Raw genomic sequence first — 144,179 nt, 5'->3', positions numbered from 1 at the left:
AATTATATCGACATTCTTATTTGTGTAATTTCAAAAAGCAGTTGTGGTTTAATTTTATTCTAGACGGAAAAGAGGGTTAGTGTTATTCTTTATTCAATGCTAGCTTTGTTTGCATTTTAAATTTTCGATTAAAAATATTTTCCTTTTAATTTTTTCTTTCTGTCCAGTCTATTTTGATTTACGGTTATTTGTTAATTTCGACGGTGTAAGGGAGGTAGTAGTTACAATCTTAACCCTTTTTCTATTTTCTATGTAAATCAATTCGTATTATGGTGTTATGATTTAGTTATTAGTTTATTACCCCCGTTTTATTTTAGGCTAACATGTTCAAATTTTAAGTTTATTATGGACATCTCTATTGGGATTTTTGATTTATTTCCAACGTTTTAATCTAAGTGTGCCATAAGGACTAATTTTCCGTGGTTGCTGTTGGCTCTAATTATTTTTCCTTATGTCATTAATTTCAATTCAGGATTTAAGTTCTTAAATTCTTTTATACTATAAACATCCTATTTATAGTATTCTATTTATAAATATTCTATTTAACTCCACTATGTGTTCCTCCGATGAAAGTGAACGTCACCTTGGCTTTTGAATTTAAAACAAAAATATTATTTACTAGGAGTTTTCAAGTTTTATTGATCTAAAACCTGTATTTATTAGTCCTTCGCATTTATTTCAAAGATTGTGTTTCTAGTGTTTAATTTATATTGCAAATCTCTTTCTAATCTGGATTAATTTATCACAGCTATTTTACTCCATTTTAACTCTATCTTTCACTCAAAACCCGTTTATATATATATATATATATATATATATATATATATATATATATATATAAGCGAGATAAGACACAGATTAAAATCCGATGAAAATCCTGATAGATATTACTAGAGGTAATACTTTCAAGGTGATCCTAGCCAAAAAGGAAAAGCTCAATATTTAAGAATAGTTCAATATATAAATTTAGTTGTTAAATTTAAGTTCTGAAATTATGAAATCAAAATATAGACACATATATTCGAGTTAAGGATTTATTGTTTGAAAAAGGAATATATAGAGGGAGTTATATTAATTTCCTTAATCCATGGATTTTCAATAATGGCTCATATCATCAGAGGAAATGAAATGCGGTTAGCAAAATGTTCAGCTGTGAAAAGGCACTTATTTTGCTTTTCAGCACAAATATTGAAAATAGTTTTTTGGTGGTGATATATATATATATATATATATATATATATATATATATATATATATATATATATATATATATATATATTGCTTATGTATCATGTTTACATTTTACCCTCAGTATATTTTGTTGATTTTATTGAAAAAAAATTATTTCAGCTTTGAAGATATCCTTTTATAGCATCCAGCTGTTTGTTTAATATTTTTTCTTTAGAATTCACTATATAGTGTGCTTCCAGTAAACACAGATTGAATCTTTTTGATTTACCGGGTTTATACTTTCTACCATTATCTATTATTGACCATTTTAATTCAAACTCTTTTTTTGTTTTTATGTAGTTTCAGTTTCCTAACCATATCACCTAATACAGTTGTGTTTATCTTTTTATTTCTAATATTAATTTTTGTTCCATCTACCGTTATATTATTACCCACTTCCCTATTAGTTGCATTCTCCGTTTTATTTTTTAAGGATACAACATGGTTTCTGAATCTTGCCTTAAAAAAGCAACCGTCGCTCCGAGATATACCTTCTTACAATTATCAGCTTTAATCTCACATTTGTACACGTTTTCTGAGGTTAAGCATTTACCCTCCAACGGACAATTGCAAGGTGTTCTACGATTACAATTTCTCTGCTAATTTCGTTCAACTTGTACGGACTTATTGTTATTCCTTATTTTGCTTATTTTTCTGTTATTAGAGCTTATTATAGTGTTGGCTAAGTTAACAGAGATGGAGAAAAAAAGTTCTTATTAATTATTTTTCTTAATCTATTCTCAGGTGGGAAATTCTTTTTCAATTATTCTGTAAAATCCCTCAGGGATGTTGCTTTGGATATGCTCACAAAACGGCGGATTAAACCAGACCTGTTTCTTGCATTTGTTTCTCTTGTTCCTAGTATCAATTTCATCATTACCTGTTTCCCTGCTATTTTTATTCTCCTTGTTTTCATCCTTTTTATTGCATCTATCTTTATTCTTCGGTTTATTTCTCGCTCTAATTGCCAAGTTGTACGACATCGTGCAGTTAGATTTGTTATTCTTACTGTTTGCCCCTTTCGTGTAATCTATTTTCCCACGGTATACCGATCTGTATAGAGCTTTATTGTAATAATCTTTATTTTTTGTCAAAAAGACTGTCGTTCTTCGATAGTTCAGATATGCTTTTAGAAATATGAGTGCATTCTCCATAAACTTGGGATGATTCGATTGATATAGTTTTTGCTTAGGTTTGTGAAACGGTTCATATGTGTTATCGTTAAGATTTAGAGTTATATCTAGAAAGTTCAATATTTTATAAAGGTTCTGATGGTTTTTCTATTTTTTTCAGTAATTCGATCGCTGAAATTGACTACAAATAACGCGTCATCCCTATGCAAACCCCCCTTGAAACCCAGTATTTTCCTCTTTATCTGTTATCGTTTAAATTAACTACAAATAATGCGTCATCCCTATGCAAACCCCCCTTGAAACCCAGTATTTTCCTCTTTATCTCCTTTAGTATGTATAAGCCTCCCAAGTCAATAACCTACGCAGAATCCGGGGAACACATTGTGATGTCAAAGTGGCCCTCTGAAATTTAAATTGAGACAAGAATAAACAAACATGTTCCAGCAAGCATCAGACTAAGTAAGCCTCGTCACCCCTCGTTCACCTTGTGTTACATGATAAGGGCTGTGCCCTTTTCATGTAAGTATAAAAATAGAGAGATTAGTTAAAATGAAAATGAAATAGCAATAGACGAAATTCGAACCTCGTAATTTAGTTTTAGAAATAGATTACGTGTGAGAATTAAAAAAAAAGGAATGTAAAAACAAACGCTTGTTCAGAATAGAGATAACATATTTCAAGAAAAGAATGTGCACTGTCAAGTTTGTTATGAAATTTTAAATTGAAAGAATGCAGCTATAAGATAATGTTTTTAACATATTGGAAAAATAGGTTACTGAGTATAGGTTAAAATTCCTTTTGTAGAAAAAGGAAAAGTTTTGGACACGCATGTCCAGAACACGTGAAATAAGGCACATGTTTTAACATGTGTATGACGTCACGGAAAATAGAAAGTTATAGTTATAGAGAAAAAACTTTAGAGTAAAAGAAGACAGTCAGTGAGAGCTAGTCAGTGAGAAACTCAGAGAGAGTCTGGAGTTTGGAATTCGAACGTCTAGGAAGCGAGACGTCGCTTTTAAACTTAGAATGTGAAGCTTTGAATTCTTGGTGAGAAAACAACGGCCGGTCGTGAAGAAATAAATTCATCATGTGTTTTGTGATAAAAAAAACAAAAAAAAACACAACGTTTACTAGACGATCACAGAATGCGAAAAAGAAAAAGAAACACAACGTTTTAAAAGGGTCCAAGATAATTAAAAAAATAAGTAAATAAATAATACCACGGAAAAAAATGACACGATCACAGAAATGCGAACAAAAAAAAGAACGAAAAAGAAATTGAACACACACGCACACAGAGAACAAAAGATACAAGAAATATTTAAAAAAAAGAAAAAAAAGAAAAGGCAGATATGCTGTAAAAGAAATCCGTAGTAATGAATGGAAATATAGTAAACACAAGTCACCGTGCATAATTCATTGAAATGAATTCTTTTGTTTATGTAGCACAGAAATATTAAAAAAAAAGAAAAGAAAAGGCCGATATACCGTAAAAGAAATCCGTAGTAATGAAAAAATAAATAAATAAACAGTTGTAAAAACAAGTCACCATGCGTAATTCATTGATAAATGAATTGGTTTGTTAAACACACACACACACACACATACACGCAAATGCAGAGATTGGTGTCCGACATTATTGTTTTGAAATTTTTATGGAGGTCAATTAGAAAATTTGTGTCAATATGAAATCGTTTGGACGAATTGTTGAATTAAATCTGTCAATCAAACAGGAATTTTTCAAAGGTCGCATGTAGTCTTTGAAACAGCGTGTACATTCTGTTTGGAAATGCATTTTTGTGTTCATAGTTTAACTTTTCGGCTTTTTGTGTGTTTCATTTGTTTTGTTTTTGAAAAAAAAGGGACAATTGTTTTGGACAGACTTTGTTGAATTGTTATTTGTTACAGATAATTTTTTTTTGTTGAAAAAAGTTATAACTGTTGATCATAGTTTTGTGTAAATCATAGTTAAATGTATTAAGGTATTTTTTCTTTTGAAAATTTTTATGATATTGAACAAATATTGTAAATTGTCTTAAATGTAATGCTTTTCACAGCAAGAATTCAAAGCTATTATTAGATATATACATTAGAATTAAAATGATCTAGTAGAAAATAAGATTAAGACGAATGGTTGGCTTAGAAATCAGTTAGACTTTTAAGAATGGGACAAAATAAATTACGTAAACGGGTATTTAGAGAGTTTTTAGATGTGATAAGCCGTAAGAAAGATGTTTTTTTTAGCATTTGGTTTTGTTGTTTTTTTTGTTTTTTTTTAGAGATCCTAAAAATTTTTCTCCAAGAAAAGTGACTTGGTAGGCATTGATAAGCACAAGATGTGCCCCTATACGAAAAATTTGGGAACCTGGTTAATTAAGTGCTTAAAATAAGCTGGTTGCACGTAACGACTCCAAGCAAGTGGTAAGACTTGGCTTAATTAATAAACAGGCGTTGGAAAGAATGCGAAAATTCTTAAGGGGACCAGTAAACCGATGATAGGTAGTCACGAGGCAATCACATATAGCTTAACGAAGTAAGAGGCAGGCAAAAATATGCCGTAGATTACGTAAGAAAGATATAACCTTGAATTTTTTTTTAGAGACGCATGAATGTGGGATATATCTGCTGGATCTTGGAGGCTCTGGTGAGAGCAAAGAAAAATCACAAAAAATTGCGCAATTAGATAGAATTTAGGCGCAATTAAGGTGTTGGGCGCGAAAGGTGTTAGTTAGTTAGGGGTGATATTTCTAAATCCTCGTCGAAGTTTCAGGAATCCAAGCAAGGAAATCCGAGTGAATCCGTATGAGAGAAAAAAAAGGTATATCTTAAACTTCTGAAGCCAACCACAAAGATTTAAGTATATGAGCTTTTGTATGTCCCGTATAAGATAGTTATAGAATAAAAAACAAAGCCATACTTGATAAGACTAACCATGCGGAAAGAGAGATCAGGACACTAGGGACGAAGGAAGTCGTCCATTTCGAGAAAGGTGAAAACCTCTAGTCTGCGGCATATGGGTGGCTGGAAAATAGCTGATGTGAATCATAGGTAAAGACCCTACACCCAACAAGTAAATGCCACGAAGATCAGAAAGGTTCTGATCTTATAAGAAAATAATTGTGAAGTCGGCCGTGGAGGGCTGACTGAAAGAGATTTTTTTTGTTTGTTTTTTAGCCTGATCTTTCTAGCCGTGTGGTTGTGTAGATGTAAAAATAAAAAATGTACTAAATTTAAAAATGCATACATTTTTTTGTGAAATATGGAATGTAGGGATGTTACATGATAAGGGCTGTCCCCTTTTCATGTAAGTATAAAAATAGAGAGATTAGTTAAAATGAAAATGAAATAGCAATAGACGAAATTCGAACATGGTAATTTAGGTTTAGAAATAGATTACGTGTGAGAATTAAAAAAAAGGAATGTAAAAACAAACGCTTGTTTAGAATAGAGATAAAATATTTCAAGAAAAGAATGTGCACTGCCAAGTTTGTTATGAAATTTTAAATTGAAAGAATGAAGCTATAAGATAATGTTTTTAACATATTGGAAAAATAGGTTACTGAGTATAGGTTAAAATTCCTTTTGTAGAAAAAGGAAAAGTTTTGGACACGTATGTCCACAACACGTGAAAGAAGGCACATGTTTTAACATGTGTATGACGTCACGGAAAATAGAAAGTTATAGTTATAGAGAAATAACTTTAGAGTAAAAGAAGACGGTCAGTGAGAGCTAGTCGGTGAGAAACTCAGAGAGAGTCTGGAGTTTGGAATTCGAACGTCTAGGAAGCGAGACGTCACTTTGAAACTAAAATGTGAAGTTTTGAATTCTTGGTGATGGAAACCACGGCCAGTCGTGTGAAGAATAAACTCATCTGTGTTTTTGTAAAACTTCGTCTTGTCTTATGATTCTTACAAAAAGGTAAAGTGAAAATTGTATTATATATCTGTGTTATAAAATGTCATTACATACACGTCTCGACATCTCATGTCTACACAATGTCTGAACAGTGAACACTATCTCATCATTCTAAGAGCTTTCTTCTTCTAATCGTCTAAGGACTGAACATTTAAAATATAGGAATCGTAATAACATGAACAATCTCTCATAACACGAACACGGAACGAACAATCTCTCTAAGTCTCTTACAACAACAATCTCTCTCTGAGTCTTTCAACATTCCTCTTAAACACTCTCACTAAGACGCTTACTCTTCTCTCTAAGATACAACAAGCCATATAATAAGACTCTCTCTCAAGACAAACACTCTAATAAGACTCTCTCTTTTAATGAAACCCCTATATGTAATACTTGGAATCTACTATTGGTCAGTACCTCGCTGAAAATCCAGCGTGTGCCAATGCATTTAAAATGGACTGGTTTAGGATTTTACACCGGGCTGACTCTTCGAATCACTTAAGGATTCTGGAGTCAGTCTCCTCTCACGCAGGCCCTCTCTCTGTCGACAGAAGGAATTCGTAAAATCTTTGGACTTATTTGGGGATATATTTTAAATTTTAACTTCCCCACATATCCCATTTTGTACATATATTTTATACAATTGTATATATTCTACAACGTGTAATTTACTCGTAATCTTTTTTTTACCCGTAATCCCATTCGCCCTTCATTTAATTATGTATATATATATATATATATAAATTTTTTTCATTTCATCCATTCGTTATAAGTTTATACGTAATCCTCACTTAAGTATTTGCTCTTGCGTGACGTTTGTTTTACATTTGATAGAAATTTAACGATTGACTCCTGATGAGTTTGTCGATGAAAGGGGCCCCTAGAGTCTTCCCGATCTTATTTAAAGCGCTTTATAAGTTTTGTACCGTAAAACACTTATATATATATATATATATATATATATATATATATATATATATATATAGTCTTTGAAGTTTTTAACCTTTAAAACTATACAAAAAACATTTTTTTATCATTCGTTAGAAAACCATCTAGTCAGTAAGTCATTTAATCACCTGCAATCACTGCATCAACTCGTTCTCGAATTTACTATAATACCAATAATTTATTTTTCAAGGGATAATCAGGTGTTTACCATGAAACACTGTGTCGGGGATTTATATATATATATATATATATATATATATATATATATATATATATATATATATATATATATATATATAACGTACGCGAGCTGTATGTCTTTTGTGTTGATACGGATTTTACACATTCATAAAAGCGTGCAGGCCTAAATCTATAAGCTTAGAATTCGTCAAGATGGATAGACCATACAGTAAGGCGTATTATAACACAGTTAACTCGTCATTGTAAACCTAATAATAAACATTTTTAACCTTTGCTACACGAAAGGGACATCCTTAACGCTTTGTATCATTAACTCTGGTCGTGGAAACATTATTGGCTAGTTCCAAAAGCTAGATTTATCATTATTTTATTATCTCAATAATCGAAATTTTCGTATGAAATTTTCGCTACGCCAGATTTCACGATTATCGATGCCCCCAATTACGGGCTTCCCCACGAGTAATAAATTAAACATGAGGTTGGTTATTAATGTGGAGAAAACCCAGCCGCTCAAAAGCTAGCATTTCAAGTTCACACATAAATAAAACGTTTCTAAGTCTAAGATTTCTTCTTCCCGCATGAGGTGTGAAATCAGCACGCATACCACACTTTATGCCCTTAACAAACGTGCAGTTTATACCACAACTTGGCAGCAGTTAATGTTGCTACTTACTAATCATTGTTGCAAATAAGTAACGCGACAGTTTCTTCTTTTTAATATAAGCCAGTGGAGACTAAATGTAGCTTTTTTTTTCTACATGTTTTTATGCAAATTGCTCCAGACAAAGTATGAAGCCATTGGCTATAATGAGCTAAACGAATGAGAAATAATTATCGCAAAAGCAGCTGATGCCTATTATCTTTTTAAAAAGACTAATATTGAAGATAAGAGGAAATAAGCAATCAGGAAGTGGAATAAATTCTGCAATAGACAATAGAAATCTGTTTTATAACGAGATGGTGAAACAGTGAATTGAAGAAACCCACTAAACTAACAAGTCAAAGAAAGAAAGAGAGAAAGGAAAAGCAGACAATTCTGAAGAACACTTGCCATGATAGGAATTAGAGAAGAGCTTGAGATTTAGAAATATCACGTCTGTTAATGAAAGGAATCAGTGAAAAAGAATGATGGGAGTCAACCATATTACAGATCCTTAACTTCACAGTCGCATGTATATTCCCATTAAAGAAAATGACGACGCAAATTTCACACGAAGTAATTTATATGTCTGGCAGTGTTTTACACAGAAATCCATCCGATAAGTATCGAAAATCGAAAAACATCCGACCCTAAAAATAGTCTTTCTTTAAAATGATAAAAAAGAAACATTTTTACAGGGGAATATTTTACGTTACACCGACAAATCTCAACAAATTATTTCTCCTTAAAAAAAAACAAACAAATTTATTTCCATCCGGATATATAGCTCAGTGGTAGAGCATTTGACTGCATATCGGATAATCTCATGTTTAAGTTTGAGTGTACCTCACCATTTTATTTTATTTTTTCTTATTAATGAGTTCAATTTACAATAAAAGAAAAGATACCATTTAAAATCGACACAGATCATTTCTTCGTTTAGATATTTTAAAACTAAACATTAATCAGATGTGGCCTTTCGAGAGAATTCATTGGTTAGCCCAAATATCGGCTGAGGTAATATTGTAAAGAAACACCAACGGAATTTGATGAACGACATTATCATTATTATTTTCTATTTATTTTTTCTTTTGCGAATTAGTATATCGGACAAATTATTCCTTTATAATAATCAATTAACGATTGACTCTATAATAATAAATCTGCAATCTGCGTCCAGCTAGTATATATATATATATATATATATATATATATATATATATATATATATATATTTGTGTGTGCATGTACTTTGACACCAAGAAACTATTTATGCATGTCTGATTAAAGACGAATGAGTTCGTCTTTTTTCCATTTTCATTTGATAATCTTTTCTATTCGCCGAGCGGTCTTTTTTGTTTCGACTGGTAGGGTATATGTTATCGCACCCAGTATATTATAACAATACCGACATCACTATACGAATGTCAAACAAATCCAACATCTACACAATCTATCTATCTATCTATATATCTATAAAAGTGAAATTGTCTGTCTGTATGTGTGTCTATGTGTGTCTGTGTGTGTATATTTCCCTACGAGATAAATCTGTCAATTTTCAGTCTACAGACTCGAGATTTGACATAAGGGGTACTGAGATTTGGGAAAATATTTTTGATCGGTTTTCGGCCAGAATTTTGGCTGCCAAGGGGTCAAAGTTCAACGATTTGACCATTGAAAACTCTACCAAACAATTCCGCCAATTTCGGGTCGAAGCACCTGACATTTTAAATGTTGGTTACTTGGACATGAATTTGACTTTTTAAGTTGATTCGAACCTGAAAAAATAAATGTTAAAGGAGCAAAATTGAGTTAGATTTTTTTTAAAATTGACCTTTGCGGTCTCTACGAAATTACTCATTTTCTGGTCTAAACATTTGAACTTTTACATAAAGGGTATGCAGAGATAGGGCAAGCTTTTTAATCGGGTTTGTTCGAAAATTTGAGCTGCCAAGGGGTCAAAATTAAAAAGATTGGACATATGCGATCTCTAGCAAACTACTTAGCCAATTTTTGGTTTAAACATTTCAAATGTATACATAACGAGTATTCAAACGTGCGGCAAGTATTTTAATTAGTTTTGGAGCGAAATATTTGGCTGCCAAAATGTCAAAGTTGAACGAGTTGACCTTTGCAGATTTTACCCAATTCATCCGCCAATTTTAGGTTTAAGGACTTAAAATTGTAGATGTAGGTAACTTGGACATGAGTCAAACTTTTTATTTTGATTTGAGACTAAAACCATAAATGTTAAGGGGTAAAAATGTGGGTCAACGTTAAAAAATTACCCCTACGGTCTTTACCAAATTAGTCAGACAATATTTTATCTAAACATTTGAAATTCTACAGAAAGGGTATTCACACATGGGGCAAGTTATGAATAGTACATTGGGCCTGAGCAAAGCCGGGCTGAACTGCTAGTATAACTATAATAGTGAAATTGTCTGTGTATGTATGTGTGTATTTGTGTGTGTACATTTTCCTACCAAACTACTCTGTCAATTTTCAGTAAAAATATTCGGGATTTGACATAAGGGGTATTACGATTTGGGAAAAAATATTTTTACTCGGTTTTTCGCCAGAAATTTATCTGTCCAGGAGTCAAAGTATACCCATTTGTCCTTTGAAATCTCTACCAAAATCCTCTGCCATTTTCTTTGTCTAAACACTTGAAATTTTAGATGTAGGTTACCAGGGCATGAGTCAAACTTTTTAATATATATATACTTATGCACATAAAGTTATAAACAATACATAGGACCCGAGCAAAGCCGGACTGAACTGCTAGCCGTAAATAAAACTGACTACCACATTAAAATAAACAACATTCTCTGCGAGAAAACAAACCATTCACAAAAAATCCTACAGAACAATTAAAAGAAAAAAATAATTAAATTATAACAGCCAAGAACGCCACAATCGGAACAATAAAACTTAGTAAAATAATAGGAGACGTTAACTCGATTACATATACGGGAAAATTAAAACTCACAAAACAGGATACCTTCAAAGACCCATAATCTCCCAAAGCCCCACTCCAGGATTCCATATCGCCAAAACAATCAGTAACATTATCCAACCTTACACACAGTGTAAATAGAGCATAAAATATACCATCAACTTCATAAACCTTCTAAAATTAAACTCTCCCCACAAATATATAACAGCCTCCATTGATGCCGAAAACCTCTTCACTAACGTCCCTATAAACGATACAGTAAAAATGACCTCTAATTAAGTATACAAACACAACACCATACACCCTCAAGCCATAAAACCTCAAATTCTAGAAAAATTACTACTAAAATGCACGACCCAAGTTCCTCTCACCGAATCTAATGGAAAAAAACCTATATCTAAATAGATGGCGTCTCAATGGTATCACCTCTAGAACCCACATTTGCAGAATTCTGCATGACAAACTTTGAAAACAAAATCCTCTTATACCCAAACAATAAATCCGCCATTTATACCCGATATGTAGACGACATATTCAGAACAATAAAATCTGTTCAAGACATTAAAAAACCCCAACTAAACCTTGAAATGCACTCCCTCCTCAAGTTTACACACGAATTAAACGTAAATAATAAAATCCCTTTTCTCGATGTATTAGTAGACGCTAGTAACCCTACTAAATACATAATCTCAACATACAAAGAAACTACTAATAACAATGCAATCCTCTTAAAATACAACAGCAAATGCCCACTAAAATACAAAACATATAGAAACATGCCATTTTAATGTAACATGCATTTAAGCAAACCTAACACACATCCATGCACACACCTTTTAACCAATGCATCAGTTGTCGCCCCATTTCTATGCTAATAAATATTCTTTGTACATGTAAATATATGATCCTGTTTCAGTGTGCTCCATTTCAATGTCTTAAATGTGCTCGTAACATGTGTCCTTTTTGTTGATTGTTTTCTTTATTACGCTGTCCTAGTAACGACGACCTCCAACTATTCAGCTTATCGAACACGAAGCCTATTCCCGTAACCGGTTGATAGACACAGCCTCCAAAGATGGGATCCAGCTATACAACCGGTATATAAACTGCACACCGGGCCCCTCACAAACTGTTCTTATAAAAAACCCCGATACACCAATTATATAATATAGCATCAACCAGACAAATACTCTACAAAGCACTAACAAGTATAACACTAACCCTAAGAATCAATAATTTTCCTAACAAACTCTATTTAAACTCTATCGACGATAAAAACATAAATCCTAACCCTAACAAAAACGACACTATCAAGGTATACTATAAAAATCAACTACAGATTAACTGCAAAATAGACGAAAAATAATTAAATTAATACCAAACCTATCGAACAGAACAAAAAGATTAAACTAATAATATATCATACTAAATTTAAAACACCCTATCTAATAATAAAAACAATAACAATGCTGCTAATACCACACTAAACGAAACTAATGTAGTATATGCATTTAAAAGTTCACATAATGCATACATCACGACTATTAACCTACTACTTAGCAGATAATACCGCCATTAAAAGACACCTGACTTCTCACAACAAAAAACCTACAATCATTCGAAATAAGAAATATTCTAACTAACAATACTAAAATTAGATATATTAGCAACTGCACAGGACGGCTTAAATTACTCGGAGCTATACCAATTTAAAGACTACAGTCCCTTATTAACCGAATCGCGTTTAATATTGAGCCAAATATACACCCCGTGCAAGAATTATATGCAAATCGATATTTTTGTTCTAACTCCGAGTGGTTTCAATGAAAATTTGTGAAACTTCGCACGTCATACGCCAACACGAACGCAAGCTGATCTGCGCAATAGCGAGCAAACAGCAGCCATTTTAATGAGTTGCATTTTTATTCAGCATGCAAACTTTATATTCAAGATGGGACGTAAAGGTGCTTTAAGTCAAGCTGAGAAGTCTAAAATTGTTTAACAGCTCCATAATAAGATTTCCACCCAAGAAATTGCCAAAGAATTGCATCATGATCATCGTACAATCAAAGAATATTGTACTAACACTCAACTTTGCAACGGACGTTCTGACAAAGGGAAAATTCGTAAGAAATCATATCTGTCACGTCGAAAAATGAGCAAGATCAAGAGAGAAGTTCGCCATAACCCACTTGAAACTAGCAAACACGTTTTTGAAAAAGCTGGCGTTCCTGATGTGCCCAAATCAACTCGTTGTCGTATTCTGAGGATGATTGTAAAATTTGGAAAGCTAGAGGTCCGCCCTCAATTGAAGGATATCCACAAGAAGAAGAGGATAGAGTCGGCAAGAGATCAAATGAAGGTGAATTTTCAAACTATTTTGTTTACCGATGAACGTCGAGCGACGCTTGATGGACCTGATGGATGGAGGGGAGGATGATACCATAATGAGGGTATACTTCCCCAAATGATCAGGCATCAATAAGAAGGTAGCGGTGTGATATTCTGAGCTGCAATCATTGGCAATGAGTTGGTAGAACTATTCAGAGTCGCAGACGGAGTGAAAATTACCGCCAAACTCTACATTGACTTCATTAAGTAACACTTGGCACCCTGACACAAGAAGAAGAATTTGGCATTCCGGAAAAGGATGGTATTCATGCATCGTCTCATTTTGCAAGGATAGTCTCTGAATATTTGGAGAGAGTTTTTGCCAGACATGGGAAAATAATGCGATGGCCAGCCTATTCTTCAGATTTAAATCCCATCGAAAATCTGTGGAGCATCTTGAAACAAAATATTTACTCCGGAGGAAGGCAGTACAACTCCAGGGATGACGCCTGGAATGCTATTCTGACTGTTGCCAAATACATTTCATCACATGAAATCGAAAGTTTGATATCTTCAACGGATCAAAGGCTTTTTGCTTTTGTCAATAAAATGGCAATTATATAAGATATTCATTGTATTATGAAACCATATTGAAGTTGTTTGTTCTTTATTATTGTTGTTCTCGATTTACACATTCTTAGAATAATCAATATTTCGATGATCTTTTAGCACTTGGTTTGCATATTAAGTTGGCACGCTGAAAAAAATGCAAATCACCAAAATGGCTGCCAATTGTTTATTACTGTGCAGATTAGCTTTAAATTTTACATCTGCGCTATCGGAGTTAGAACAAAAATATCGATTTACATATAATTCTGGCACGAGGTGTACTAACTGTATTCAACACTTAATAATAACTAGGGCTATGACAACAGCATATTCTTTTCAGTGTTTTGACTCTGGAGTGTATATATCTGGCACAGTTATATATAGTTAATCAATTGAAAACCACATCACTCTATCTAAAAACATATAAGATATTAATTGATATATTCTCGGGAGTCAAAATAATGAAAAGAACATTCTCTTGCCATAGCCCTAATAATGAATAATAAGAAACCGAAAATTAAAAATAATTCAGCCTACCCACCTTACACCTACCTATATAACCAATATAAAATAAAATACACCCCGGCCTTTATAAAGAACTCTAACAAACTCTAACAACAACACCACAACTAGCAACAACAACCACTCCTCCTGAGAATGATCGAATGTACCGATGGAAAGCGCTAGAGGATATGGCTGAACAACAACCACTTGGCGCGATACTATATAACATACCAGATGAAGCAAGAAAGACTGCTTAGCGAATAGAAAGGATTACCAACAAAATTGGAAAAAAAGACGAACTCTTTTGTGTTTAATCAGACATGCAATATATATATATATATATATATATATATATATATATATATATATATATATAAAGAGAGAGAGAGAAAGAAAGGGAGAGAGAGGGGGAGGGGTTAGAGAGTTTGAGTACGGAAAGCGCTACGGTCTATTAAGGAAAATGGGCTAAAATAAGATCGCATGTTCGTAGCCTCGTAGGAGATGTCCTTTTCTCTTCCCCGCAGAAGAGATGTTGCGAGTTTGTCTCTGATGTATCGTTATTTTCATGGAAAGTCTTCGATTGAGCTTCATTCTATGGTCCCCCCTCGCCTAACTTTCACAAGAAACACTCGTCTAGCTGAAAACACTATCAATAATTCCCCCCACTCTTTATCTGTGCCTAAACCTAAACGTAGATTCCATGAACAAAGCTTCTTTCTTAGAACTGCGCGCCTGTGGAATTGTCTTCCGTTTTCCTGCTTTCCGGCTGACTACAATATGGTTGCCTTCAAGTCTAACATAAATAAGTTCTTGATGAGCCGTTCCATATAAGTTATCAAATTTACCGAATTTTCATTTTTAATGACTACTATATTGTCCAATTTCTACTGTACACTCTTTAACCCTTATCCTTGAGTGGCCTCTTGGCCTTGATAATGTGGTGATGCCTTTGTAAACAAAAAGGCCTTTGTTCTTTTTTCCCCTTTAGAAACAATGCACGATTTGATCACAAAATTAATTTTCTCCAACATTCAACAAATCTATGATGTTTGTACTTAATTTGTAAAATTTTAAGTCGTCAAAGTCGAAGAGAGAATATTTAAGAACTGTTTCAGCTACAGAAGTAGCGGTACTAAAACATGATCAACGAAAACCACAACCATCAGAACAATCATCAGCATCATCAGCATCATCAACATCATTTTCGTCGTCATCGTCATCGTCGTCATCATCGTCATAATCGCCGCCGCCGTCGTCGTCGTCATCATCGCCGTCGTTATCGTCGTGATCATCGTCATCGTTGTTGTTGTTGTCACTATTAAAACAAGAGGAATCAAAGTATGAAATTAAGAAACCGATTAAAAACGCAAACGAAACTTAACAGTTCGGAATTACTGCTGTATTCGATCAGTGGAATTCCGCATGGATTCTAGGGAACCTAATTGCCCAGCAGAATCACTGACAATACGGAAATAACGGAGATTATCGAATAACTATAATTAAGATATAAAACATCAACAAGAAAGTCTGAAAGAAGTGTTAACGAGAAAAAGAGACAGAGAGTCAGAGAGACAGACAGAGACAAAGAGAGAATGCCAAATATAGCCAGATAAGATTATTGTAAAAACAGTCGCGTATAAATTGATTATATCAGGGTGATAGAAGGGAAGCAATCCAGCACAAAGTTGGACTTTGGAGATGAGCATATGTGTGTTTCATGACTGCATGTAGGAGGACGTCGACACCCCCCTTCAAGAGATGCAAAAACCTAACGTCGTCATCTCCCCTGACAGGGATATACATGCGACTGGGGACTGCTTGTGAATTTCATACTTCCATGAAACTTCCTCCTTCGGAGGAAGCCGGTTAATCCCGAATAGAGTTAGTGTTGACGCGCGCGCACACACATACGTACACGCACACTGTCTCTGCTTTATCGTTATGTTCATGACAAGTGCTCGTCTGAGCTCTAATCAATAGTCCCCATTGCCAACTTTCACAAAAAACACTCGTCTATTTGACACCATTATCAATAATTTCCTCTTATCTGTGCCTAAACCCAAAAGTAGATTCTATAAACAAAGCTTCTTTCTTAGAACTGTACGCATGTGGAATTTTCTTTCGTTTGCCTGTTTTCCAGCTGACTAAAAAAGATCGTCTTCAAGTTCAACGTAAACAAATTCTTGATGAATCCAATTCATCAAATTTCCACTACTAACGATTACTACGATACTTTCCCAATGACTACTGTACACTAATTAGCCCTTATCCTCGATTGGCCTGTGAGTCTTGATAAGAGATGATTCCTTTGCTAAAAAGTTATACCACAAATGCTTATGTTAAATTTATTGTATTTACCTGTTGAGCACATTTAATAACTCAATAAGGATGTTCAAGACATATTTCACACTTCTTGGAAATGAAAAAAAAATATATCCTACATAATACGTAACGTATTCTGAGAAGTCAAAATGCGCCACTTCGATGTCTTTTGCCGAATAAGGATAACTTAAAAGAGTATCGAGCTGAACCTGACCCCGGAGCAAGGGGCGTCTTTTGATATACGTCTCAATGCCAGTGTGAATGTGGAATCAGTCACCTCTTCGTATTCGGATTTTTTTAACTGCGCTTTACACATAATAGTCCATAAGATTGCAATCAGACGAGTTGGCGAGCCAAATTTTGTGACTGGTGAAGTGGAAATTCTCAAATGGTCACTTACAGGTTTTTGGAAGACATGTGACAATGAGCTAGGTCATGCTGTCACATTTATGGCATTTATGTAATCACCCTCTTAACACACAGCGTGAAAACTGTGAAGAGCGACATAATATAGCTATCTGAATCGAGTTTGTGTCTATCTTCAAAGATACGAGATCCTGAAGACCCAGAGCATCACCGGATCAACTGGGTGTTTGATCTTGATGAATAATTGTTTGGGGTTCTTAAGACGTTTCTCCCGGGCTTAGGAAATGAGTAGCGGATTTTCTTGTTAAGTGCGCACTTTATAGTTGCTACACCGACGATCATCTCGTTTGTCAAAGTTAAAATTCACATACTTTCAGTTGTCACACTTTTTGTTGTAAATTCTCGATCAAGTTTGTTGCTAATAGTTTTTTTTTTCACATTTTCAAATTATGCAGGAAACACGGAGCGGCAACTAAGATTTCCAATGAATCATCATTAAACGATTTTATTATTCATATACGAAAAAATAAGGCGCGACAAAGGCACAACAAAGGCACGACAAAGGCACGACAAATTACAGCAACTAGCTCCTGCTAATGAATTATTTGTGCAATTTAGGCACGTCATAGAAAATAGTAAAGCCATGTAGACCACTCTTTTAAAATATTTAGACACTTTCCGGTTCTAAATGTTCTACTTTTAAAACTAAATAGGACACAAACACAGTTATTTATTTCACTTCACTGTTATTAAATATTTCAAATTTTTCTTGAATAAAATAATATATTAAAACACTACATTTATCTCTAACATCCTGAAATATTCAGGAACCAACGAATTTTTGTTGGCATCGTTTATTCTTATAATTTGTTATCTAAGTTGGCGTGTTTCCGTTAATAGCTACGTAAAATATTGGCGTGTATTAAACATTTTTGTTTAGAGTTTAATATACTTCATTTCATGTCGACGAATATTTTCATATGAAACGGAATTGAAAACATTTCGTTCAACGAAATGTTTTCAATTTATTTATTTTTTGAATCAACGTTTAGTTCATTTTGAACTGCCCCGGGAGAAAACGCTGCAATATATTGGCTTCATTTAATCGCAAACAAACGCAAACTGAATGATAGCTTAAATAATATTCACGGGAGTTGATTAAAATTGTAGAACCTAAACGTCTAATAATATAGTAGAAGTGATATTACCCCTACTACTACTACTACTACTACTACTAACACTATCACTATAAGTAATACTACTATTATTGTATTATTTCGAATTTACGCTTCTGGCCTAATGAATAAGGCCTCTGATTGCGAGTTCGAGCCTCGTTGTGATAGTAAATATTTTTTAACCAACCTATTTGGCATAATGTTTACTAATAAGTCGGGCGATCGGGGTTCGATCTCCGGTCGAGTTATACCAGAAACATGAAAATGGTACTTGACGCTACCTTTGCTAGACTCAGTATTACAAAGAAAGGCTAAAGGGCAACTTGTCTAATTTTGCAAATTGTGTGGTGCTCTGACAGTGTAGCCACAAATAAAAAAGGACCCTTTGGGTCACCTTCAAATATGTTTTTTTATTATTATTATACGGACAATTATTTTCATTTTGGTTGTTATCTTTCAGAACTGGCGACTCTCCAGATTCTTTTAACACTTGATATCTATATGAAATAAATCACTATCTGAATATTACATTGGGGTTCTCTTTTATCTCTTACACGTTAAGTTACTAAAGAAGTTGGGAACATTGTTTTCCTTGTCCCAATTCACCAGTTACCTACGGTATAGTACATATGTCTTGGTTTTTATCGGATTATACAGGGTGGGCCAAAATAAGGGTCCTATTTTTAAAAATTCATAAATTCATGTAAGTTTTAAGAAGTGTTTTTCGGCCAAAATTTGTTTTGTTTATTTAAAAAAAAATCTCGGAAGGGTCAGTCTACACACACATAAAGTTTGGTGAGTTTAACTTTTATTTTGTGGAAGTTATTAAAATTTAAAGATAGGACCCTTATTTTGGCCCACCCTGTATAATTCAAAGAATTCATCTAGTTTGGTAGAATAATCAATTTAGTGGTGTTACTAAAGGAACTATCCCCCAGAGAAAATGCTCAATTTTCATTATAAGCCAGAAGGAAACTTATTTTGGGGTTATATGTTATGTTGTTTTAAATGTTTTTTTGAGGTTTACTTGTAATGAGAATATTCTCATACTAGGTTGTCATGAAAAAAAAACGTGTACTAAGAAACCGGTGACAATCGAGGCACTGCTTACTAGGCAATAGATTATTTCCGGTAGACATAAAAATTCTCCCAGAGTACAAAACTGACGACAAAATCTAATGGCGATGTCCACTTCTCCTGCCTACAGAAATTTTATGACATATATGTATATCTCCTATATAATAAAATGCCTGCAGAAATTCCCCTTTGAACCAAAATATCGTATGTTTGCAACAGTAGATTCCAAATACAAATTAAATGTATCTAAATTATCCACTATCTTATGCAACTTTAGACCACTATTACATACACATTCAGTCATACTAAAAATGCTATATTACATCACAATCGCAATATCTTTAGAGGAAGGAGTTCCAATTTTTCCCCTAAATATTTAGTCCTAACACCGCTATCAGTTGACACCGGGTGAAATTCTACATTTTCCAACTATACTGTGATTACACATACCGTAACTTGCTAATAGTCACATAGACATAAAAATCTTCCAATTTCAAATACCAAAATAATATATTCTTATTTGATAAAGGCCGCGCATTCTGATTGGCTTACACCTAACAATTTTATTCTTCCAGATAACAGTCATTCCGCACTTAAACGAACATTTACCCAACATTAAAATATGGCGTCGCGACAAAACATATTTTTTCGCCCGGCGATGCATCGGATTAACAGAACACTTTTGTTTATACATAAATTAGAAATACTAATTTATTCGATGTAAATATACATTACTAAAATGCCACTTCTCTGGATATATATATATATATATATATATATATTGAACTTTTTTTCATTTTCTATTACTTTTATTGCTATTTTTACACTTTCATACATATTTATTTTCTTTACAGTTAGTGAATGCGTGTATTCGGTCGAGCGCTTGTGTTTGCAGTTCACACACACACACACACACACACACACATATATATATATATGCATATTTTTAAATATAGTACTACTTATAAAACAATAATTAGTTTTAACACTTGTTGTGTTATTATAAAACAAAAATACACTTCCGGTACTATCAAATATTAAAGATTATATAAAATAATACATTAAATTATTATGTTATAGTTAAAACGTAATTAATTATTTTGAATAAATTATTTGTTTTATTATTGGATAATACAACAAGTGTTTTTTTTTGTTTAAAAGCCATATTTTAGTTTTGTTTTGTAATAACGCAACAAGTTTTTTTTAAATTATTTTTTGTTTCGTAACAACACAAAAACTCTTAAAACTAAAGCATTTCTTTTTATTCAATATATAGTTTCGTTTTGCGTATCTTGTATGACTCCGTTCCGTTCGGTTGCGTTACAGCATCGGTCTCCAACTTACTTTGTTGGTTTATTCTTTAAAAGGTCTCTTTTTCATTTTTTTCAAACGCAATATTATTGATAATACACAATACTTACATACACAAATTAAATCGACATACATTTTTATTATACGAGATTTCCCGAGAGTCCATACACAATTAAAACTGTTTCCACCTCTGGAACAAATTTTGAGAACATAACCATTAGAAACATACATTTTGCATTTCTTGCGTTTGTTTTTCATTTATACCAACTGAGACACGACAACGCGTGGCCGGGTACAGCTAGTATATAAATATAATGAGAAATTAGAAATCCTTATTACACGGAAATCTTTATTTAAATCAATTTTTTAAAATTAATGTACAAATCAAGCCACTTGTTTTGTTCGATATGCTACTTATCTGTTTCCAATCTGATTTTTATAGAGTTGATGTTGCATATACAGATTCTTAATATATAGATACTCCTATAAACTCATTTCTCTTTTGTGTGCATTGATATTCATATTAAAAATCCTCTTTTCTATTTATTTAAAAAGAAAATACAACTCTGTTATATATGGGTCGTGGAATAGCATTCATCTGCAAAATATCTAATTTGAATATTCTTTAATTTTAATTAATTCATTTTAGTTTTGTTTTGGTTTTTCTTATGGGCTGATCATCTTTAGTTAACTATTATGTGTAATTATATTCATGTAGAGATTCTACATGATTGATACTTGCGTAGTATTTGCGTAAAAAGGTTATAGTAAATGCAAACCTCTTTCGATATATATTTATTTATGTGTGTACATATATATGTGTGTGTGTGTGTGTGTATGTGTGTGTGTGCGTGTGTGTGTGTGTGTTTAAAACATTTTGCCTACCAAATTCCGCTGTCAGTGTTTAGTCTACAAAGATGAAACTTAATAAAAAGAGTATTCCAATCCATACGAAACTTTATATTTGGGTTTTAGCCTGGAAAATCGGTGCAAAAGTGTGACAATTTAAAAAAAATGGAATTTGCCAGGTGACGGTCGAACGACAGCATTACGAATATGAATGCCTAACGTAATAGGTATTGGTTCATGTTTTAAATTTTAGTATTACAGAAAACATGCCTTCATAGCTCAGGTATTAACGTCAAAAGAAAAAGTAAATCGTAAGCTAAACGTTTTGGTTTCGATTCTCGGTGGTTGCGCACGTGTAATTTTTTAAAAACTTTTTAAATATTGAATCTAATATAATATAATAAATACGAAATCTGCATTAATCAAAATATCATATTGAAGCGTATTTCACGACCGAGCCACGCCGGACGACCTGCTAGTATATATATATATGTATGTGGATGACTATAATGCTACCTATCTTGGGTTGAGCATATTGGGAAGTGATATACATTAGCTATTAGGCATTTGGATGATGTCAAAACATTGTTAATTCACTACTATCATAGCAGTAACCGAATAGTGTAATGTTGAGAAACGTTGATTGTCGTTCGGGCGATCGAGTTTCGATCCTGGCTTGTCTGATAAGCTTGATACAGCGTAGCAATACTGTGGGGATTAATATATAGATATACATATAGATATATATAAATCTTTTAGATGTCAATCAGTCGAATCTACTTTGTATATGTTTTGACAAGAATTCTCCCAAAGCAAATAAATTCATGCAAGCTAGAAAAGCATTTTATCCAAGGCATGAAAATTGTTAAATAAATGTTTAAAAATAAAGGTACTAGATTCTATTTGAAATTTATTTATCTTCCAAGTGCACTTTTATAAATTTTACAAAGTAAGGTATAAAGATTTAATTTAAATTGAATCAAAAAATTAGTTTGGATTTATTTTATGTAATGTACATTTTGTTGCACTTTTAAAAAAATCATTGAAAATTTTATATCTTCATCATTAATTGCTAGGTGAAAGATAATGTTTCTAAATTGCAACAAAATGTACATTACATAAAATAAATCCAAGGTAATTTTTTGATTCAATTTAAATTAAATTTTTATACCTTACTTTGTAAAATTTATAAAAGAGCACTTATACAGGTCTGAATAATGAGAAAAGTTGATTTTTTAAACAAAAACTTGAAAATAACTTTTTTAGATTAAATTTTTAAAAACTTTTTCAGAATAGAAAATCTTTAAAATTTAATAAGGAACATATTTTATATAGGTTTCATTAACAAATATCTAGTATATAACGAGAAAAATAGAGATGAAAATTTCAAAAGAACTGTATAACTGGTTACGGTCAATAGTAGTCCTCGTAGTCCTATTGTGTCCTGCTCTTTTGCCCGAGGTCTAATATCATTGTAAACCGGGCAAAAGCAGTTTATTTCATTATCTTTTTTTTATTTCTTATTATCTCCGAAAGATAAGTTGGTTTAGATTGTTTGCTTTATTTTCAATTCCTTTAACTTAACCTCTGATCTCCCTCAATATATGAACTTCGCGTTGTTTCTCGATTTCAACTCAACTGCGTCGCATCACTTGATAAATGATAGATCCATTGCAAAACTATTTTCTTTGAGTAAAAAAATATTTATCTGTATAGTTTTTAACCTCTTCCTCTACCCCTTCCCCAAGAAAATTAACGAAAGTCACCTCATACTTTCGTTTTTTTCTTCTGTTTCTTATTGATTTATTCATCGTCAATGATTTCCTTGTTTTAATATCGCCTATATTTTACTAATTATGTCTTATCTGCTCATTTTTATAATCTCTCACCGATCCACAATAAAATAAATTTCCGTTTATCATCACGTTTATCGAAAATAACCCTTCACATTTTAGTGCTCCCATACAAGTGGGCGTGACTCTCTCATAAAAAATATTGAGTTGTATTCAGCTAACGTACTTCCTTACTTCTGGCGTAGCTCTACCGGAAACGGTAATGAGGCAAATCAGTTCCTTCACTTTTATTGTTTTTCTATTGTGAAGCGATTTATTGAAATAAAATAGAAGATAAAGACATTATTGAAAAGTATACGATAAAAAATATTTTTTATTTGCACTCTTTATAACTAAATAAAAAAAAGTTTTTATTTTGAATTTTGCAAAAAATATATGTTTTGAATTTTAAAAATAATAAAAACGACTAAGTTATTTTTATCTGTATAATGTTGTTGATGTTTATTGTATACTTTTCTATAATGCTCCTTTCTTCTGTTTTATTTTAATAAACTGCTTCACAAGAGAAATGCTGAAGAACAATATATTAAGAAGTACGTTAGCTGACAATAAGCACATGTTGATAACAATTATTGACGTAATCCAGTAGTTTTAATCCTGATAATTGTACTTTAAACCGATAAAAATATACTTATGTATTCACTTTACAAGTCGCGATTGTCCCACTCGTTGTGCCAGTCCAAGATTGTTATCCAATCGTATCAATCCAGTTTATAATTACATAATACTCTTTATTTTATTGGGCATTAGCAGGCCGCCCTGTGTGTCCCAGCCGTTTCCTATCGTAAAATACGCTTAAATATATTTTGATTCATGCAGATTTCGTATTTATTATTATTATTATTATTATTATTATTATTATTATTATTATGAAGCCAATTGTCTATTAATTATTATAGTGTATCAAATATATAGTAGTTTTTTAAAAATTCAATTTTAACGTCAAACAAGGTAGAGTGACACTTTGGCTACTATTGGGGACATAAGTTGTGGGGGTATTATGAAGGGAGATGAGTTGCAAGATGTCTTTTCATATTACACTTGAACTTCTGCATGTCAGTACAGTTGGGAAAGCAGAATCCCGGAAGTGAGTTCAAGAGTCTAGCAGTTCTGGGGAAAAAACTATTGGAGTAGAAGGCTTCCTTACACCTAGGGATCTCTACTGTGTAGGGGTGGGATTTAGTTGCTTGTCGGGTTTGTCGAGGGTGTCCACGTCGAGGGGGTACAAGTTCGTCAGAGGATTCGCCACTAAAGTACTTGTAAAACAGGGAGAAGGATGCAACATTTCGTCGATGGGACAGAGGTTAAAGCTTACACCAGATCAGTTCAGGACCGATCAGGTTGGCGACTCTCCTTTAAACCCTGTCAAGAAATGAGAGACAAGTAGCAGATGCACTAGCCCAAATGTGACAATGTCCTTTTCTTCTATTTTATTTCAATAAATCGTTTCACAAAAGAAATGCTGAAGAAAAATAAAAGTGAAAGAAACTTATTTTGCCACCGCTGCGTCGGAATTAGGAAGTATGTTAGCACATATTGATAGCAATTAAGAAGTATGTAAAGCACATATTGATAGCAATTCTTATTGCAGTACTTTTTAATCCTGAAAATTATACTTTAAACCGATTAAAATACATGTATGTAAGACCACTATTCGCCCATGTATGGAGTACTCATACATGGGCAAATGGTGGCCTTATAGATGTACAGGATACTTTCAGGCGTAAGTAGTTTTCTAGCACGGTAGAGAGAGCCCACCTTCTTCGCAGCAGCCCTGGCAATGCTCTCAATGTATCTATTCCAGTTCATGTTCCCTGTAAATGTTAGGCTGAGGAGTTTAAAGAAGTAATTTTGGGTAATGTGTTCTTGGCCATTGCTATGGGTGATAGAGAAGGTTTCTTGTAATTATCGAAGGAAACAAGCTTAGTCTTGGCAGTATTGAAAGTGACCCTCCATTTTAGTCTCCATTCTACATTGGAGGTCATCCTTTACTGTTTCTGCCATTTCCTTAGATATGTGTTCATTTGTTTTTCCCTGCCTGCTATAGAGTTTGGTGTCATCGGCAAATATACCCATCTCAGAAACAATTTTATCAGGGAGGTCATTTCTTAATATCAAGAATAATAAAGGTCCAAGGATAGACCCCTGAGGTATTCACGCATTTATATCATATTGTTTAGATGTACGACCGTCGAGGACAACTTGGATTTTTTTCTTACTTGAGAAGGATTTAATTACATTAGGTATTCTTCCATTGTTACCATGTGATCTTATTTTATTTTCCTTAAAAGACCATCGTGCCATACCCTGTCAAAGGCCTTAGATATATCGAGAGCTATCGCTCTACCCTCCCCTGTTTTGTCCAGTGACCGGTATATACGTTCAGAGATTACAGTTATAATATCTACCCTGGAACGGGCTTGCCTAAATCCATATTGATTGTCGGTCAGCTGTAAGGTGATGGACTAAAGCTTGATTAATTAAAAACTCAAATATTTTGGCGAAAAGCGAGAGAAGGCCAAAGGGGCGATATGGATCACTTCTTTCGCCACAATTCTTGGAAACTGATACCACAGAAGCAGTTTTCCAGCAGTCAGGAAAGCAAGATTTTTTAAGGCATTTGTTATAAAGCTTAGAGAGAAATGGGGCAATCTTAGCAGAGCATTTTTTAAATAGCACAGTCGGGATGAGATCGGGTCCATATGCTTTTGAGGTGCCTTGGTTTTTTATGATACCATGTACCTGAGAAGGGGTGATTTTCAAATCATCTAGCATGATCAGCGTTCCCGAGTGGGCTGTGGAGATTCTTTGTACAATCATAGAGAACTGTGGTAATAAATAGATCTAGAAGTGAAGGATGTTGATCTTGCTGGTCTGGAAAACGTGTCGGAAATGTAACCGTCTGTAACCGTAGTAGTGATTTCGAAAGTAAAAAAAAAGGACTTGGGTTTCATCGGCTAGAATAATACGCAAACTTTTTAGTGATTCAGCTATATTTGTTGATGTCTAAGCTAACAACAGATGGATATCAGAACTTTAAAATATAACTGATTTTATCGTATAAAATGTATATTTGTGCTTGCGTTTCAATTTTCCAATGTTGACCACTTAGCAGATATTTATACTAACTAAAAGCAAAATAGAGTTTCTAGTGTGTCGACCAAAAATTTACAAAGTAGTTTGATAGCGACACTGGCGAAAGGAAATAAATAGTTTTGAAAGCCAATTTATCATAATTTTTGTAAGTTTCCGACTACTTTTTGATGGTGTTTGAAAGATTCAAGCCTAACGTAAATTTCCAAATAAAAAATTATTTGTACATGTGTGACATTTAAGTCACCCGCGTGTCGTCTAGTGGTGTATGTTCCCCGGTTGTTGGTCCTCGTGTCTTCTGATGAGAATATCAGCGGCCAGTACCTGAAGGAGACTCGTCGAGCGTTTCTGCAAGCATGCCAAGCAAATTAAAAAAAGACAAGTCGACACTTGTTTTTTTTTTGTGATTCAAAATTCCTTGTTATTCATAAAAGGTTACAATCGTCATTTCATACTTCGTTAATGTTAGGGACTGGCCGTTTGTTAACTGCAAAGTTATTTCGTTTTCGATAAAGACTAAATGACTACGTCGGCAGGGTCAATCGATGAAGTGGTCGGCTTTTTCGCTCGTTCGAGCTCAGGGGAGCAGATGTCTCTCGTGTCTGTCGGTCTCTGAGTCTGTCAGTCTCTCAAAACTCACTGCTTATATTGTGGGGGCGGGAGCTAAATCTTCTTCTTTATCTCTCACTCGGCCCTTTGGCCAATCAGAATGCCGGAACCGCTGTCACTCATCTTCACCAGGCGGTCTATGCCCCCCAAAAGGGGTTGTTCCTTCTTCTTCTGTTGGCAATCGAGTGGAATATCTCAGCCGGCGTGTGCCTAATAGAATTTGACGGGCCATTAAAACCAGAATTGTCTCGTTCAATTAACTTTGAGGGATCATAAAAATGAACCAAATCCAATTCCACAAAGGCCACGCGTCTTTTCAATAGAGGCCACCCACGCCCCAGGGGGAAGTCAACAATGGTCGCTTTGTAAATTGGAATTTCATTTCATTGGTATGCTTCCTTCCACTCACGTATGTTACTGACTGTCATGGTCAATTAGCGTTTACAGCTTTCTTGGCCAAAAGAAGTATCCCTCGCACATACCATTCTCCTTTTTATTTTTTTCTCTTTTTCACAACTGGTCTTTTTTCTATGCCTGTCGTTCGCCCCCCCCCCCTTTTCTCAGTCGTCTACAATTTCTCTTCTATTCACAACTGTTTTTTTTCTATGCCTGTCGTTCGCCCCCCTCTTTTCTCGGATCCCGTTGGGTGCATTCAACTTGCAGTTTACTGCACCTCGAGCCTGTCTCACATGTGAAATGTTTTTGACTCCTAATGGGAGTATGACACCAATGATTTCGACGATCGTTTTTATAACCACAGGCTGGGCTAACCAACAGATGAAAATCTTCCAAAGTTACTATAAAAATTGTCGAATTTTGGATTCAATCAGTTCGCCGTTAACTACGTCACGGACCGCATTTGATTCTTGGCCGTTATCTTTGTAACTGGCAATTTCTTTCCACTCAATATCGGGACTGCACTGATTCTTGGCTTCCATCTTTGTTACTGGAAATTACTTTACACTCAGGACCTGATCTGAACTAAACTGCTTCTACGCCGCCATCTTTGTTACTGGCAATTACACTTAGGATCGTACTACACTCTGTTCAACATAATGTCTCAACGCTTAACAGTACACGTGAAAAAAGTCATAATGAAAAATGCTTTTACAGAGACATTCGAGAGCTGACAAATTCAGATAAATTTTTGAGTTAAATAAATTCATTGTGAAAATCCTCTGAAAAATAAATATTAGTTTTCTGGGCCTATTTAAAAGATACTTAGTAAATTCCTAAGATATTGGATTCAATAATATAACACCTCGTTTGTACAAAAAATAGGTTATCCAAAAGCGAGAGATTCTGGCTTTGCTTAAGCAAATACAAACTAAGTTCTGTAGGTGTGGATTCTACGGAAGCCCAAAATGTCAGAAAGTCAAAAAGCTGTCTAAAAATTACATCAGCTTTAGGGAGGTAGGCAGTGCAGCTTTTCTTTTTTCCCAACTGTGCATCAGTACATTTCTATTGTGGACGTTTGTATAATTTTTATAATTTTTTAATTTAATTTTTTTCTGTGTTTCTGCTTTTAAAGTATTTTTTGTAAAGATTATATAAAAATGATGTTACGCCGAAAGTTTCATGTTCATTCAAGCAAGGAAAATATTAGAATCTTACATTTAAAAATTACGCGAAACATAATCCCAAAAAGTTTTATATGTATATCTAATTCATCAATACGGACTTTCAGGGTTTTTTTTTAATGTTCCTGTAAAAATTGTTTTTTCTTTTTTATTGTTACAATTTACGATGTTTTCTTTTTATAAAAAAAAGCAAAAATAATTTCATGCATTTTTTTTACTACTAAAAACCATAACTTTAGTAAAGGGGCTTTTTGTTTAAAGTTAATAATGCATTTCCCCTATGATTTAAAAAAAATAATGTATTAATTATATTCCGTGATCATTATCTGATAAATGCTGAAAATTTTATTACAATTGATTAATTTACTGGGGTTTAGTGAATGTTTAAATAAAGGGATGGATCAAAATGTATATACATTTTGAGCATCGGTTATTCATTAGACAGACAGACAGACAAAGCCACTTTTTTATATACACAGGTTATAAGTATTACTCGTTTTCCCAAGGTTTAATAGCAGATTGAAAAAATAAAGATTTTGCCTTACCAAATCGATACATAAGTTACATTAATCCAGTCTTTAAGCCTTTAACCTGCACATAAAACATCACCGATCCAATCACCCAGCAAATTTCAGAAAAAACACAACTGAATGACTCACACATCCAGCTCTGATTCTTCCTCTATGCTGCTATGACCACGTTTCTTATCCATCTTCTGGAAACTTTTCGCCTCTGACTTATACTGGACATTGGTTAGTGATCATAATTTGACACATTGACACCGTAAAGATCTGTCTCCAAAAAGAAATTGACAGAACCAGAAAGAAAATGTTGAGTTTTTATCAATTAAGTTAGTAACTACAAAGATTTGAGAGACAAAATCACTTTATAGATTATGTATTTATTCGATTGGACCTCTATTGAATTTGGCGGGAAAATATTTTTATTTTAAAAAAGGAAAGCAAAGTTATCACTTATCTTTGGCTCCCATGACTATTGTTCAGGTCATTATGGTTAATGTAGACCACGTGTAAATTTTTGTTATAACTGAAGTAGGTACGCATTATCAACGCATGTATTCAATCGTCTCTGAAGTGTAAGTCTCTCTTTTACTCTGTGTCCCCTTTACACACAATGCACTCTCTTTCTCCTTATTTATCTGTCTATCTCTCTCTATATATATGTGTATTATTATTATTATCATCATTATTATTATTATTATTATTATTATTATTATTATTATTATTATTATTACTTGTTAGGTAAGCTTGTCGTGATTGCATCCTTAGCGAGTATAAAATTCCTACTAGTGAGACATGAACTTGGGTTATAGCTGGTCGCGATGATGACATCCCTTGTGCGAGACGAAAGTAGGTTCATTCCACTGTTGGATTTCGTTGCGGCTTACTTGATGTGTGATAGTTAATAAGACTTTCTTGTGTGCGGCGTGTTTGCTCAGTTGATAGAGTGCTTTCCTCGCATGCAAGGGGCTCGGGTTTCGAATCCTGAGTTCGGATGTGTTTAACTGATGAACCCAAATGAGGGCAAAAGTCGAGTCTTGGACTTCCGATTTTTTGGCTTTTATGGTTCTTGTGAGCTGCAACGTTTTCTGGAAGTGGAAATAATTATATATTCTCTCACATTCTTAAATATGTATTTATGGCTAAATACAGACAAATTAACATGATGACTTAAAAAATGAAAAATGAGAATAAAGGCTAGCTAACCAGGTTTCCCTCCTCGCTCAACAGAGCTAAATCGGAGAAAATTACGATTAAAAAATTGTCATGAATATATATATATATATATATATATTTAGTAAGGTGGTTGATAATTTATAATTACAATTAAAAATCTGTTTCATAAGGAGGAACACAATAAATTGATAAATTCAATTTATTGACTTTGTTGCGTTCCACCTTATGAAACATATTTTTAATTTTTAATTTTAATTTTAATCATAAATTATCAATCACCTTACTAAATATTAAAGTAGCTCTAGGATATTTGCTATCGAGCTTATTATGTATCTGAATTATAACGCGCACTGTTCTTTTTTGTATTTTAATTAAATTAGTGATGTTACTATCACATTAAAATACACTCTGCTCTTTAGACTACTGTTCTAACCCCCTTTATATATATATATATATATATATATATATATATATATATATATAATTATCCACTGACAGGTTTCGTCGTCTACGACTCATCAGGGTGACTGAATCTATATATGGTTATTTATCATAATTTCGTCACTTAGAGGTTGCCCACCGAAGATTACATGAAGATAAGCAAAAGGCTTATCTTCATGTAATCTTTATACATTACATTTGCCGCAATTTAATGAGGTGATTATTTTCTCAAATAGAGACAATATCTCTGTGTGGTCGTGATCCGTTCAAAGATAGTTTCAGTGTTCTGTGCCCTCCTTTCTTCCTTTCACCAAGCAGCTATGACCGGCTCCCATCCGCATGCACCGCCCCAAAATGCGTATATGTTTATACACTTTCGCGACTTGAAACGCACATATGTATGGTTGTTTTTTCACCATTGAATCCACGGTTATCAATTGTTATTAAGAGAAATTGATTCTTTCTTTACTGGTTTCAATAAAATGTGTAATTATTTTGTTGTGTTCTTGCATTTCTAGTGTCTAGAATTAATTTTATTGTTATTTTCTAGAAACATATTTTGTCTCATTCATATTACAGATTATTAGATTATCTTATGCACTTATTCTGCAGAAGATTTTCTCAGTTTTAAAACAATAATTCCGATACATTTTTTTAAATTAGGATTCACTACTTATCCAAACCACTCGAGGATAAGGATTAATCAATGTAAGTTGTTAGTGTAGTAATCGTTAATGGTGTAAATTGGGTAAAATTTGTTTATTTTAGGGAACGGCTAAACAAGAACTTGTTTACATTGGACTTGAAAACTACCAGGTTGTATTCAACCAGAAAGCAGGCCATTAGAAGAGTGTTTCACATGCGGGCAGTACTGGGAAATAAACTTTGTCCATGGAGTCTGCGTTTAGATTTAGGCACAGTTAGTAAGTGGGGGGAAATCATATATAGTAGTTGTAGGTGTCTTGTGTGTGTTTTTTTTGTGAAAGTTTAGTCAGGAGGAAGCATAGATTGGAGTTCAGTTGGGCACTTGCATGAAAATAACGATAGAGCAGAGACAGGCTCTCAACGCCCCTTCTGTGGAAAAAAAAGGTTGCAGGGATAAGAAAAAAAGGCAGCACCAACTAGGTTTCGAAGCCGGTTTTGAACTATCAGGCCTTGACAAGGCGTGCGAGTAGCTCATACCCGGATGTGCCAACCGTACTTCATTTTAGTTCGTACTTAGCTTTTATACAGACAGAGGATTGAATTCGGAGTAAGATACCTACTAGAGCGTTAGAGTGATCCAACCATTTTTCCAGCGACCTTGGAAACAGATTTGATGTATGTATCCATTTCAGATCAGGAGTGGAGGTTAGTTTCAGAAGCTTGTCAAGACATGGAAGCTCCCCGAGACGAGAGCAATTCATTTCAATTGGGGCGTGATGGAGGTCAGAGCGATTATGATGGAAGGAGAGAAGCTAGGTTTCAAATGAATCAGCCGCCTTTTCCCTCACTGAACCGAGTTGTCAAGATCGAAAATCTTTGAAGTGTTGCCATAAATTGCGATGTTGTCTGCAAAAATACCTATGAATGACCTAAGAATGTAATTTCGGAGATCATTGTTGCACATCAGAAAGAGAGTTAGGGCCAGGAATTGGACCTTGACGAATGCCAGCGTTAATACTATGAGTTTCTGATTTCTGCGTATCAGGACATTTTCTGTTATTTTATAGCTGGCAATGTTGTGAAGTAGACCTTTATGCTATACTCTATCAAAAGTATTTGATCTCAAGAACTATTGCTTTAAAAACGAAGCCCCTGTCGAGAGATTTATAAATCCCATGTTATAAAACCATTAGTACATCACCTGCAGATTTCGCAGCAAGGGAATGATATTGTGTGTTACTGAGCAGGTTATTTTTGCTGAGGTGGTTGACCACTTCTCTGTTTATCAGAGAAGTGGTTAACTAGAGATATGAGACTGATTGATATGTACTGAGAGAGAGAAAGAGAGAGAGAGAGAGAGGGAGAGAGAACGAGAGAGAGAGAGAGAGAGAGAGAGAGAGAGAGAAAGGGAGAGAGAGATGACAGATCGCCGGAGTTTTTAAATACGAGGCTGACTGATGAAGTCTTTCCAGTGTTTCATTCGTTAAAAAAAAACACTCTGGGGAGTAAGTATTGTCCTTCTTCACAATATAGCATAAACAACATTAAAATATAGACTCATTTACAACATTCAGTCCTACCTCACACATGTATTGAAGCAACAGCATTCAATAGATGTTTAAAGCGGCAATTTTTAACTGTACTAAAAGTATCATTTCATCCAATCATAAACACAGAAACATACACCTTCGTAAATTTCAATTGCCTTTTGAACATTTTGCGCGTAATATAAAAATAAATATAAAACCCCGCTTTTTTTACTGTAGGGGAGAAGTTGGACAGAGAAGAATACATTTCCTGTTGGGTAGCGAATTAAATTTTTTCATTATGTTTAGGCAACCTTTATCCCCGAGTAGCTCCTGGGCCTTGATAAGTGGTGACCCCCATGTAAAAAATTTTTTTAAAAAAGGCAAAAATCGTATTCTGAACGGCACAACTCGACTCCTGAGAGCAGTACTCTACGAAGTTTATATCTGGCTCGTATAGGATTGTATCAGGAGTCGGGCTATTTGCAAAATGTGTTCTGATACTATACTGATATATAGGTAGCAAATTACAAGCAAATCTCTCCAATGAAAATCATGGCTGCCTGGCACATTTCCACGAGAACCTATTTGTGCTGATAGTTGAAGTATATTATACAGCATTTTACATATAACTGCAAGACGTCCTCTCACCTAACTGAAATATACACGCAACTGGAGATCGCTTATTATTTTAGTATTTCTTAGAAATCTCACCTTCAAGCAACACGAGGTCTCAAGTACAGGGTGGAACGATAAAATTATCGCCCTAGAAATTTCGACATGGTTCTATTTCCATTTGATCAGAACCCGTTTTCTTTTATTGTTTGTTTGTTACAAACTATTTACTAGTTGGCCAGTTTTGTACAAATGTCAAGAGCGATAGAAGCCTTCTATCATGTCTAAACGTGGCACAAGGTTCAACGATTGAGATCAGAGGTGCGCCGCTATACAATTCATGCTCTCTACCCACCCAACTTATGACAAGACACTCATAATGCAAATCCGGGCCGTTCAACGCTTGATGACACAGCTCAACGAAGTTACGGTCTTTGGCGTGGTTTCAAGTCAGGGCCATATCATGCTACCGCACATCTTCGAAGTCGGATTGAAAGTTATCACCAAGTGTACCTAGATATGCTGTAGAGTGTGGTGATCCCTTGGTGCAATTAACTGGCCGCTGGTAAACCCTGGGTGTGGCAGTAAGACTCGACGCCGGCCCACAAGTCCAAAATTACCCAGACTTGGCTTCAGAATGAGTGCTATGACTTTGTACCCTTCTCTCATTAGCCCCCCCCCTCCTCCCCGACTTGAACCCGCTACACTACTCCGTTTGGTCATACCTCAAGAACGTCACCAACATATCATTCCACAACACCAAAGCTAGCCTGATCGCCGCTATCCGCCGAGTACTCACAGAGCTCCCACTGGCGTTTGTGCAAAAAGCATGCTGTCAGTTCTGGACCTGTATTGAGACGGTGATTGAGGTTGAAGGCGGCTACATTTAATAGATGTCAGCTCTACTACATAATCAAGTTTTTTTTAATAAATATTTTTTATAAAAGTTTTAAAAAAAAGCTGTAATGTTGATTTTTAAGTGCGACAAATTTATCGTTCCTCCTTGGAATATAATTGGATTGCAAAAAGAATTATGATTTTTTAACGATTCCATCAGTGGCATATTTTTTCAGGATCACCTTGTATTAGAATTTAGGTTAACCTAATATATAAAAGGCTATATGTTTGTCTGCCTCCATATTTTCTAATTCTATCTCCCCCGAAACTAAAAGTCCAGAGCGGCGCTAGGCGCCTCAAATGATTAAGTTTTTATAGACCGTTCTTTTATGGATCTTTAACCGGTTAAAATAGTTTTTAAGAGGACAAAAATGGGTAAGAATTTAAAAATAATCGTTATATATTTTGTACATTCATCTTAGTTTATTTTTAATTTCTAATTTTTAATCAGTTTATATATATATATATATATATATAGGAGATGGTAATTAATAAAAACTGAAGAAAGTGCTCAATAATATGTTTGGAGGCGGGGGGGTTATATATATAGGGGGGTTATGTATATATACATATATATATGTATATATATATACATATATACATATATATATATATGTATATATACATATATATACATATATATATAGTAAGTTATAGAAATATATATGGCAATTAAGTTTAATTGCCATATATATTTTTATAACTTACTACCTAGCTCTACCTATGTATTGAGCACTGTTGAGTAAATACTTAAAGCTTACGCATAAAATTATACTTTCGTATATTAATTCATGTGATTAAATGAAGGAGTCATATATATATACATATATGTATATATATCCCTTTATGTAACCTTCTTGATATGGTTTTAATTGGACAAAATTGTAACATAGGTCACTACATGTGTAAACGTGTACTAACACGTTGTAGATTTCGTCGTAAGGGACACAACAAAGGAATAACTCGACTCACTTTTTTCCGTTGAAACAACGACATTTATTTCCGCATACTTTCCTGAATAAAACGTGATCGTTATCATCGTTGTGTGTACACGTTTTTACTTTTTATAATGTTTTTCTTTTTTCTTACCATGACGTTACTTCGCACACGGCTTGTTCATTTGCATACAGCTGCCATGCGTGCGTCCTCGCTCTTTTACAAAATGAGCTGCAAAGTAAAATTGATGAAAAATCATAAACCTTGAACGCGATCAACTTACCTTTATTGACTCTTATTCTTCTGATTTTCCTCTTTAGCGATGTTGTTTTGATGTTGGAAGAAAATAAACACGAATAATCGGTATATTTTGTGTTGAATAAAACTTTAAAATCTTCTCAGTCATTCAATAAGTATATATGGTATTCATTGAAAAAAATAATTGTAATTCTATCTGTATTGGGAAAATATTGAAATCGTCCTGTTACTAAAAATATATATATTATCACTCTCTACGACCTGACTCGCAAAGAATTATTGTTCCTTTCTAAATGAAATAGAGATTGGAGGGAATGTCGAAATCATTAAAATAGAATTGAAGTGAAACATTGTTTTGTTAAGAATATAATCTAAATGAAACCAGATCTTTTTTATCGAATTATATTTAATTATGTAATTATGAGAAATGAAGTTATCGATGACAAAATCTGACCCACGGGTTGACTTAACTTTATTATGTAGATTAGATTTTTATTTTCATCGATTTACATTAAATTTGAAATATGAATTTTATTTTTGTTATCCTCATATGAGTTATGATAATTTAATAATTCTTAATCATTTTTACATTTCAAAATGTGCATGAGAAATTATTTGAAATACATTCTTTTAGCCTTCTGTTCGTACTTTGCGATGCAATGGCTTGAAAATATCTTTTTATTTTTAAATTATTTTTGAAGAGGAAGATAATTTATTCCTTTTCTCTAACAATAGTTATTTTACAAGAGAGTCTCCACTTATCAAGGTTTGAAGGCCACTCGAGGATAAGGGTAAATGTAAGATAGTGAGACAATAGTGTTAGGATCGCTAGTGGTGGAAATTGTCTAGTATTTGATTATTTAAGGGGGCGACTCTACAAGAACTTTTTACGTTCGACTTGAAGGCGACTATTTTATAATTAGTTGAAAGCAATCCAGTGGTAAAGAGTCCTACATGCAAACAGTTCTAGAAAAAAAAAAGCTTTGTGCGTGGAATTTGCGTTCAGATTTAGGCGCAACTAGATAGTGGGGGAAATTGTTGATAATGATTGTAGCTAGTCGAGTGTTTTTTGTTTCCCTGTTCAGGAGGGAATAATTCGATATTATTAAGTGCTTCTAATTTATCACTGAGATATAAGTCTTACAGAAAATACAATAAACTAGTTTGGAGATATTATTTAGAATTCAATATTGGTGTCGTCATCCGGCACTAGCATTCGCCAACAGCATTTTAAACCAACGTCTTAACTCTCCTATAAGCTGTATCCAATGATTTCACGAGTAACTTTTTTACTAATAAGTAGGACTATGACAACAGCATATTCTTTTCCTTGTTTTGATTCTCAGGTATATATCCATTAATATCAAATGAAGATATGCATCGTGCTCTTTTCTCCCAGCATCTTATTGCTCCTTGGCTAATGCCCGGTACCTATGTGTGTTTTTTTTACTTTACATTGTTTTCAGAGAGATACGAAATTATTGAATTTATGACAGTTTCAGTTCGTATGATTTCCTTAATGTTATTATTATTTTTACTAGTATATATCCTGAACGAACCTGTATTACATTGCTTTCGAAAGGAAAAGGTAATGACTGGATGTATTACATCATGATGAACATACATTACGCTACCTTCCCTAAAACATAAATTAATGCCTGGAAAGATAGTATTATGACAACAGAACAGATACTATACTATTCCCCGTTCTTCAAAAGAAGGAGGGATTTTCTGGGAGGATGCATGGTGTCAAAAGACCTATTCTTCTCTGTAATTGAATTGAGCATTGAAAGATAATATATTAATCTGAAATAGTAGAGAAAAGTGAACTGGAAATTAAAAGATAGTAATATTATATGTTCGGCATCGGATATAAAAACAATAGTATGGTTTCAGTTTTATATCGACAGATACCAAATCTCAATTAGTAATTAATATTGTTGGGGTTTCACCGCCCTGAGAAACATTAATCAATTCATAAGAAAAATGGTACAAATGGTGTCTTCAAGAAGTAAATGTTTTATTATCAGAACGATCGTTGCTTGACTTTTAAGCGAATAAACTGAGCCTTTATTGTTGTTGTGTTAAAATACATGCAACACGAACGCATTTCAATGATCATTTGTGTTTAATGCAGCCATTAAGTCAGGAAATGGTAAATTTCTACGGAATACATAAAAGACATGAATAGGGTGTCAAATCAAGGGATTTATTACACTGAGGAATGGACAAAAATAGATTCTTATAAGTTAAAGATATGCAGTCTCTGTTTTGTTTTATCGACCGGAATATTTGCTGAAGAAAATGTGTCGCTGAAGATCCATGGCCATTTTGTTCTTGTCTTCCCTGGGGAAGTATTTCTGAATCGGTAGTAAATGTCGGCGGAACAGAACATGGAAAGGTCTCTTGGAATTTTCGCTTGTGGCGTCCATGGAGTCTGAGAAACCGCTGAGTCCTCCACCAGATGCAATACGGTCGAAACCGCGTCGCACCCGGCTCTTCGCAAAATCGATTGCGTTAGAAGCATGCCTTGCCATTCGACTAAGTCGATGATCAGAAACGGATTTCAAATTTCCACCAGTTTTGAAAGAGCTGATATCAATGGTACGTTTTCCCATACCACCAAAGGTACTATCAGAAATTGGATCAAATGTACGTTTACCCATACCACCGAATTCACCACTAGCAATGGAATCGAAAGACCTTTTACCCATACCACCGAACTCACCCCCAGCGATGGAATCGAACGATTTTTTACCCATACCACCGAATTCACCCCCGGCAATTGAATCGAATGACTTTTTACCCATACCACCGAATTCACCCCCAGCAATTGAATCAAATGACTTTTTACCCATACCACCGAATTCACCCCCAGCAATTGAATCGAATGACTTTTTACCCATACCACCGAATTCACCCCCGGCAATTGAATCGAATGACTTTTTACCCATACCACCGAATTCACCACCAGCGATGGAATCGAAAGATTTTTTACCCATACCACCGAATTCACCACCAGCAATTGAATCGAACGATTTTTTACCCATACCACCGAATTCTCCACCAGCGATGGAATCGAAAGATTTTTTACCCATACCACCGAATTCACCCCCAGCAATGGAATCAAATGACTTTTTACCCATACCACCGAATTCACCCCCGGCAATAGAATCGAACGATTTTTTACCCATACCACCGAATTCACCACCAGCGATGGAATCGAAAGATTTTTTACCCATACCACCGAACTCGCTCCCAGCAATAGAATCGAAAGACTTTTTACCCATACCACCAAAACTACTATCAGCGATGGAGTCGAATTGCCTTTTACCCATACCACCGAACTCGCTATTAGCAATCGAATCGAATTGTCTTTTTCCCATCCCCCCAAATGAGCTGCTATCAATTGAGTCAAAATGTCTTTTCCCCATTCCACCAAATCCGCTGCTATCAATTGAATCGAATGATTTTTTCCCCATTTCACCAAAAGCACTTCCACTAATCGAATCAAAGGACCGCCTGGCCAACTGGTTATAGGAACCGCGCATCGTAGGGTTCATATTGTGTCGCTTTCCCATTCCTCCAAACTCGCTGCTACTGATCGAGTCAAATTGCCGCTTATTCATCGGATGGAACACTCTGCCGTCCGATACTGAATTCTGCTGTCCACCATTGCCGTGTAGATGTCCCAAGGCTTCTGCAGTCTCTCCAGAATTCGACTGTAAAAGAAAGAAAAATAAATGAATACGCATAGACACGTTAAAAAAAAATAAATGAATACGCACGACACATTGTAATATTTCTAATTGAAAAACTAAATAAATCGGACAGTAGAAATCAAGAAGAAAATTGCATGATACTAAGTTTAGCTGTTTGTAATATATTTATTTTCAACCCACCTCTCTCTCTTCCTATATATATATATATATATATATATATATATATATATATATATATATATATATATATATATATATATATATATATTCTGTTGCCTTTTGAACGATAATACGTTCTGTGGAACTCTCTACAGCTTGCCTATTTCTCACCTGACTTCAACTCGGATGTCTTCAAGTCCGACATAAACAAATTCCTGATGAACCGCCCCCTTACGTAATGACACTTTATCAAATCTCCAATACTAACGAATACTACAACACTATCCCATTGATTACTGCACACGAAATAACCCTTATCCCCGAGTGGCTTCTGGGTCTTGATAAGTGGTGACCTCTATGTAAAAAAAAAAAGATCGCCCATATATTTTGGACGTACAACAAATAAACAAATATTATTTATTTATCAATTATTTTATTTATAATAGAATAATCTACAAACACGTGTTTCGGGGTAATACGGCGTGTCAACATGTTCGTAGGTTACTGTTTCGTAAGTAAAATTATAAATAAATAATATTTGTTTGTTTGTTAATTTGCCCCCCCCCCAAAAAAAAAAAATATGAGCGATCCTCTAAAGAAAAATGTTTTCCTACATCTCCACGATTGGAGACAATTATAGCCGTATTATTAAAAAATTAACAAAAAATTGGCATGAGTTTAAAAGCGATCAGGGTTGACAGGTGATATAATCTAGGACCTCGTGGCGTAACGATTAACGCTATTGACTACAGTAAATATAGCTTAAGATTCGAATCCTACACTTTATTGTATATATATATATATTGGCAACAAGTCATTATTTAAGCACGTTTGATTGAACACGACAGGGTTCTTTTTTTCCGATTTTGTTGGATATTTTTTGAATTCGTCGTGCGGTCTTTTTTTTTTTATTTCGGCAGGTATGTTTGTATATTATAGCGCCCAAAAGTTGTTGTTTAGCCATATTCTTCTCAAGAGCTTTCTATCGGCAAATCCGATCGTTGTCGGGAGCGATTGTTGTCATATATATGCATTAATTTCCAGGAAAGATGTTAATAGTTTAAATTCCATGATGCCAAATTTTTTGTCACAGAATAAAATTGTACTTCGTGAAACATTTTAAAACATTATTACTGGTTTCATAGAAAATATCATTGTATGTTGTTTGGTTTTAATGAAGATATCTTCGAGTATTTTTAATTTTCTATATGTATATTATATTTCTCTTTGTCTGTCTGTCTGTCTGCACGTTCCATTTTACGGCGGAAACTATTGAACCGACCAAGATGACATTTTGTAGGGACTTTTTTATGTTACAATGCAACAAACTAAGTAATATCCATCCGACGAAACTTATAAATTAATAGGGATTAATAGGGACCTCTTCAGGCGATATTGCTTATAAAATAGTTTAGATGTATAGTTTTCTTTTCTGTTTTTCCATTTACTAAAATGGATTTGCTATTTCCTATTTCCATATTGCCTTCTCCGTCATATTCCAAAAAAATTCTTAAACTTGATTTTTACTTGTTTTTGTGCTAAATTTTAGCATCATCTTCCATAGCTATATACTCATCAAATATTCTTATCGCTCCTATATTAAAGGATATCATAAGCCTTTTTCTTAAGCTAGTCGTAGCTTAATATCACACTTCTGTTGAGGTTCTCTGCAACAAAGAAGTACTGGCTTTCTATCCGTAATATTAATTGAGCAGGCCCTCTTCCAATTAGCTGTACTTAAACTAACTTTTTTATCATATAGTTCAGGTACCTGTCTCTGCACCCTTATTACCAGAGTTCTAAAATTCTTTCCCTCATTGAAAAAAAAACTACATATTACCGTGTATGGATTTTTAGAAGCATTAATTTACCCTGGGTATCTGCAATTCTGTTTCTCGTTTTTATGGATTATCAATGGACTTATTGCGATTTATTTATGTAGTTCTTCCTGGATTTTATCTCCTTTTTCAATGGATTTCTACCATATCATTTTATACTTCTGTGGTTTTCCTTGTTACTGCTTTCATAATCATAATCAATCTTTATAAAGTTTCACTTACTGTTAAAAACCTTTTTATGCAAATATGATTCAATTTTATTGTTTCTTTTAAACAAAAGATTTAGTTTCTTTTAAACAAAGAGTATTTTATATTTTACAAACCTCTTTCCTCTGATAAGAAGAATTGCATTTTTCGAAACTCCGCAGAATAAGGTCTTTCAAGTTTAATTGTACTCTTTGTCGGATAATTAAAACTTCTGTATACCTTCTTTACAGGTTTTTAATGTTCTGTTGAAAATTTAAATTAAATTACAATAATAAGATTTTTCTAGTATATGTATATGTACACACACACACACACACACACACACACACACACACACACACACACACACACACACACACACACACACACATATATATAACCTGAAGTTATTGTTTTTTAGAGGTTAATAACCAATGAAGTTTTACTAGGTTAATACAAGAGTGCTCAATACTAAAGTAGAACAGGGTATGCTCTTTATTTGCTCTTACATAAGCAGTATTATGTTGTTGCACAGTCAATTCATTGCAAACTTGCTTTCGTATAAGCTGTATTGCAACCGGGGCCGACAGTGTAGAAATCGACGAGAACTTTCCTCGAGACCTGTCCGTTCGTCGATAATTTTTAAAGCTAAGTAAGCAATTTAAATAAGAAGGAATTAACAGTAGCTTTATTTGTATAAGAAATTAATTTTGGTCTCTTCCCTCGTGAACGAACTTCTCTCTTCAATAAAACTTTTAAAACGGCAACAAGTCTCCATTGTTTTATGCATGACTTTTTTTTCTGTCTTAAGTTAAAGTAGATCACAACCACTATGGGATCAACGGCTATGATAGAAAAGCGAGGATACAAGGAATGTAAAAAAAAAAAAAAAAAACTTGATTTAATTATTCAAATATATCGAGTAGTGATGGGACGATTCCAATATTTATCCCGATTCCGGTACAATTACCGATTCTGATGCAATTACCAATTCCGATACACTTACCGATTCTGATACAGATTCTTTATTAATTTCTAAATATTTAACTATATTGTTGTTATTTTCTCTCGATTTCTATTAAAAAAAACACATGTTAAATATGCAGTTATTTTCTTAAACGTAAAATTACACTTGTGGAGAATGATCTAGTGATTTTAGCTTTACTGGCATTTTAAAATTAGTAAATATTTGTTATTTTATCATTATTACCAGTAATGGAATATTTTGCTTTAAACAAGCTAAATCTTTCGATTTTTCTGATTCGGGATTCCGACTTCGATTAATCACCCAACACTGATATCGAGGACATTGCCGAAACTGCTGCGAAGAAGGTGGGCCTTTTTTTTACCGTGCAAGAAAGTTGCTTACGCTTGAGAGAATACGGTACTTATACAAAGGCCACCATTCGCCCATGCATGGAGTAATCTTGCTACATTTTCGCTGTTGCATCTGCTACTAGTGTTTCACTCCTAGATGCGATTAAAAAATAAATGGCTGACCTAATCGGTCCTGCATTGTCAACTAAACTACAAGCTTTGTACCATCGACGAAATGTTGAATAACTTTGCATATTTTACAAGTATTTTAATGGAAGCTGCTCCAACAAACCCCAAGCCCTTATACACATTCGAGGTAAATACTCAAAACTAGCCCAGCAAGTAGCAAAATCCTTCCCCTACACCTAATAACGTATGAACGAACTATGAAAAAAACAAGGTAAATATTATACAGATGGGACAATATATTTTTGCTAAGAGTAACCACCTATCAAAATCAAAGTGTCATTCGAGAATAAGGATTATTCAGTGTCGGGTGAGACAAACTCATGATGATTGGTATAATAATGGTAAAGGTTCGGTAGAATCCGATATTTTATGAGGACCAATCAACAAAATTTGTTCACATTAAACTTAGAAAATAACACTGCTGTAGTCAGCTGTGAAGCAGACACGTCGGATTTGGTTCCACAGAGGGTTTGTGCTGGGAAAGAAACTTTGCTCTTAGAAGTACAGAAATAAAAAAAAGCAAAAAATTATTACGTTTCTGAATTTTTCAAATGAAAATTGGTTTATTAGTATTATTTGGATCCTTGCTGACAGTTCTAGTACGAATTTTGGGAGCCTTAAACCTAATTTCTTTCTATTTGAAAATATCACTATTTATTACTAATTATTACTATATATTAATATATTTATATTACTATTAATATACATATATATATTACTATAAATATATATACATATATATTTATATATGTGCATTTATATATATATATATATTTAAATATATATTTATATATATATATATAGATATATATTTATATATATTTATATATATATACATATTTTCACATATATATTTATGTATAAATATATATATATATATATATATATTTATATATACATATATATACATAGATATATTTTATATATATACATATTTTCATAAATATATTTCACACATATATATATATATATATATTCATATATACTTATATATATACATACATATATATTTTTTAATTTATTTATTACGGACTATTATTCTCATTTTTATCAGTTGTTGTTTCACGACGTTTCAGCCAACTATTGGCGTCGTCAGGTGGTAAGCGCGACGGATAGGATGTTTCGAATATATATATATATATATATATATATATATATATATATATATTATATATATATATTATATATATATACATTTACACATATATATGTATATATATTAATATATATATTTATATATATATATATATATATTTATATTTATATTTATTTATATTTATATATATTTATATATATATATATATATTTATATATATATATATATATATATTTATATATATATATATATATATTTATATAAGTGATAGAACAATGCCAATATTCTTGGCAATTCCGATACAATTACAGATTTCGTGCTAAATTCCCGATTCCAATACAATTACCGATTTCGATTTTTTTCAATATCTAAATCTCATATAGTTGTTATTTCCCTCGACTTATGTAAAAACACATGTTAAAAATGCAGATATCTTCCTAAATGCCAAAATACAGTTGTGGGGCATGGTCTGCCGATTTTAACTTTACTGGTAATTTAAAATCCATAAATATTCATTATTTTATTATTATTATTATTATCATCATCAGCAATGGAAGATTTCGGTTTTGGCATCGGTACATAGACATCAATTTTTCTGATTCCGATACTCCCGAATCCTCCCATTTTTCCGATTCCGATTAAACGTCTCAACACTAATATATATATATATATATATATATATATATATATATATATATATATATATATATATATATATATATTAATATATACATACCCACACATATATATACACATATGTATATATATACACACGCATATATACATACACACACACATATATATATATATGCACACATAAATACAACACATATGCACACACATACACATACGTGTATATATATATATATATGTATATATGTATATATAGACACTTTTTCTTTATATACGGTTTGTTGTTTTTTTGTCTTAATGTTGAACTCGGAATGAAGTGTTTGAATGGACTGTTTTCCATATTATGTTTTTTTTTAAGTTGTGTGACTAAAACTCATAAAACTTTTAGTTTCATCCTATGTAGCAACCAGCAAATACATAGAAATGCTAATATTTAGCGTGACTATCTGATTAATTCGCTAACGGTTTTTCATCTTATGAGAAGATTAGCATTCTTTGAAACTCCCCGGATTAAGACACACCAGTATTGGAGTATTCTGCAATAAAAACTATTCTTTGAAACTCCGCGGATTAAGCACATCAGTTTTGGAGTATTCTGCCGAATAATAAAATAATAAAAACTATTTGTAAACTTGTATTTCACAGTACTGTTCTTACTATATATATATATATATATATATATATATATATATATATATATATATATATATATATTCATGATATGAAGAAATTACTTTTTCAAAAAGTGGAGGATCATTTTCTTATATAAATTTAACGCAAAATGAGCACCCACTTTCTGGTCATCGCGGAATTTCTTCATATCATAAAATAAATTTAACTGTGATATTCGTTTTCAGCATCCCCGAGAATTGGTGCTTTTTTTACTAAGAGATTCGTTCATTTTTTCATCTCATAATTTAGGACGCTAATTATGCTGTTAGTAAGTTTACAAACGCATACGTGTGTTTTTTGTTCTTTTTTCATTATACACTTGTATAGTTGTGAACAGGTGCCTCTGCAGTTTAACATTTCACAAAAATTCTGTTTGCATTAGGAGGCGGTTAAGTCATCTACAGAAGCACCTGGTAAAAACTATACAAATTCTATAATTGAATACCCACCTAAAAAAAAATGAAAAACAAAAATATATTTTTGTAAACCGACCGCTCGTATAAGCTTACTGACAGCATTATTTACGTCCTAAATTATGAAAAAATAAACGAATCTCTTAGTAAAAAACGGCGCCGGTTTTCGGTGGTGCTGAAAACGAATATCACAGTTAAATTTGTTTTATGGTATGAAGAAATTATTAGGTGGTTGGAAAGTGGGTTCCCATTTTACGTTAAATGTATATAGGAAAATGATCCCCCACTTTTTGAAAAAGTAATTTTTCATATTCTGAAAACTACTTACCTGCCCCAAATTTAAATGTGATATTCGTTTTCAGAACCAGAGGAGTTGGAAAGAAACTTTACATTAACCATTTTTTTTTCTATGGATTAAACGACGCTGGGTCACGTTGTAAAAATTGACCATTTTTAATTTAAGATATTAAATAAATTATAAAGAAAATCTGTTTCGCAGGCAATTAAACACACTTGCTATAGTATAATTATTATAATAAATCCTGGGCAACACCGATTAAATTTTATAAACAAAAAAAAAGAGCAGGGATGATGGATTTTGTTCACATGTGTCTCTGACTAATAACTCTGCCCTCGTGAGGATGCAAGTAAATGAGTTTTAATTATTTTTCTCTAACAAATACAAAAAGTTACTTAAAAATTGAGAATAAGCGATAAAAAATTCATCCGAATCAAAAATAAAAATAATAATTCAGCTTAGAATAATATTTCGAAATGAAAACAAAAACAGGAAATATTTAATACCGTTAAATACAATTAAACCATCACAGCTATTTCCCTTTTTGGTTTTCTGGTTTTTGGTTTGAAAATGAAACGGTTTCAGATTTCAGATATAATAAGTTAAACCAAATATAACTTTAAATTTAAATAAACTAAATAATGAAAACTGTTTTAATAAGTACAGTTGAAACAAAGCTATTATGTCGAATAAGTAATGTCGTCGAGGTAATTATTTAAATAGATTTCATTCAATGTGATATGTTAATGACCGTAACTCAATAATATAAAAGTGGTTTGAAGAATCCTATATATTGAAAGTACAAACAGAATATAATGTCTCCGGTGGCAGAAGTATCCTAACATGGGCATTAATATTTCATCATACGGAGATGTGTACACACACATGGCCTTTATATTTCTTTGGTCATTGGTAGTTGTACACACAGACACACACACACACACACGAACGCTACTACTTTATATATAGATATAGATATATATTGTTAGAGTTTACTTATTACTGTATATATTATCTAGTATTTATAATTAATGGTTCTGATGTTGTATTAAATTCTATACGAGACCTACTTAGTAATTAATCGTCACTCAGCATATGTGCTGTTTCTTTGAGTCGTTTTACTCTCCACCTTATTTCTGTTTTCATCCCAGAATGGTAGATTGTTTCCCTTTTTCCGCCAGATACCGACTTACCCGACTTTTAATCTCTCCACATATTATGGCTTTTCAATGTTATTCTAACCGTCCTAGAATTGTCTGCAAGGACCCGTGGCGCAGTGGTTAGAATACTTAGTAAAATCAATTGTTAAAATGATATCTTCCTATAGGTTGAAAGTTCAGTAAAGTGCTTAATGTGGAGGACCGAAAAATACAATGGCGAATTATTTAGGACGTCTATCCAGTCATGGCCGACGGAAAGATTGCATGCTACTCCCGTGAAGTAAATAAAGGGTTCCTTCTGGAATTCCGTTCGAGTTCGACAATATACACCTGAAGAAGTTCAGAGGTTACATCGACCGAAACGTTGTGAAAATGATAGTCACGATAAGAACATTAGTACGAAGAATCCAAATAATAGGAGTATTTGTTGACATAGGGTTTGCATACGATTATATTGTGATCAGCAGGGAAGCAGTAACGTGGTAATGTGTTCCATGAATGGAAAGCTTTTGAGAAAAGCTTTGTCTGTTTAGAATTTTGTCTGACGTTAGAAAGAGAAAGAAAACTATTTGTGTGGTGGAAAATGAGGTTTTGTTGGGAATATAATATGAGATGTGAACAGAGATTGAATCTGTTGCAGATTCCTCGCAATATAAATAAGTAAAACTGGGCTCCTAAGCATTTAATTTTTTGTAGCTGGGTCACGTGGACCCTAACGGACAAAGAAAGACCACCACACTGACAAATCTATGAACGTGTTGCAAATTGCAATAGATGACATTTATAAATCATTTTCCACATGACCCTATCTTATAAATTTATATATGTGATTATATGAAAGTTAAATTTTTACTTTCCATATAATTACGTCTTTAAATGTCAGACAAGTATTGAATTGTGTGTTAAGTTTAATTCAAACATCTAAATACTGGGTGGTCGCTAGAAAAGCGGGAAATTGAAGGTCAGCTTAGATCATGAATGAAATGCGCGATTGTTATTTTTTGATTGGTTCTTTTGTTGTCGAATGGGTGTGCAATCTGCATATTAATTTCATTAGATCTTGCTTATTTATTATTTTTATTACTGTGATTGGAGCTTGTTATTAATAGAGACGCAGAACTGTCGACGTGACATACACTCTATTGATGACCTGAAAACGTGCTTGGCAAGAGCTTGGAATGATATCCCACAAGTCACCCTTAAAAACGCCACATGAGCTTGGATTTCTAGGTTAAGACGCTGCAGTGAAATGTACGGACGCCATTTTTAGTATCTATGAGTATAATATAACATTTGTCTTTGAAAATCTTTATAAAAATTATTCTTTGTAAAAATAAATCGTTGTTTGAGAAATTTCCCGCTTTTCTAGCAACCACTCTGTATATAAGTTAAATTCGAACATCTAAATATAATGCTGTAGTAATGAAATCAATCAATCAGTTGCTTATTAATCTAATTTATAAAACTCATTATGCATACGTGTTTGTCTGTTTGTCATTATTTATTCAAAGTGCATTACTTCCGAAAGCCAACGTCACAGAGGGGGTTCAAATGATTGCATTTTTATGGACGATTCTTCCATGGGGTTTAGCTGGTAAAAATAGCTGCTAAATGATCAAAGCTGAAAACGCGTAGAACTTAGCAAGCGTAAGTTAACTAAAAGTGTTATTGGTTTCGCAAGTGCAAATATATAAACTTATAACTTGAAGTCGGTTTATTTTTAACTCTTACTTATCCATTTGCCGACATCTCAAATAATATGGCCTGAGACTGGCGCATTATGTGTCTTTAGGTATCCAGTCTAGATGATGCCACCCATGTTATATATATTTTTACTTTTGACATCGCTACGATCTATTGGGTGCAATGTCATGCATAACAATCGATAGAAATTTGACTTTTTGTAAATATGAAACTTGCATAAATTAAAATATATTTAAGCGTATTTTACGATCGGGCAACGGCGAGCGCCCATCATTTTAAACGATAGAAAAATCTAATAAATATGGACAGTGAATTATTTTATAGATGTTCGATCATGATTTATGTGACTTAGTTATTCTAAAAATATTTTATCTAGATATAGATATGAAAGGTTGCCAGTGAGATTACGATATAAAATAAAGCTTATTATCACAGTTGTTACTTATTTAGTACAGCGGTACGAATATTGTCGAAGGAGTGATGATTTCTCCAAAGATATCGATGCAGACTATGAAATATATTTCGCAGGACCGGCGGAGTTTATTTATTATTGCAATAAGTTTATTACAGTCTTGGATACAAATTACCATTTGCAAAAGTTTAACGGTTAATTCTGAACAATCCAAATAATAGGAGGATTTGCAGACAATTATATTGCGATCAGCAAGTTTAGTTTCGACAACCTCTCGCTATCTTTTTCTGTTCTTTATGTTAGATATTAGCAGGGCAACGCCGAAGGTATTATTAGTCGACGATTGCTACAAAGAAAACTATTCATGTTAGGATTTTTAAATAGAAAATAATGCAGAATAATTTAAAAAACAGGTTGACCACAAGAGTCTGACGTAGTGTTACGTAAATGTCAGTATAAAATGACGTGAAATTACGTATATTTTTTTTTGGGGGGGGGGAGACACGTATAATTTGATCAGTCAAGAATCGTGAGTGAGACAGAGAGCGGATCGATTCGGGCAATGATTGTACCCAGTAAAGGGGATCAAAATGCGTTAGTCTAGGATCAGCGGCAGATTTCCGATTGGGGAAAATCGGAAATAGAAGTTACTGAAAAGACGACCAGAGATTTGTTGATTTATTTGGAATATATCTTCTTTGTAGCTGTTTTCCAAGGATCCTCTAAAAAAGATCAGATACGGACCAGGTATGTTTCTCCGATTAGAACTGTTAGTTTCCCCTTTTAATAAATGTCTGTTGTTAAAATGTATATTTAGTTGTAAGTTTTATATCACTAGACGATACACCAGTTAGACACATGTACATAATATACACCCCTCCATGTTATACAGAACGAATATTATATTCATTCTAGCGCCGTAATGTCATACAGAATCCCAATAGACAAGATTTATTCCTCACATTCCACGAACGATGGTTGTGACAAAAGGAGAAAGTTGCTGTTATCTTGGTCGGAATATATCCATATGACACTTATCGTAGACAAGTTTTTGACCTTGATGTAGTGTTTTCTTGCTCCTTACATCAAGTGATTTCGTGCCTTGTCTGCAGCAATTTCCACAATGAAATTAAAATAAAGCGTTCGGTTCAAAATTGCTTACTGTTTGTCAATTTCGACATAAATATCGTCAATTCCGGGAATATACGCCCCCAAAAAGTCGTAAGCAACATCAATTGAGCTGTCGTGTAAATATCAACCAATATAAGAAAGCTATCCTGAATAAGCTAAATAATACTAGCATGATAACGATTTGGAATGTCAAGTAATCATTTTATTCTAGTTGGTGATGGGGCATCCTATTGAATACCAGATATTAACCCCCTATATCATACATTTCAACTGAGAGATCTACTTAAGATTTAACCGTCACTTTAAGTGCAATGGTTTGTATATCTCTTGCGCTTTTTTTACACAGTGATCACCATTTATCAAGGCCCGGAAGCCACTCAGGGATAAGGGTTATTGCATGTACATTACGTTAGTGTGGAGATTTGATGAAGTGTTTACTTAAGGGGGCGGTTCATTAGGAATGTGTTAATGTTGGACTTGAAGACATCCAAGTTGTAGCCCGGTGGGAAGCAGGCAGACAGAACAGAGTTCCACAGGCGTGCACTTCTAAGAAAGAAGCTTTGTTTATGGAATTCTCGTTTTGATTTAGGCACAGATATAGAGTGGGGGAAATTTTTCACAGTGAATTCAGCTAGACGGGTGTTTTTTGTGAAAGATTGGTGAGGGGGGGACCAGAGATTGGAGTTCAGATGAGCACCTGACATGGAAATAACGATAAAACAAGGATAGGCTCGCAACGTCCCCTCTGTGGGAGAGAAGTTGCAGGGTAGAGAAAAGGGCATCTCCCACTAAGCTACGAAGTCTATTTTGTACTCTGCCAAGGCAGGATAGGCTGTTTTTAGCAGCTCCTGTCCCAGATATGGCAACAGTATTCCATCCTTGGACGTACTTGGCTTTTATAAGGTATATTTACCAGGTATTTTTTAAAACTCTTTTTTGAATTCCAGTTGCTCCCATAATTACTTGAATGATAGAGATTTTTCTAAGATTCCAGTTTCTTTTCATGTCGTAAGACCTTGGTATGTAATTATCGTTTCTCTTTTCAGCTCCATTTAATCCAATATCATTAAGGACATTAACTTCTACTTAGGTTGCTGTTTTCTCTTTTTTTGTCCCAGATAACTATGTCAGGTTTAATGGCTCTGTTTTCTAGATAAGTAACCGTATGACTTGTACACGGGAACATGTTTACAAAAAGAAAGATAATTACAATTGAATCATTCTCTTTCCTCTCCAATCCCATATATATTGATATCATTGAAAAGATGCGCTTAAATGTGCCTTCTTAGTTCGAGCCCAGATCAACGAAGATAAAACTAAGGATATAATTCAATAGGAATATATCAGCTTATTTTCTTAATATTGCCTTCAAGGGATTATTCGACGTAAAACAGACAGCCGCTACTCTACCGTAATAAGGAGTTAACGGTGGTAAATTAGTTAACAACATGGACTGGCAGGTTCGACTCCAGTCCGGTGCACCGAAACACTTTCACGTGAGGATGTTGGAAACATTTCTGTAAGCATCCGATGTCTTTCTAAAAATAATTCTAAAAAGAAAGATATCGAGCAAAAAGCATCATCGCTTCCGTTCAGTCTTAGAAGGCAATAAGTGTAAGGATAACTGCGCGTTTAATTATTAGACAAGTGTTGCGCAATCTCCAACCACCTCTCTTCTGAACTGGCGCTGCTTGAGTCCAGTGGCAAGAAGTCCTGGACGACTGGAAACAATGCCGAGATAAGCAGAGAGCACATACAGCACTCGCAATTCATAAACGGCCACCCATTTTAGTAATGAAAAGCTCAACTTTGCTCAACTTCGGTCTATTGGAAACCGGTGTCTCAACGTGATTATGCCGTATAAACAAATCTCAGCAATAATGATATAATTCATTTGGAACAAATCAATGAAAACAACTGAACACAATAACACTGGAAAGCTAAGACAGCAGGAAGTTGATCTTGCGTTTACTTTCGACCGTCTTCAAACCCTCACATCACTTATTTTGTCCTTTAGTCCTCGCTTTTCCTGAGCGACTTTTCTGCCAACGAGACAAGAATTGCTGTTTTCTGGGTAGAAATCTATCAATATAATTATTAGCGTTGACTTGTTTTACCAGCAAGTACAATTTATTTTAGATCCTTACATTAAGTGGCTTCCTGACTTGTCCGGAACGACTTCTATTAATAAGATTATGAAGAGAATCTTTGTTGTCATTCATAACCACCATTTGCCAACCGTCTTTTAAAAACTCGTGTAATCACGCATAATTGAAGTATCATCGTAAAACATGTATAACGTTACAAGTAAGCATGTACGTAAGGAAGTAGAATAGGAAAGAAATTTGACTCGCTTTTTCTATTATAGAAAAAAGGCATTTATTCGTAGTATTTCCAACAACACACTGCCTTTTGTTTTAAACAGTTTATTTCTCACATCAACATGTCTTTTTAAGACACTCTCGTCACCGGTGGTTTGCTCGCTGTATATTTTAGGTCATGTCTCGAACACGTGCTTTTTCGTTCTTTTTCTGGCCACGTGTGTCCTTTTATCTCTGCCTTTTCTTTCCCTTCATTAGGACGTCACATAGCACACCGGCTCGGTCATTTGCATATGTGTTATGCCACTGCTGCTGCTACCAGATACAGCAGCCGTGTTATACATTTGTTAAAAGAGTAATCACTTTTCGTTGCCTTTACAAAACTTGGATTGACCAAGCCATAATAGCATTAATCACAACACGCTATCTGAAAGAAACTACCACAAGGCTAGACCTGATTGTGCTTTCATAGTGACAAAAAAAAACAAGGAAATCAGTGAATATTGACTGGGTATCTTATTTGACAAGAAGGAGACTTTTTAGTGTTTATTGTCTGGGATAAGTTCAGCCGCTAGTCTTTCGTGGACAAAACCCGGACAAAACAACTCATCGGTGTTATTTGATGTCATCATTCACTTTCGCTCTCTGGGATCGCAACTTCCGCTTTTTATAGGCAAAGAATTGTGAAAATCCAAAACAGAAATCTTGGACAATTCAAATGTTTCAATACTGAATCGTTATCGCCGACAAACAAGCAAAAAAAAAAAAAAAAAAAAAAAAAAAAGAAAGAAACACAAGAGCTGGCTTTAATCAAGCTAGCCAACAAGAAGGTACTTTGTCAACGCATAACTTACTTGTTTTCTTGACCAATGATTTAGCTGGAAAAAAGATCACCTAACACTATTGTTCTAATTAATTAGTATAAAAATAAAAATAACGTTTTATTATCTTTAATTTTGTTTTCAATTCTTTTTACTTGGGAGTCAACGCTTATCAAGAGCAAGATGCCACTGGAAGATAAGAATTAGGGATCTTAGTGATGATCAGTTATTATGGGATTTAGGTACTATTTGATTATTTAATAGAACGGCTTAGCAACAACTTATTTACATTAGACTTGAAAACAACCGTGTTTTAGTCAGTTGGGAAGCAGCCGCACAGTATTATATTCAACGGGCGGGCAGTTTTAGAAAGGAAGCTTTGGTGATGGAATTTCTACTTAGATTTAGACACAAATAGAGAGCAAGGAAAATTGTTGATAATGATTGTAGCTAGGCGAGCTTTGTTGTAAACATTACACAGGGAGAAGGCACAGATTGAAGCTCGATCGAGCAATCGCCATAAAAATAACGATGGGTCAGATATAGATTCGTCACGTCTCTTCTGTGAAAAAGATGTAATAAAGAGAAGCAACAGAAACACCCACCATATTTGTTAACTTTTTATTCTTGTGGGGATGGAGCATTCTATCTGATGTCAGACATTCACCTGTTATTTCAGAAACTCCAACTGAGAGATCTTTTTAAAGATTCTAATCGTCCCATTTTGAATCTTATATTTTATTGGATATTTCTCTATTGTTTCCTTTTGAATCGACGTTTATATTTTTATTGCTATTTATTGATGTTTATTATGGATTCCAGTCAAACTCAATAAATGGGGGAAAGATAGTTAAGCAATAGTAGGTAATGTACTGCGCAATGCTCCTAAATTGCCACCAATGGAATAGTTAATGGGTTTCGCAATAATTACTGCAATCCAACAATATTTGGTACGAATAAAAGTCACTCTATGCTACAGGTTCTCACCCAGGGATAAATTTATCCTTAAGGGGTAAAAAATTATATAGTCGGTGGTAAATGATTAAAGTACTTGATAATTTAAGCATACTTATTTCTTTCCAAATTGTGTCACGTCTAAGTAACGCACATACCTTAATTCATATATCCAATATGGCATTGACTTATGTAAATCGAAATAATCAAGTTTACTAGCAATAAAGACAAAGGCCAGAAACTGCATGAAAGCCGATGATATAAGAATAGCATTGTCCGAAACAGTTTCTTGCATAAACAAACTGATCGATTCAATGTTTCTATTGATAATGTATTTGCTGTCTCTGTTTATTATATTTTGTAATGCAAATTAATTTGATAATTGTCAATTTAGAAAAGGTTTGATTTTCTATATTTTGTGATACGAAACCAAAAATTAATAGGCTCTTTTTGACCTTTGTGTTTTTAGTCACTTTATGATTTTTTGTATGGGAATAGGTGAGTAATGGAGAAATGACGAGGGGTCAATCATGGGGGAAGTTGTAGAATCGCTGCTTTATGTTCATTTGTACGTCAAGGTTTAGTCATAAATGTTAATTACTATTTCTTTTACCGCCATTCAATAGGATAATTTGAATATGCGTCCCCCATGTTGCACGAACACCTAGATAAGATTGAACTGCTATCCCCTGTTCAGTTCAGGGATAGTTTGAAGATTATTTGGTACTTATGCATAATGTTTTTCGGGGTAGTTTCCATGAAACGCCGGAAAGTGCCGAAACGCTGAGTCAATGAAATCACAGCAACCAACTTAATCTAAGAAAACACTCATTTGCTATCATTCGCTTATTATATAAACATATAAATATTTAACTTGATTTGAATAAGAAAAATTATTAATAAGAAATATTATAAAAAAGAAAAATTATAAAAAAGAAAAATTATAAAAAAGAAAAATTATAAAAAAGAAAAATTATTAAGAAAAATTATAAAAAAGAAAAATTATTAAGAAAAATTATAAGAAAAGAAAAATTATAAAAAAGAAAAATTATATAAAAAAGAAAAATGATAAAAAATGAGAAATTTCAAATAAAAATAATACAAAAATATTATTCAAAATTAAATATTTATTCAGAAAACGTACTGTGTTTTTATTTGTATTTGATCTTCTAAAAGTGTGGGAAAAATTAATTTATAAATGTTTTTCAAGAGAAAAAGACTATTGTTTCCACTTTTCAATTGAGTTTTTATTGAATTACTTTCGTAATAACAGAAATAATATATTTTGCATTAAAAAAATATCCACAAATCATTCGGGCTGTGATGATTTATCTTCAAGATAACCTAACACATAAATTTCAGAAGGGAGGTTAAGTCATGTGAGTGTGAATCTCGTTCAAGATCACACTTTCTATTGATGAAATGACGCTTTTCTTGTATATCATTTCAAATCCCTTTGTGCCAGTTATCATTGTGTTATAAAAAGATTGTGGATTTTATTAACTATTTCACCATTCGTATTTGGGGGGAGGGCTTACCTCCCCGTAGAAGCTGAATAATAGTTACTAGCACTGTAACGTAGTACACGTTTATACACACGTTAACATGTAAACACTCCGGACCCAACATGTTGTAGCAGGGTACGTCGCAAAGGAGAGAAGACAAGTAATCACTCGATTCATTATTTTCCGTTAAAACAACAACATTTATTTCCAAGTACTTTCCCTTATAATACGTGACCGTCTTTTTCTCTGATCTCTGTCCTATCGAACGTAATTGTCGGTCTGTAATGTTTGTTTACAGTCTTTTTCCTTTTTCCTTAAAGTGACGTCACTTCGCACACCGTTTTGCATTAGCATATAGCTACCATGCGCGCGAACGTGCTCTGTTACAGCATGAATCTATTGAGAAAAGTTTGAATCCTCATTCTTTCTAACGGTACGCATGGAATAGTAGCGTAAACTAGAATATCAGGTCCTGGAAGAAGAACTAGTTTAGGAATATACTTACTCCAAAATAAAAGCTGTTACTACTATGGTAGCGATTGCATAGATTAATAGCTACGGAATAATCACAATTAGTAAATTGTGTTCCAGCCGTCAAACGTGTAGCATTGATGACCTTCAATAATGGTATTTCTTTCCCAAATGTTTTGGCGGTTCGTAATATCCTAATGGATGCAATTGAACTCCCAGTAGATTTACATGTACTCATTCACACCCAAATATTGTTCTGATGTATACACCAGATGACGGGTAAAATAAGACTTGTTTTCAATTATTCATAAACGATAAATGATCTGTAATAGATTATGAAAAATAATTAATTAAAAAAACATTTAATTTCCTTATTATATCACACATTTTGAATTCTAAAGGCTATGAGTCGTTCCAAACAAAAACAAAACATTCTTTTTACGTCAAAATCGCATACCATTTCCAAAAAAATATTACATTTGTGTCGTTACAAAAAATCATTACATCTATATGTCATGGAAAAAAAATTATTAGATCTGTTTTTTATTAATAAAATTATTACGTCTATAAAAAAAAAATCATTACGTCTATGTGTCATTATAAAAATATCATTACGTCTATGTATCATTACAAAAATCATTACGCCTAGGTGTTATTTCAAAAATATCATTACGTCTATGTGTTATTTCAAAAATATCATTACGTCTATGTGTTATTTCAAAAATATCATTACGTCTATGTGTTATTTCAAAAATATCATTACGTCTATGTGTCATTTCAAAAATATCATTACATCTATATGTTATTTCAAAAATATCATTACGTCTATGTGTTATTTCAAAAATATCATTACGTCTATGGGTCATAACAAAAATATCATTACGTCTATGGGTCATAACAAAAATATCATTACGTATATGGGTCATTACAAAAATATCATTACGTCTATGGGTCATTACAAAAATATCATTACGTCTATGTGTCATTTCAAAAATATCATTACGTCTATGGGTCATTACAAAAATATCATTACGTCTATGGGTCATTATAAAAATATCATTACGTCTATGGGTCATTACAAAAATATCATTACGTCTATGGGTCATTACAAAAATATCATTACATCTATGGGTCATTATAAAAATATCATTACGTCTATGGGTTCTTACAAAAATATCATTACGTCTATAGGTCATTATAAAAATATCATTACGTCTATGTATCATTACAAAAATCATTACGTCTATGGGTCATTACAAAAATCATTACGCGTATGTGTTATTTCAAAAACAATAATTACGTCTATGTGTCATTACAAAGATCATTACGTCTATGGGTCATTATAAAATATCGTTACGTCTATGTGTCATTACAAAAATCATTACGCCTAGGTGTTATTTCACAAACAATTATTACGTCTATGTGTCATTACGAAAAATTATTACATCTATGCGTCATCACAAAACACTCATTACATACAAACGCATTACATATTTTAGAATTAAAAACGACTATGGTTCGTTTAAAAAAATAGACAAAACATGCTATTATTCACATCACAAATGCACCACAAATTTAAGAATATTGTACTTGTATTTTAGTTCTTGAAATCAATCATCCTGTGGAAGTCGTGAAATAAAAACGAAACGTTGATGAATTTAAAAATATTTTTTCTTTCTTTTCTTTTTTCATTTTTCATCAGGTTAGAATTTTATTCTCATATTATTTCTTTGATTTGTTGGGAAACGTTAAAGCTCATGGTTAGAAAAGATGGCTATAGTTTTATAATGTTTTATTTGTTAAATTTCATTAGTTTATATTATTATTAAACAACGCATTTGTTTGGCATGCCAGGTGCAGAAATCTAGCTTGTTTTGGTTGTTTTATTTTACCGCATGTCGACCCTCTTTCGTCTTCTATAATGAGGAATCTAGTGATATTAGAAGAAAAATAGGCTTCACGTTCTTTATATATTTAAATATTTATTCATTGTGTTTTATTTGCCACTTTTATAGAAAAATTGCTGTTTTTTTTTTGTTTTTTTAATTTGCAGACCATGCGTTACTTTTAAAAAGGGAAAGGAGAAACAATAACATTAATACTCGGTACATTTTAGCTCAGACAAATCTGGGAAAGAAAAAAGTAAAGAAGTTGTACTTGCAGCTGGATTCTTTTCATATGTGACATTAATTTGCATATGAGGGGAATAGCTTTTTTCAGAAGGACGAACTGGGAAAAAGAGAAAGTCAAGTGTTTCACAGTGGAGAGAAAACATCGGAGACGATATTTGTTTTTATGGTGTTTGTATTGCAAATTAGCACTTCCGAAGTATCACCAAATTACCTAAGCCAGAGGATTATTATTATTATTATTATTATTATACTTATTATTGGCTCACAAGGAGCTTTCACACAGGTCATCACACACTAATACCTCCTTGAAAACAATCTGTGGTGTTCCCTAGAAGTTGAGTGGCAACAAGTATCCCCGGAGTTTCAGTACTCTCCACCTATTTCGATAACATTTGCAAATGAATATGCGTTATCACAATAGCCGTTTACCACTGATTTCTTGCTGGAAGCGGCCATTGGTCGCCACTGGACTTTGAGCGGCAATAACTCTCCCAAAGGTCCCATTTCTCTTCGCACTTGCTCAGCGGAGGTCTGGTCAGCGTTCTCTCCTCAGTCTTTCCATCCTCCTTGACCCTTCTCGGCTATTTGGCATCATTCTTTTTGATTTTGATGGAGGCGGTAATGAGAGAAGATCATATAGGTATGCAGCTTCAATGTTCTTTGTTCCATGTAACGCTTCTTCATGTTTGCCTCTGCAGCAGCTCGCCTGACCCGCACATGTGGCTCATGTATCTTAGCCTCCAGATTCAAAGGTTTTCCTTGATATTTCAGCTACTTTCATTATTGTTATTCGTTGTATCTTTCCATCCGTCCCTCTTACTCCAATTTCTCCCATTCTTTTTTCAAATTATTTCGGAATTGTTCCTAGTGCTGCTATTATTATAGGTATTATCTTTATTTTCTTCATCATCCATATACTCTTTTTAGCTTTCTGTCTAGCTCTGTGTATTTTTTCTTTGATATTCACCCTGTGGTCAGTTGGAACAGCAAAGCTTACGATTTGGCAAGAGTTTTCTTTCTTGTTAATTATTACGATATCCGGTCTTCTTGCTTGGATGGGTTTATCTGTTTGCATATCCATGTCCCATAAGATTTTGTGATTCTCGTTTTCAAAGTACTCTTGCCGGCTTATCCTTGTACCATTTGTCCGTGCGTTCCAAATGCAGGTGTTTCATAATTCCATGTGTACTGCCCTCCCCACATGATCATGCCTGTTCTTGTATTCCTTTTGGACCAGTTTGCTGCATTCAGTTACTATATGGTTTATCTTTTCGTCTCTTCGTCCACAGAGTCTGCATTTGATGTTTTCTTGTGTTTTGTTGACCTTTGCTTTGATGTAGTGTGTTATTATTGAGTTATCTTGTACTGCAGTTATTAGAGGTTCAGTTTCTCGGTATACTTGTCCCTTACTCAGCTATGTCCAAGTGTTTTTGTTATTATCATCTTTTGTCATTCTTATGAATCTTCAGTGTAGTTGCCTCTATGCCCATTTTTTTCTCGTCTTATCCTTTGTCTCTATATTTTCTGTTTTGTTGATTTTTTCAATGTCTCTCGTTGTCATAATTATTGTTTCGGTGTTCTGCATTATGTATTTTTCTAGTTCTTTTGTGTATCATTCACACAGTCTTCTATAGTCTTCTATGCAAACCAGTCCTCTCCCGCCGTCTTTCCTGTTCACGTAGAGTTGGTCAACATCATACTTTGAGTACAGTGCATTGTGCATAGTCATGAGTTTCCTGGTCTTCTAATCGAATTGTCTCAGTCTTTCTTTAATTCACTCTATGAATGGTCCAGAGTAGCTTACTAGTTATACTGCTCGCGTATTCATACATTTTATTAGGTTTCTAATATATATTTTAGTTTCCAGGAGTGTTCTTGTTCTCTTGGTGTATTAATTTCCAATTCGCTCTTTCAGTTCTGTTATTTTGATGGTGTCTGCTAGTATTTATAGGCGTCTTGTCTCCCTAGTGCCCTCATCTCCGTTTGATTGGATAGTTCCCTTCTTTCTGTCGTCTCCAGTTTTCCCATTCTTTTAAGTAACAGTGATACCAAACTCCATTTGGGTATCATCGTAGTGTTTATTAGTGTCTCCAGTTCTGTTTTGGCTCTTGCAAAAAAGGTTTCAGATTGTCCATGTATATCAGGTGGTTCATTTTTTTCATTTTCTTTTCCTCTGTATTATAAAACTTGTATCCGGCTTGGCACTTTCTCAGTATATTGTTCAGGGGCATCATGGCTATGATGAACAGCAATGCTGATAGTGAATTTTCTTGGAAGGATGCCTCTTTGTATGTTAATTTCTGTTGTGGAACAATGGCTAGCCCCTTTTTAAGGGAGCTGGGGGCTTCTACATTAATAACCCCTATATCTAGCTTTTAACCTTGGCCTTACTTTGTGATGAAGATAAAATCGTTTCATGCAGGTGCTTTGTGGGTTTGGGAACGTTAGATAATGTCGCTCGGGTTTGAATGACAGGTGTTATGAAACTTTTAAAGGTCAGATTTACACGCGGATATCTGAAGTTGAAAACTAAAACATTGTGTGAAACGCATCGTTCTCTCTCGCTCTCTCTCTCTTTTTCTATTTCTCTCTTTCACTCTCTTTCTCTCTCTTTCAATTTAGAAAAAGAGAAATGACCTATAATTTCATTGTTCTAAACTCAGTTGACGCTTGGCTTCTTGGGTCGGCGGACGCAATCAAGCATGCGTCCGATTTCCGCTGATTTTATAAAAATATGCCTCGTACTTGTTAAATCTTAAATAAATTATATATATTTTCATAAAAATGTATTTTGTCGCTGTTTTCATACAAGTGTTCGATTTCAGCATACCATTAATGTCGACGACAGAAAGATGCCTGCAATGACCACACATAATGCGACCCATGTCAGACAGTTATCCCCCACCACCCATTTTCGTTGATGTTTCCAGCATGTGACTATCGTTTAGATATCGTTGGGAATCGTTCATTCCCCCGGGGAGCTGGTTGCGTTCTCAAAACGTTTCTCAACCAAGTAACCCCCCGAGGAGGGATAGTACCACACTGTTATGTGTTGTCCATTAGCTGTCAGTTTCAGTATCCAAGTTACCATTGCATTTTAAGTCAATCCTGCTTGTTATTATCCATGCATGGGGGATTCTCGTACGCTTTTATTTTGTAGTCGATCTATGCCATGGTTGAATTCTTTATTCTTCTTTTTACCTCCCTCAGGATATTTTGTTCTATATATAGCAGATCATATTATTATTATTATAATTATTGTTGTTGTTGTTGTTTGCTCACAAGGAGCTTACACACAGGCCATCAAAAATCTTATTGAAAACAAAATGTCATGTTTTCTGGAAGCTGGGCGACAACAAGTCTCCTCAGATTTCCAGTACTCTTCACCTTTTCCGATAACATTTGCAATTAGATTTTAATTATCGCAGCAGCTGCTTGCTATTGAGTTTTCGTTGACAGTAGCCATTGGTCTTCACTGGAATTTGAGCAGCAATAAGCCTCCCAAGGTCCCAGTTCTCTTTTCACCCGTACAGCGGAGATCTGGTCAGTGCTCACTCCTCAGTCTTTCCTTCTTCCTTGACTTTACTTGGCTATTTGGTGTCATTCTTATTTCAAGGGGGCAGTGATATCGTAATGAGGGGATAGGGGTGTGGTTAGAGATCTTATAGGTATGCAGCTTCAATGTTCTGCGTGCCATGTAACGCTTCATGTTTTTTCTCCGCAGCAGTGTGTCTGACTTACGCTTGAGGTTCATGTGTGTTAGTCTCCACGTTTAAGGGGTTTCCTTAATATTTCAGCTGTTTTCATTATTGTTGTTCGTTGTATCTTTTCAATCGTTCATCTGATTATAATTTCTCTCATTTTTTTTCAAAGGTTTTCGGGACTGTTCCTAGTGCTCCTACTATTATAAATATCATGTAGATTTAATTAGATTTATTTTAAAGAGAAAATGTTATTTAAGTAAAAACATGGTTAAATGACGTTTTAGGAATTTAACCTGACTAGATTCTATAAACACTAACAAGAAGAAATTTTAGATAAATAATAAAAAAAAGTTTTCAGAAAAAGGAATGTGTGTTAACAATAATAATACCTAGATGCATGATACAGATGTAGGCTGATAGGATTCTTTGTGGACGAGCAAACGATATAATCACAAAGTAATAGTGTAATATATACACGGATGTATAAGTTAGAAGAGTACGAAGTTAGTCGAGAAGGGCAGTCAAGGAAGTTAGGGAGAAAATACAGTGAAAGCAGGTGAAAGTAAGATCAAAATGTAAAGTCAAAACGTTGTAATCTCCGAAATGGTGACACGGTGAATAAATATTATATGACATATAATATGACATAATATTATATGAAATATAACTTTGCGTGGTGTCATTATTCAAAGAAACGGGTATGTGAAATCGTCCCGCTTGTTACTGTCATGTTAAATGTTTCTCTACCTCTTAAATTTTTACAGACTGTCTATTAGATAGACTGTTATTATACACATTCCTTTTCTTCTTCTTCACCAAAGAACATTTGTCCTACGCTCCATCAATTGAACAGTGTTTTCTCTCGTCCTTTGAATCCCCCTCATGTACAAGTATTTGTTATCGCTCAAAATAATATGTCCATATGTCCATGTTATCGTTGCAGTCCAGCTCAAGAAAAACATCGTTTATCGATAATTTGATATCCCACTATTCAACATTAGAGAAATCAGCTCTCGTTTTTTTTCTTTTCAGGATTACAGAATTCTGTTGGTGTGTGTTACTGTGTAAATGAAAAAGGAGGTACGCCAGTTTTCCTTGTCAGGATTTCAGCTTTATGATGTTTGGGATTAATTTTACGATGTACGCAGTCGGTATTTATCCGTACATTAAATTGCATACTGTAATAAATGTGAACTTTTCATGTCCATTTACGCTTAAATTTATATTCTAGCAGTCTCTGTATTATTTGAATCCATCAGACTACTGTTCTTATCTTGAGAATGATTTTTCACAACGTTTCGGTCGATTTAACTTCCGACCTTCAGCAGGTGTATCTTGTCGAACTCGGGAATATATCTGTCGAACTCGGAAATTTGAACGGAACCCTTTATTTACTACACGGGGTAGCCGTCAGCCATGGCTGGATAATTCGTCAAGATACACCTGCTGAAGGTCGAAGGCTACATCGACCAAAACGTTGTGAAAATCACACTCCAAATGAGAACAGTAATCCGACGAATCGAAATAATACAAATAGCGAATCCTTATCTCAAAAGTTCAGAAACTTCATAAACAGTCGCCGTCTGTAATTAATCAATTGATTAGCTTATCAAAACATTTAACTAAAGAGAAAACACATCTGTGATCAGAAATGACCTCATATTGCACCGAATCAAGGGATTTTACTTTTGTTTACTTCAAAATGTTGTTTATTAATACATTTTTGTTTACTGACAAAATATTCGACGCATGTCTTTGGAGACGACCAACTCCTTCGGTTTAACTTAAAATTTTAAAAAAAGGCAGCTGAAAGCAAAGTAACTCTAAAGAATAAAGAAATCAAACAATTCCAAACTAGTAAACTTTTAAAAATAGATCAACAGAAAATCCCCAAAGTACACACGGCATCTGCTTCCAATTAACATTGACGACGTGAATACATTCCGCTTAAATATAAAATGTTTGCCGTAAGCCTAAACTGTTATCATCGTTTTTTTTCTTTTTGTTTTGCCATGATAATCGATATTGTCAATAGAATATATTTTTGCAGCTGCGTTAAAAATACAACACCTTACAGTTACATAATATTATCATTATCCACACTGTACACACACACACACACACACACACACACACACACACACACACACACACATTTATATGAATTATATAAACATCAGAAAAAATCACTACGCAGATCTATCTACGTTTCCACGACGCTAACTGTTTCATCAGGGCAATAATGGCTAGTATAAGCCCCCTGAATCTCCACATATGTATTGAGCACTTTTAAACAGATATTGTTTTTTAATTCAATTTATTGTTAATTTATTTTATTGATACACACATGTACACACACACACACACACACACACACACATATATATATACATTGTATATATATGTATATATATATATATATATATATATATATATATATATATATATATATATATATATATAAGACTTTTGCGAAATCGGCTTATGCAAATGCTAAGTCTATTTCTATTTAACAACTTTTAGTAAAAGCTTTTTTTTTCTTTTTCCATCCCTATATAAATGAATTCTCTTTTGTCATTATTAACATTTTAGAAGTCGAATTATGTAGGTGCTAAGTCTGCGATAGGTTAAAGTTAATATGTTTTTTTCCTTCCGGGAATTTAAACTGCACTCTTTATTTTTATTTTTGCAATTTTTTATTCAAAGCTTGTTTAGACTATATATATATATATATATATATATATATATATATATATATATATATATATATATATATATATATATAATTTAATAATTGTATAAGTTAAAAATGCATAGACCTATGAACTAATATTTTGTCAAAGGTTTTCAGTACCTATGTAAAGCTTTTTAAGTAAAAAAGTATGCATCGTAGTTTACAGTTGTTCTGATCTTCATAGGCATATATATATATATATATATATATATATATATATATATATATATATATATATATATATATGGGGGATATAAGTCTAGGGCAGCATTTACTGGACAACGAGATCATACCACCTGATTACCTGATGAGCCATGTTTTTAAATTAAATTATCCATAATCGGCTTAATGATAGAGTATTTGCGTATTTTTCACCAATATCAACATGTAATCTAATGCACGTTAGATAGCAAGAAAAATACATGAATTAATCTCGCGCAGTTGCAACATTCGAAATGCAAACGTTTGCTGGACATATTCGTTACGTACTTGTGTCCTTCAACACCTCAAGAATGTGTTTGTAATAAACGTTAGACATCAGATCTAAATGATTTTGTAGGTGTGAATATTCTATTCCACAGGTGCGCACACTTACTTTTATTGAATTTTACCATACTGGCTTTCACTTACGAAGCCTACTCGCGTTTTCTTCTCAATGTTTGGTTTTGTTAGGCTTGATTTTTTTTTACAGCATATTAACCTGTTTCGTATTATTTAATATTTAGTGTTAAATCTAATATTTTGGGGAAAATTTTTCTGCTTCAATTTTCTGTACATTAAGTATTTCTCCACAAATTTTATTTGTTATTTTTTGTTTTGTAGCATATCAACTCCTTTTAGCTTATTTTAGTGCAAAAATCCAGTAATTTTGTTTAATGTCCATATGCTTCAGTTGTTTACATCTATAACTATTGAAGAATTTTCATTTGGTGGTATTGTTTTACGACATATAAACTCGTTTCGCGTTATTTATCGTCGAATCCAGTCATTTTATGAAAATGATTTTATGCTTCAAGTTCCTTATATCTTTAAATATCCATTCATGCTGTTTGAATTGGCTGTTTTCTAGAGAAAAATTGCAGTATTTTGTTTACAACTTTGCAGAAAATGATATAGATTTGCAAAGGGAAAAGGCAATAAATCAATGCTTGGAGCATGATAATCAACGAAAACAATATCTTCAGGTAGTTTAAACTTGTCAATGTGAATACATTAGATTTTTGCATGTAAAACTACTAATCAGAAAAAACCCGCACTTAAATCTTAGCAATAATTTATCCGACCATGCTAAATCGATCCATGTCGGCCAGACTCACCTAAGCTGGATAATCGACTTATAAATAGTTATTTTCTATGTACTTATATAAGTACATCTATATGAGAAACGGCTATTACGAGAACACAAAGTAATTTGTAATTCTGATAGAGAGACGCAAAGATAAACGATCATAATAATAATAATAATAATAATAATAATAATAATAATAATAATGATAATAATAATAATAATAATAATGATGATAATAATAATAATAATAATAAATCAATGGTAAACGACTGCTGCGTTAACGCAAAATTATTTAAAAACCTATCGAAATAGTCAGTGAGTTTTTGAAATATGGGAAACACTTGCTGTCACCCAGATTCCAGGGACATCACCGGTTTTTATTAATGAGTATTCTCTGATAATAACCTGTGTGAGAACTCCTAATGAGTAGAAGTAATAATAATAATAATAATAATAATAATAATAATAATAATAATAATAATAATAATAATAATAATCACTGATAACAGCTCATTTGAGAAATCTTAGTAATAATGAGAAGAACGAACGGGGGACATCAAATTACCTCCGCTAGAATCGCTCCGAGAGTACTGACATTTACTTCAAGCTTATTGCTACCTAAATTTCAGAGAAAACGAACGACCGATCCCAGCGAGAAATCAATAGGAAACAGAAGTCTTGATTTTCTGTACATGTCGCAATGGTTGGTAATAACTGTACCCGAACGATGCTTCCAAATACCTAAAACGAACTGCTACTTAATAAAAAGGTTTAATAAAGGTTCTGTAATGTGTTTTCATTGCTGAATTATGATAAAGATCACAATATTGAAAAAAAATAGAATGATTGTCTGAGTACTTTAAATTCTCTGTTAATTTTTTTGTTTGGTAAGACAAAATGATAAAATTGCTAAGAAAAAAATGAAGAAGTAAGATTAATGTTCAATTATTCAACAAAATTATCCAACACCATTGTTTATAAGTTTGATTTTTGAAATAGTTTTCTGTCATAGTAACTTTGTTGATTGGTAGTACTTATTTGAAATTGTTTTGTTCTGTCTTTAAACTTTTCACCTGGCTTTATTTTAAAGTAACTTTTTTTATGCTTTAATTTCATTTTAAAGTAAACTATCGTTTTCTTTTTCGCTCTAATACTTTATAGTATGCTTTGCATTTATATGTTTATATTATTATTGTTTATTTATTCCCTGAATTCATTTTTGTATTTTTGCAGTAGTTGATTGTATTTTGCTTAAAATGTTAAAAAAAAAAACTTATAAAATTATAATTTTTATTGCTTGATTCTGCATGTTTTTATTTTTATAACTTCTATAAAAATATTTTTTGTTATTTCACCAATCGAAAAAATAAAATAAATAGAAAAATCACAAAACAATGTGTCATTTATTTACTTTAACCAACAACACCCCCACACTCCCTATTTATTTCGAATTAATAACCTTTAAATCTATATGGAATTAAGTTTCAGTATGAATCAAATTGTGCTTCTTTCATTTCCTTTGGAAAATTCAATTTTTAAAGTCTTAGAAAACTTAAAAACGTTATCATTCACTATCGACATCTGATTTGTTTAGTGTGTCTCGATTACACCAAAGTATGTGGCGTACTTGTCAATCGAACAGGCCTGCTTAAAGATGGTGGTGGTAATGCAGAGTGTTTTATATACTTTAGATCGTTTATTTTTTTAACTTTTGTTGCAGTTATTGCCATTTCATTCTTAAAAGTTCCTTTCTAGTTTTTAAGAACAATGAAAAAAAAAGCCCTTCAAACCATTTCAAAGAACATATCTTACAATGCGTGTTTTCATCAGTTTCCAATAGATTCTTATGGGTAAATCTTTTTGGAAACAAGAGAAGTGAATAAAAAGCCGGAGTTGTGAGAGACTCGATCGGGAGAATGAAATGTCAATGAGACATAAAAAGAAGATTCATTGTACACTGAATAAAATAATACCAACATAATGTCGATGTATTATGTAAATATCATTTACAAAAAAGAAAAAAAGAAGCTCCCACAGTCTTTCACTGTTGATTCTCTATGATGGAGATAATACTTTGCCATATGCTAATACTTCGCTCTACAGGGACTAGCTTTGTCCTGGAGCAAAGACAATGATTCACTCTCATTTCGTCCATAGGAAATCTTATCCATCAAAGGATCTCGTCAGAAGAATACGAATAATCCTAGACTCGCGGATAATTGTTCTACGTAAATTCGTATGTATTGTGAATCTCTCTCTCTCTCTCTCTCTCTCTCTCTCTGTCTATATATATATATATATTATATATTTCTCTATCTCTCTCTTTCTCTCTCTCTCTCTCTATATATATATATTCATAATACATACGAATATACCTGTATGTGTAAGTTCGTTCCCTATGAACTCCTAAACGGCTGAGCCGACTTTTTGGAAATTTCACTTAATTGTACAGCATGTGATTCGGACTGTCCTTTCGATTAGTTTTGTTTCGAAATCCCTCCGATAAGTATCGAAGATCGATTATCAAAAAATCAGATTAAAGAAGAAACAGTCGTATTTTGACCAAAGTTAACACTTTTATTGACATCACAAATGCATCTGCGAAGATTTTCATCTCACAACCGGAAAGGCCTGGCATATAAAATCAACAGCTTTTCTTATAAGACGTTCAAAATGAATGTTTCTCTTTAGAACACAATTAAACTATGATATATTACTATATACTATATATTACAATATATAAAATAACTGAATAAAACAATAGTAGATCTTCTACAGTGCAATGGGCACTATATTGTATTGTTGCTTTAAGTCACTCCGTGGAAGATGTGAGCTTCCCTCCGGTGTACCACGATGTGTTTGCGACTAAAGCAGGCAATCAATCTATTTGATTGACAAATAGACGATTTAAGCGATTTCGACCACAAAAATATTGGAAGTATGAATATTCGTTAATCTTAATTAAACCCCCTGGCAAGGTCTTTGCTAGTATATATATATATGTGTGTGTGTGTATGTATGTATGTTCGTGTATGTGTGTGGAGTTAGTGGACACCATTTTTATTTTGTTACCTTCAAATGTTATTGGCTAAAATGTAATGTTAATGCACGCAATGATGGAGAGTGAATTACTTTCTGAACTGTTAAATGCACTTTTACATGCAATCTCTCAAGAGTAAATTTGTCTCTATTTACCAATATACCTACGCCCCAATTTTTTTTTTTTTACACAGTGATCACCATTTATCAAGGCCCGGAAGCCACTCAGGGATAAGGATTTTTGCAAGTACATTACGTTAGTGTGGAGATTTGATGAAGTGTTTACTTAAGGGGGCAGTTCATTAGGAATTTGTTAACATTGGACTTGAAAACATCAAAGTTGTAGTCCGGTGAAAAGAAGGCAGATGGAACAGAGTTCCACAGGCGTGCAGTTTTAAGAAATAAGCTTTGTTCATGGAATCCGCATTTTGATTTAGGCACAGATTTCCACAGATTTTTTATTACACACACACACACACACACACACACACATATATATATATTACTATATATATATTACTACATATATATTAATATATATAGTGCTATATGTATATTACTATATATATTACTATATATGTTACTATATATATTACTATATATATATTACTATATATATTACTATATATATATTACTAGATATATATATATTAATATATATATTACACTATATATTACTATATATATATTACTATATATATTACTATATACATATTACTATATATATTACTAGATATATATATTAATATATATATATATATTACTATATATATAGTACAATATATATTACTATATATATATTACTATAAATATATTACTATATATATTAGTATATATATTACTATATATATTACTATATATATAAATATATATATATTACTATATATATTACTATATATATAAATATATATATATTACTATATATATTAGTATATACATATTACTATATATATATTACTATATATATTACTATATATATTAGTATATACATATTACTATATATATATTACTATATATATATATTACTATATATATATTACTATATATATTACTATGTATATTACTATGTATATATTACTATATATATATTGCTATATATATTGCTATATATATTACTATATATATATTACTATATATACATTACTATATATATATATATACATTACTATATATATACATTACTATATATATGCATACATTATTATATATATCTTACTATATATATACATTACTATATATATACATTACTATATATATCTTACTATATATATACATTACTATATATATCTTACTATATATATACATTACTATATATATCTTACTATATATATACACATTACTATATATATATTTACATTACTATATATATACACTACTATATATATGTATACATTACTATATATATGTATACATTACTATATATATGCATACATTACTATATATATCTTACTATATATACATTACTATATATATACATTACTATATATATATTACTATATATATTACTATATATATCTTACTATATATATGCATTACTCTATATATATATACATTACTATATATATAGATATTACTATATATACATTACTATATATATACATATAGATATCACTATATATACATTCATATATATACATTACTATATATATACACACATTACTATATGTATATACATTACTATATATATATATACATTACTATATATATACATTACTATATATATATACATTACTATACATATACATTACTATATATATATACATTACTATACATATATACATTACTATACATATACATTACTATATATACATTACTATATATACATTACTATATATATACATTACTATATATATACATTACTATATGTATACACATTACTATATATATATACATTACTATATATATACATTACTATATGTATACACATTACTATATATATATATACATTACTATGTATATATATTGCTATATATATACATATACATTACTCTTTACTCTATACATCTATATAAATTACTATATATATATATATAAACATCATTATATATATATATATATATATATATATATATACATATACGTATGTATATATTACTTTCAGTCCTATGGATCGAATTAAAAAGAACCCTCATGCGCAAGCTATTAACACCCCGCAAACGAAGCATTTTAAATCATAGATATTATTTTATATATATATATATATATATATATATATATATATATATATTATATATATATATATATATAATGAACTGTGTGAAAAATGAAAATGAATGTTTACTTTTAAGTTCTCAAAGCTGCCAAATTTATAGTGTCTAGACTTTATTCCTTTGTGTCTTATATACAAAACTCTATTCTGTTTTGAATTCCTCGTTTAATGAATTTCTAATTTCGCTTCCAACTTATTTGTAAGAGAATTAACGACTGGTAACAATACAATTAAGTTTGATTTTGTTTTTAACATCCTTTGCTGCTCGGAATAAAAGATCTCTCTTATTATCCGTGGCATAAGACTACCCAAAGAAACAGATAATACATATATATATATATATATATATATATATATATATATATATATATATATATATATATATACACACACACACATATATATATATATATATATATATATATATATATATATATTAAAATGAATAATAAACTTTATTTACAACGCTAATTGAAAAGACATTAGATATTTTAAATGGATGTAATTATGTTGGCGATATAAAAGCAATCTTCCGATTAAAAAGCGTCTTTTGAAATCGCTTTTATAAAGTTGTCATTTTTGTCATGCGCATTTATGAATTCCGTTTCGCTGGACCGGATGTGAAAACACTTGCGGGTATCTGCTGATCTTTGAAAGAAGCAACGATGCACAAATAGACTGGATTCTTTTGCAAGCACGATTTATTCATGTTGAATCCTGCTGAAGCTAAAAATATAAATCTCAAAGGAATATCACACTTTAATTTCATTGCTGCGTCTCTAAGAAATAAAAAAGAAACCGACAATGTGAATTAACTGAAATAGTGTTATATTATATTGTTTATTTGCTTAATACTTCCGCGAATAAAGTCTCTCCTTGCTGGATCAATTGATTCAAACTGTGGTTCATTTATTTATTTTTTTAGTTATACATTATGTAAAACACACATCCACTTTGAGTAAGAAAATATAAGTTCTATTTGGTTATGCAAGGGTAAATTTTTAAAGATATACTTGTGGAATCATACATTCATTCCGAGTAAAAGATTATAATTTCATTTGATGCAAAGTAGTAATTATTTTTAAAAAGATAGGAACTGAAGTACACAACAACAACGAAATAATGTAACTTACTCACTGGTTTCATTTTACTTCAGTCGAAGTTCCCAGAGCTCAAGAGGTTCTCGTCCTGGGGCTAACACTTGACAACTATATCAGATACATCGATATTCGAATAGTCCATTACCATTCACTTTACCTCTCAAACACTGAATTAGTAAAGAAATTGAAAACGATTTCCTTCCTCTCAATTGACCATTTAAATATGTTATAGTATACCTTCTTATGATCTCTTTATCTTACTGGATTCCAGAACGAGAACCATCTCACGTAGTGGAACATCCAGCTTCGCTTTATGACTTGAGATGATATCACTTTGGAAAGGTGCACCATTCCTCGTAAAGGCCAGTCATGGTTAACCATATTGAGTAGATCCTGTTTGAACCGCGAATACCATGTGATTTTAAATATTTAGTTTATTTGTAGGGGAAAGTATCTCAATGGCACGTTGTTATGACAAATCCTTGTACCGAGAAGCATTAGACAATCGAGGATAGTGTCTAATAGGCATTCAAGTTCACTCCAGTAGGCATTCGTTGTCTGCTGTGGGCCTTGTTAAAATATATACTAGATGAAATACCTATTTACTCCCAATGAATATAATTTCATATTGGCTTATTATTTATATTTGTGTACATTTGAGTATCCTTAAGTTCTCCCAGACTTCCCGTATTTTTTTTATTCATGTTACACCACTAATCAATGCTTGAAAGCCACTCGAGGATAAGGGTTGATGAATATAAGGTGTTGGTGTAGTAATCGTTAAGTGTGTAAATCAGGTAGAATTTGATTATTTATGGAGAACTTGTTTACATTGGGCTTGAAGTCTGCTATGTTGTATTAAACCGGGAATCAGGCCAGTGGAACAGTGTTCCAAAGGCAGACAGTTCTGCAAGAGAAGCTCTGTTCATGGACTCGACTAATAAGCTCGACGAAGCCTAATAAAACACTTGGATAAAGACTGTTTATGAAGCCATTAAAAGAATATTGTTCTTGAAAATGACAGTAAGGTTGAAATGTATTTTAATCTCGTCTGTCACCTTTAAACTTACAAGGTCATTACTAATAACTCCATCTCATAATATGATCCCGTTGCCGGCTTGTTAGCGACGAAGCAATTATATCCACCTATGTTGCTACAAACCCATCATCGAGCTTATTCGTCGAGTCCATCAAGGGTGATCCTTGAATCATCTGTAAATAACACTTTACTGAAATCGTTTTACCTGTATATTTTTGCGCACTACAAAATTCTTTCCTATGTTGTTTCGTTAAAATGTGTTTCTTTTTTCGAATTTTTACACCAGCAACCTTCCTTACTGCTTTAAATCCTGTTTCACCTGAGATTGTAGGAGCTCCATCGACCTTAAATATAAACGCTCTGTTTCTAATTTATTCTTATCGGATATGTGATAGAACCTGCGTTGTTAAATTCCTGAACACTGCCTGAAACTGTTTTTACTATTGTTGAATTTCCATTTGATATATTTCCTTGATTGTTGGATGATCCCTTTGCAAATCCTTAGAAATCTGAAGTAAATTGATTAGATTATATAAGTAATTTTCATACATTGTTAGTTCTTTTTACGAGTTATTATACTAATTTCTATTTCTTGCAAATAAATTATTGCCACTGCAAATGGCAATAATTACTGAAAAAAATACTAAATACTGAAAATATACTAAATACCAATTTGAAATAAAAATATTAACTTAATTGCTTGCATGGTGCTCGCTGTACATAAGAGTACAAATTATTTCATTTAATAACACATACATATACATTTTAAAAAATATATATTACACTACCTATTTTCATATAATCTCTAGACGCAGTTTAGTGTTGTGTTAGAGTTATGGGGAAGAACGACAACTGAACCAAAGAAAAACGGCAAATAATTAAAATGTAAAAAGACATGATATTATGACATGATATAAAGACATGACATTAAGACATGATATAAAGACATGATATTAACATGATATTATGACATGATATTAAGACATGGCATTAAGACATGATATTATGACATGATATTAAGGCATGATATTAAGATATGGCATTAAGACATGATATTAAGACATGATATTAAAACATGATATTAAGACATGATATTAAGACATGCTATTAAGACATAGCATTAAGACATGATATTATGACATGATATTAAGACATGGCATTAAGACATGATATAAAGACATGATATTAACATGATATTATGACATGATATTAAGACATGGCATTAAGACATGATATTATGACATGATATTAAGGCATGATATTAAGATATTGCATTAAGACATGATATTAAGACATGATATTAAAACATGATATTAAGACATGATATTAAGACATGCTATTAAGACATAGCATTAAGACATGATATTATGACATGATATAAAGACATGATATTACGATAGAGCATTAAGACATGATATTAAGACATGATATTAAAACATGATTTTATGACATGATATAAAGACATGATATTAAGAGATAACATTAAGACATGATATTAAGATTTTCCTAATATTTTCGTAATAATAGAAAGCTGATTGTGTTACCTTTTATTTCGAACCAAAGTCCGGACAGTAAAGTCGTGACATAATACTATCATGTTTTATTAAAAACGTGTCAGCGTGTAATAGTACAAGGCTTTATTTACTATGTAAGCTTAATAACTCGCGGAGATAATCTATATATTAATACAATAGCGTGTGTGTTCTTTTGTGTGTCACGCTTACATCCGGGTCATTTAATTGTTATGTTCTATTTCTTGTCATAAATAATTTTATCAACAATTCTTCATAAGTTTTTGTTTCGATCTGACTAGAGCTGATGCCGCTTAAATCACCTATGTTTTATAAATAATTTTATAAACACTTCTTCATAAGTTTTGGTTTTGGTTTCAATTTCGTCTGAAGGAACTAAAGTTTATATATATATATATATATATATATATATATATATATTCATAAGTTTTTATTTCAGTTTCGATTCAAGCTAATGCACCCAATCATATGGATATATATTTTTTTATTTTTGAAATCGCAACTTTATAACATAAAAATCGATAGAACATTAACTTTATAATAATATATACGAAATCTGCAAGAATTAAAATGTCATATTTAAGTGTACTTTACGATTGGGCTTTGCCGGGCGTTCGTGCTAGCTAAGATAAATACTTTTGCAGCTTTTTAACAAAAAACAAAAAAACAAAAACTACAATAATATCAGAGCGTCTCCATTTACACTGAACATCTACAGAATTCCAACATCAATATATTACATATGAATGAGTCCCCTGTGGAATATGCACAGGTCCCGCTAATAATAATAATAATAATAATAATAATAATAATAATAATAGATTATAAAAAATAATTTTGAAGGTGTGATCATTTTAATGTTGTCCAATTTAGGTTCAATTTACGCCTCTTTTTTGTTTTATATAAAAATCCAATGAGATATGCAAACGATAGGAATAAATTGAAATGTTCGTCCGAGTGAGTCAAGCAACAATTTAGAAATTTGTGCATTGAAACGCAACTTCGTTTGAAAGTGATTTCGCGAATACTAATCAAACACAGCTTTTTATTCATTCACAAACGGGACCCAATAAAAGGGGAAGACGGTAAATTAGAAGCATATGGAAATGGATGTAGCAAAAATTTAATGCAGAATAGTTGGTTCTTTTAATAGTTGTTTACGTGAAACTTATACGTATATCGTAATAGAGACACCGTAAAAGTTTACGTGAAACTTGTACGTATATCGTAATAGAGACACCGTAAAAGTTTACGTGAAACTTGTACGTATATCGTAATAGAGACACCGTAAAAGTTTACGTGAAACTTGTACGTATATCGTAATAGAGACACCGTAAAAGTTTACGTGAAACTTGTACGTATATCGTAATAGAGACACCGTAAAAGTTTACGTGAAACTTATACGTATATCGTAATAGAGACACCGTAAAAGTTTACGTGAAACTTATACGTATATCGTAATAGAGACACCGTAAAAGGTTTATAATTCTTCTGCCGCTGCTAAATACATTTTGTCTATGTTAAAATATAAAAAAAAACTGTCCAACAATTCCTTTAAGGGAACCATTCACTTCAGAAATTTAAATTGAAAATTTTATGCCAGTCTGTAACCGATATTACGTCAAAATTTTAATAGCTGCTTTGTTTGGTTTGTACTTTGGCATATGTTAATCTGGCGGTAGTAAAGTCGGTAACGAGGGGAAATGATAACTTATGTGTTAAACGTTCGAATCTAGTCAGTTCCATGTAACACTTTCAAGTATAAATGCAGGTGCCTTTATGTCAAAGGTCGGCAATCTGTGAACTAGATCTGGCACGCTAAGCTATTTTGACCAGCCCATGAGCCTAATTACTAGGGCTATGACAACAGCATCTTGTTTTCATTGTTTTAACTCTCGAGTATATATCCGACACAGTTAGACACAATCAACAGTGGATCACACCACTCTACATAAAAACATGTAATATATCAATGGATATATACCTGCCAATAAAAACAAGGAATATGCTGTTGTCATATCCCTACTAATTATTAATGACTTTATTTTTAACATGAAAGACAAGGCTTTCAAATTCAACAAAAGGCCTGCTGTTACTCTTCTCTAATCCACCCGAACGAATTTGAATACTATGACCGCAAAATGTTGATCAAAAAGCAATCACCTCCCTTTTCAGCGCAAAAAATATATAAAAAAAAACGTAAAACAAAAACTGAGAGCCGATTTGACTGACTGACCAGCGACAGGTTGGGACAGCTTCAAAGTGAAAATGTTATCTCAGACGGCTTTGTATTTCGTCCCTTTAACAACGACCCATCATCGCCTACTCTTAACACCTACCCTATATAAGTTGCTAGAATATTTAAATGGGCCGTGATTTTACCTTTTTAGTAATATTTCTAAACATGCACGTCATAATTTTATCCATATCACTTCGATTGGTTTTTGACATTTTGAAGGATTTTGATGACGTTCCCCCAGAAAAAAAAAATTATTGTTTGTTGTTTTTTTTTCATTTTAGAATTTTTGTGTATTAATGATTTCTCTCTGTTTATTTTCATTATAGTTTTGCGTATTTAGATTGACACAGATTTTCACATGTAACTTTCCTTAATTTTTCATTAATGGCCTTTGTTCGGCAGCGACCCGTCATTATGATACAATCCGGTCCCTCGGCTTGAAATGAGTTGCCGACATCTGCTTTAAGCCGTTCGTTTTATATATAATGCAGTGTAACCCGGATATAAGATAAACTGATATAAGAGAGATTTTCTCTGGTCCCAAATTAGAGCCTGTGTTAATATACAGTTTAACCCGTGTATAAGACACCAATATACCTGTATGACCCGAATGTAAGAAAGATGTAAGCTCTGAAGACCACTATACCTGATTCTATAAGGAATCTGGGAGACGAAGTAAAACAAAGCAAATTTATTGGAGAAGTGCAACAAGCCACTTACAAAAGTTAGTATATGTCTATATCTATACACCGTCTAAATGTTTGTCCGACGAGAACTGAACGCAGACTTTCTAAGTGCATCTAGTTGTTCCACAAAGCATACAGATAGACAGAGAATGTCGCCTTTTATTAATGAGACGAAAGTGCCTATAGTGTATATTTTGATGTGTTCCATCGCGACCATGACTTGGCAATGATATAAAATAAAAACTAAGTACATTATCAAACCAATCCCAATAGTTCTTATATGGTGATTCATGCGAATATACTTTCACGATTTTAATTTTTGAGATGAAGTTTCACTGTTCGTATGATTTAGATTCTTTGGACTACTGTTCTCATCTTGAGTGATATTTACACAACGTTGCGGACGGAACCAGAGCATGATAGCCCCATGGATTCAATAAAGGTCTCGGTCTGAAATTCCGTGCACATTTGCGAATTCGACAGAAAGAGCCCGAGTTCGACAGAAAGATTACCGAGTTCGACAAGATACCTCTGAGGAAGGTTGGAGGTTACATCGACCGAAACGTTGTAAAAATGAAACGGAAGTTCGATAGATCCAAATAATACGAACATATTTTATTACGAAATATCTATTTTTCTGATTATTAACTTTTGAAATATGTGCTTAATTTCAGGATTGTAAAATTTCGTTTTTCCTTTTTCATCTAATAACTTGTTGTGCAAGATATCCTTCATATTAAAACTGTGAGGAGAGAATCAAGTAGCTGAGAACATATCCTAATCAGAGGTATGGTAAAATTGCGGTTTAAACATTTTCGAAACGCATTATAGTATAATTGCACGATAGACAAAATAGGATTCGACCATGGCATTGCAGGTTTTACTGTTCGTGCCAGTATCCATTAAGCTAATTACGCACACCTTTATTTTTCAAGTCTGTATTGTATTGCGTAATACATTTGATACGGAATAATAGTTATTAATTAAGCTTGGTGCCCATCCACGTAAATCCTTATTCGGGAATCCGGCAAGATGAAGAGACCACGTGAAACACATGCGATCAAATATTTAATCAATCAATTTAGTGGAGGATACAGTTGTTCGCGTCTTTGCTTGCTCAAGGTTTCTGAAGTAAATGAGAAATTTAATAGAACTCTTGGATATCTCTGTGCTTCATATAAAAAATTAGGTGTCAACCCCTAGGAAGAAACGTCTTGATTTTTGATAACATATACCGAAGTAAAATTATATATTTTAATTACAGATTTGGCAAGAATCAGTTATATTTAGTTTAGGGTTGTTTGGCAGTTTATTATAGAAAGACTGGCACTCGATCAACATTTGCAAATGATATACTGAGAAAAAAATTTGATGAACGCATAATTTAACGAAATGCGCCTATCAACTGGTTATCACTTTCGTGGGATTTAACTTTATTAGATTATATTCTTTTGGGATAAACTAGGCACAGTAATATATATATAGTAATTTGGTAGAATACATTCGGCGCACTATTGCTGAAATAAAGGCTAATTTAATTTAGAGTTTGAGAAAGTTGGAACTCTAGATTACACCATATACTCGAAATTATATTAAAATTATTGATGCGAAAACTTAATCTTTGGAAAAACCATATTTTGATCTTTAAATTATTTTCTGTGAGTTATATGAATTTTAAGATTCATAATTTATAATTAAAAATCGGCTTCAAACGAAACAACACACAAAATCAATAAATTGTACGATCGTCTCGGAAACAATGTTGTTAATACATGCCAATGAATGGATTGATTAAGATATTTACGAGCTTTAATGGCGGGCGAATAAAAGATATATCTACCTTACTAAAAAAATACAAGTTTTCTTTTTGGCGTTTTAAAACCCCCGCCCATCGTTTTGGAGTTTTCTAGAAATGCTCAAATGACTGTAAATTTTCGCGTAATATCCATATTATGTTGATTTTTTTAAACGATAAATACGGTTAAGTATCATCTTCGGCTCGATGCTCGTTTTTACTTGGAAAATCGCCCATATTTTATTTGGGCGACTTTCTAAGTAAAAACAAGTTTCGAGCCGAGCACGATACTTAACCGTATTTATCGTTAAAAATGAATAAACAAGAAATCTACATAAGTTTATAAAACGATAAAAATAAACGGTAAATTTGTCTAGGATTTCCGCTGGAATAGAAAACACATGGTCAGGGTTTCGATTCTTAAAGAGACACAGTTGAGCTACGCTGATGAGAAGAAGCAACCTCGAAATATGCATGTCTGTAGATTACCGTTTAAAAAAAATATAAAATAATTTACTGTTGCTGTTATAGGGCGGGCATTTCTGCCTATAACACTTTTATACAACTTCACATCATGAGTGTATTTGAGAAGTTTTATCATCGCATAAGCAGATGTGTATATAATGTCGGATGCTTCGAGACTTTATTATAAAATACGAAAACAATGTTAAAAATTCTCTATGCATACATTAGACCTCATCACCTTACTATAAATAACATTGCATTCAGAAAGAGCAACAACGTGTTAAATGTCTGGTGTAGCGCGTTTCCGACGGGCTTTGCCAACATTGGCCAATGGGCTCCTTGATTTTAATACTCAGATTTTTAATCGACTTTTAATATATCTTTAACATTTCATTACTCGATACAATTGTTTTACTTTTCACTTTTTTAATTTCCATTTTTCACTCCTACTCACTCTCACCTAATCAACACCTGAAGATGATTCGCTCTCAAATAAGAAGCGCTCGTGATAACTATGGGACTTTCAATAATATTTTCGATTTTGATACGATTTTTATAAGGAAGATGGAAAGAAATTTAAAAAAAATAATAAAAATGTAACTCCCTTCTTGTATTTAATAACGTCTGCTTGATATATATATATATATATATATATATATATATATATGTGTATATATATGTGTGTGTGTGTGTGTGTGTATTGCCATCCACATACAGTACTGTTTCGTTGTATCACAACGCATCAATGCGGCTAGACATACACTTTTCCCCAGCCGAGGATCGAAGCTACAACCGCCGCATTGACAGTCTGCAGGTCTCACCAAGTGCGTAAATATTTATCCTTGAGTGTGTATTAAATCTACACACACCCGTCGCAACAGTGCTCTAACCATCAGCTTGTTTAGTGGGCTGCGCTTAATAGCTCAAATACGCGTCGGGTGAAAATATATTTACAGAGTGGTCAACCCAAAGAGGGGGGTTTAATTGATACACACACACACACACATATATATATAAATATATATATATATATATATATATATATATATATATATATATATTTATAGTAAGTTATAAAATATATATGGCGATTAAGCTACTCTGAATATTCCGCGTTGCATCCACTCTAGGCTTATGCACGAATTTTGTGGTTGTCTGTCGTTTTTATATACGCGCCTTCTATTGAGATTTTAGTTAGCCAATAAGCTTTCTAGTATCCACCGCGCCCTTCCTATCAGCCAATGAACATGCACTTACAGGGATATTCAGTGTAGCTTAATCTCCATATATATTTTATAACTTACTAACTAGCTTTACCTACGTATTGAGTACTTTTGAAGTAAATACTTAAAGTTTACGCATAAATTTATACATTCGTATATTATTTTTATGTGAGTAAATGAAGTAGTTATATATATATCTATATATACATATATATGCACACATATATATACACACGCGCAGCCACATATACACGTACATATATACAGACATTATATATATATATATATATATATATATATATATATATAGTGATAGTCATCCGCAGATAGCAACTGCGTCGTTGTATGGCGAGTTGTTTTGTACTACTGAGGAATGGGAAATGGGCAAGGATTAATTACGTTTGACAACTACCTTGAGTATTGTGTTTGAATCGCAAGTCAAACACACTTTGTGTCTAGCTGAACTACTTAGCCATGCAACATCGAAACTGATCCATTTACATGAGTACTAATGTATATATATATATATATATATATATATATATATATATATATATATATATATATAACTACTTCATTTATTCACATAAATTTAATATACGAAATATATGAAAGTATAGATTTATGCGTAAACTTTAAGTATTTACTTCAAAAGTGCTCAATACGTAGGTAGAACTAGTTAGTAATTTATAAAATATATATGGCGATTAAGCTACACTGAATATTCTGCGTTTCATCCAACTATAGGATTCGTAAGGCTTATGCGCATAAGCCTGACGAATCCTATAGTTGGATGAAACGCAGAATATTCAGTGTAGCTTAATCGCCATATATATTTTATAAATTACTATATATATATATATTTATATATATATAATATATATATCATCATCATTATGCAGTCCGTCAGTCTTGACGATGACTATTAGGAGCCTCAGTGCTTTATCCCTCGGTGTTGGCGTAGTCTCACTCCATCACCACAGGACTTTCCACTTTATCTCCAAACTTGCTTGCGCAGTTTAGGTGCAGTATCTGTAGCGCATCATACAGACACCCTCTGGACCTTCAATGCTCATGTCCAGTCGAGCGAACCCGCGACGACTGGCAGCAGAAGAGGCCGCAGCTTCTGGCCGATAGTAATCTCAGTTAAAACAGTCTCCCTATCTTCTGCTACTTCGCCTGTTATTTCTGGATGAGGCTCCATAGCCTTTTAAGGAAATCTACTAAGCAGCAGTAGGATTTGAAATCAGAGTTCCCATCTCTTAGCTCTTTGCTGTGATAAGGCTCACAAGGCAGTGGTGTTTAATTTTGGGGTTGGTTCCCCTAGTCTTCGTCTAACCAAGGCCACCCGCAATACAGTGGGGTAGGGATTGGTAGTATTCAGGGCATGTCCACTCATCGATGAGCCGTAACGCACTACCTCTGCGATCCCTTACTACTCCGAGATCTACAATTTTAGCCTGGGGCCACAAGGCACTCACTTACCGGGTGTGGCCAACGTGGAGCACTATAGGAGTCTAGATGATGGAGAGGCTATGTACTAGCAGGGAAGACATGCATAGCTACTCCCTTTTCACCATGAGGTTAACAGCGGTGCTTGCTGGCAGCGAGAAGGCATGCAAACATGAACTTAACACTAACTTATACCTAACACACTAGACGCATCACACCACCCTACCGGATTAAGAATCCAAGCGCGCGCACACACACACACATATATTGATACAGTAGAAAACAAAATAAGCGTTTAATTGTGATAGTTACATTGAATATTTTCATAATCTCTTATCTTAAAAATATGAACTAACACTTTAAAACAATATAATAATAATGTAGGTATATACATTGTATGCACATGATATAGATACATATTATTTGTATTAGGTTTGTTAAAAATCAATATCGTTTTCTCACCTATGTTACTTTTATATATGATTTTTTAATTAATTCATCTATAATATAAATCTCACCTGTCTGCTTAAATGTATGTATGCATGTATGTATGTTGATGTGTTTGCCTATAACTTTCGACTGAGGCGACGGATTTTCACGAGATCGGAATCGTTTTGAAGCATGACCCTTCGGGCGACAGATATGGAAAAATTGGCTAAAAACATTAATTCTTTCACTCTCAACTGGGTACATTTTCTACAAGGAGGGATCGCTTTTTTTCGCCGATATTTTCGAAAGTCATCCCCTCTTTTTGATTGACTAGACTTAATTTAAACTTTCGCCACTTCCGGTTTAGCAATGGACACAACGGCAAAGACGTCAGGTTTTTTCACGTTCTTTCCTCCTTCGCGGTACAGGTTCGAACCTGCCTGCTTACTACCACTTTTTTTTCTCAACGCACACATCCAAAGGCTAGTGTTACATGATAAGGGCTGTCCCCTGTTCATGTAAGTATAAAAATAGAGTGATTAGTTAAAATGAAAAGAAGAGAAAGCAGAAATCGAACCCTGGACATAAGTTTTAAAGAACAATAGGTTTAAATAGAATGTCCAGTAAATTGTTAATTCGGATGAATTAAATAATAAATAAACTATTCAATTGTTAAAAGAATGTGGATAATAAAATATGGGTTAAATAAATTAGATATGTAGGTTAAATTCCTTTGTGGAAACAACACAAGAAAAAATAGGTTATTGGGAAATCAATGTCGGAAACGTGCAAAGTCGCGCATGTTGAAACACGTGAATTTTGCTCACGTGGCCGGGATGCATGGATTTCTCAATATAGGAAGTGGGAGTTAGTTGGTCGCAGAGAGACAGTCAGGAGAGACAGTCAGGAGAGACAGTCAGAGAGACAGTCAGAGAGACAGTCAGGGGAGACGGTCAGTGAGAAAACTCAGAGACAGGCGGACGTCTGAAGCGAGACGTCACTTCAGAGAAACTAAAATGTGAAACTTTGAGTTCTTAATGAGGAAATCCCGACCGGTCGTAAGGAAATAAATTCATCATGTGTTTGTGATAAAGCTCATCTTTGTGTTTGTGATTTCTACAAAAAGGTAAATTGTATTGTTATTATATGTCTGTGTTATAAAATGTCATTACATACACGTTTCGACATCTCATATCCACAATGTGAATCTACATCATATCTACACTAAGACTGCTGAACACTATCTCATCATTCTAAGAGCTTTCTTCATATCTACACGTCTAAGTAATGAACATTTAAAATATAGGAATAGTTATAAACGAACAATCTCTCTTACAACAACATCTCTCTCTCTAAGATACAACATCATATGTAATAAGACAAGAACTCTCACTAAGACTCATATCTTACTAATAAGAACTCACGTAACATACGCGCACAAGTGGTATCGTCTAATAATACTAATAATAATAACTATATAACACTAGTTTATATATATATATATATATATATATATAGATATAGCCATGTTATATATCTTTTTTAAGCGCGTTTTTCGCTCTATCGAATCGTGCTATTCGTTACTGTTCTTAATCTCTTTAATCATTCTTTGCAGCAGCATAGGCAAAATTTAAATTCGCATGATTTTCGTGTTCCAGTTCAAACTAGGCCGAAAAGCTTCCGAGACAGCTCATGATACTAATGATGCGTTTAGCCCAGGAACTACTGACGAGCGTGTGCCACAACAGTGGTACAAGAAATTTCGCAACGGTGACGAGAACCTCGAAGATGAAGATAGTCGCGGCCGGTCGGCTGCGGTTGATAATAAACATTTGAAAGCCTTAACTGAAGCCGATCATCGCAAAACCACACGAAATTTTGCTGTTGAACTCGAAGTCGACCACTCAACAGTCATTCACCAAGTCAAATAAGTTGGATAAATAGTTGCCGCATGAACTGAACGATAATAAAAGTATTGTTGTTTTCAGGTGTCTTCTATGCTCCTTATGTGCAACAAAACCGACCCATTTCTCGAGCAGATTGTGACGTATGATAAGAAGTGGATCCTATACAACAACCGACGACGTTCGGCACAGTGGTTGGATGCTGGAGAAGCTCCACAACACTTCCCTTAGCCGAAGTTGCACCAAAAAAGGTTATGGTGATTGTTTAGTAGTCTGCGGCCGATCTCATCCATCACAGCTTCTTGAATCAGGGCGAAACGATTACGGCGAAATACTGCCGACAAATTTACGAAATGCACGAGGAGCTCCAATGACTTAATGGCTTCCAGAACTCCGCCATGCTAATGGGATGAATAAACTTGTTTCTGGTTTGCAAAATGTGTCGATTTTTCTGGTTCTTATTTCGATTAATAAAGTTTATTATGAAAGGAGTTATAATCTTTTGAAGTTAAACGTAAAAAAACGACATTAATTTTGCACCAACTGAATAATTAATATTTTAATATCTATTGGAATCAGAGTTATTTTTTTTATAATATGCAAAAAAGTTATTTATGTGAAAATTTGAATACGAGAAGAATCAGAATTCATAACTGCATAATTCGTTGTATGAATTAAAATGATTTTTATATTTGAAACAGTTGTAGTCAAGCATAACACCTTAGTTTATGCTCTTGTAAAATATATTGAATAAACAAAATCTCTCTCTCTCTCTCTCTCTCTCTCTCTCTGTTTGTTTGTTTGTAAAAAAAGCAGCTCAAGCACAATAAAAGCGGTGGACGAATGTTTATTTAAAATGGACATTTGTTGAGGTCATTTACGAACGCCGATCCCATGGGCCGATGGGTAGAACCGCCGATTATCAACGCGATGGTTGTAGGTTCAATCCTCGGCTATAGAAATGCGCTAGTCTAGCCGCACTGATGAGCTGTGATACAAGGAAACATTACTCTATGTGGATGCCTCTCTCTCTCTCTCTCTCTATATATATATATATATATATATATATATATATATATACTATCAAGGAGACCCGACGTTGCAAGGATTGAATGAGGATCAACGAATATTTCACACACATTTTTATTGTCACCAAAATCGATGAAACCACCCATTTTTAAATCAAAGCGAGTTACTGCTTGCTTTAGTTGGGAACTGAAAAGAAGCTTCACGCGCCTCCCGCAGTGACTTAGTAAACAACACATTGTAGTTTACACACACACACACACATATATATATATATATATATATATACTAGCAACAACACATTGTAGTTTACACACACACACGCACACATATATATATATACATATATATATATATACTAGCAAGAACACATTGTAGTTTACATATATATATATATATATATATACTAGCAACAACACATTTTAGTTTACACACACACATACATATATATACTAGCAACAATATATTGTAGTTTACACACACATATACATATACATATATATATACTAGCAACAACATATTGTAGTTTACACACATACATATATATACTAGCAACAATATATTTAGTTTACATTGCACTAAAGGAAACCTACTGTTGATTTTATAAAATTATTTTTATTATGGCGGCTTTAATTAAAGAATAAAATCCAAAAGTCAAGTATCATTATTCAAGTGTGCTTTAAACAGAAATATTCATTTTGAACGCACCCCTATCATATCCAAGTACATAGTATTGATTTTATATGTCGCGTCTTTCGGCTTGTGTCGTTACGACACTTCTCAAAAACACTTGTGGTGTTGGGGTTTGGTCAAAATCGCTTGTTCCTTATTTCATGGGATTATTTCCATTATCGATTATCGATATTTATCGAACTCATTCCGATAGAAAACATATATAGGAACATAGGAATATAGTAAAATATTTGTTTATTTTCGTACTACTGCCTTGTAAATACATATCAGGTGCGAAATTACAAGGCAGTAGTACGAAAATAAACAAATATTTTACTCATTTGAAATTTATAATTTAAATATATTCCGGAGTCAAACTCCATCCTCAGTATTTTGTCCAGAATACTGAGGATGGAGTTTAACTCCGAAATATATTTACATTATAAAAGTAAAACATTTGTTTATTTTCGTTATATTGCGCTGTAATTTGGCTTCCAAGCGCACCTGATGCGTATTATATATATATATATATATATATATATATATATATATATATATATATATATATATATATATATAGCTAATATGTTAACGTAATTTTATTACTTGAGGCAGTGATTATATATGAATAAATAACATAAAGTTCTCAATTGTGCAATGCTGGAGCTATAAATATTTTTCTTTTTAACGTACTACGTGAATAAGGATAGATGCAAAGTATTTACTCGTTTTCGGAAAAGTGTTTTATTTATCGGTGCCGACATTGCATACAGTTGTTTCTGCTTCCCGTGTTGGCATATAAAGATATAATTGTTCATCAATTATGACTAGCAGAAACTTGGGCTTCATCAGCGCGTTGAACCCTCCCCCCCAAAAAAAAACAATATTTCAAATGTTTTTCAGCCCACGAATGAGATCTTTCTAGATAATACTTATATGCCAGCAGGGCAACAGAAACAATTAGACGCGATGCTGTGACCAATAAAAGAAACACTTTTTTTTCGAAAATAAGTAAATACTTGTGCATATATATCCCTTGTCTCTCACTCATCCTTTTGCTATATATATATATATACATATATACATACATATATATATATATATATATATATATATATATATATATATATATATATATATTCTAACGGGCTAATGTAGCCCAAGTTTATGCAAGCAGTAATTGAGGTAACTACTGTCTACATAGAAGTATATCTAATTAATTGGAGTCACAAAATTAAAGAGGATTTTTGTAATCAGGCTGGAACAATGATTCTCTTTCTCAATATGTACATCTTATCACAAAAGTGTGTAGAGGCAGTCTGCCTTTTTGTTTCTTTGTAGTAGCCATCGTCATGATACACGTAAAGTTTCGTTATACTTTGTCGAACATTCTGTACTTCCTATTTACTTGTCTAGACAAGAATATCATTTTTTAATGGGGGGGGGGAGGGAAAAATAAAAATTGTCTATCCTGAAGGATTTCTCTTCCACTAACTGAGAACAGAAAATTGAAATGTAGCATGAGAATTCTTGAAAGACAATCACTTAATTATTATATCAATCAGTGAATCTATTATGCCCTCAACTCATCACAAGAAATAGCAACGAGAATGGATAATGCTGGTGCTGAGTAGATTGCTCTGGAATAAAGAAAATCGGAAGGGCTAACGAAAGTTGGTTAAAAGGTAATCCTTTCCGGCACAAGAGCGATCCAAACAACATGATAAACAAGATATAAAATGAAATGTTTCACTGCTTTTTATGTTCTTGTTTGACAAATTAAAATAATTAAAAACAATATTAGTTTGGATCTTTATTATTTCAAGCCGCCCTCCGCTTTTTAACATAAAATGTGTTTCTTGATAGATGTTGAATAAATTCAAAAATAAATAAATAGAAATGTTCGATGTATAACACTCATTCTTCGTTTCAACATACAAGTACCTAATAGCAAAATCTTCATACAACATACAAGTACCCTAATAGAAAAATCTTCATACAACATACAAGTACCTAATAGCAAAATCTTCATTACAACATACAAGTAACTAATAGCAAAATCTTCATACAACATACAAGTACCTAATAGCAAAATCTTCATACAACATACAAGTAACTAATAGCAAAATCTTCATACAACATACAAGTACCTAATAACAAAACCTTCATACAACATACAAGTACCTAATAGCAAAATCTTCATACAACATACAAGTAACTAATAGCAAAATCTTCATACAACTTACAAGTACCTAATAGCAAAATCTTCATACAACATACAAGTACCTAATAGCAAAAATCTCATACAACATACAAGTACCTAATAGCAAAATCTTCATACAACATACAAGAAACCTAATAGCAAAATCTTCATACAACATACAAGTAACTAATAGCAAAATCTTCATACAACATACAAGTACCTAATAGCAAAATCTTCATACAACATACAAGTAACTAATAGCAAAATCTTCATACAACATACAAGTAACTAATAGCAAAATCTTCATACAACATACAAGTACCTAATAGCAAAATCTTCATACAACATACAAGTACCTAATAGCAAAATCTTCATACAACATACAAGTACCTAATAGCAAAATGTTCATACAACATACAAGTACCTAATAGCAAAATCTTCATACAACATGCAAGTAACTAATAGCAAAATCTTCATACAACATGCAAGTAACTAATAGCAAAATCTTCATACAACATACAAGTACCTAATAGCAAAATCTTCATACAACATACAAGTACCTAATAGCAAAATCTTCATACAACATGCAAGTAACTAATAGCAAAATCTTCATACAACATGCAAGTAACTAATAGCAGAATGTTCATACAACATACAAGTACCTAATAGCAAAATCTTCATACAACATACAAGTACCTAATAGCAAAATCTTCATACAACATACAAGTACCTAATAGCAAAATCTTCATGCAACATACAAGCACCTAATAGCAAAATCTTCATACAACATACAAGCACCTAATAGCAAAATCTTTATACAACATACAAGTACCTAATAACAAAATCTTCATACAACATACAAGTAACTAATAGCAAAATCGGTCTACTGAATAACAGGAATACCCATTACTACTTGTTTGTCAACATATTCGCGTCTATCTTGTTGTAATTTGTGTTAACAACAAATAAGTTCTTTTTTAAGTAAAAAAACAATTAACCTCCAAGTTAATTTCTCCTCGGTTTATATAAAAACTAGCGGTAGGGGGACTATTCCAGGTCGTAAAATACGCTTAAATATGTTAATTTTAATTTGTCCAAATTTCGTATAAGTTGCAAAAAATTATTTGGGTTCCATCAGCTTTAAAAAATTTAGGTGCCATCAGCTAGAATCGAAACCGAAAGCAAAACTGTAACATTCAAAGTTGGTGACGTTCCAACTGTATCAACGTGACACGCATGTAAACTGATTAAAATTAAAGTAAAATGTATAACAATTGAAAAATTTTTACCAATTGTTGACCCCTTACAAACTATTTTAACTGGTTAAAGGTCCATAAAAGAATGACCAATAAAAAATCCAATCATTTGAGGCCCCTAGCGCCGCTCTGCGACTTTTAGTTTCGGAGGACACAGTGTTTAAACATATGAAGACAGACAGACAGACAGACAGGCAGACATATAGCCGTTTATATATTAGATAAATAAACTCATATTGCTTCTGTATTTTTTCGTCCATAATATTAAGTATGACCAAGATATAGACCTTAGAAACTATTTCGAACGTGATTGCACAAAAACCAGCGTGAGATTCAAGCTTAGTTAATATCTATCTTCTCTACTATTACATAAAATGAAGTTCGTTCCCTATGGACTCGAAAACGGCTAGCTCGATTTTTATCAAATTTCACACTAATGTACAATATGTGCCTGACAGGGTTCGCAGATAGGTCTTGTGTCGGTATATCTTCGATAAGTATAGATGATTGAAATAATCCGATGAAAAAAGGAACAAACGATTTTGACCAAAGTTTACATCTAACACAGTATAACATCACAAGTGCATTTGAGAAGTTTTATTACCACGCATGCTGAAATATCTATCATATAAAATCAACACTATGTTCTTTGATATGACAGGGGCGCTTTCAAAATTATGTTTCTGTTGAAAGCATAATTTCACAATGATACTTGACGTTTTTTTATTTTAAACTTAAATTCAAGCCATTATCACCGCGCAACCAATAATATCATATATAAAATCAACAGTAGATTCTTTGATATGGCAAGATCGTGTTCGAAATTGTTTCTGTTTAGAGCACAATTGAAGCATAATACTTGACTGTTGCATTTTAAACTTTAAGGCAAGCCACTAAATATATAGAAATAATTTAATAAAATCAACAGTAGGTTCTCTACAGTGCAATGCACGCTAAAATATATTATGAACTTAGTAATTTCGAGGGAAGCTTCCTTCACGTACATCGCGATGCCTCCCTAATTAGAGCAGGCAATCAATCGATCTGATTTTAAAATGAGAGATGTAATCTATTTTGATGACAATAAAAATATATAATTCCAGGTTAAGAATACGCAATGAATTTAACGAAGTTTATACAAAAGTGCTCAATACAAAGTAGACCAAGATATATTTGACTTGTTTTGCTAATACATAAATATTTATGTAAACACAAATAAAAAGTATATATATATATATATATATATATATATATATATATATTTAAAATAAATCATTATAGCTCTTTTCTACAGCCAAAATAAAACTAATCATATTACAAAGTTGACTACAACATCCATGATCTATTCAGATATTGCGAGAAAACGGTTTTAACTAAGCATAAAACTATTTTAGAATCATAGATAACTTAAATGAAAGATGTTTTTCAGGTTAACGAAATTGTATGAAAAACACAAGCAAAAATAATCGCGTTGACACACCGGTTCTCGATAGATCACCGAAGTTAAGCAATGTTGAGCCTGGTTAGTACCAAATGAGTGCCCATTTGGGAATTCTAGGCGTTGTATGTGCTTTCCACATTATCTTGGCATTTGTTTCCAGTTGTCTCTTAAATTCTCTTCACTTGCCACTGGTATTTAACATTGCTGACCCAGGAGAGATATGGTTGGAGATTGGGAACCTCCCGCCACAAAAACTTCACGCGTAAGCACCCCTTCGTGCGTATCCATAGATAGTCTGTCAAAGGCCGAAGAAGCCTGCTGCCCAGTACACAACAGATTTGAGATGTTTGCAAATAAATTGTTAAGGGAGACATATCCGGTGATCGAGGTGACCACTCCGTGAAGATCAGTGTATGAGGTGCAACTTCTTGGATATCCCCACCTCTCGCTCTCCTATATATATATATATATATATATATATATATATATATATATATATATATATATATATATATATATATATATACCTTAATTAGCTATACAACGCTTTAAAATGATATACGGAAAAATACTAGAGACCCCTTTCAAACTAAACTGTCATACAAGAGCAAATACTCGGGGATATACGAGTAAAAACAAAGCGAATGGAAATTAACGTAAAATATATATACAATAATAATATAAGATATATGTACAATTGAGATGGGGGTTTGGGAACGATTAAAATATATCTCTGAGCAAGAGTAATGATTTGACAAATTCTTTTTGTCAACAGAGAGAAGGCTTGCGTGAAAAAATTGCAACTGACTCTAAAATCTTTAAATGAATTTGAGATTTATCCCGGCGCAATATTCTGGAACGGTCCATTTTATATGTATTGGCACAAGCTAGATTTTCGATTAGATGTTGGCCAATTGCAGATTCCAAAGCAGAAGAAGGGTGGAAACGACGTGGCTAGTTCAGTCTAATTTCTGCAGGTATATATATTGGTTTATGCGTGTCTGCAAATTAAAGGTTCGGCCCACATAATTAGCAGCGCACTGGTAATTGAATTTATAAATAACATTGCTTTCTATGATGTAGGGCAAACTGTCCTTAGTTATCAGGGGGAATGGATATTTTAGATCAGTGACCAAACGCCACACACCAGTTGAGAAACAATTTTGTTCAGACTTAATAATTCGTCTGTCCAAACACCGACCAGCAATTACAATCCCAGGCAGTTTTAAATAAACAGGACATTTTGACGAACCCAGGGCTATAGCGCCAATCCTTCTAAATACCGGTGAAAGTCAATTTTCGATAAACTATAGTAAGGAAATAATTCTTACTATGTTCAATCAAGACATCTAGGAAAAGCAAGCAACATTCATTCTTCTCCATAGTAAATGATAATGCTTTATAATTACCAAAAGAAGATTTTTGCTTTACTGTCAGAAGCAAAGGCTAGAAAAGTGTCATCAACGTATCTAAAATATATTGATGGTTTCAATATATTACTAAACAATATCAACTCATAGAATCCTACAAAAATATCCGCTAATTCAGGACCAAAGGGATTCCTATCTGAGCCCCGTCGATCTGAGAGTACATAACGTTATCAAAGCAGAATTCTACTCATTTAATACATGAGTTCAACAAATATATTCATGGGAAAATGTTAGATTACTATTATAAAGTGAGTTGGCACAAATATCAATGGTCTCCTGTAGCGGGACATTAGTAAATAGGCTTGAAACATCAAATGAACGCATGAAGTTATTGGCACAACTAGGTTGCAACTTATGTAAATATGCAACCAATCTGAATAAATCGATGATGCAATATTTAGTGTAAAGAGCATGAACTGTTTCTATAATAGTCAATAGCCACTTGGCGAGGGAGTGTTCGGTAGACCCCGCCACATGCAAAATAGGGCTGACTGGGAGACCTGCTTTATGCATTTTAGGAAGGCCATAAAATCTAGGCTTTGGTGAACCAGGAGGCCTTATTTTGTCATAGATCACTTTGGAAAAGTATCTTTTCTTGTAAAGTATAAAAAGCAATTCTGGATCTTAATTTCAATTTTAGAAGTGTTGTCGCGTGTTTCAACAGGGATGATGCGAACAAACTTATCTGCATCTTTCACAATAACTAACATTTTCTGGATAAAGACACAAACACCTTTGTCCAGTTTACGTATATAAATATATTTATTTGATTTTAATGACTTAATGCTTTGGAAGTAATATAATAAAATCGCATGAATCAATTACCGGATTGGAATAACGAAAAGCCAAGTCTTTTAAAATAGCCTTAACAGTTGTTACATGATCAGGTGAGGTAGGATTATGATGATTAAGTTGGGAATATAAGACTTCAAATGCTGCAAGTGTTTCTTCTTTATCAATATAAGTAGGGAAACACAGAAATTCAACCCCTAAGACAACACTGTAGTCTTAACTTTTGAAAGCACAAGATAAGAATAATTAAAAATATTTTTGCCTTCAGCATCAGAGTCATGCCCAAATCTGGAGCGAATAAGCACATCAAGTTGATTATTAACTTGCGGGAAATACGTTGGTCAGAGAATACTTCACGGTTTATCAAATATTTGGGGAACCGAAAGAAATCAAAGAAAGTTAAGAAGCTCTTCACCCGGAAGAGGGAGGCAGACATAAAATTAATGTAAGAATCAAGTTTTCTGTGTAATTTATTTATTTCATCCTGGATGAAAGTCCGTCCAATTGTAAGAATACGTGTAACTTTTGAAGCAAGAATTCGTTTATTAATATAAAATAGATAGACGTTTTCTTGAAGACACGAACGAAGGAATGAAATAGATAATCTAATCGATGTAATTTTAAATAAAAATTAAAAGACAAGGCGTGCTATAAGTAATTATCAGTGTTGGGACCATTAATCGGAATCCGAATTGGGAACGGAAAAATCGAAATCGGTATCGGAAAAAGTGGTGTCTACTTTCCGATACAATAAACGGTTCCTTTAATTTTATTTTTTATTAGGTGGGTGCAAAAATAATGTCGTTTTTATCTATATAGTTGGACGCCAAAAATCAACATTATTTTTCCACACACCTAATATTTGGTTTTGTTTTGGAAAAAACAACAACAACAACAACAACAACAAAAAAGTTGAATTTTTAGTAGTATAAATGAAATAATAAATATTTATTGATTTTAAATTACCAGTAAAACAAAAAAAATCTATAGATCAACTTCCGCAAAAGTATTTTGAAAAATATTTACATTTAACAAGCGCTTTTACGGTCATCGGGAAAATTAACATGTCTATAGTTAAATATTTGCATAATTATAAAGAATCGGAATCGGTAATAGTATCAGAACCGGGAAAAATATTAAAATCGATCCATTACTAGTAATTATGTAATTTTATATCAGCATAAACATATCAAACCAACTTAACAATATCTTATTTCATTTTATGGAGAAATACCCATAGTTTGGATTTGCATTCAAATTTATGCATCAGTTATAAGTTTATTTGAATGTTTACACTATTTTCAATCAATCTTTCGTGAACATGTAGTGACTTCTTTGATATGATATTTGGATTAATGCAGATTTCGTATTTATTATTACATTCTATTGAACCCAATATATAGTAATGATTTAAAAAGTTTAAAAAATACTTGTGAGCTACCACCGAGAATCGAAACCAAAACGTTTAGCTTACGATTTACTTTTCCCTTTGATGTTAATGCCTGAGCTAATAAGACACTTTCGCTGCTAGGCTAAAAATTAAAACATGAACAAATAACCATTACGTTACGCATGCATATTCGTAACGCCGTCGTTCGACCTTAACCTGGAAAATTTCATTTCATTTATTTTTACACTTTTGCACCAAGTCTCCTCGGCTAAAATCCAATATATAAATTTTAGCATATATTTGATTACCCTATGTATTACGTTTCATTTCTATAGACCAAAAACTCACAGAGTAGTTTGGTAGGCAAACTTTTTTACACAAATATACATACGCATACATAAATATATTTAGAAAAAAGGTTTGTGTTAATTATAACCTTTCTACCCAAATATTACGCAAGCATAAATTATGTAGAATATCTGCATGAATATAATTACACATAATAGTCAACTAAAGATGATCATCCCATTAGTAAAAACGAAAAAAAATGACAGAGAATTAATTAAAATGAATGTTTAAAAGAATATGTAAATTCACTAGATCTTTTGCAGGTGAATGTAATTCCACGACCCACGTATAAGAAAGTTGTATTTTCTTTTTAAATGAATAGAAAAAAGGGGGTTTAATATGAATATCAATACGCACCCCCCCAATTCATAGGAGTATATATATATATATATATATATATATATATATATATATATATATATATATATATATATATGAAAAAGTTTTACAATCGGATCTTTCATGAAATAGTAGTGGTTTTTAAGATAATATATATACATATGCATAAATAAATAAATAAATAAATATATATATATATATATATATATATATATAAACATATGTTAATCTGTATCTATATCTATCTATCGATATATAGAAATGTAAAGATTGATCACTAAAGCAACATGTAAGTAGGGATAATGATAAAACTTGCCAATGAAGTCAAACCAAAATATTTCAATCGATTTTGCCAAACAGATTTTTTGTTTAAAAAAATATTAGTTTCTCATTTTTCCTAAATGAATACAATCGAACGAATTAACATATTAACTAATTGTTCTGTTTGTTACCGACATTTCTAGTTCATATTTACTTCTATGTTTTCTCCCCCCTCCCTCTCTCCGTAAATACATGTGTGCGTGGGCATGATGGGATGATTTCAATATTTATCCCGATTCCGATACAATTACCGATTTCGATTCTGATTCTTTGTAAATCTCTAAATATTTAACTGTAAAGTTGATATTTTTTGTCGATTACTGAAAAAAAAACGCATGCTAAATGTGCAAATATTTTCTTAAACGTAAAAATACACTCGTGAAGGGTGATTTATAGATGTTCGATTTATTACTAGTTTAAAATCAATAAATATTTACTATTTTAATATTACTAACAGTAATAAAGTGTTAGATTTTGTTTTAAACAAAATCAAATTAAAAGACTAATAAAAGAATTATTTTTGGAATCGAAAAATAGGCACACAATTTTCCGATTACTATACCCCAATAGGTCTCGATTTTTCCGCTTCCTTATTTCGATTAATCGTGCCAAGATTATATATATATATATATATATATATATATATATATATATATATATATATATATATATATATATATATATATATATATACAGGGTGTCCATAAAGTCCGTATGCGCCTTAAAATATTTATATTTTATTTGTGATTGCAATAGAAATAACATGTAGAAAGGATTTGATTTTGGAACAATTCATTTTAAAATTGCACAGGGACTTTATGGACACCATATATATATATATATATATATATATATATATATATATATATATATATATAATAAACTAAGGTTTTGCCATCTTTTATTTTTATTCAAGTGTCATATATAATTCTGATATTATTATATCTTTAACCTGATTAGATGTTTTGAACTGACATTTATTTTATTTGTTGAAATAATATTTATTTTATGGCTGGGAGATAGATAGCGATATATATATATATATATATATATATATATATATATATATATATATATACTTTTTACAATAAGTAAGTATAAATGTATCTTTTATTTATTTACGATTCATTTATATAGAGGAACAAATATGTGTTTTCTTTATATTATCAACCCTAAAAAGAAAAGATTATTGTAAGATCATATTATCATTAACAGTGAATTATGCAGAAGAATGTGACAGTCTAGTGTGTAATTAGATTTAAATAGTGGAAAAATTAGTTTAAAATTATAAACATTCCATTCATAATTTTGTTGTAACTCGAAAAATATGTTTTGTCATTTTTTCACATAGATGAGTAAATATGAACATTTTGAGAAACTCGATCAGAAATAATTTATTTTTACATGTAGAAAAAAAGGAAGCAAATTTTGCTTTTCACTTGCAATTTAGAAATAGATCGCAACTTATTAAAAGTTAAGTCAGTTCCTTTATTGGAAAGAATATTTTCGTATAAATGTTAAATATCCATCCATGAAATAAAACAGTATTTTGAATCAAAACGATCATTGAATTAAAAAAAAAAAAAGAAGTATAATTAATAATAAAACTTTTTCCTAAACCAATATTTGGATTAGTTAATCTTGCGACTGATGTGTGTCACTGGAAACGGATGTTTTTAGAACGCTCCTTGCTCTCACTAAGTAAGGGATAATGAGTGAGGAAGATACTGTTACGTACATTGTAAAACTTTGTTGAAATATTCAAAGAGTTTTGTTTTCCTTAAAAAAAAAACACATGCGTTTCCGTGACTCACGTTGTATATACATATGAGCAATATATAAAAATATGATGTTGTGTCGATTGTCTTGAAGAAACTTGGGAAATCAGCGCAAGTTTCACAGTTATTCATAGAGAAACGAATTAAAAAATACAGACGCATTTCCAAAATCAGTTTGAAATTACGCGGGCCGCTTACCTTTTTTTCGACTTTCTTGACTCCAAGGACGCAAATCACAAGAGAGCTCTGCAGTAAGAGAAGACAAGCGCAATACCAATAGCGCATTTTGCTTTTTTCTCAAGAGAACTTGGTCTTTTAAAAATGGTTAGTTTTGTTGTCCTTTCACGGAAATTGTAGTGAACACTTTTTTCTGATCCCGAATCCAACCTTTTTCTTTTTTGTTTTTAAGTTTTACTTTCGTATATTATATTTTTAATTGGCGGAACCGTTTGTTATTTGTAGAAAGTTTGTGTTATTATTTCATGTACTAAGGATGGCGAAAAGTTATTTGGTTGAACAACTGAGCTGGATAGACTGAAAACAGGTGTATTGCAACCTGTTGTGAAAGTTCCGAAGCTCTCGGTTATCACGAATAGTTTGATAAGAATTTGGCCTTATATATTATAGATCTCTGATTCTATAAAGAGGAAGTTGCTCTTTTCTCAAAGGAGATAAAGGAAGGGGAGAGGAGATGGTGGGGAAGAGAAGAGTTGTAGACGCCCAAAGACGGAGAAAGAAAAAAATAGGAGTGGCTGGGGCAAGAGAATAAGACTCGAAAGAGTGGGATGGTGGCAAGTGTCAGGGATGGATACGAAAGACGGATATGCAAACTGTTAACGAAGAAGAAGAAAAAGAAGAGAGAGAAAGAGAGAGAGAGAGAGAGGAGATAGGGGGAAGGGAAAGAGATATATGAAAGAAAAAAGAGGAGGATACGGTTGATTGGTTTATAATCAATAAAATGGAATTGAAAGAGTTAAGGTTAGGGTTTAGAATAGATAAAATAGGGGATAGAGTTGGATAAAGTGAAATAGAGAAACACACACACATACATATATATTTTTATGGATATATATATATATATAGAGAGAGATAGATATAGATGGATAGATAGAGAGAGAGAAAGAAAGAGAGAGAGAGAGAGAGAGTTGGGGATCCTAAAATAGGTAGAAAGAAGGTGCTTACAAAAAGTGCGTATTCTTATAGAGTACTTTTATTATGAAGATCGTGAGAAGCCAAAAGTTAGACTTAATAAGCAAAGAAGGAAAAAAAAAATTAAAAAATTCCAGGGCTGAAAAAAAAAAAGGAGAAAGAGGAAATCATTAAGAGAGTGAAATAGGCAGGTATAAATGGGCGGGGCTTATTGAAGCGGATGCTGTCAATCAAATGCTGACGTCATTGGCAGTTTAACAGTAGCAGCATCATAGCCGTAGCAGATGGCGAGAAATGGGGGAAAAATGTCGCGCGGTTCCAACCTCTGATATATTCCGCGCATAACTTTCTTCAACATCAGTTCTCTCTCTTTTTCTCCCTCTCTCACTCTCTCTCTCTCTCACGCACTTTTTTCAAAAATACTTTTCTTTTATGTTTTTTGTTTCTTCTTTTTCACCCCCGCCTTTTTGGGGGAACACCCATCACAGTAGATCACAGACCACCTGATCGATAATTCTTGTTGCAAACTGATCGAGGGAGTCGATTTCTAATCAAAATGTAATATTATAATTCTACGGCTAAGATGACGCTTGGCGGGTGGCTTCTTGCTAGTGCATTCCTTAAGTCCTGCTTGCACCTGTGTTCGTGGGTTCGTTTTGTGAAGGAATTTCATTGCCAGGTGTTCGCAAAATATACCACACGTTCAGGACAGTTTTCTGTAACTTACACCATATTTAATTTGTTCTCGAATTTTTTTTTAAACAAAGGTTTTGTTTCTTTAAATGCTTACTCTTAATAAACACTACTTCAAATCAAATTTAAAGTGTCCCATAGTGTATAACATTGAAATAAAATGCCAAACAAATCTTACATATTCTGATTTATTTATGACCCGAGCTGGTTGTGACACAAAAAAGATGTACTCAAGTAACATAATAGTCGTTCGGTTCATTAGAAATAAATTAATTCATATAGGATCAACAAAAATCTAAACAAACCAGAAAACAAACAAAAAACAAACAAAAAAATATTTCTTACATATTTAATATGTATATACTAATAAAATTCCTAAATGACTAAAATTATTAGGACTTATTTAAAAAAATTTTTTAAATCAATTTTCACCACAAACAAGACACAGTGCCACTTTGAAGTAGGGGGCTACTATCGGGGACATAAGTTGCAGGGGAATTATGGACGGGAGATGAGTAGCAAGATGTTCAAATTACACTTGAGCTTCTGCATGTCAGTACAGTTGGGAAAGCAGAATCCCTGAAAGGAGTTCCAAAGTCTAGCTGTTCTGGGGAAGAAACGATTGGAGTAGAACGCATTCTTACACCTAGGGATCCCTACTGTGAAGGGGTGGGACTTAGCTGCTTGTAGGGTTTGTCGGGAAGTGGTCACGTTGAGAGTGGGACAAGTGTTTGTAGTTCGTCAGAGCATTCACCATAAATGTATTTGTAGAACAGACAGAGGGATGCACACACAGACACACGTATACACACACACCACATATATATATATATATATATATATATATATATATATATATATATATATATATATATATATATATATATATATATACGTAGGTGGGACAGAGGAGTAGATGATAGCTCAGGACCTATCATTAAATATGTCTTTGAGGTAACAGTATGAATAACGTGAGAAGATTATCATTTTTTTTTCTAATTTGAAACATTTTAATTTAGGGGATACTTCTTAATTCATATGATGTCAGTAAAACCTAAAGAAACCACACAAAAAAAAACCTGTCTTATACACTTAATTGATCCATGTTCAAAAACGAAATGTTTAAAAACTAAAATGACGTTTTTTTCTTTCTACAAGTCGCAGAAGTTTACGCATGAATAAAAGAGAGACAGCCAGTGAAGGTAACCTTCCAAAAGTGGCGTCACATGAGATATAAAAGAGAGAGAAAGATAGAAAGAAAGAGAGAGATATATAGAGAAAGAGAGAGATAGAGATAGAGATAGAGAGAGAGAGAGGAGGAGGAACAGAGCAAGAAATAGGGAGATAAAGAGTGTGATAGTAATTAGTGTTAACAACAAATAAGTTTTTTTTTAAGTAAAAAACAATTAACTTCCAAGTGAATTTCTTCTTATCAGTTTATATAAAAACTACCGGTGGGGGGACTATTTCCGGTCGTAAAATACGCTTAAATATGATAATTTTAATTTGTCCAAATTTCGTATAAGTTACAAAAAATTATTCGGGTGCTATCAGCTTTAAAAAATTTAGGTGCCATCAGCTTGAATCAAAACCGAAAGCAAAACTGTAACATTCAAAGCGGTTGACATTCCAACTGTATCAACGTGACACGCATGTAAACTGATTAAACTAAAAGTAAAATGTATAACAATTTTAAAATTTTTACCAATTTTTGACCCCTTACAGACTATCTTAACTGGCAAGACATAGAGAGAGAAAGATAGAAAAAAGAGAGATAGATAGAGAGAGAGAGAGAGGAGGAGGAGGAGGAACAGAGCAAGAAATAGGGAGAGAAAGAGTGTGATTGTATATGCAGATCATTTTTAAACGTCTTTAATTTTCTTGACCAACATCCGAGAATACCGTGTAGCCCTGATGGTTATATATATATATATATATATATATATATATATATATATATATGAAATGAGGGATAAATGTTACATGTAACTTCATTATATAATCAAACGAATAAGGAAAGAAGGGGAGAGAATGGGGAGAAAACCTCCTTAAGCCATGGTATTTTGAAGCTAAACGCTTCTCATCTTGAAGAGAGTTAAGACAGCCTTTGAGGAGAAGCATTTAGCTTCAAAGTGGCATGGCATAATGAAGATTTTCTCTCAATTTTATCCTCTTCTATCCTTATGAATTTGATGATATGATAAAGTTATATGTAACTTTTATTCTTCATCCTTTATTTCATCCTTTATAGACTTTTGAATTACCTTCCTGCTGCTTGCTTCCCTGGCTGTACTGATATGCAGAATTTTAACTGTAACATAGACAGATACCTTGTTAATCTTTTCTATGCATGCTCCCAAATAGTAGCGCCTTACGTCCAAGTGGCGAGATGCTTTGTAAGGGGTGAACATGAGTAATATATATATATATATATATATATATATATATATATATATATATATATATATATATTATAATTCAGTCGTTTAAACATATTACATGATTAATATTGTAGCTGTCTTCTACAAGTCTATAGTTAACAATGTTTCCCCACGTGTACGTCCGTTTTAAAAGTTCAACAGTTAAAAATCCATATATAGTTATCCACATACAGTACCGTTTCGCTGTTTCACAGCTCATCAGTTTGGCTAGACACGCAACTGCCTCAAGCCAGGATCGGAATCCGACCGCCCAAAAGACAGGCAAGACTTGTCACCATTACGCTATACGGCTGCTGTTGTAAGGGTAATGAATTTAACAATGTTTTGTCATCGTCGAAATGCCTCGATATATATATATATATATATATATGTATATATATATATGTGTGTGTGTGTGTGTGTGTGTAATGTTTATTTTCGTGTGTGCATGTATGTGTATATATATATATTTTTTTTTTTTTCAAATTATGCATGTATTTATTATTTGGAAAATGAAAAAGAACATGAATAAAAATGTATGTATGCATATAAAATTTGCTATTTTGAAAAAAAAATATTTCGCAAGATAAATAAAAACTTGAACTCCGGAATATTGTAAAATTGTTATTCATTTATATATGCTCTGTCGTTATATTTAACACATAGAGAGATTCTAATTTATAAATAAAATTATTGGTATACCTAAAGAGTACAAATAATCGCTTAGGTCTACTTTTTCTGAATAACAATATATATATATATATATATATATATATATATATATATATATATATATATAGTGTGTGTGTATACGTGTGTCTGTGTGTGCATATATATATATATATATATATATATATATATATATATATATATATATATATATATATATATACTAGCCGATTTACCCGAGCTTTGCTACGGATATATTTGTATTACACAATACTAATTGGCATTATTTTTATATTTATGTAATTAAAGTTTCGAAACCAAAACTTCTGGGTAAACGACATTTCTTGTACCACTGGTAAAAATGTAAACGAAAGTTTTACATTACGTAGAAAAAAAAACTGTACAGGTCCGTTTTCAGTTTGTGTTGCTCCCAAAAATGTAAATTAGGATTCTTGCGGATAAACTATGCTTGGTTGTGTATATAAAAAGTACCCCATTTTTAATAAAGGAAGGACTTTCACATAAAAATTTAATAAACAAAAGATACGGCAAAAATTGAATTACACTTGTAAATCATATCTAAAAATAGCACGGTTCGTAAACTGCAGAAGTACTAAACAGATAAAAACACCCGCATTTTTGTACTTCTGCAATTATTTTTCTTTGAGTGACACTGAGACATAAAGTGACACCCCTCTCCCCCCGAAAAACCCATAATTACGTCGAAACTCCCCCACACAAATATATATTATCAACTAAATCAATTACCCAGACAGGAAAACATAAGATCTTTCTCAAAAGAAAATCGAAGAAAAAAAAAGTGAAAAAAAAAACGCGTAGGAATATATCTGATATAAAAAGCATTACTTTACCTGGTTTCTTTTTCAAAGTATTATGGAAACGATAATAAAATTCAGACAGTCAAGTGAACAGTTGAAAACTGATTTTAAAATCGTCCGTGGGAAATAAATTTTCACCTTTTGGTAAACGTGCTCACACCTTACAATGAATCGACATTTATAGCCGAGACTTTAATAGAGGGCTAACGATTTAAAATATTTCGTCGAAAAATAAAATCATCCTTAGCCTAATTATTTATTTTTTTTAAATAAATATTTGTAACTTTTACATTTATAGAAAATAGATAATTAAAACAAATCATTTTATCACCATATCTCTCAATTTGGTTAAAAACTATATCTGTTCATAACCGGAAGTGAAATATCAGTGAAAATTACTTAAAATGTGCCAGTTTAGCAAATAGTACAAAATAACTTGAATTAAAATAATTTAAATAAATTAACTTTAAATAATACTCTTAAATAGAACAATTACATCAATTACATTACTATAATCAGTAATTTTAATGCAGCGAATTATTTACAAAGATTTTCTTCAATATAATATGCAAATTAGATTAGTTCTATTATGTACATTGCCTTCAATATAGTGTTTGATCGTGATGCTATTTATTTATATAGAAAATTTATAGTAAATAAAATTTATATAGATAACCGTTTTCAGCAGGACGTTTTGTATACATTAATCAAATTGTAAACAAACAAACAAACAGACAGGATTACGGATTTATATATAATATATATATATATATGTGTATATATATATATATATTTTTATATATATATATATATATATATATATATATATATATATATATATATATATATATATATATATATATATATACGCACACAGTTTGGAGCGATAAAATTGTCACCCTAAAAAGTGCAACACTATTCCATTGCCGTTTGATGATAAAACCGTTGTTTTTTTTTTGTTTTTTTTTTGTTTTTTTGCAAACCATCTATTAGTTAGCCAGTTGTGGACAAATACCATGAGCGATGGGAGCTAACTATAATGTCTGAAAGTGACACAATGTTCAACGAGCGAGATCGGCGATGCGCCGCTGTACAACGCATGCTTTCTACCGATCCAAGCTATGATAACAGAACCATTGCCAGCATCCTTAAAATGCATCGCGGGATTGCTATGAATTAAATGACCATGCCCAAAGTTATGAAAACAATATTTCGGGTTACGGTTATTGTGTTTGGTATGGTGTGTGTCATATGAATCCACCTAACATCCTCGAAGTCGACACCAAAGTGTACCTAGATCTACTGAAGAGTGTGATGATCTCCGGATGTAAGCAGACCCAGGGTGTGGCAGCAGGCTTCGGTGCCGGCTCACAAGTCCAAAGAGACTTAGGCTAGGCTTCAGAAGGAATGCTACAACTTTGTACCCTGCTTTAATTGTCCCCCTTCTTCTCGTGACCTGAACCAGAATATCCATTTATATTTTCCTCATATTTTTAATAAAGAAAAGAAAAAAAACGGTTCCTTTTTATGACTGATATACGTTAGAAAGCACTTGATGCACTATATATATATATATATATATATATATATATATATATATATATATATATGAATAAAATAAAGCAAGATATAAACGATGCTTTAGACGTTATGTGAATAAAAAGGAAAAAAACCTAAAAGAGTAAAAACAAAAAATAAAATCAACGTTTCGTCCCTATTTCAGGGGATATCATCAGGATTTCTAGGCGAGAATGTACAGGAAGACGGCCATATCACATGCGAAAGAGGAGAAGTTTAGTTCTCTTTCTGTACTGGAGAGAAAAAAAAATCATGATGAAAAGAGAATTTATATCTAGTGTGTGGAGGGAGGTCGGGTTATATACAGATATGCATTTTTTTTTTTTTTTTTATCAACCAGGATCTAAATAGGTAATATAATAATAAATGAACAAAACATTAATTTAGATCCTGGTTGATAATTTTTTTTTTTTTAAATGCATATATGTATATAACCCGACCCCCCTCCACACACACTAGATATAAATTCTCTTTTCATCATGACATTTTCTCTCCAGTACAGAAAGAGAACTAAACTTCTCCTCTTTCGCATGTGATATGACCGTCTTCCTGTACATTCTCGCCTAGAAATCCTGATGATGTCCCCTGAAATAGGGACGAAACGTTGATTTTATTTTTGTTTTTACTCTTTTAGGTTTTTCCTTTTTATTCACACATATATATATATATATATATATATATATATATATATACATATATATATGTATGTATGTATATATATATACATATATATATATATGTATATATATATATATATATAGAGAGAGAGAGAGATATGTACGCCACTTTATGTGTGACTTCGTTTTCTATAGATTCGGAAACTGATTGAAAAATTTGAAACAAATGTACTTTATGTGTGTAGGAATGTTCGCAGAAATGTTTTTTTATTATTAAAATGCCTATAGTTAGTATCGAAAATTGAAAATCGTAAAATCTCGATCAAAGAAAGCACAGTTCGATTTTACCAAAGTAAACAACGTTATACAGTCTTACATCACAAGTGCATTTGAGAAGTTTTATTACTACACAAGCAAAAGGTACAGGCGTATAAAATAAAAATAAGCTTTTTGATTAGACTAGGCCGCGCCGAAATGAACATTTCCGTTTAGAGTACAATTGGACAATAGTACTTGGCTTTTGCATTTCACACTTTAATTTAAGCCATTATATAAAACTAATTTCATAAAAGCAACAGTAGGTTCTCTAGAATGTAATATAGATTACGTAGTACTGTGAAATATGTCACTAGATTTTCCGCAGGCACTTCCTGATTCAGGGAAAGCCGGGTTAACCGTGAACATTGTAAATATAAATTAAGTCCCTTGCATTGAAAATGGCGTCACGTCTGAAGTCATGCCAAGCAAAATCTGTTGGACATTCAGACTGTCGATAATATGACTTTTACAATTTTTTATTACATATTTTAGCTACTACTAATATAATTACATTTACGACCGTCTATTTAATTATTTTTTTTTATATAAGTCGATATTTCCTCGCATTTTATAAATTGTTCATTATTTTATAATTTCCCTTTATCTTCAAACCACAACTTTGTGTTAAAAATCTAATAAAGCAGGTTGACACTTTTACTAACAAAATAGACGGCAAATTTGCTTTTTCTACCAAAAAAATGCCGTTTTCATTTTAAGAACAAACCATAATATTCTACAAATATTTAAGCTTTTATATACGATACGTTATGTCTTTATTTCCATATTATTTGTCTATGTGCGTCGTGTTCTAACGTGTGTGTGTGTGTTTTAATGGCCTTTATGTGATCGTCCCGTGTATGTATCGTTCCTCATCTTCCCCATTTCATTATATATACAGGCATCTTCTATATACTTTATATTTATTTATACAGTCGCGCTCCTTTAAGAGAATCGGTAACTTGTGTATCTACCTTAGTAGTTCTTAACTATGCGTGTGTATGTGCATATATACACATTAAAAGTTCACCATATATTTTTTTTGTTATCTTGGTCTTCTGGTATGCGGTTCTTCCCGTCACTGGTTGATGAGTTCTAAAGAGCATTCCAGACGAAAACACAACGCCGATTTTCTGGCAAGGATCTCTTTATATTGTCTGCGAATGAAGCCGGGGAAACCCTCGCATTGCTGGCTCGAGCTTTCTTGCGTTTTTCTCGACGCATTTTCCCTCTAACCATCCCGATTTCGAAACTGACTCAAATCCGACTGTCTACAAAATTGAACTCCAACCGACTGTCTACTCTGTCTGTCTGTCTGTCTCTCTCTCTCTTTCTCTCTCACTCTCTCTCTGTAAATCCCCATGTGTGTTTCTATTTATATCAGGATATTTGTGTGGGGCTGTTAACCCTTAGTTAACCTATATGCACTTAAACGCACCAACCCACTTTCTAGCACGAATGTGCACGCTCTGTAAATGGAAGTAAGTGAGTCTTATATGTGTCACTGGCAACCCCTTGACCTTTCTGTACCTATCCAACACAAGGAAATTGGGTTCAAATAAGTACTGCGTTAACGGCGTTACTGTCACACAGCATATGTAATAGTTTCAAAATAATTATCAATTGTACCACAGAAACAGTTGTTGTTTTTTTCTACTGAAAAAAAAATAGCCAGGCAAACTGTTAGTCTGATGAATGGCATGGAACAGGATAAGTATAAATCTATATTCCTATCATTTTTTTTTCTGTTTGTGTATTGATATTCATATTAAAATTTTTTCTATTTATTTAAAAAGAAAAGACAACTTTGTTATATATATATATACTTCGTGGAACTGCATTCATCTGCAACATATCTAATTAATATGCATATTATTTTAAACATTTATTTTAATTAATTCTATATTAGCTTTTTCGTTTTTCTCATAGTTTACTATAACGTGTAATAATAGTAAACACAAACCTCTTACTATATATATTTATGTATGCATATATATTTGTTTAAAATGTTTTTCCTACCCAACTCCTCTGTCAATATTTGGTTTACAGACATGAAACTTAATATATAGTGTATTCGAACCCACTCAAAACATTATATTTGGAAAAATCGGTGCAAAAGTGTAAAAATGTTAAAAATGGAATTTATCAGGTGGAGGTCGAACAACGAATCTGCATGCGTAACATTATAGCTATATGTTCATGTTTTAACTTTTAGCCTTGCAGCAAACATGTCTTCATAGCTCAGATATTAACGTCAAAGGAAAAACTAAATCGCAAGCTAATCGTTTTGGGTTCGATTCCCGGTGGTGGCGCACGGGTCATTTAAAAAAAACTTTTTAAAGCATTACTATATATTGGGTCCAATGTAATATAATAATAAATACGAAATGTGTATAAATCAAAATATTATACTGAAGCGTATTTTACGATCGGCTTGCTAGTTCTATATATTACTATAAATCACTAGACTATTCAGCAGTTATGTTTCGCTGGGTTTAGTTCATAAGTGCGGCTAGACAAGCAAGTTCTTCAAGTCAGGATTGAAACTTGACCGTCTGTGCATCTACTCTTTCCCTATCATCCAGCACCTGCCCAATATAAGCGAAACGTCGATGTCAACAATAGAAACATCTTTTAAGTGAGTCGGAGAGGTCCAACTATTTTTACCTAAGCCTTAAGCTTAAGCAGTTCCCGTATGAGAACTCTACAAACGTAGGGTGTGACATACTGCCGTCCACAGACATTACTGTTTCGCTGTTTACAATTTATCAGTGCGCTGAAATAAGCACGTGCATTAAGCCGGGTTCGAAACTTGACCGTCGTGCGCAACTACACCTGCACTATACCGGAGATAGTTTAAAACATGGAATGAGATCTCAAGCAAAATGAGAGAATCGAGACATAAACTCCATTTCCTTTTCATTAAAACTTATTTCGATAAATTAAATAAAATAAATAAATAAATATTTAGTAGAAATTAGTTTCGACATTGTCATAAACTTTTCATTTACTACATCCATGCTTTCCCAAGAAATAATTGTGCTATTTTATAGTATTTATAAGTTAAATCTAAGTTTTAGTCTATGTTTTTCTTCAATAAATTGTTAAATGGAAATACAGTGTAGTTACAAACCATCCTCCTTTCGTTGCGTTAAGAATAAGTTTCTGAATAATAACTTTATTTCAGGAGGGATAATTTCTCTGCATTAATACCGAAATAATAAAAATATATCAAGCAATTACACCGTGCACGTGAAACGACGAAATGGAATCTGCTGACAAACAACATAGTCATCATCTTTATGAACTTGAGGCATGGTATCGTTCTGTTTGATTTTATAGTTAGCAACAACATTGTTTATAAAGAGTCTACTTTATTTTTCCGACATAACTTTCAATTATACACGTTTTTCACGTGTATGTACACGAGATCTGCTTTTACTTTTTCCACTAAACATGGTTGAAATAAAAACCCATGATATGAATTAGACATGGGTTTTATATGAATATATAATAATGAAATAAATTATATGTTTGTGTAGAAAAAAAGCTTAGTTGTTAATAAGCGTGCATTATAAATAAATATATAAAACTTTTCTTTGGTACATCAGGGACGCGCATGAAACCTTTTCGGTTTTGAACTAAAACTCTTTTTTTTTACTTATGTTAACAGCAAATTAAGCACATGGCTCTGAAGCATTATCGATTAATAAAGTGAAAAGAACAAATAATTCAACATAATAATATAAACACATTTAAATATTTATTTGAAAGATAAAAAGTCATTTTCTAACTTTAAAGAAAAAAGGACACATCGTTTTAGCTTGCTTAAATTATAAATATTTCTATTAAATAAACTGTTACACTACTGTATATCCCCGACAATAGATTCTCTCTTTAAATTAAAAGTAGTCAAATGATAAAAATTCTTCAGATGAGCATTATATATATCAATTTTTATCAATTTATTTTTATTTCAGACTATTAGTCTCATCTTTATTAGTTGTTGTTTTTCATCTTTTATTGGTATTCCTCTGGCCTTCGTCAGGTGGTAACCGCGACGGATAGGAACTTCGAATCTCCTAACTGCATTCTCAGCCATCAGGAGATTCGAAGTTCCTATCCGTCGCAGTTACCACCTGACGAAGGCCAGAGGAATAGTTGGCCGAAACGTTGTGAATAAACAAACCAATAAAAGATGAAAAACAACAACTAATAAAGTTGAGACTAATAGTCCGAAATAAAAATAAATTGATAAAAATTAATGATAAAAATTCCTTGACTTTAATTAAAAAAAAGTACAGTAATTTTTTAAAAACAATTTTCGAAATTCCCCTCTAAAATTCAATACAAATGAAGAACTCCCGGTCCTAGCTTAAAACATTTTTCCGTGACATCAGTAGGTTACGTGAATTTCGTGTGGATTTACGACGACCACGGACCAACCCATCTAGGGTGAGTGCTGGGAGATACATAAGCTCGGCTTCGGGATTTCAAATTGTCTCCTAAAATATTTCGATTCTCTATATAAATAAATATAACTACTTAATTTACTCACATAAAATTAATATACGAATGTATAGATTTATGCGTAAACTTTAAGTATTTACTTCAAAAGTGCTCAATAGGTAGAGCTAGTTAGTAATTGATAAAATTTCATCCACTCTAGGACTCCTGAAGAAAAAAGATGGGAAAATACCAAATGTGCACAATTTTCTTATTTCAATTCAAGCTAAGTCGGAAAGCTGCTGAAACAGCTCGCGATATCAATGATGCGTTTGGCCCAGGAACTACTACTGAACACACAGCCCAATGATAGTTAAAAAATTTCGGGGCGGCGACAAGAGTCTTAAGGACGAGTGTAGTAGTCGGCTATCGGATGTTGACAATGATCAATTAAGAGCCTTAGTCGAAGCCAATCCATGAACAACTTTTCGAGAAGTTGCTTTTGAATAAGACTTAACGTATACAACGATTTCTAGCAACTTGAGAGGGATTGGAAAAACAAAAAATAAGTAAATGGGTACCTCGCGAATTAAACGACAACCAAAAGAAACACCGTAATGAAATGTCATCTTACCTTATCTTGCCTTATCTTATCTTATCTTGCCTTATCTTACCTTATCTTACGCAATAAAAAGACCCGTGTCTCGACCGGGTTGTGACTTGTGATGAAAAGTGGGTTCTTTACGACAAGCGACGATACTCAACTCAGTTGTTAGACAGCGACGAAGCTTCACGACACTTCCCGAAGCCAGAGTGACTCAGAAAGATCATGGTGACTGTTTTGTGGTCTGCAACCGGTCTCATCTGTTACAATTTTTTTTTAATGTAGGCGAAACAATAATGTCAAAAATTGGATGAAATACATCATAAACTTCGAAAACAACACCCATCATTAATTAACAGAAAAAAAATTCTCCTCAGCGAATATGCCAGCTACAGTATAACGGGAAATGTTTTCTCAATCATTAAATCATTTCTCTCCGATAGGCTCATAAGAGTAGTGGTCGATGGACAAAAATCGGAGGCCTGCAATATAAATGCTGGAGTCCCCCAGGGGTCAATCCTGGGCCCAACTCTCTTCCTGATCTACATCAATGACCTCCCTAAACACATACTTAAATCATTCGTTGACATCTATGCTGATGACACAACCATCTACGGCAACACATCAAAGGCTGTAAATGACAAAGTTCTCTCTGATTCTCTCTCCTCTGATCTCGAGCGCGTGGTTCAGTGGGGGAAGATGTGGCTGGTTACCTTTAATGCATCCAAAACCAAACTCCTATCCTTACATCATCAACGCTCTGATCCCAATCTGGCATCAATTGAAATGGATGGCTCTCGTCTGGGTGAGGCTCCGTGTTTTGACCAGCTTCTGGGTTTGACCTTTACCCCTGATCTGAAATGGAACACGTACATCAAGTCTGTTGCCAAGGTCGCTGGAAAGATGGTGGGATCCTTCTACCGCTCCAGAAGATATCTCACTACTGATGCAATTCTCTATCTATATAAAAGCCAAGTACGTCCAAGGATGGAATACTGTTGACATATCTGGGCAGGAGCTGCTAAAAACAGCCTATCCTGCCTTGACAGAGTACAAAATAGACTTCGTGGCTTAGTGGGGGATGCCCTTTTCTCTACACTGCAACCTCTCTCCCACAGAAGAGACGTTGCGAGCCTGTCCTTGTTTTATCGTTATTTCCATGGCAGATGCTCGTCTGAACTCCAATCTCTGGTCCCCCCTCGCCAATCTTTCACGAATAACACCCGTCTAGCTGAATCCACTGTGAAAAATTTCCCCCACTCTATATCTGTGCCTAAATCAAAACGCGGATTCCATGAACAAAGCTTCTTTCTTAGAACTGCACGCCTGTGGAACTCTGTTCGGTCTGCCTGCTTCCCTCCGGACTACAACTTGGATGTCTTCAAGTCTAATGTTAACAAATTCCTAATGAACCGCCCCCTTAAGTAAACACTTCAGCAAATCTCCTCACTAACTTAATGTATTTGCAATAACCCTTATCCCCGAGTGGCTTCCGGGCCTTGATAAGTGGTGATCACTGTGTAAAAAAAAAAAATGCTTGACCGCACATTGCTAAGCCGACCCTGCAGAAGTTGAACGAATTAGGTTACGAAACTCTTCCTCATCCGCCATACTCTCCAAAACCTCTCACCTACCGTCTACCACTTAGGTAGATTACGACGTTATGTTATCCACTGTGTACTAGATAAAATAACAAGGTAACAAGACTTAGATAATTCTTGGTTGTAGATAAATGGATAGACAGACAGATACATAGATATTCTAAAAAAGGAATAGTATTTATAGTCAAGATTGTTTATTCGTTTTGAATTCCGGTTTTTGTTCCGCAGACAGGACGTCGGTGAGATATCGTCCATTCCGATTCATGATTGTCTTCCCCTTCATATGAAGTAAAAGCGGATCCCTTTTTACATAAGATCGCTTTTTTTCTGTTTGACTATGTCTAATTATCCAGATAAATGCACACCCAAAACCGGAAGTCTAGAAGACAGGCCAATTCTTACCATAACCAAAATTTCAATTGAGGTTGAGAAGTATACAGGTATTTGGAATTTCTAGTTTGCCAAGTAAATCATTGCATATAAAATTTTAAGTAGAAAGATTTTTTAAGCTAGTTTAATTATTTACAATTTACTTACCTTTTAAGTATACATACATTTAATAAGGTTGATTGCAATGCAGAAAGAAAGCGAAACAATTGAATAGAAACATCATTATATTTTCCAAACAGATAGATGAAAGGGACGCATCATTTTCTTTTCAGTTGAAAAAAATGAAGAAGTGGTGGAAAATTATGTAGATATAAGGGAGAAGATCGTAGAAAATATAAACAGATATTTATTTCGGATTTGAGTCTTAAGGTTTTTTTACTAACTCGACGCCACATTATAATTTAAGGCAGAACTCATGTTTTTCTTATTTTCACATTCCATGAGCGATATTTCTGAAAAAAATTGCTGTTTTCTAGACCAGAAACTATTCTATCTAATACTTATCATAAGCAAGTTTTTGATTTTAAAATTGTATTATTTTATCTTCTTACATCTAGAACGATGATGTAGTGGGCCGAGGCGGCTAAGACGTTGGAACAGACATTGCAAGTCTCCAAAGTGCTGAGTTCAATCCTGAGCGAAAGCAGTGGCAGTGACAACACAGCGACAGCGATAGACGCAGCAGCAACAGCATTAAGCGGTAGCAGCAGGGACGGCCTGAATGGAACGAGAACATGGTACCCCCGTAACAATAAAGGGTTGTGTTCGAAATTCCAAAAAAAAAAAAAAAACAAAACAGTTCTCGAGTTCGAGATACACCTGAAGAAGGCCGAAGGATGATACGACCGAAACGTAGTGGAAAAACACCGAAGATGAGGAAGTGAGTCCGAAAAAACGAAATCCATAATGGAATCACCTCATACCAAAACTATAGACAATAAATCTGTAGTGTTGTTTTATTTGTTGCGAAACTTTTATCGTTCCACCCTGTACTTGGTTTCAAATGCCATACTCTCATTTTCGTCTATTTATGCCCTAAAGTCTGGAACAGGGGAGACAGACATAAACGTAAGCTGATTAGAGTCCAGTATGGAAAATCAATTATATAATTTTCCGTAATATATATATATATATATATATATATATATATATATATATATATATGTGTGTGTGTGTGTGTGTGTGTGTGTGTGTGTGTGTGATTTTCAGAATGTGAGAGATTATATATAATACATTCAACAGATAAATAACGTCGCAACTTACAAGAGCTATAACAGTCATCGAACCGGAAGTCCAACTCGAGTTTCGCCCTCATTTGGACTGATCAGTTAGACGAAGTAGTTCCATTTAACAGTCGGATTTCGGCGCAGTTTGCTTGATCTGTGTTGGTTAATAGAATTTCTTGTGTGCGGGACGTTTGCTCAGTTGGTAGAGTGCTTGCCTCGCGTGTAGGAGGCTCGGGTTTCGAATCCTGAGTTCGGATGTTCCTAACTGATGAGCCCAAATGAGGACGAAACTCGAGTCTTGGACTTCCTGTCCGTTGACTGCCATGCCTCTTGTGGGCTGCGACGTGTTTTGGCTGTGGATTTTATTATATATATATATATATATATATATATATAACTACTTCATTTACTCACATAAATTTAATATACGAAAGTATAGATTTATGCGTAAACTTTAAGTATTTACTTCAAAAGAGCTCAATAAGTAGGTAGAGCTAGTTAGTAATTTATAAAATATATATGGCGACTATGCTACACTGAATATTCTGCGTTTCATCCACTGTAGGATTCGTCAGGCTTATGCGCGAATTTTGTGGTTGCTTCTTGTTTTTATATATGTTGAGGATTTCTAGTTAGCCAATCAGCTTTCTAGTATCCACCGCGCCCCTCCTATCAGCCAATGGGCATGCATTTTATCGAACAAAGCATCTGTTTTAGAACTAGGTTAGTGGTTTAAGGTAGATCTTTTCCCTCTTTTTTATTTTTTATTTTATTTAACAGGTCAACCAATATCAACGAAACAGCCCTAAAAAATAGTGGATACAAAAATATCGATATCAAATATAAGCAACAAAACACCAACAACTATAATAAAAGTAAAAATAGAAGAAAAAGAACTATAATTTGGTATACGGCTCCATACAATCAAATGTTAAAAACAAAACTTGGCAAGAAATTTCTAGATCTTATTGAAAAACACTTTCCCGCAACCAACCCCTTACACAAAATCTTCAATAAAAATACCTTGAAGTTATCTTACAGTTGTTGCGAAAATTTAGAGATGATAATTAAAACACATAATAACAAAATACTAAATGAAAACAATGTAAACAACAACAAAATGAACAATAAAAAAGTAGACACCATGACAGAAATAAAACCAAAACTAGCAGAAATAATAATAATAATAATAATAATAATAATAATAATAATAATAATAATAATAATAACAAACCAACCCCGGACAAGAACAACCATACCATAAATAATAATAATAATAATAATAACAACGAACAAGATAAATGCAATTGTAGACACCGCACAATTTGCCCAGTCCAAAATAAATGCCTAACAAAAAGTGTAGTTTATCAAGCAACAATATTTGTGAAAGAAAACCCGAATAACAAGAAATACTACATAGGCATGACTTCCTTAGATTTTAAAACCCGATACTATGACCATAAAAGTACCTTCAAAAATAAAAAAACACCGTATAAAAACAACACTAGCGAATAAATACTGGGAACTCAAAGAAAGCGGACATTCGCCGGTAGTCGAATGGAAAATAATGAGACAAGCTACCACATGCAGACATTTAGACGACCCATGTAAATTATGCCTCCATGAAAAATTTGCTATCCTGTACTTTAAAGAACCTCAAAATCTATTAAATTGTAGACGAGAAATAGCAAACAACTGTGTTCACAAAATAAAACTCACCCTAGGATAGCGATACAAAATAGCTTTAAAACTAACAATAACAATAGAAAACAAACAAATAAATAAATTAAATAAACATGAATATACAAAAAGATCACACATATATGTATATATATATATATATGTATATGTGTGCGCATGTGTGTGTGTACACATAGGTATATTCATATATATAAAAAAAAGAGGGAAAGATCTAACTTAAACCACTAACCTAGTTCTAAAACAGATCCTTTGTTCGATAAAATGCATGCCCATTGGCTGATAGGAGGGGCGCGGTGGATACTAGAAAGCTGATTGGCTAACTAGAAATCCTCAACATATATAAAAACAAGAAGCAACCACAAAATTCGCGCATAAGCCTGACGAATCCTACAGTGGATGAAACGCAGAATATTCAGTGTAGCTTAGTCGCCATATATATTTTATAAATTACTATATATATATATATATATATATATATATATATATATATATATAGCGTGTCCCAAAAGAAGCTGATGGTTAAAAAAAAAAATTCATAATTTTCTTAATTTTTTATATTTTTCTTTTATTTTTTAGATCTTCTAGAGTAACCCTTCCAAGGTCATTATAGGTCGTTGCACTTTCTAGGAGCGGATATTTATTGTAGAGTCGTATTTTCGGTTGACTGAGTCAATATCAGACACTCAAGATGGATTTCCACGAAACTTCACACTTTGGAATTCCCTACCGGGTTTCTGCTTCCCCAAGAAATTCCCTTACTCCCAATGCAATAAAAACTATGGTGGCTCGATTTCATGAGCTAGGTTATCTGGTAGACCTCGTATGGCAAGAAGTGATGAGAATCGTCAGAGATTAGCAGAGAGTGTGGCCGAAGATCCATCCACATCAGTAAGAAGGAGATCAAGTCAAATTGGGATCTCTCGGTCATCTCTTAACAGAATGCTTCATGAAGAGGGCAAATTTCCATATAAAATTCAATTGGTTAAAGAGCTTCAGCCAAACGATCCAGAGAAAAAGGCTGGAATACGCCATGCAATTCCAAGATTTGGCCAATGGGAATCCAAACTTTCTCAAAAACCTCATTATAACCGATGAGGCCCATTTTCATGTGAATGGGTTCATAAATAAGCAATTGAGAGTCTTTATATATATATATATATATATATATATATATATATATATATATATATATATATATATATATATGCATACATGTAAGGTGCTAAAACACGATTAAAATAAACAATTCAACTATATATAAATACGTTTATATATATATATATATATATAGATAGATAGATAGAGAGAGAGAGAGAGAGAGAGTGGGAGAGAAAAAAGGTACAATCAGAGTTATGTGTTCCTCAAGGTTTTGTCTTTATTTCGAGACTTCTTCGAGATGAATGAGATTAAGAAAACAAAAACACCAGTGGAAATATTTGAATTTTTTTTTCATGTTCAAAGTGTGACGCTGTTCTTTTTCAGAAACGAAAAAACACGTTAGGAATTCAAAAAAGGAGGGGAGCTTGCGTTCTTAAAGAGAGGGGAATTTTTAATAACGTCATATTGTCGTTAATATGTTTTTCTAATATATGAACGCAGTTAATATTCTTTCTGTTAAAATTCAAATATAGGTGTGCAACAGAAACGAAATAAGAGAATTATTCATTGCAGCATAATCACACCTTTGACTTTAAACATAAAGAACATAATTTTATTGTAGACAATGTTAAACCTTTTTACACCATATAAACACGACAGATAATCTCAATCAATAAATTATATAACAACAAAACCCTCATTTTATTTCTATTACACACCAATATTTGAATTTTAACAGACGTATTTTGACCAATAAGCATATTAACTGCGTTCATATCTTTTAAAAAGATATTGTTGTCATATTTGGGCTGGTGCATCTGCTACTAGTCATTCACTCCGAGACAAAGTTCAAAAGAGAGTCGCCAACTTGATAGGTCCTGAACTGTCATCTAAGCTTCAGCCTCTGTTCCATTGACGAAATGTAGCATCCCTCTGCCTGTTCTACAAGTACTTTAACGGTGAATGCTCCGGCGAACTGCAAGCACTTGTACCCCTCCCGACGTAAATATTCTCGACAAACCCGACAGGCAGCAAAATCCAACCCCTTCACAGTTGAGATCCCTAAATGCAATGGAGACTTCTACTCCACTAGTTTCTTACCCAGAACCGCTAGACTTTGGAATTCCCTTTCGGGTTCCTGCTTCCCCAACTGTACTGACATGCAGAAGTTCAAGTGTAACGTGAACCGATATTGTACTGCCCAACTCCTCACATAGTAACCCTGTAGCTTATGTCCCTGATAGTAGCCCTCTACATCAAAGTAGTAATGTGCCTTGTTAGGAGTGGATATGTAATTAAAAAAAAATTAACGACTATATGACGTTATTAAAAAAAAACCCTCGTTAACAACTCATACTCGAAAACCCTTAATTTGGGGAACATTTATAGATCGATGTCAAAATCATATTGATAAATTTCACAATAATCGGCTGTATCAAAATCGACACGGAGGTTTCAACCCCCCTTTCATCACTTTTGCATAAAATTAAATGAAACATAATATAGTCTATATTTAGAACCCTTTTGTTCAAAACTGCATAGTGGTTGGTTAATTAGTTCAATATTGAATCGTGTACCTGCAAATATATAAATATATAAACACCCGTAACTACATATATATATATATATATATATATATATATATATATATATATATACATATACATATATGCATGTTTGCATGACTTTATAAAAACCATCATGTCTGCTTTTTGTCTCCATTTTTTTCAAAGTGCTTTTCCTCTAATAATCACAGTCGCAGAGCAGCGTAAGGCAAGACCCATAATTGCATTTTTGAGCACTGTTTTAGTCATATATACATATAAGCATGTAAAATAGCTGTTAAGGGATTAAAATAAAATAAAAAATGAACTTGTCAACTTAAAGTGCTATGGTACGCATGTAGAAATATATATTTATGAGTTAAAGTCGGTAAATTTTTAACTATTTCTCATCTGTCTGAAAATAGCTCACATGGTAATACTAAATGTTTTGGTTTCGATGCTAGCTTATAGGACTCCAGTCATGTTTTCCTAAATTTGAAATCACTACTATACATTAGGCACAATATAATAATGAATAGAGAATTGGGTGTATAATAAATACGAAATCTGAAAATAAATTTAAACATATTTAAGTGTATTTTACGACCGAGCAACGCCGGATGTCTTGTTAGTCTAATGTATATATATATATATATATATATATATATATATATATATATTATAAAAAATAAATATATTTGAGAGAAAGCTATTTTAAATGTTCTTTTTATGTAATCTCTTATAAGATATACGCAATTCTTTTTGAGTCAACGTGTAAAGTCTAATTAAACGTCTTTAGTTCGGGTTCACTTTCTTATTTGCTTCGAACTTGTTATCTACGAGAACTTTTTTCATTAGTTTTTCGCCTTTTCTTATCTTTGGTCGAACATTTTTTTAATCGTGTTATCCAAAATGTCTCTCTATCACCAGAGAATTTTCTTTGCGTTTTCGATACATTTCATTCCGTGATAAATTTTCTTTGCTTTAATAATCACAAAAGAAAGTAAAAACAAAACGTTTATTTACTTGCTTCTGTATTTGACAAAAATAGATTTCGAATAAAAAAAAACACTTTATAAATCAATTAATAACTGAGACACAAAACGAATAAAAACAGAATGAAAAGTTTGTTATATAAAGCGAGGTAAGTAAAAATCAATAGAAGATAAGTATAAAAAAAATAGCGAAAACAAATTAAAGAAAAAGATAAAAAAAGATGGAGAAAATATAAAGATGAAAGAGAAATGAGAATTGAATCAGATTTGATAAAATTAGAAAGAAAGAAACGCAATGACATGTGCATCAGTTGGTACAACAGAAAATGGCGGTGTGAATTATGCGAAAATGGAAAGACCAAAGAAGAATGGTACCACAAAAAAGAGATTATTCTTTTGAAATTAAAAACTTTAATACCAGAAGAGTATTGCTTTTACAATTAGACGAAATCGCCATTTACTTCATGATAATGATCAATCCGTGGTGAATAATATATATATATATATATATATATATATATATATATATATATATATTAACTTTAATTGTAATTATAAATTATCAATCACCTTACTAAATATTATATATTTATATATATATATATATATATATATAATATTTAGTAAGGTGAATGATAATTTATAATTACAATTAACATTAAAAATCTGTTTCATAAGAAGGAACACAACAACGTCAATAAATCGTACAATCGTTTCGGAAACGATGTTTTTTTTATTATTGCAATAGACATTAAATCAGGGACAATGCTTTTAACATATAGTTTTTCTTTTAAAACAAAGTCTCCTCATCAGCAAAAAATAGTGGGTGGGTTTATATATATGTATATATATATATATATAAATATATATATATAATATATATATATATATAAACAAGTAGTTAATAAAACGGGAAAAAAACACTTTAAAAAAGAGTTAAAAACACATTCAATTTATAAAGGAAACACTAAATAAGTGGATAGTCTTTAATCCGCGGAGAAAATACTTCCTTTCTCATCAAATGGTAGGATTTAGCAAAATGCGGGATCGGATTTTGCTTGCAAAAGTATTAAATGAAACTACAAGTAAGTCATAGATCTTACTTGATAACAAAAAGTGAAGCAGAGGGAATAGGGTGAATAAAAAAGTGATTTCACGTGAATGGATAGTATATTTGTTTTTTCATAAGCAGTAATATATTGCTACACAGTCATGAGCATAAATGCAGGTTTGCCAATGAATCTTTCATGAGAAAATTTGCTTTCATACAGCCAAGGCCACCGGAAGAGGTCTCTATTTACTGCTAACTAGCTGATCGAAACATGCTCATGACAGTGTAGCAATATATTATTGATTATGTAAAAACAATAAATATACCTTTCTCTACTTTGGTAGCGAGTACTCTTGTATACACCTCGTTGTACTGCACTGGTTACTTTACCTCTGAACAATAAAAACCTAATATATATATATATATATATATATATATATATATATATATATACATATATATATATATATATATATATGTATATAGGGGTAGTTTCAAAAGTAAGACATCATTGAATCCCTGAAAAAATGCCTTGACAATGGCGAAGACTATGTAGAAAAATTAATTCTGAAGCACAAAAGGAAACTCTTTACCTTTTTTAGTTAAAACGGTAGAAGGCTTTACATCTGGAAGGCCTCTCCTGTACATCAGCAGAAAATATTTGAAGCTATTTACGTTTGTTTAATGCGACCCCTTCTTTGTAAACGAACGGTGTCATTGTAAGGATTGGACTTGATCAGTCTCTAAGACGCACACAACATTGTAGATATATTGTAACGGTGTCTTAATTTTAAATATGTAGAGTTTTTTTTTCTATCATTCCATTGTAAATATAAAAACCCTCGGTAACCTCAAGTAAAGTCAGTTGGCTTTTATATTTAGATTTAAACCATGAATAATATGTTACATAGACGTTATCAACCATTTACAAATCAAAATATTTAAATATATATATATATATAATATAATATAATATAATGTAATATAATATGATATATATATATATATATATATATATATATTACATACGGATGTATATTCCTGTAATGTAGTACACACGTTTACCTATATAAACCCAACATGCTCTTGCAATGTCCGTCGAAAGGCACATAGAACAAGTAGTAACTCGACTTCATTTTTTTATTTTCTCATTCTTTTCGTCACGGCTATAACATCACCCATGCCACTTACATGATTCTCTGCCCTGACGCTTATCCGTTAGAACGTTGTTTCGAACGTGCTCGGAAACGTGCTCCCAAACGTGCTCCCCTGTATGTTGACACATTTTCTATAGTCTTTTTCTTTATCCTTACGGTGACGTCGTTTCACATTTCGTATGCATTTGCATACTCGCATTCACGGTCTGTTATATTTCGACCCCACTGCGTCTTTTTTAATGTATGTACAAGATGTATGTATGTTACATACACACATCTACACGTTTTATATAAATGTATATACTGTCTTTAATTATGTATGTGTAAGAACCACTTTGTGTCGCCATAGTCAGTGTGTGTATATATAATATTTAAATGTAGCATAAACCCTGTGCTGTATATACAATCTGTCACAAATGCATCACTCTCTGTCCTCATAGGCATTAGGAGTGCATATAGAGACAAAATATGTATGTACGCATAACTTCAATGCAGAATTATCATTTTGTCAACAAGTGTGGGCGAGTGCATGACTGATGTTAGGTGTTTTACACATCCGTAACAGTTCGATAAAACGACGTATAATAAATACAAACAACAGTTCGCAGGACATGTGAGGTTCATTCAACAAGTTTTCAGATATTTTTGTACAGGTATTTAAAATTGTGTTAGACTCTTAAAAATGCCATCTACATTAGGAGATGACAGACTAATTTTTATGATTTCAGGTTCAAATAAACAGCTAAAGCAGAAATTGGTGTACACCCAGCTAAAGCGTGACTGGCACAGCTGATGAATTTCAAAAATGTAATCTGGACTTAATGAAACTATAGAAGAACGATATGCAATAACATTCTGTTTTAAACTTGGAAAATATCACAGATTGCTTCAGACTGCTTTTGAACCATCTTGTATGAATCGAGTATCAGGTTTGGAGTAACATAAGAGATTCTAAGAAGGCAGGAAATCTGTAAGAGATGATAAGAGGGGTTGAAGGAGTAAAGAAGTCAGTACACGACAGTTTATTGGCCAAATAAAGAATTTCATGGATATGGATCGTTGTGTGTCTATAAAGACCTAAAATAGATGGTTTGATGTCAGTGTGGGTAGTGTACACACAATTATTCGCGAGAAACGTCAGATGTGGAAGGTTTGCGCGAAGTTTGTCCCAAGGGTTCTCAGAGAACTTCGTCTTTGTCATAAACTATTTGACCTAGATGAGAATCAAGACAGTTCTTCACCATCCTTATAGTCCAGACCTTGCTCCCTGTGAGTTTTGCTTGCTGCCTAAGCTTAAGAAAAACCTTAGAGGATGTGGTTAGGAGACAGTTGATGAGATGAAAGAGGCAGTGACGAGGGTCATTGACACGTTCACACAATAGAACTTCCATGGGGCCTTTAGAAGTTGTTAGTATCGTATGAAGAGTACATTTCAACTTTCATTTGTCAACTATCAATAAAAGTGCCTATATGAAAAAAGTCTGGAAACTTATTGCAGACACCTCGTAGATACATAATTCAACAGAACATGCCCATTCGATAAGTGTCCACTTACCTCAATTCTGAACACGCGATCATTGAGAGCAATAAACACATGGGTGCGGGGCGCACTGATAAAGAGGACATCCCTTGTGTTCACTGAAGTCCTTTCTTTACTGGTAGTAAGTACTTGTAAATCGTTCTAACAATTTTTATTAATCTCTTTTTTATTTAGAAAAGCTAATAAATTCAACATAGAAATGCACTCCTTTTCGAACCTTATTAGATGGGCCATCATCGTATAGTATGAATCGGAAAATTCTATTGTTGGCATTGGTTTTCCCGATATTATTTCTTGTCAAAATTCTTTTTAGAAAGACATCCGTATTTACAGGAGGAACCAGAGGGTATCAACCACAAGTAAAAGTGATTTTTGTGGAACGAACTGGATTCGAACTTGGAACACATTGGTCGTCAGTTCGTGTCGTAAACCAGTAGACCAGCGCCATCTCTCACACACGTGTGTTGAATAGCGGGGTTTATATATTATGTACTATCTATATATGTCGATGTTTTCGCGTTCATACGTATGCTGATGTCCAGTGAATATGACGTTAAGATACAGTACAACAAACGCAGACAAACAACAATTTAAAACAGCTCTTAGGGATAAATGAACATCTTTCTGGGGGAATTATTCAGACCAAAAAACAAGGAGAACATACATAGTCCATCGGTTGATCGTGATTGAAAGTTGCGAGGAATATTAATCCTAAGGTACGAAAATTGACACTGGTTATATTTTCATGCAACTTTTATTTCTTTATGTGCCCCGTCTTTGGAGTTGCACACAGATCATTCTTGCTATTTCTCTGCGCTCGATAGCTTCCACGGCTGAACGAGTCACAACAAGCTGAGAACTGGCCTGTCGCGTTTCTCATTCTAACTCCTCTCTCTTCTTTTTTTAACTCCTAACTCTGATTGTATATATTCAAACAAATATTTTACGCTGACGTCATTAGACTACACAAAGAAACAGGTGACTATATAATTCACGTTCTTTTTCTGGACCAATTTTATTGTTTTTGCCTGTAGATTTGAAAACCTATTGTTTATGTCCACCACATTCTTTTCTGTTAAAATGTATCTGTTTATAAATCTAAGTTTAAATTTCTTTCTGTTATTGTTTCTATGTTAACATACATATTTTAACTAAACATTCCCTCTGCATACCGTTTTCTACATAACAGTAAAAAATAATAAAAATATTCGTTCAGACTTTTAGCATTGCCTGCCACAACATGACACAGGTACTACGCTTTGATCATAGCCAAAAACCCAATATAACACATGACCCCCCCAAATGTTCTTAAAAATACTTTATTTTCCTTTTCTTTCTCTCTTTCTCTATCTTTGTTCTATCCAACAAACCCAGCTCCCTCTCTCCCTTCTTTGTCTGTCGATATTCATTGCTACCAAATGAAAACCGACAATCAAATAGTATTTTTTAAAATCACAAAAAATACAAAAAGATAACATAATCCTACCTTAAACCTTATATGTGTGTGAGTGTGATGATATATTTTACGATATGAAGAAATTATGATTTATTACACAAAAGATAATATTAATTATCCAAATAATAACATATAAAAACAATAAAATATTATAAAATAATTATTAAAATGATTTATAATTATAATAGTAATATTAATTATCTAAATAATAACATGTTAATAAAAATAAAATATAATAAAAATAATTATTAATATTATTATAAATTATAACAAAATAAAATACTTAAAATATGGTATAATAATAATAAAAATAATAAATTACCTAATCAAAAGAAAATAACAATAAAAGATTATATATAAAATAATATAAAAAGTATTACTTAAGAAGTTGAATATAAAACAGTCAAATTATTGTCTCTGGAGATTTTAAAAATATGTAAAAAAAATGTATACTGTTTGTCCAGAACCTTTTCTAGCGATCGCTATGCATAGCGAACAAGCTATATTTATAACTCAGTCATAACCCGACGTTCGGACGCAATGAGAGGCTACCACCTATTATAATTCCGACCGAAGAAAAATACAAGAAAACTCGAGTCGTTAAAATAACAGATGAATTAAACAAGATACAAAGAAAAATCTCTTTCATCAAAATTCATTTCATCTGAATTATATTTGACCAAAAGCAGTTATGTCTAAGGAGTAAAAAACATTACTAAAAAAACATTTACTCCTATTAAAAGCGAAATAACTAGAAAACACAATTATTTCCCTTGCACTATCGATTATAAACAGCTTACTAGACATTTATTTTATTAACTATTTTTTATTTTGTTTCCCCTTTTCTTTGTCAATAAATATTTGTTTTCCTTTTCAAATTATCGTTTTTACTCTTTTATTTTTTATTGGTATGTTTGCTGTCTTCTGTTACCCCTAGACTAGGAACAAAACCGTAACAGTGAGTGTATTGCAGTAGCATTGTGCGTGTTTGACGACAGAAAGTAATGAAAATAGATACCTAATTTACTTATTTGCAACCGTAGGCTTTATTTAAATCAAATAAATAATACAAATTTTTATAAACACAGTTCCTTTTGGTGAGAAATGTATAAGACCATATGTGTGGCATACATGCGCGTTATTTATCTCTGCGGTCATGTGTTGACTGATATCAATAATTTTTGTTTAATGTAGTCACAGACGTGATCCATAGATTGTACAGTTCTTTTGTTATAATATTGCAAATTTAGCTTACCTCTGTATTGCTGTATTGGTACGCAGTATTTCGTTCATTACCGGATCCGTTTGCATGTATAAATAAAACTCGGAGAACATGGTGTGCGTAATCAGCGTATCGTGCCATTAGAGAAAGAAAAAAAAGAGAAAGAGACGGAAGATGAAGTTGATATCGCCACTCATGGACTGAAACATGTAACTGCTGGAGATAAAGGGCGATCACTATATATTCCTCAAACTGAAAGTGTTCTGCATTGTGTTCGTATGTGCGTTGCATGCGAAATAAAGCTGAATAATAGTTTGATCACACGTCTCTATACCTTAGTCTTAAAAAGATCAAGATATAAGTAAGAGGAAAACATTAAGTAGGAAGGGAATTCCAAAAGTCTGCGCTTCCTGGAAAGAAGATACCGAAATAGAAATTTGTATTACAATGCAGTATTAAAGGAGCAAATTGATTGAAACCACTAAACGAAAGAGTTACAGAAGATAAAACACAGATACGTTTCTGCACAGAATTAAGAAATTTAATATAGGTTCACCAGCCTGAATACACAACAGTACTCCATACATGTTCTAAAGTTGATTAAAAAATAGCTTCAGGTGGTCTAAAATGCGATGGATCAAAGTGACTTTACGAGAAGCAGAAAGAATAATGCATCTAATATATGAACTTTAAGAAAGATCTGATGAGAAAGAAAAACAAAGAAGTCTCAGAGCTGGTTTCTCTGCAAGAGCAAAGACGTATATGAGAATCTCAGGGGAAAAATGACACATCTACGATTGAAAGACATGAGATAAGTCTTGACAGAATTAAATGAAACAAAAAAATTCCCACTTGAATCCAAGTCAACCTCTTCAATGCCTATATATTTCAACTGATCCGAGATGGCCGAGATGCACCACCGAAATAGATGTTACTTATCTGAATAATAATCCCTAGAAAAAGCATTGATATAAAAAACAAAGTTAGCCTTAGAATTGAGCCCCGTTGAACATCAGCATTGATAGGAAATGAGAATAAAGAAAGACTATCCAAAGTTACTTGTAATCTAATAACGTAAAGAACCCTTTTTTTACAAAGATGTCGCCACTTATCAAGTCTCAGAAGCTACTCAAGGATAAGGGGTAATAAGTGTACAGTAGTCAAGGGGACAATGAAGTAGTAATTATTAGTAGTGAAAATTTGATAAATTTGATTACTTAAGGGGAACGGCTTATCAAGAACTTGTTTACGTTGGACTTGAAGACCTACTTACCAATCCCATGACCTTGATTTTTATGTTAGAAGTTTAGAATGCCACACTTTGTCGTACGCCTTTGAAATGTCAGACACAATGTCACCACTCTATACTGAATTATTCATAACGAATAAATCCGTTCAATCACAACAGGTAAAGATCAGCAGTTTAATGATCACCGCGGAAGCCATACCAAACATCATTAAGACACCCAGATTTTTCAGAAAATGAACAAGCCTGCTATTGATCAACCTTTCAAAACCTTTGCTAATAATAGAGAAGCTAACAGGACGATGCTTAGTTGAATCAGACCTATTTCCAGCATTTAAAAAATAAAGGGCAACATAGGACTTATTCTAACGAGTGAAAACATGATCTTAATTAACAGAGATTCACTAATTTTGAGAGGATAGTAAAAGTTCAGAAGAGAACGACAGAATAAGGTGAGTCATGCCCAAGAACCCTAGTAACTATTTTTGAAGTAATACTTATATAACCAGGAAAGTTATTAGTTATGAAAAGAAAATCGGGAAGGACAGTAGCAGGATTATCAAGAGAAAGATTTATCAAAAGAAAGACAAAATAACTTGAAGACCATTTGAGAAGGAATAGCAGACTTGCCACTATCAATAACAGTAATAATGATTCTCCAAACAATACACATTTTTTAGATTGAAAATTACGATTAGAAACAAAGGTGTTTATTTAAAGAGGAAGCCAATCAGCGATTTCCTTCGCAGCATACCTTAATAATATACCAACTATAGGACACCATGAACGTCACATCGAAAGCTTTAAGCCAGTCTCAATTAGTATTCTGGTAGTTAAAAGTCATTTTATAAAAGACTTTTCAGAAAAAAATATACTCAATATCAACAAAAGCATGATCAGAGGATAGGAAACCGAGCATGAGTTGGGAACAGAGGTGAGAGAAAGATCAAGTAAAGATCGTCGCTGAAGGTCATTACAAGGAAAACGACGATGGAAAGTGACAATTTGAAACAAGTCTTTGGAAATGTTAAAACAGATTTTAACACTTAAATCCGAGAGCCACACAGAACGATGACTATTAAAGTCACCACAAAAAAAAACAAAACAAAAAAAACATGGAACCTAATGAATAAAGTTGTAATAAATTATAAATACGGCTTGAGATAGCATCAACAACAAAGCAGCCATTGTCATAAAAAGAAATGGTACAAGAAGAACACTTGTCCATTATAGTTCTTTAAATAGAAACTAACAGGCCGCCCAGCATTGCGCGGTCGTTCGTATAAATACTATATTTTAATAAATGCAGATGTTTTATTTATTATAAACAGATATGCCGCAAGTATTAAACGTAACGTTAAATTCCGTTAATTAAAATGAAGTAAAAAAAACAAAAAAAAAAAACGAAAGAAGGTGAGCTATGTGCAAACGAGTATTATGTTTTTTCTAAACTGTTCACTTATTATAAGTAAAAAATTATGCGAGAGGAGATCGAAACCAAAACTTAGACAGTGAGTCAATACGATAACCATAAGACAAACTTAAAATATTAGATAAAAAAATTCGTTTAGTATATAGGTTGAGAAGTTCTCACACACATATATTCTCATTTTATAGTTCCTGTTTACTTCGTCTCCCCACGAGGGCAGAGTTTGACACCAAGGTCGTTTTTTTTTATTGCGGAGAAGAAACAAAAATAAAAATTGTCTCAGTCGTGAACGATTTCTTCTCCGCTGAGAACAGAAAATTTAAGTGTAGCATCAGAACAGATACTACAATTTGATCTTTAGAGCGAAGGCTATTTTTTAAATTTCTTTCTTTCCTAATTTTACTTTCTTTTTCAATAAGCCTAAAATTATAATTAACAGTTTAAAATGATGTTCATTCTTCTTTTTTCTCCTTTTTTTTTACTTTAATCACAAGAGTTCCTATCTTTTACTTTATTGTGTTTAAGTTAATTTCGAGAACATCTTTCGAAATATCACACATTTTAATAACACTAGAAAGATACTTACTATTCGCTATCTTGTCTGCCACCCTCTTCCCCTTTATCTTTAATTTTTCATTGTTTTTGTCTTTTCTTCTCTTTATTGTCTTTGCTTTTTCTAGCTATCGTCTCCGTGCGTTGTTGGGGATTTTCCATTTGTGTCTTAGACGTAACAGTACACTTGGCAGCAAATCACGCATACTACATGTCTTTCTCTACATACATGCAAGGCTTTACAAGATGGTCTCTTTGTCACAAGTGTTTCTTCTCCTCGTCGTACTTGCACGTTTAGCTGTAATCGTCTATTCTTGTTTAACAAGACAGATAAACTCCTAATGCATACAAACACAAGACTACTTCACTGAGTTCTTCAACGTTTTATTGGAGAGAAAGATACTAATAACTAATTCTTCTTCTTAACTTTCTATCGAACAAAATAGTTGGCGTTCAGATCGACAAATATAAATAACCTTTATCTTAGAATATTTTTACATCATTTGTGTATCCGTTTATTTGACTTCCAACAGGGAAACGTAACTTAAACACGTTTCGCTTGAAAACAGGAATCGTGTTTGTTCGACTATGTTTTCTCTAAGGAGTTTGGTCTGTTGACCCAGATTGCCTTACAGCACTTGTTTCTGGGTACATTTTCGTTTGCAGTAAGGTTATCCTGACATGTACCAATGTAACCCTTATCAAAATTTGTACTAGCTAACTTAACTGCTACGTACTTGCATAGGATGTGTACTATGTAACAGTCCCTTATTAATATGTAATCTGCCTATTCCCCTTTTCAACCAGCCAGTTGGGTGCCTTTATATGGATATCTACATAACCCCACAAACTCAAATGTCTGGACGTGACACAAGGTCCAACAAGCAACTTATGCTTAATACGGATTCAAGTTACGACAGCAGAATTATTGCCGTCACAATCAAAATACAAATACAGATTGTTCAACGCTTGAAAACTCGTCTACGGAACCATTTTTGCTAGGTAGGAAAACTTGTCCATTATTGAATAAATATCAATTGAAAACACATTTTATGACCGTTTTTGAAGGATATATTATTTTTAAAGAGGCTACATAATATTAAAAAAATAAATTTTTGCTTGTGTACTGTAGTTTAGAAAAATCAATTTGATCTTTTTGTTTAGATAAAATTGATTTTTCAAGTATTTATTTTCTGCCTAGCTTGCTAAGTTTTCAGTATTTTAACTAATATCGAAAGAAATTGTAGTGTTGAGTGTTACTTTAGAACAGAAAAAATGTTCGACATAGGAGAATCACGCTTTTGGAATCACAATAATTGCTCAAAAATAGGAAATTAAAGAAAATACTGAGATTAATATAGATTTTTAAATGCCACCTCCAATAGAAAATAAATTCTAATATTTGTTAAATATAATTTGGGTAGGTGCAGAGCTTTTTAAATCCTCCTAAAAACGGAACAACAAATATAAAAAAACTGAAATTAAAAAATATTTTCTTATAAAGGAAATAGATTTTTTAACGATGAGGTTGTGGATTTAGTATGATTAAAAAAATATTTGTTAGATAATTAAAAAAATTATATTTCAAGGTTTTGGCATTCAAATTTCGGTAATGTCCAAGATCAGTGCTAGAAAAAAAATGAAACTATCGGGAGAGGATTCGGTTAATTATGGAACGGAGTCACGGAGTTAAGACAAAACAACGAAACCATATATTTATTTTTTTAAAAAATATATTAGTTTTAACACTTCTCAAGAACCAAAACATGACTTTTAAACGAAACAACAACAACAACAACAACAAAACGCTCCTTGTTTTATCTACATATATATAAGCCAAAATGTGTGTTTGTGTGTGTGTGTGTGTTTGTATGTCTCGCAACAACTTTCGACAGAGACGACGGATTTTTCACGAGTTCCATATCATTTTGAAGCTCGACATCTTGGACGACAAATATCGAAAAATTGGCCAAAAACATTAATTCCTTCACCCTAAACTGGACCCTTTTCTACAAGGAGGAGGTTGCAAAAAATCGTTCCTTCATTTTCTCTCCTCATGATATGACGACGATGACGTCATGTTTGACCTAAAAAACGTTGACCTTAGTTTAAACCACCTGCAAGCGTTTTTAAAGGTTTAATTATATCCGTTCTCAGCTGTATATTTGTGTGGTGTCGGGTTAACATGTTACACCTTTTTTCCGACTTAGTCTCAAGGCTTCGAGTTCGAGCCTAACTTCCTACTTAAACCTTTTTTTCCTCTTTTACACCTCCAAATATCTGGGTAACGTTTTTTTTAATTCGCTTATTCTTTAGATTACCCGCCCTACACACACACACCTCCAAAGACGCGGTTATCAGTTGTTATCTTAAGATTGCAGGTTGAAACAGGGTTATTTATGACATTTTTTCTGCTTTACACCGTTCATTTTCTTTTTTTCTTCCTTTTTTTACGTTTGTTCGCTGTTTTGTTTTGGTTTGTTTTTTTTCCAAAGTTTTTAACATCGTATTTTTTAAATAATATTTAAACAGGGTTATCCCTCGTACATACACACCTTTAAACACCTGGGCAACGCCGGGAACCCCCGCTAGTCAAATAGTAAAACAAAATATTTTTGCAAAAAATAAATATAGTTTTAACATTTGTTTTCGACGAGACAAACAAACAAAAAACAATTATTTAATTATATAAATTTTATATTATAAAGTTTTATTTAATAATATAAATTATGTGTATATATTATAAAGATAAGTTCAAGTGTTTTTATTTAATATAAAATGGTTATTCGGTTTAAAAAATATGCAGAGCTGTGATACAGCCGTACACTCTGTATGAGGATGCCTATATATATATATATATATATATATATATATATATATATATATATATATATGGGGGGGTGTATGAGTGTTAGATGCATAAATGGTTGATTAAACATGATAACAATTAGTATCGCAAGATTGAATAAATGTGCTGTGTAGCAATTTATTTGCTGCAAAATCCGGTTTAAAACCATTTTGAAAGCACAACAATTGAATTGTACATTTTCCAAGTATTCAGATGAGTAACGCCAGAGTGAGTCTTGAATTAAAATCTAAACATCATTTAACAGCCGTTATTATTTTGGTTTATTTTCCTACTTTCGGTCTTACAATGCTATTGTACTATATTGACGTAATTTAAAAAAAAAACAACAAAAAATAAAAACAAACAAAACAAAACAACACAAAATAAACAAACAAAAAACAAAGAATAATCGCTTCCTTTTATCTATCTATCCATTTACTTATCTATCTATCTATCTATCTATCTATCTATCTATCTCTTATATTAGATATTTCTTCCTGGTTAGCTACATATTATGCCAAAGTATAGAATACTCGCCAGATTCTCGTTCTCAAATTTTATATATTAGTTTGGCCTCATCATTTATTTCCAGTCTTATTATACCATTAATTCACCTTTGATAACCCCTATTTTACTAATCCTACTTACGATGTCCTACTCTCATTTCGAAATCGACTCGCTTCTTTTTCGGTTATAAAGAAACCGGAAAACAATAGGAGGTTTATTCTCATAAACATTCGGGAAAATCTTAAAAAGCAAATTTTTGTTGTCCCCAAGTTATATATATATATATATATATATATATATATATATATATATATATATATATATATATATATATATATAAAGCTGAACGTCTGTGTATATATCTGGTCACGAATAGGCTCCTATATGGTTGACTATTATAGAAAACTGATTACATATAATGATAGAAGATGCATCGGGCACAGGAATGGGTATGTTTGATCTGCCATAATGAGGATTCCTTAAAATTGTGGGGTCTGCATATGTGCCTGTTCCACAAAGTAAAGAAATAAAAAAATTAAAAGTTAAAAAAAAAACGTTTACAAGTGTTTTTGATATAGATGTACATAAGAAAACTTTGATAAGTATGTTTTAACTTAAATAGGGATGGTATAATAAAATTGTAGGGTCTGCGTCCGCGACTGGCCTCCATAGAATGGAAATAGGCACTAACCTTAATAAAGCCTTTTTATAGCTATCTGCGTAAGTATACTTTGATAATTATGTTTCAGTTTGAAGAAATATGGTATAATAAAATTATGGGGTGTTCGTTCGCGCCTGACCTCCATAGAATGGAAATATGTCACTAAGTTTAACAAGGTTTTTTTTAATATAGATTCACAGAATATTGTGATAAGCGTTTCAGTGTGAACAGGTATGTTATAATAAATTATGGGGTTTATCTATTTTATTTTTACTTTCATCATATTTTGCTTTGGTTTTGATACCTCCAAATTCGAAGCTATCTCTTTACAACCCTTCCTTTTCATAACCTATCATACTTTTATAAATCAGAGTCCATTTTCTGTAGGCTGTTTTTGAACACAGTCAACGATGGGTACTTTTGCTAGTGTATATATATATATATATATATATATATATATATATATATATATATATATGTATGTATCTGTGTGTATATGCATACACATATACGAGGGACCAAAAGGATAGGAAAATATTGTAAAAGGATAATAACAAATAGATACATTGTATAAGGATATATCAGAAGGGTAGTATAAACGTAGTTAATAGTAAAAAATGGTTTGATCCTCTTAATGCCCCCCCCTAACTTTTATTCCACCAAAATGATCAGACGGGATTGCAAAATGCATTTGTTATGATGATGAAACTTACATTCATGACCTGAAATTTTTATCTTTCTGTTGCTAATCATTGATGCTGTCCGACTCTAAGAAGTCAACGCTTGTCATGGACGTATATCAGAAGCGTATATGCTTCATTGAATTACTGGCAAATTTACATCGAGAATAGTGCTATTTATGAAGAAAAATGAATTATGGAGCACAAGAGGTCACTCGTTTTTATAGAACGTCTCCCTTCTTTTTAATTAAAAATATTGGAGGCTTTACTTTAGGAACAACCCTCGCATGACAAAGCACTCTCTGGACGCTTATGTTCAGCCATTGTTCATCGCTTGCAAGAGTTTATTTCGAATGGTGGTGAATATGTACAAAATATATTCTAGAGCACAAACGCTTGCTCGTTATAATGATACCTTTTCCGTCTTCGTAGCTCTTCAACTTTTTATTTTTAAAACATGTTCAGTTTTTGGTTCCAAAGTACGAGATTAATGCTTTGATGTAATATGAACATATATTATGGTAAGTAATCTGCACAATAAAGTTAATGGCATATTCTTGGGAGGAATCGACAGGCGAATTGTATTTCTAATATATATTATGTTTGTCGAAAAAATGTAAAATAAGCGAACGGTCGATGAACATGAGTTCTTCATCGTTCTATTAAAGTGGTTACATATATATATATATATATATATATATATATATATATATATATATATATATATATATATAGTTTAGTGGAGATGGTAATTAATAAAAACTGAGGAAAGTGCTCAATACTGTTGTAGAGCAAATGTGCGTTTTATTTTTTATTACCGTATCTTTCTGTTAAGTTACATTATTGTTTCGGCTGTAAAAGTCTGAGGAAGCTACAGACGGCAAAAAAAACGGCCGAGTAGCCAAAACAATAATGTAACTTAACAGAAAGATACGGTAATAAAAAATAAAACGTATATATATATATATATATATATATATATATATATATATATATATATATATATAAGACATGACAGAAAAGAATAGATACTAAGAAAACTCTCCTTCCTTAAATTGATATATGCTTATTTATATTTACAGATAAGAATAGTGCTGAAATAAGAGTATCTCATCAAATTTGCGTCTAACATCATTGAAGCATGTCATGACTCTAAGGAGCATCAAATCTATCAGACTTTCGAGGACGAATTGTGAGTCAGTAGGAAGGTGATCTAATTCATTGCAAAATAACAGGAAATCTTTCAATACCTTTTTCTGTTAACAGAGTGATCATACAATTCACAGGAGAGGACATAGAGTGCACGAAATCTCATCGAGGTAACCCCGAGCCCGCTGAAAGAACCTTGCGTCTTGTGAAAAGAAATGTTAAAGACGATTCCTGGTGCAAAGCATCTGGCATTGCAATACACGCTGGTGTCAGTCTCGGGACAGCTGCTATTTATCTTCACAAGTTGGGCTACTATGATAGAGATACGAGAAGGAAATCTCTTCTTCGTCCTGCCGATATACACGATACTTTCGGGCGTTAGTAACTTTCTAGCAGGGTAGAGAAAGCCCACCTTCTTTGCAGCGGTCCTAGCAATGCTCTCAATGTAACCATCGCTAAAAGAAAAGGAAGTCATTTTCTAAGCCTGGGCCTTTAGCATTATTGCATCAGGCATGTCAAGAAATTCCTCAAGATAATATTCGTCAACTGATCAATGGCATGCTTAGAAGGGTCCTACCATTACAAACAGCAAAGGTAATGACAACCCAGTATTAGTTATTAAATTTGTAACTATTTTTTTTATTTTGTCCTATAAATCATATGGTCAATGAAGGAAACTGTTTCTATACGTGTCTATTCTTTTCTGCCCTGTATATATATATATATATATATATATATATATATATATATATATATATATATATATAGTTAGGAGGAATCGCTATAAAAACACCATCCATAGATACATCAATTTACTATAAAAAAAAATGAAAACCGAAAACTTACTTATTAAAAACAATCCCTCCTCTCCGCGTAAGCCATTAGAACGGACAAACATCATATACCAGTTCAAATGCCCCCCCCCCCCGGGAGAATGTAACTCCTATAGCAATGTCGAATTTTGTACCATCTCTCAACATTTATATAAAAAAAACATTACTGCACTCTTCAAATTTCAGAGAAATTCGAGTTAAGAACACTAAAATGCTACACCACGAAACGAATGTAAAAAAAAAACAACTTTAAATCCTTGAAGATATTTATATCAAAACGCAAGAATCTGAACTAGGACACATTTCAGAATAGTACCAATACGCTCAAATGCCTCGCATAACGACTTCCCCCACATCAACCCGTTTCTACTATTTACTCTAAAAAAGGCATGCTCTCCTTACTTTCCCGTACCACATCAACGCCCCTACCGCTGTCAACAATCTGTTTTTTACAAAGGAATTACCACTTATCAAAGCCTAGAAGCCACTCGAGAATAACGGTTTAAGAGTGTACAGTAGTCAAAGGGACAATATCATATTAATCGTAAGAAGTGTACATTTGGTAAATTGGATTACTTAAGGGGGGGCGGATCATTAAGAAGATGTTTACGTTGAGTTGAAGACGACCAGATTGTAGTCAGCTGGAAACGGAAGAGAGTTCTACATGCGTGCAGTTCTAAGAAAGAATCTACGTTTAGGTTTAGGCACAGATAAAGAGTTGGGGAAATTATTGATAGTGGTTTCAGCTAGACAAGTGCTTCTCGTAAATGTTTGGCAAAGAGAACAACAGATTGGAGCTCAGACAAACACTTGTCATGAAAATAATGATAAAGCAAAGACAGGTTCGCAACGTCTCTTCAGTGAGAAAGAGGTTGCAGTGAAGAGGAAAGGGCACCGCCACTAGACTACGTAAGGTTTTTCTAGCAGCTCCTGCCCAGATGTGGCAACAATACTCCATCCCTGGAATAGCTGGCTCTTATATAGGTTGAGAATTGCATCAGCAGGTAGGTATCTACTGCCACAATAGAAGGATCTCACTATTTTTCCAGCAGCCTATGCAACGGATTTGATGTACGAGTTCCATTTCAGATCAGGAGTACAGATCAAGCCCAGAAGCTTGTCAAAAAATGGAAACTCCCCATAACGAGAGCCATTCATTTCAATTTATGCCAGATGGGGATCAGAGCGTTTATGAGAAAAGGACACCCCACTAAGCTACAAAGTCTATTTTGAACTCTGTCAAGGCAGGATAAGCTGCTTCTAGCAGCTCCTGCCCAGATGTCGAATCAGTACTCCATCGTTGGCCGTACCTGGCTTTTATATAGGTACAGAATTGCATCAGGGGTGAGATATCTACTAGAGCGGTAGAAGGATTTTACCATTTTTCCAACGATCTTGGCAATGGGTTTGATATACGTGTTCCATTTCAGATCGGGAGTAAAGGTCAAACCCAGATGCTTGTCAAAACATGAAGCCCCCAAAACGAGAGCCATTCATTTCAATTGATGCCAGATGGGTATCAGAGCGTTGATGATATAAAGATAGAAGCTTGGTTTTAGATGCATTAAAAGTAACCAGCCACTTTTCCCACCATTGTACAACATGCTCAAGATCAGAGGAGAAAGGGTCAGAGAGACCTTGGCCGTTTACGGCCTTTGATGTGCTGTCATAGATGGTAGTGTCATCAGCATAAATGTCTACGAATGATCGAAGTATATGATTCGGAAGATCATTAATGTAGATCAGAAAGAGAGTTGGACCCAGAATAGATCCCTGAGGGACTTCAGCATTACTAATATGAGCTTCTGATTTCTGCTCATCAACCACTACTCTTATGAACATATCAGATACTATAGCTGGAGATCTTGTGAAATATACCTTTATGCCATACTCTATCAAAGGCTTTTGATATGTAAAGAGCAATTTCCCTAGAAAGGAAGCCTTCGTAGAGAGATTCGCTAATCCTATGAGATATAACTGTAAGCACATCTGCTGTAGATCTAGCAGAACAGAAACCATATTGTATGTAACTAAGAACATTATTTTTGCTAGGTTGTTAACTACTTCTCTATTCAACACAGATTCCAGTAAATTACTCATGACGCACAGGAGACTTGTTGTCTGTACCGAGAGGGTGATGACCGATCACCTGAATACAAGGAATACTGATGAGATTTTCCAAGGTGTTGGGAAGCAATTCTTCTTATGACAACGCTTAAACAGCTTTCAATATCATGCCAAGAGCTGTCGAGGGAGTAAATTTATGACTGTCTCTGACCGTGGGATTTTATTATTTGTATTGAACGATGTAGCACAATTTCGTAATGAAGCAGGCTCGCTTCCATAATTACTAACCGATACTAACATATATTTCAGGGAAAATTAAAAACCGCAGACAATTCGATTAAAAAAATGCTTGGACCATACATCTATACTTTTGATGTATATACAAAAATATAATACGAAAAATGAAAAAATGAAAAAAACGTATTACTAAACAGAAGCGTTCTGTTTTTAACAATGTCTGCCTGAATATGCACACACACAAACACGCACACACACACACACACACACACACACACACACACACACACACATATATATATATATATATATATATATATATATATATATATAACTATGTGATGTAAGTAGGAGATAACCCTATAAACGTCATCGATTATTCAGAAAATATAGAAAATAAGAGGATAATGCTTATGTATTATTTGTGTTGCAGAAGACAATAACAATATCCATGCTTACCGTTTCAAATTATAACATAAAAGAAATAATATCTGGTCGTTTATATCGGACTCTCTTCAACCTCCATTTATATCTGTCTCCAAAAAGTGGTTAAAGAGATTAAGAAATTATACAAATTAAAAAATAAATATTTAAAATATTTAAATCTTTATTCCTCCTTGCCCGAAAAGGGGACATTTTAGAATTGTGGATTGCAATTTGGTATCCGTGATTGATGGAATAAACAGAAGACCCAGGTTTTAATATATGTTTAAGAGTAACTTTAAAAATGATTAAAGGGAAGTAATCTATGATGTTTGGCTTTTCTATAGTTAGTCTGTACATTACAATTTCAGTAATTAGCTACAATAAAAAATCGTTACTATGCCAGTCTGATTATCATCAAATAAATATTTTTGTTAAATAATAAAAAAAACAAAAACTAAATTGAAGCTAAGATTTGAAAAAAAATATTACCTGCCAAGAGGTGCCGAAGGAGTAAATTTATGACTCTCTTACGATGTGATTTTATTATTGTATTGAACGCTGCAGCACAATATAACTTTCTTAGTATTTCTTAATTGTTTTTGTTTATCTCATGTCAGACAGTTCTTTATTTTCAATACAACTGATGCTATTTTATTAGAAATGTTAACTAACTGATATTTGCTGCCTGTTTTTTTGTACTGTTGATTAAATATATTTCTCATTCCGTTGGATTTCTATGGATCCTGCTAATTAAGTAATATTTGTTATACAATTACAAAGAGAAAAATAATGAAATATATTAAAAGATATATGTTGAATTATGATCAATGAAAAAAATTAATTACTGTAAATTAATAAATGATAAATTACGAGAAAAAGTAAAAGTAAATTTTCAGAATTAAATTTTATTTTTGATTATTTTTTTTATTTTAAATAAAACAATGAAATTGATAGAACCGAAAGTAATCGCAATGAATATAATATATAGTGCCATTTAATTCTTCTTGCACTTCATTTTCATGAATCCAGTATAATTATTGGAATGGTAGAGATCTTCCTAAGATTCCAGTTTCTTTTCACACCACACATAAGACCTTGATATCTCATTATCATTTCTCCCTCAGCTCTGTTTCATCGAGTATTCATGGAAACACCAAATTCTACTAAGAATGCTTCTTCCCTTCCTCCTTATCCCATAAGCATGGCGCATGTCCTTGTAATACGTCGGTTTCTTGGTCCGACGGTAAAAGTGTTAGAATGCAGCGACCGTGATAACATTTACGAAACTGGTGCAGTTATTCCACGCTGATGAGCCGTATATGGAAAAAAAAAACGCGCGCACCTGGAAAAGATTCTTAATCTGACTTGATTCAAGCAACCATTTTCTTTTGCTTATAGCAACTATATTTTTGTATTACAAGAATAGCCCCAGACACACACACTATATATATATATATATATATATATATATATATATATATATATATATATATATATATATATATATATATAAATATATATATATATATATATACGTTAAAATGCATAACGACGTTTTCTAATAGCGTTGCATTATTATCCCATTCTGTGATTTTACGCATGCATTCACTCCCTGACAAAGATCTTAAATTATTTTGGATCGATTCACAACCCACCATATTGTATTTAAAATCTATTTACGCATTTATCACTAAAGTACTGACACAGCTTTCATTATAATTAGTATCATAGCAGGTTATCTGTACCCTCCTTGGATATTGGCACCAAACTCGCGAAAGATATAAAAAAATCACGAACAGCAAAATAAAACTATAATTCATTGGTGGTCTACAAGAGGAATAAACAACAAAATACCTGTTCTGGCATTAGCGGAGTCCACACTTTTTTTTTTGCTGAAATCTGTGTGAGTATGGGTTTCTGTGATGGTGTTTATATTCTGGACAAGTCATATCTGCATTTATGTATGTTTATCTGTTGATATTTGTCGCGGCTAGCCAGGCAGAATTTCAGTGAGGTGGGCTGGTTATGTTGGCTTCGATATTATGTAACCTTGTTAATTTTTTATGTGGCATAATTGTAATGTAGTATGCATAGATTAGTTAAGATTCTCATAATACTTTCCTCACATACGCAAATTATCTCTCTATCTTCCACTATATTGTTTTTCATGCAGATTCAAGCTAACATGATTCCCTACTGATATAAAAATAATTAAAATGAAACAGAGAGCGGCTATATACATAAAAATATCTCTTATAGGGCAATACAATTGTAAGCATGTAAAGTTGCTAAATCTGAGACATTTTACAAAATGAGCATAAAATGTGTGTTTGTTCCGTTTAAAGCAGTATCTTATAGAAGATGTAGGAAAATCCACCCATTGCAACCATGATTTCCTGCCTCCAAGTATTTCCTCTTGTGACTGAAAACACACTATACGAAGCCTATCATAGACCTTGATTCCAGTAAAGCAACTTACCCTTACGACACTATGATCATAGTACGCAGAAAGTTTCAACAGTAACTAGCTCCGATACTTACAAAGCTGTTTAAACGTTCCCCTAAGGAGAAATGCTTCCCAGCACCCTAGAAAACATCATTAGTCTTCCCCATATTTAAAATTCTGTAGATATACATCTGCATCTCAGTAGAGACCAATCAGATTCCTCTGTGTCATGACTATGTTGCTTAAATCTATGATAAATAGAGAAGTGGTCAACCAGAAAGCAATAACCCACTCAGCAACATACAATATAATTTCTGTTCTGCTAGATCCATAGCTAATGTACTAACTATAATATCACAGGGGACTAGTTAATTTCTTAACAGGGCTTTATTTCTAGAAGTTTATTCCTTGGCATATGCAAGGCTTTTGATAGGGCATGGCATAATGGTCTACTTCACACTATTACCAGCTACGGAATAGCTGCAAATGTCCTCTAACGTATGAAATCCTTCCTCTCTACTAGGCTTATAAGAGTAATCGATAAGCCGAAATCAGAAGCTCATAGTATCAACGCAGGCGTCCCCCAGGGTTTCATCCTAGGCCCAACTCTCTTCCTGATTTTATAAACGATCTCCAAAATCACATTCTTATATCATTTGTAGGCATTTGTGCAGACGAAACCACAATCTATGGCAGCACCTGAAAATCCGGCAATGACAATGATCTTTCTGTTTCTCCTCTTAAGAGCAACGAGGAAAATGCATCTAAAACCAATATTCTATCTTTTTAGCACAATAGCTCTGAACTCCATTTGACCTCCATTGAAATGAATGGCTTTCGTTTAGCGGAAACACCATATATTGACAAGCTTCTGGGACTGACATTCACTCCTAATCTAAAAAGAAACACATACAACTGTATGTGTTTCTTTTATTTCCAAATTGCTGAAAAAATGATTACGGAACTCTACCGTTTCTGTAGGGATCTCACTTCCGATGCGATTCTATATCTGCATAAGAGCCAACTACATCCAAAATGGAGTACTGTAACCACAATTGGACAGGGGCTGCTCAGTTCGCCGTATCCTACCTTAATACAATTCAAAACGGGCTTTGAAACTTAGTAGGTGATGGCATTTTCTCTTTCCCATGGAAGAGACATTGCCGACCTGTCTCTGTTATATCGTTATTTACATGGCAGAGGCTCGTCTGAGCTCCTATCTATGATCCCCCCTCCTTGATAAACTTTCACAAAAACAATCGTGGAGCACAATGACTACCAAAAAATTATCCCACTCTTTATCTGTGCTTAAATCAAAGCGCACCTTGAACAAAGTTCTTTTCTAGAATTGACCGCATGTGAAACACTGTTCCACTAGCCTGCTTCCCAACCGACTACAATATGGTCGCCTTCAAGGCCAATGTAAACAAGTTATTGTTTGGCCATCCCCTTAAATAATCTAAATTCTACGCAATGTACAACATTAACGATTACTAAACTACCACCTCACATTCATTACCCCTTATCCTCAGGTGTCCGTCGGTTCTTGATAAGTCGTGACTTCTTTGTAAAGATAATAGTATTGCACTATCGATTTATCTTAAAGTACTTTGTATTAATAATACTTATATTTGAATACATGCAGATACATACACACATACATACATATGCATATATGTCCTGATTACACACACATGTAAGCCAATAACTGTATAGAAAATTAAAGAAATATAAAATAAGCTATTAACAAAATATGAGCATTCATAATAGGTAGCAATAATACAATTTCCTTCGGTATAAAAACAACTCGTGAAAACCATTTTCACCGTGATTATTGCTGCAGTTTTTCCGATAAAAATTAGCTGTCATAAAAGAATAACCCTTAATATAATATAACGCATATTCTACAGATAAATATAAAAATAAATCTGGTTAATAATAATTTTCTCTAACAATATCATTAATCTTGAAATTGTCCTTTCCTTGTCTTAAGGTGACATCTAAAATGCATACATAGCAGCAGCATCCTCAACAGCAGTAGCAACAACCTTTGTGTCCCAAGTTCGAGCCAAGTTTGTTCTACGGGAACATTTTCAGTT

The 144,179-nt window shown here is 32.8% G+C and overlaps 1 protein-coding gene across 1 annotated transcript; it reads right to left on the bottom strand.

The window, feature by feature from the left end:
• Nucleotides 1–37,719: 37,719 nt before the first annotated feature.
• On the bottom strand, nt 37,720–99,540 carry LOC145267213 (uncharacterized). The gene is made up of 2 exons (XM_080123279.1): nt 98,887–99,540; nt 37,720–39,442 (listed from the first exon to the last, which is right to left on the bottom strand). The coding sequence occupies exons 1-2, from the start codon at nt 98,971–98,973 to the stop codon at nt 37,997–37,999; spliced, it is 1,533 nt and encodes a 510-aa protein (XP_079979405.1). The 5' UTR covers nt 98,974–99,540; the 3' UTR covers nt 37,720–37,996.
• Between the last annotated feature and the right edge of the window lie 44,639 nt (nt 99,541–144,179).

Source organism: Euprymna scolopes, chromosome 4 (genome assembly GCF_053919585.1).
Source record: "Euprymna scolopes isolate OS-2025 chromosome 4, ASM5391958v1, whole genome shotgun sequence".
Classification (NCBI taxonomy): domain Eukaryota; kingdom Metazoa; phylum Mollusca; class Cephalopoda; order Sepiida; family Sepiolidae; genus Euprymna; species Euprymna scolopes.
This window is presented reverse-complemented; position numbering and strand designations above follow the sequence as displayed.

Bases quoted from the DNA above. Each gene is read 5' to 3' on its own strand.
- LOC145267213 (XM_080123279.1), bottom strand. From the start codon at position 98,973: ATGCGCTATTGGTATTGCGCTTGTCTTCTCTTACTGCAGAGCTCTCTT. The intron at 39,443-98,886 runs GTAAGCGGCCCG...TTTCTTTTACAG, and splicing joins TCAAGAAAGTCGAAAAAAAG to TCGAATTCTGGAGAGACTGC.